Genomic DNA, 144179 nt, shown 5'->3' on the forward strand with positions numbered 1-144179 from the left:
AATCTGGCTTTCACATTAGAAAAATAGCCAAGCACAAAGATTTCTTGGATTTAGCAGAGAACCTGGGAACTACCATAGGCCAATTCCTCTCAAATTGTTGGGAAAGTTCACTCCCAGCATATAAAAAACTGGATGTACTGTTAGATACCAAAGACTAGCTTCATTCTCATTTGATAACACTTTACTTTTGTAGAAAAGGGTTACAAGAAAATGAAAGAGGGATGGTACAGAGAATTTCTACATGCCTCTCGACTCCTTCCATAGACAATGCCATCATCAGCATTGCTCACTAGAGTGGTATCAAGGATTCAGCTTCCTTCATTGACATGACATGTCTTATCACCCAAATTTTGTAGTTTATACTCGAATAACACCAATAGTTTATGGTCCACAAGTTTAGACAAATGCACAGTGATATGAATTTGTCATTCTCTCATCATGAAAAAAATAAAAACCTTTTACCACTTCACAATCTTTTGTCCTCATATTCTCCTCTCCCTCCACATTAACCCCTTGAAAATGCCATATACAGTTGGAATAATACAATATTCAGCCTCTCTGGAAAAGCCAATCCTGTTTGGCTTCTTTCAATTTGCCAGTTCAGATTCTTCCATGCCTTTTCATGACTTAGAGCTCTATCCTTTGAACAGTAGTTTTCCCTTTTCTGGATTTTCTACAATTTATTTATTAGCTTTCTAAAAGACATCTTGGTTACTTCCAAGTTTTTACACTTGGGAATAAAGCAACATTTGTATATCCAGCAGTTAATATCCTGTGCAGGTTTTTTTTTTTTTCAGATATATGTGATTAGAACTTTTAGGTAAATTGCAAAGACTGTGATCCCTAGATCATACAGTATATTTATGTTTACTTTTATAAGAAATTGTCAAAGTGTTTTATAAAGGAAGTGTATAATGTTATTTTCTCAACAGCAGTTAATGAGAGTTTGTGTTGCTCCATACTCTTATCACCATTTGGTGTTCTTGGTGATACAACAACCTTCTATTGGCTGTCTATTTTAGCTATTTGTCTCTACATCTATGGATTAGTCCTTCATTCTCTTGACAATGTTTTTCCCAGAACAGATGTTGCTAATTTTAATGAAATCCAGTTTATTAATTCTTTCTTTCAAGGATCATGCCTTTCGCTTATATCCCATCCCAATTTTTCTATGGTGAAACATTCAATAATTGCCTGTGAGATATATTAAGAGACACCATTGTGGGGGTTTTCTTGGAGAAATGATAATATGGCAAGGGGGTAGTTTATTAGTGAAAATATTATAAAGATAACCTTTAAAACATTGACTACATTCTCAACTTATTAATTTATTCTGAAAATAAACTTTACATTTTGTGATTATTTTGTTAAGGTAATAGACTAATTCTTTGTCAGCCCCAGTAGCAAGAAGAAGCCTACACTAATACGAGCAATTAATTTAATCTGGCGTGCTAAACCATACTTACCATAAAATTCATACCCTCTGAGATTCCCATCCCTGTAGAGAGCTTTTCCTTTTCCTATGCAATGATGAGCCTGAAATAATGTTCTCATGACAGTATTTTTTTTTTTTTTTTTGGTGAATAAATGTCTGTTCTCATAGAGTAATTAAGGAAAAACAGTTGTAGATTATAAATCATTACTGAGAAACTTCCAGAAAATATGTAATGAGTAAATATCTTAGGGACATTTCCTTCAGAGTTTCTTACTGATATGTCCATAAAGTCATCTTGAAAAAAATTCTCAACATCCAAAATGAATGAAAAAAAAAAACATAAGTGCATTCTGGAGCTTTAATATTTTCTGCAAATTTTAGAGCAATAGTCCAGAATTAATTAATAAAACTAACAGAGAATTAGAAACTTACTTAAAATAATAGTATTTGTTCAGGACTAAATTCAAAGTTAATAAGAAAACCCCAAGTAATTTTTTACCATGATATTAAGAGGAATTCATATGCTCTTCTAAATCTAATTTCACAGACACTCACATTTGCTGGTACTAGTGTGTGAACCCAGAGTCTTGGCTTCTTTTTGCTTATTGCTGGTGGTCTACCATTTGAACCACACTTCTAGTAACAGCTTTTGCTGGTTGATTGGAGATCAGAGTCTCTCAGCATTTACAACTTTTTATGGGAGAAAAATGTGAGTTCTAAAACTGTAACCTATTTCAAGGCATTCTGTTTTTGGCATCTTTTCTAGTTCAGGACTTTTGTCAAAAATTTAGTAGTTCTTTCTCCTCTCTTCTCATTCGTAATGAATAAAACACATTTTTCCCTCTGCTCTGCCTGTTTAATTTGAGGTGGCAAGTTAAAAGTTATTTATTCATGCTAATGTTGTTTTAGTTCCAAGGCCGTGGAAGAGAGAAAAAACTACATCTGAGAAAATATGGCATTGGCCAAGGTCTGGATTTTTGAAACATAAATGAAAGAGGCTTAGAAAAACTGTATGACACTGAATTGGCCTTTTTATTTTCTAATTGAATGCTCATAAATGATGCTTAACAGGGCAAAGTTGTGTTTTGACATGCTAGAGTTTCTACTTTGAAGTGAATGTCTCTTATTCAAATCCAATCTTTATCACTTAGAAAGTTGTCTGTGACTTGTTCAAACTTCTCAATGAATTTGAACCTCTGGTTTAACTCTTGTAAAACATCAGATCCTTCAAGATTGTGGCCAAAGCAAAATAAGGGCAACTGTAAATCCCCAACTACCGTATTTAATATGTTCTTATTAACTTGATATTATCCAATCAAGTGTTCATTAACACCTTTACATAAATTTGTACACACACTGTTATTATTAGGTTTATGCTGTTTTTGTAATTATTAAAGGCAGATATGAATTGTTCAAGCCTCATATAAGATATGCCTCAGGAAGAGGAATGAGAAATATGTAATATTTCTAGTCTATAATAAAAACCTATTTCCATCCATCTTAATTCTAATAAGAATAGCAATAGCAATAACATCCAAGATTCATTTGAATATTTTGTCTTGACTCCAGGCAACTTTTTCCTCCCTCATTTTCCCCTGGAGAGGAATGAAGTTTGAGATTGAAAGGAACACACAGCCTCCTGTTCTCAAAGATTGCATCAGACTATAGTCTGAAATTATTTCATTGCACTATCTGCAGAAATGTCTATTTTCCAATTTGACCTCTTCATCCCCTCTACTGGGAAAGACTACTCTAATTCTGCAGTCTTATAGTATTCAGTCTGTAACATTCTGATCATCTAAGAGGAAATGGAGGGTGATATCCATCCTTTCAATATATGTGAAGATTTGACACAACCCTGGGATCCCTTTTCTGCTACCTACATTTGCATGCCAATGCCATCATGGACTGAAGAATGCTAGGAAGTAAACCAACTCCAGAGGACAAGGTATGATTTCTCTCTAACTCCCTTGGGCTCTGCTTTGCTCCTAGGAATAGTGATTGGCTGTAATTTCAGCAATATCTAACTCATTTGATTCCCTTCTATGTCTTGTTTCCTCTTATTTCAGTTTAATGATGTTTAACTAGTATAACTGGTAGTGGCAGCATTTGGTCATGAATTCTAGATTACAGTTATGGTAATGGTTCTGATTAAATAAGATTCATTCAGAACAAGCCAAAATCTTATACTTCTTAGACAAAGTAGAGAGATAGGAAATGGTAAAAAATAATAATAATAATTGGAGCTGGGTGCCAGTGGCTCATGCCTGTAATCCTAGCTACTCCGGGGGCTGAGATCTGAGGATCAGGGTTCAAAGCCAGCCTGGGCAGAAATTCCATGAGACTCTTATCTCCAATAAACCACTAGAAAACTGGATATGGCGCTGTGGCTCAAGTGGTAGAGTGCTAGGCTTGAGCTGAAGAGCGCAAGGACAGTGCCCAAGCCCAGAGTTCAAGCCCCACGACCAACAAAAAATAATAATAATAATAATTGGAGACAGAGTGCATGTACACAGACTGCTGTGAAAAAATGACCACTTTTCCTTTACTCTTTTAGAAAATAAAGAAAGTGTCTCTTGAATTAGGTAAGCATTACTTCATCCATCAGTGTCGAGAAAGTGTCTAGCAAGTAATTATAAAAAAAACAGCTAGGTATCATTCTTCTATTTTTAACTAATAGAAAACCAGATTGGAGGCCAAATATGCTAAATAGAAACACAGGGGATTTACTTGGCAAACAAAACTTATGTTTTGTTTATAAATATGTTGCGATCTATGCAAGCAAATAGGGTATTAATTAATTCAGATTTAAAAACTATGTGTAAGTGGTGATTATCATATTTGCATGTGTGAAAGGCCAAATCATTGTACATGGGGAATGATAGCACACCTCAATTCATTGAAAATTTATATTTACAAGAGTTTGGTAACATTAGTAGCTTTAATAAAAGTTACCATTACTTGAAACTTTTCCTATATTGTCATAGTTCTAAGGATTTAATATGTATTAATGAGTTTAATCTTCACAACTCATTGTTATTTTTTCAACTCATTGTTATTTACATTTGGGTTGCCACATTGAGAAAATAAAAATAAACTATTTCTAGTTAAATTAGAATTTTCCATAAGTGTAACTTTCAGAGAAATTAAGTCTAAAATTTGAAGAGAGTATATTTTATAAATATGTACATATATGTATATATATCGCTATATATAGCTATGATGCATCAGTATATACCTATACTTATATAAGTATACAAATATACATATGTACACATAGTTACATACATATACTGATTCCTATGAGTATCTAAAAACAGAGCTTCCTTAGACATCTAGATACTTTAATTCATTTTGTGTTGCAATAGCAAAATATTTGGGGCTATATAATATATTCTTTGCCCACAATGAAAAGAGGTTATTTTGTCCTCCATTCTAGACATCCAATATCTTTACATCAACCTTTGGGAAACATCCCCTGATTGCATAACAGCAATAAAACAGAAGGGAGGAAGCCAGTTGCGTGCAGAAGGGCTAAGTGCATGGGGTGGAATAGCTTTACAATGCCCTCTTTCCCTTAAGAATAAGTCCTCTCTCTTCCAGGCCAGTATGAACCTGTCTGACAATGGTGGCCCTGACCTCATCATCTTCAACTAGGCTCTTCTTCAATATTCAGTGTTGTCTCAGAATCACCATATGGTTTGCGGCCACACTCTTCATAAAGAGGCAGTCCTTCAGTTTATGTGGATGTGCATAATTAGCATGTCTTAAAACATGTCAGGATGGTACCACTTGTTTATTATTTGTGGATCAATGAAGAAGATTAAATGAGGCAGAGTGCCAGTGGCTCACGCCTGTAATCCTAGCTACTCAGGATGCTGAGATCTGAGAATCACAGTTAGAAGCCAGCCTGGGCAAGAAAGTCCATGAGACTCTTATCTCCAATTAACCATGAGAAAAACTGAAAGTGGCTCTGTGGTTCAAGTGGTAGAGCTCTCTCCTTGAGCTGAAGAGCTCAGGACAGCGGCTCCCAGGCCCAGAGTTCAACCGCCATGACTGACAAAAAAAAAAAAAAAAAAAAAAGACTAAATAATGGATTGTTAACTTGTATGGAACATTTGGAGTGATAGAAATAATGCAGTAAGGTCCTTCAAAAATATAACTTAAAAAATCAACTTTATTTGAAATTTGGTAACTTCCACAGATCCATAACAACCCAATGAGAATTCATTTAAGGAAATGGATTGACTTTCAGTAAGAACACTCCATTTTGGCACATTAGAAAATTTTCCCATCCCTCTCTTTCTGACTTTGAGGAAACTGTGATAATAAAATCTTATCATCATAGTAACTATGTAAGACAGCAGTCTAGTAAAGTGCAGAAGGAGGAAAATGAACTTAGCGTATACACAAAAGCCCACTCTCAGAGAGTAGCTATCATCCCCTTTTTGAGGGGCGTATTAGGAATTGAACTCCAGTCCTCACACTTGCTAGGCAGACACTATTCCTCTTTTGCCTTGGTTATTTTCAAGAGGTATTAATTTATGCCAGGCTAACCAGAGCAATGTTCCTTCTGTTTGCACTTTCCTGTGTTATTGTGGATAATCAGCATGTATACTGTGCCAACCATATTATGCTTCCCCCATAGCTGAGTAAGAGGCATGTACCACTGAGCCTAACCCTTGGTTGAGAAGGAGTCTCAAGAACTTTAGTCCCTGTCTGGCCTTGAACCTTGATGCCTGTTCCTTCTTCCAAGTATCAAGGCTTACAGAGGAGACACTGTACTCCCTAGAGTACCTTTTGTTGAGCTTTTCTAGCAGTCCTATGGAAACACTTGATTTTAGAGTCCATGTTCATTTCATCCGAATCACTTCTCAGTACTATAAATGATTATACATTTTAAAGCTGTTATTTGGAAATTATTTGCTACTGAATCGACACAAGGAGATGATTAAAAGAAAAACTGGGATACATGTGAAGCTGACAAAAAGGGAACACAAAAGCAAAGCCTTGGCAAAATGTCTGTAAAGGCCTTTAATAACCCCCAACATATGCTCAGTCTTCTAGAAAGATTTGCAGAGGTACAAAAATTCCTCCATAGGAAAAAATTGAGAAGGCCCTAATCTCTAACTTCTGGTTCAAAGCACTGTACAAGTTGGGAATAAAAACAAAGTAAAGCTGTGAATTACTTGCCTGCGTATTGTATGTTTAAGGAATACCCTAAGTACAAGCAGAGGCTCTCAGGAAAAGTTCAGTAATTTATATATTTAAAACACCAATGGAGTTTCTATACTCCCTTGTCTGCTGCCTATTGTTTTCACAATTACAATGCTATCCTAATAAACCTTTAAAAATACTCAGGAGAGCTGGGCTCTTGTGGCCTGCAGTTCTAGCTACTCAGGAGGCTGAGATGTGAGGATCGTGGTTCAAAGCCAGCCCGGGCAGAAAAGGCCATGAGACTTATCTCCAATACACTATTCAGAAAAAACTGGAAGTAGCACTGTAGCTCAAGTGGTAGAGCACTAGCTTTGAGCACAAGGAGGCTCAGGGACAGCTCCCAGTTCAAGCCCCAGTACCAAGAGATGAAATTTGAGAAGTTAAAAGAATTGAAGTTTTGTTATGATATTACATTGTATATAATGTAATTTGATAAAATTTACTTAGCCATGTTACTCCCTCTTTATCAGCCTCTCTCTTCCCTGATCTCTTTGAATAGTTCTTAGTGGGTTTAATTTTGCTATTATCACTCATAATGTGTTACTTCATGTATATATACTATTTCTATAACATTTCCCTCATCATCCTCTCCTTTTCTCCCTAATTTCACCATCCATTGGTTCCCCTCCAAACAGTCACTTTTCTTTTATCACATCATATATATATATATATATATATATATATATATATATACATACATACACATATACACATAAGTTGAGATTCTCCCTGCAAGTGAAAATAGGTGTTATTTGTCTTTTTGAGCTCAATTTAGTTCACCTAATATGATGATGTTGATATATAGTTTTAAGAATTTTCCTTCCAGAATAACAAATAATTGCATTCTTCTTTATAGTTGAGTATAATATATTGTATGTTTGTGCCATGTTTTCTTTGTCTAGTTATCTGTTGTTGGGCACCTAGGTTGACTGCTTATCATGGTTCTTGTCAACAATATTGATATACACCCTTTTTTTCCTTTTCATTTTTTTATTATGAAAATACTGTACAGAGGGGTTACAATTACATGGGCAAGATAATGAGTACATTTCTTATCAAGCATTGTAGCCTCCTCCTTTGTTTACCCTTCCCATCTCTTCTCATCCTCCCCCTAACCCCCTACCCAGTCCTTCTCCCCCCCCCCCAACCAAACTTGTAAAGTTGGTTTTTCCACATAACGACTTGTACATCTCATTGTTGCAATGGGTCCACCTTTATACCCATTTAAACAATTTGTTTTTGCCCTTCCCCTCCACAAATTATACCAACCTCAAATACAGTGAAAGCAAGGGTTATACCATGGGGGAGGGACATACAAAGCAACAAAGAAATAATCTTATAAATGTGTTAGAAACAATCACCTGAAAGAAAAAAAATTTGAATACATATCTTAGGGTTCATTTCCATAACATCAACTAATCTGACCTTTTCTGCTTGTTTCAGACATATACTAGTTATTGCAAATAAGGGAAACCATGGGACCTATGTTTCTTGGGCCTGGCTTACTTCACTTATTATAATTTTTTCCAAGTCTTTCCATTTCTTAACAAATGGGGCAATGTCATTCTTTCTGATGGAGGCATAGAATTCCATTGTGTATATATACCACATTTTCTTGATCCATTCATCTACCGAGGGGCATCTGGGTTGGTTCCATATCTTAGCTATGGTAAAAAATGCTGCAATAAACATAGGAGTGCTGGTAGCTTTAGTGTGGCCTTGTTTGTGATCATTTGAGTAAATGCCCAAAAGTGGTATTGCTGGGTCATAGGGGAGCTCTATGTGGAGCCTTTTGAGGAACCTCCATACTGCTTTCCAAAGTGGTTGAACAAGTTGACACTCCCACCAACAATACAGTAAGGTTCCCTTCTGTCCACATCCCCTCCAGCATCTGTTGTTATTAGAGTTCTTGATTATAGCCATTCTAACTGGGGTGAGGTGGTATCTCAATGTTGCTTTGATTTGCATTTGTTTTATGAGTAGGAAGGTTGAGCATTTCTTCATGTGTCTATGGGCCATCCTTCTTTTCTCTTTAAGTCTTTAGCCCACTTATTTATTGGGCAATTGTTTCTTTGAAGATTTCTTGTTGGGGGATTTCATTTTTTGAGTTCCAGGTATACTTTAGATATGAGACCCTTGTCTGTTGTAAGGCTAGTGAAAATCTTCTCCCAATCCGTGGGCTTTCTATTAATCTTGCTAGCTATGTCCTTTGCCATGCAGAAGCTCCGCAATTTCATACATTCCTATTTGTCCAACCTTTCTTTGATTTGTTGTGTTTCTGGGTCTCTATAAAGAAAATTTTGGCCTGTACCAAGGAGTCCTAGGGTTTCTCCTGTTCCATCCTGTAATGTTTTCAGGTTGTCTGCTTTGACTCCGAGGTCTTTGATCCATTTGGAGTTGATTCTGGTGAACGGTGATATATAAGGATCTAGCTTCAGTTTTCTACAAGTGATTAACCAATTTTGCCAGCACCATTTACTGAAGAGGCTCTCTTTCTTCCATTCGTTTTTTTAGCTTCCTTATTGAAAATTAGATGGCTGTAGGTCTGTAGGTTCATTTCTGGGTTTTCAATTCTATTCCACTGCTTCTGAGGTCTGTTCTTGTGCCAAGCTGTTTTGATTACTATGGCTTTGTAGTAGAGTTTGAAATTTGTTATTGATATTCCTCCAGCACTGTTCTTTCTGTTGAGGATAGTTTCTGCTATTCGGGGTCTTTTATTGTTCCGTATGAATTTTTGGATTGCCTCTTCTATTTCCTTGAAGAATGAGGTTGGAATTTTGATGGGTGTCGCATTGAATTTGTAGGTAGCCTTGGGAAGTATTGCCATTTTCATGATGTTGATCTTTCCAATCCAGGAGCATGAGAGTTTTTGCCACTTTCTAAGTTCTGTTTTGATTTCCTTTTTCAAGTTTTTAATGTTTTCATCACAGAGGTCCTTCACTACTTTGGTTAAGTTAATTCCTAGGTATTTTATTTTTTGTGTGGCTATTACAAATGGAGTTGCTTTCCTAATTTCAGCCACACTTTTCTCATTGTTGGCATACAGAAAAGCCATTGATGTTTGAGGGTTAATTTTATACCCTGCTACTTTGCCAAAGTTTTGAATCAGCTTGAGTAATTTGGGAGTGGAATTTGTGGGATTCTTTAAATACAAGATCATATCATCTGCAAAGAGGGCGAGTTTTACTTCTTTCCCTATTTGGATCCCCTTTATGTTTGCATCTTGTCTTATTGCTGTAGCTAGGCATTCTAATACTAGATTGAAGAGCAGTGGAGGCAGTGGACAACCTTGTCTCATTCCTGAGTTAAGAGGAAATGGCTTTAGTTTTTCACCATTAAGTACAATGCTGGTTGTAGGTTTGTCATATACAGCCTTTATTGTATTGAGGAATGTTCCATAGATTCCTAATTTTTCCAGAACCTTCATCTAAAGGGTGTTGGATCTTGTCGAATGCTTTTTCTGCATCTATTAAGATAACCATGTGGTTCTTATTCTTGCTCCTGTTGATGTGATGAATTATATTAATTGATATGCATATATTGAACCAGCTTTGCATCCCTGAAATTAATCCTGTTTGATCGCGGTGTATGATTTTTTGGATGAATTGTTGAAGTTGATTGGCCAAAATTTTGTTGAGAAGTTTTGCATCAATGTTCATCAAAGAAATGGGTCTATAGTTCTCTTTCTTTGATGAGTCCCTGCCTGGTTTGGGGATGAGGGTTATGATGGCTTCATAGAATGTGTTCGGTAGTGAACTTTCTCTTTCAATTTCATTGAAGAGTTGGAGGAGTATTGGTGTGAGCTCTGCTTTGAAGGCCTTGTAGAATTCTGCTGTACAACCATCTGGTCTTCGTCTTTTCTTAGATGGGAGGTCTCTTGTTGTTCTTATTTTTTTTCGGGGGGGGGGCGGTCGTGGGGCCTGAACTCTGGGCCTGGGCACTGTCCCTCAGCTCTTCAGCTCAAAGCTAGCGTGCTACCACTTGAGCCACAGCACCACTTCCGGCTTTTTCTGTTTATGTGGTGCTGAGGAATCGAACCCAGGGCCTCATGCATGCAAGGCAAGCACTCTACCACTGAGCCACCTTCCCAGCCTTGTATGTTCATTTTTTTGAATATCATGAACATTTGAATTTCCTTTCTAATCTCTTCCATGACCCACTCGTGATTCAGCAGTGTGTTGTTCAGCCTCCATGTGTTACATGACTTTCTTTGGTGGCTTTTGGTGTTGAGTTCTAATTTTATTCCCTTGTGGTCTGAGAGAATGCAACATACAAATTCAATGTTTTTGAATTTGGACAAGTTTGTTTTGTGGCCTAAAATGTGGTCTATTTTGGAAAATGTTCCATGTGCTGCTGAGAAAAATATGTATTCTGATGCTGTTGGGTGAAATATTCGGTAGATGTCTGTTAAATCTAGTTGATCTTTGTGGTTGTTTAGATCTGTGGTTTCTCTGTTGAGTTTTTGCCGAGTTGATCTATCTAGTGGGGAAAGTGGTGTGTTAAAATCCCCAACAATTAATGTCTTTGGATCTATGTGGGATTTGAGGGAAAGTAATGTTTCTTGGATAAATTTGGGTGCTCACACCATTCCTGACTTTCTCTTTGTCTGTTCTCGGATAGATCCCGCAATTCCTGTCTATCTCTTTGACTGATCTCAGCCTGCTCATGCCATTCCTTTATTTCTCTTTGAGTGTTCTCAAGATGCTCATGCAGTTCCTGTATCAATCTTTGAGTAGCTTCCTCATGCTCATGATATTTATGTATTGACCTTTGGTTTGCCTCATCTCTCTCCATATCATGCTCATACAGAGTCCTTTGCAGGTTTTCAATCTTTTCATTTACCATGTTTACCAGTAGTGTTTGTAGAGCTTTTTGGGAACTTTCCTCTGGATTATCATTATCTGTTCTGTCCCCTGATTATCATGAGTGAGAGTTGAGATATCCGGACTTGCCATTTTTCTTGTGTTTTTCCGGCTTGCCCTGCCAATTTGGGATGAAAGTAACACCAGTTTTGTGCTAGAACACTATCTTAAGGTAAGCATCAACCAAAGTTTGTAGTTGCACAGTCAAAAGTCTGCAGATACACTCTAGTTCAACAGATATATCTATACAACCTCAAACAACTATGTATTAATGGGCTACAAACCGCAAAGAAGAATTTGGCTAACCAGAAATTATTAGGTTTAGGGAGAGATGTGGGTAAAATAGGAATAGAGGGATGTGGAAAGGCAGAGGGTGAGTTAACTTAACTAAGTCCTAATCTTAAAGCGGGAAATGGGTTGGATAGAATGATAGTAGAGAGAGAGAGAAAAAAGAAGAGAAAGAGAAAAAAGCGACAAGAAAAAAAGATAGAAAAACAAATATTAAAAATTAAAAAGTGAAATACTTAAAAACTTAAAAATTATGCAAAGTTAAAAACGTAATAATCAGAGAAGAATGTGGATAAGATAAGGTAAGGGTAGGAATAGAAAGGAGACTTGAAAACTTAAAAATAAAAATGCTTAAAATATTATATAGATATAAAGATGTAGTACTGCTATTAAGGAATTTAAATCTAAAAGGTTTTGGATTGAGTAATAAATTTCTGGATTAAGTGTGTACACAATGGGGGATAAGGTCTAATAAATGACTACGGGTATATCTGAGGATGAGCAGAACAGGAATTAAGTCATGCAAAGAAGAACAAAAGTGAAGAAAAGGTGAAAAGATTGAGAAGGAAAGAAAAAAAAGGATCAAAAGGTCAGTAGAGCTAAACAAAAAAAATTTAAAAGAAAAAGAAAAGAAAGAAAAAAAAAGAGAAAAAAGCACACACACTGATACCCCTAAAATAAAAATTATAAGAGGAAGAAAAAATAAGTTAATAGAAAACAAATTTTTTTAAAAGTTAAAAACTAAAAATTAAAAAAAAGTTTTAGAAAATTTTTTTTATAAAATGTACAAAAAAAGAGTTCTTTGAATTTTTTTGGGAGGGGCAGGAAGATCCTGTATCTCCCTTGTGTCCGTAACCAGTCTCTTGTTGGAGTCTCTGGTCTGCTTGTGGTGTTTGATTTTCCTTGGATGGTTTCTTAAGTCAGTTTGAGCAGGCAGAAAAATGCTCTGCTTTTCCCAGGATTTTGTGATCCTCCTCCCAGGCTAATTTTGTGGGATGGAGATCTGCTTTGAGTATCACAAAAGATGGAGAGGGCTGTTTCCTGTAGTTTGGAGATGCTGAGCTGAGGTTAGGTTCTAGGTAGAGCTGAGGCCTCTCAGCAAACAGTAGCTTTCAGCAAACAGTAGCTCTTCCCTGAGGAGCTAGCTATTGAGACACTCACAGAGCCCAGCCTGGAGCCATTCTCAGGGTTTCTGTTTACTGAATTTCAATAGATTGTCAAGACTGCTGTAGGGAGGGGCAGCCTCTGGCTCTGTTTACCCAGTGAAGAAAGCCACTCCTGGGGCTGGCAGCCGAGCAGGGTGACTTTTCCCTGGGTGGAGCTGAATCTGGCAGGTCAGGTTAGGTTCTTGTGACCTGCTAAATAACTCTTGTTTTCTTCCAAAGCCTGAGTTGGTGCTAGCAGCTCAGCGGGCATTTGTCAATATCAAACATGGAGATCTCTGGTATTGAGGGTTGGGGGGAGGGAGGCTTGGCCTTTCCTCCTCTGCTCCCTGAGAAGGAGTGAGGATGTCAGGCTTCCACTCAAGCTGAGTCTTGGTTCCTGGGTTGTCTCTGGTCTGCCAACTGCAGGATGAGGATGTCTGCTCCTTGTCGGTTCTTGCTGGTGTTGAGTAGAATCTGCTCACCTGCCACTCCTGGTGCCTTCGTCCGGGACTCTGTGTTGCAGGTATGGCGGCTATGGAGAGCTGTTGCAGCCACTGCTGCTGCCGTAACCGCGGCTGCTGGCAAGTGCTCAGATCTGTCTCCTTGCCTGGATTTTCCCCTCTGATGGCACACTTGTTGTGATTCTCTGGCTTAGGACTGTTCACTGGAACACTAAAATTGCATTCTATGCGAGAGCCTCCAGCTTCTCCTCCGCCATCCTGATATAAACCTTGAGTGAGCAAGTGCTCTCTTGTATGTCTCTTGTGTGTAGATTTGCATTCCTTTGGGTATATGCTCAAGAATTGTGAAGTATAAATATGCAGTAGTCCTACTTTTGTTGTTGTTGTTGTTGGCCGTAGGGCCTGAACTCTGGGGCCTGGGCTCTGTCCCTTAGCCCTTCAGCTCAAGGCTTGCACTCTATTATTTGAGCCACAGCACCACTTCCAGCTTTTTCTGCTTATGTTGTACTAAGGGATTAAACCCAGGGCCTCTTGCATGCAAGGCAAGCACTCTACCACTGAGCCACCTTTTCAGCCCCAATAGTTCTATTTTTAATTTTTTAAGGAAACCTTCATACTGATTTCTATAGTGTTTGGATTAATTTACTTTCCATCCAACAGTGTAAAAGGGTTGCCTGTTCCCTACAACTTTGCCAATATTTGTGGTTATTTGCTTTGTTGATGATGTATATCTTACTAGAGGTAAAGCAGTATCTCTGTGTCATTTTAATTTTCATTTCATTCATGTCTAAGAATGTTTAAAATTCATTAGTCAGTTACATCATTTGAAAATTATCTTTGCAATTTCCCCTTCTATTGTTTAATTTCTGTGATGTCTACATTTTGAGATATTTATTTTCCGCATATCAATCCTTCTTTGGATAAATAACTTGCAAAGATTGTCTTCTATTCTGTGGGTTGTCTCTGATTCTGGAATTGTTTTCCTTTGAAGTGAAGATTTTAAGTTGATATACTCCTATTTGTAATTTATTTTCTCCAGAGCAATTAGAGTACTACTTAGAAAGTAACATTCAGTGTCTACAGTGTCAAGTTCTTTCCTATAGCAGTTTTAAATTTTGAGGTCTTAAATCTGAATCTTTAATAAATTTTGAATGGCTTTCTGTACAGTGAAAGACAATGGTCTTTCTTAAATCTTCTAGAGATGGATATCCACATTTCCCAATACTATCTTTTTTTCTGCAAAAATAACATTGGGATTCAGGTGGGGGTTGCAGTGACTATGTAGATTATTTTGGCTTGCTTTTGTTAGAAAGAAAAATCAAAAACATTAACAAAGCAGAAAATTTTTGCCAATCATCATCTTACCACTAGTTTATACATCAGAGAATTCTGTCACTTCCACATGGCAAAAAAAAATCACAAAATTTAAAGAATTAGCTCAAAAATGTTTCTAGACAAAAACAAAGGGAACACACATTAATGAAATTTTTTTTCTGGAGGGTGACAGACATCAATAATTTCCATATTAAATTAAGAACCAGTGGCTCATGCCTGTAATCCTAGCTACTTAGGAGGCTGAGATCTGAGGATCACAGTTAGAAGCCAGCCTGGGCAGGAAAGTCTGTGAGACTCTTATCTTCAATTAATCACAGAAAAGCTGGAAGCCGTTCTGTGGCTCAAGTGGTAGAGTGCTAGTTTTGAGCATAAAGAAGCTCAGGGACAGTACCCAAGGTGAAACTTGAGAACATTATACTAACAGAAATAAGCTATTCTCCAAATGAGAATGACATCAATCACCTAGTTCTGCTTCTATGGACTAAATTCATTTTACAAAAATGGAGAAAGGCAGCACATTGGAGAAGGGAGGAACAAGAAACAGTTGTTTCATGGCATTGAAGTTTTAGGTTTCCTGATGAAAATGTTGTACATGCTTCATTCACATAAAGAGACAAAAGTAAGGAATTGAGACAAACATTGTTCATAATTTTCAGCTGTATCTCTCTCCAAGAGAAATGAACAAAAAAGCTTCTTTCCCCTTCTCAAATGGGTTTTTCACATAGTGCAATCAAATTCTCAGAAGATAAAGAAAGAGGTTTGAAAGCAGCAGGGATTCTCCAATAAAATTGACAGCTGACTTCACTTTGAAGCCACAGATGGCAGAAAACATTGCAAGGACACTCTAAAAGGCTAAGAAGAATCCGGGCTCTGGTGGCTCTCACTTGTAATCCTAGCTACTCTCATGAGGCTGAGATCTGAGGATTATGGCTCAAACCCAGCCAGGGCAAAAAAGTCCCCATGAGGCTCCAATTAACCCAAAGTGGTGCTGTGGCTCAAAGTATAGAGTGCTAGCCTTGAGCACAAACTGCTTAGGGACAACGTCCAAGCTCTGAGTTCAACCAAAAAAAATGCCAATGAAAAATTCTATTTTTAGATACAAATTATGGGGCAGGAAACAGAAGACACTTTCAGAAAAAGGAATGGTAGGAATTTGCCACTGAAAGTCTTTCCTTAGAAGGGCAATAAATTCAATGCACCACAGAGAAGAAAATGATAAAGATTATAAAAAGAAATAATAAAAGAGTAGAAAATGAGGAAAATCAATAAAAATGAGGTTCTTTATTTGACAGAGATCAACAAAATTGTAAAAACAAACCTTTTAGCTAGAATTATTGAGAGGAAAATTAGAAGACTGGAAGTCTAAAATCAGGAATGAACTGATTTTTAGCAAAGGTGACAGGAAAAAAAATCAAGGAGATTGATAAGCTTCTAATCAAATGATATTCACATGCCACAGAGTGTGTTTGAAACCCATTCTTATTCCAGAAAATGTTATTCCAGATGGTTCAACAGTTTGAATCTGAGAGAACTAATACTATAAAACTCTTAATAGGTGTAAATTAGATTGTGATCCCTAGGGATTGCACCAAAACACAAATGGGGCATACACCTATTGGGATTCATCAATTGTTTCCAAGGAAATTGTCTCTGAAGAGATACCATCATAAAGCTAAAAAGACATTATACAGAGTAGGAGAAGAAATGTGCGAATCATGTACCTGGTTAGGTGATTTACACTCAATATACAAAGAGCAGAAACAAATCAATATTAGACATTACACACTTAAATGTGTCCACAGACACAAAGTGTCCACAAACTCAATGCATACATATACAATGCTCATATCTTAAAACACACACACACACACACACACACACACACACACACACACACACACACACACACACACACACAGAAATGCATCCTTAGTCACTAGGCAATGAAAATCAAATCCACAAAGATCAAGTAGGTCTTCTCATACAGCAGAATGTCTGTCATATAAACAGATAGTGAGGAGTATTGTCGATGATGCACAGAAATTGAATCACTTATTCAATGAGGGTGAGAGCAGAAAATGTTGGAACTGCTTTGGAAAATGTGTTGTCAGTTCTTTAAAATGTCATGCATAGTATTACCATATGATTCATGATTCTGCTCTGGCATATATATGCCCAAGTTAGCTGAAAACATGTGTTCATACAAAAACTTGTACTTACATACTCAAAGTATATTCTTGATGGCTAAAGTATAGAGTAACCCAAATGCTCACCAGTTGATGAATGGATAAACAACATGTTATAGAAATTCTATTATATGTGATTCATCTATATTATGAACAAGGCATTGATGTATTATACATGGGAGAAAATTGAAAACATTATATTAAATGGGAAGCCATATTAAAAGACCTTGTATAATTCCATTTATGACTTTCAACATTCTTAAATATTGACAAAAGGCAAAGTAGTAGAACCAGAAATTATATTAGCGTTTACCAAGGGTTGAGAATGGGTACAGAATTTATTTGAGGATTAGAGAAATGTTTTAGACTTTGAGAGTGGTTATGGCGGCACCACTTTGTGAATATAACAACTGATAAATTCAGAATAAAAGCAATGCATTCTTATAGTCAATAGAAAAGCCTGTTATGACTACTCTTAATGATTGAGGACAAAAAGGAGTGAGAAGCACTATTATCACGTAAAGCTAATACTTTTCCTAATAAATTACAGTACAGCATTGTTCTGAATATATTAAGATCACTAGGAAACAATACCTTGTCCTATATACCTGGGGCTTGGTTAAATACTCTACAGTTTGAATTCTAAGATGCATTATCAGAATATTCCCATCGATGCCTTGGAGTCACTGTACATTAACATCATATTGAAAAATAGTCCCAAACTCAAATACATGCCTATACCTGCGCAACTCAGATGGAAGCAAATCATAACTGAGACTAGTAGAGTTTACACTTCATTTACCTGAGATATAAAGGTCAAAGAGGAAGCAGCAGTATTAAAGGCAAAGAAAAAAAGAGATCACAAACAAAACTGGTTTGTGATCTGGTTCAGAAGAAAATGACTGCCTACTCTTTGAATGTTTTTAGTTTGTTTATAATCCCTGAAATGGGAAAATCATGGACTTTTTCTTCCCTTAGAAATAACCACCCACAATTGTATGGGGTATAGTATGTGGTAATTTATATCCTTTTCTAGAAAGATATACATTAACTTCGATTCTTTTCTTTAAGTTGCTGTTAGGCAGTTTTCCTCTCTAGCCTTTCTACTCACTTATTGATTTTCCCTTATTGATATTTTTGTGTATTGATATTTTTGTCTGTCGAGGTGGTTTAATCAACCCATTTCTCTAGTGCTTTTAGAAATAGCATCTGATATTTCTTCAGGACACTAAGTCTCTCAGTGTTTATACTCTTGCAAAGGCTGTTAATGAGGATCAGCCACTGAGTAAAATTCAGCCATCAGATTCTCTTGCAGAATTATCAGCTAGCATAAGGTTAAGTCCATGTTATTCTTTCATTCATTCCCTCTGCAGAACTCGTCCCTATGACCCTATTCTCAGAACAGGGCCTCATTTTGCTGGTTTTATTTCTATATAGTCTTTGAGTCATTGAGCTGCTTCTTCTGTCCCACTAAAACTTCTTTTATACTAAAATTTTCTATACAGCATTCCTTTGTTCCAATGATATTAATTCCATCAATTTTGGGTTGAGGATGTGTTCTTACTAAAGAGAAATAGGAAATAATTTTAAAACTCATTTATTCCTTGAGCTATGCTTTCTTCCTTCTATTAGTTTGGAAAAGAAATACAGGAATGTTTGAATATGGCGATGCAAATGCATATGTGTGTGTCTGCATTGATATTTATCAGCTGTTTAATTAAAATATATAAATTAATCAGACACTCAGAAAACATTCAACTTAATTGAGTTGCTCACTCAAGCCGGTGAACTTGCTTTCATAAAACCAGTTTTTTCATGCAATATTTTCAGTCATAATTCCAAATAATTTCCTAGAAAATTGTAGCACTCTGATTTGATTGTCAAACCATACTGGTGTTATTTTATTTACTTAAGATATTCATTACTCATGCAATGTTTTGATGTTGTTAAAAATAATACCTTTACAAGAGGATTTCCAGCTTACCAATAGGTAGATCTAGATTATTTATTGTCTTTTTGTTCTGAACAATTAAAATTTTGTCATTAAAGTAGTTTTCCCATGAAAAATACTGACATTACAGGAGCAAAATAAAAGCAAACCAAAATATAGTAGAAAGGAAATAAGATTGCAGATCGATGAGTTACTCCCACCAAGGCAAAAGTGTTTATTGCAATGGAACCCAAGATTAAGTTATGGTTTTAATTATGGTAACAGAGAGAAAAGTGAAATATGGCATATTACCTAGTTCTAGTTACCTTAATTAAGGAAGAAGAAGCTCAGTATGAAAGTATATTCTCCTGCCTATGAATGTATTAAAGATGGGATGATATTAATTACATATATAGGGCAATGGATCACACCGTTTATTGTTTTCAGTATTTTTGTATCCACTAATAGTGGTTCAGTTACAAGAGCCTAAAGAAGCTAAGTGAATTAAGCCAGACCCAAAGAAATATAGACTCCATACTTTCCCTCATTTGTAATAATTAGTATATGTCTAGGATAGTCCTTAGTAGAGGATCACAATAGTCCAATAGCCACATGACCACATAAAATGATGTTAATCAAAATGATCTCCACTATATGGAAAGAAGAAGGTGTTTTTTTGTGTGGTGGTTTTGTTTTTCTTTTCTTTTTTTTCGTTGTACTGTTTGTAGTTATTTCTTCTGTCTTTCCTTTTATTTCCTCCTCTGGTTTATTCCCCATGCTGTTTCTGATTTTGGTGCCCTTTGTCTTGTATATATATTTATCTGATTTGGGGAAGGGAAGTTGAATCACAGAAACAGTGGGACAAAGGGTGAACCAATTCAACAGCTATACTCACTAGCCACTATGTTGGAAATGAACTTTACAACTTGGGAGAGAGGGGAGTTAGGGAGGAGGGAAAATGGGAGAAAATGAGGAAGGGGGCTAACACTGTTTGAAAAGAAATGTACTCATTTCCTTACTTATGTAACTGTAAGCCCTCTGTATGTTACCTTTACAATAAAATAAATTAACACAAAAAGCTAAGGAATTCTGAAACGGACTTCCTCACAGATTTGCTGCATACTAGGTGGCTTGCCTTGAGGAAAGGTGTAATCTAGCTAATCAAGATGCATTTATTGACCCTTCTGTATTGGTTTCCTTTCTCCATGCTTGCACAACAGCTTTTGGGGTTATTCCGGGTTGCAATTTACTAGCAGAGTCTTTCTAGAAAAAAAAATCTCTTCTAGTTTGTTGAATCCTGATCAGTATGCTTGCATGTCATTCAACCAATCCCTGCAGCCCAGAAGGTGAGATCTCTCCACTCCAGGAAAGGAGTTGTCGCCACTGAATGCACGCGCATAATACTCAAAGGGAACAGGCATGGTAACAAATGGGGAAACTGGGATTACCTATGTCTCTGGCTCTTCCCCTTTTGAATCTTTGGGACTCTTTCCTACACTCACAAGTATTTTGTGTTGCTCTGCATGCTTTTGTTGTTCGCTTTTGAACAACATGAATCACAGTTTTATTCTCAGATTTGAGATGAAAATGATGTTGACTATCTCCCATTTACATCAATGTGACATACACTAGATGATGTACATGAAAAGGTAGAGGCATAGGGAAGCAATATATGTATGTGTGAATATATATAGTATAGATAGTATACTATGTATGTGTATATATATGTGTATATTATATAATGCATATACATATGCTATATGTGTATATATACATATAGATATATATACATATGTTTGTATATACACATATACTATGTGTATATGTATTATATAGTATATATTATGCACATATATGTTGTATATACACATACATGTATATACATACACTTGTATGTATGTATATATTGTAGATTTATTGTCTATATTGTATATATACATATATGTATATATATTATTGTTTACAATAATGAACCTACTGAAAAATCTCAGGAGCCTTGCTATCAATGAATAAAGAATAGGATACAAACACACATACATATGAACATACAAATATACCATAGAACATTAACTACAAATAATTGAAAATATAATTATGTTACTTGCAGGAAACCAGGTGGATCAGGATATCATCATCTTGAGAAAAATAAAAAAAACTGAAGAAATGGTGTATTTCAATTTCTCCCTCACTTTGATTATAGGCTTGTATTATAATTAGTACAATGATGGTAGTGGCCTCAGTGTGACAGGAAAGTGGAAGAAGGTCTGTTTAGGAGACATTAGCAGATAAGATATTAATATCCCCAACTCTTGGGAATTTGTACCAATCTTTAGGGAGGCCTTGTATTTGCAGTAGATAGAAAAAAAATCTTAGTAGATTTGTTCCTGAAAAAAAGGAGATTGCCTTACTGAAGTATAAAATCTGCTTACATTTTTGGCTGTAGTAAAATCAGTGATGGCAAGAAGAATGAGATGGACTTTTTCGATTGAAAAACCTTTCTAAACAGCTGAGTGCAGTTTTACAAACCAAATACACATGTCATATCTTTCCTTCAGTCTCCATTTAAAGTTATGAAAAGCTGAATGTGGATAGAACAGAAATTATAAATATCATTACCAACACTTGAATCTTGCTGTGGAACAATAGCCATCCAATTAAAATGAGTTTAGGCAAATTGAATCTCCATCAAAAATAATTACTTATCAAGGTAATACAGAAATCATTACTAAGAGCTAGTTTCATCAATCAGATGCAGGCATACCAGAAGGTCTGACCTCAATATATATGTAAATGTGCTAGTTTTTAGTTCTTCAATGCAGTCATCAGTTCTGACAAAACTCAATGCTCTCTTAAAAAAGGATGTAAATACATTGAATGGAGTATTTTTCAATATCTTCCAGAATTAGCCAAGGTGAACTCTGCTTTATTTTCATATATGATCTTCATATTTTCCATTGAAACATTACTTTGATCTGTTTCTATTGGCAAATGTCCCCTTTTATGTTTCTAAATCAATAGGTGGTTTATGATGTCCTGAAGAGACACAAATAAATACCAGCCCTTTAGGCTATCGATATTTTTACTTTATATTGTGAGCAAACAGAACACACTTGAATGTCTAACTCTTAACCAATGACTTCCACATCACAGCAGTGCAATAAATGACTTTGAACTCAACGCAATTCAGAGGGAACAGCTAGCGAAGCATTACTGCCAGTTCAGGCTTAATAACAGAATCACCCATTTCTTATTTTTTTGATACCTGATACTTCTTATATGTGCATAAAAAAATCAATAAATGATTTGTGATGCCTTTAATGGATACTAAACTAATAAAATAGGTTTACTTTATCAGACAAATCGAGTCCTGGCACAAAATACTCCCTTAAAAAATGTTTATTGGATGTATTCATTTGAAAGTCACCTTGAGTCTGGAACAATTGTTGATTTATCAAATTCTTGTATATAAACAAACAAGAATAAAATATACATAAAAATATAATATTTTTATGTTTAATGCCAAAGCGAACTCAAACCAGGTCACCTTGCCTGGCCATAAATTGGAGATGCAGATTAAACTGATTTGCAATTTGATTTAGTGTAATATAAGGCCTTCCTCACTGAGACAGGAAAGTTTTCATTAGGTTTTAGGATCCAGAGTAAACAGGTTCTATTTTAAGAAAAGTTTTTATCCTACATATCTTAAATATTGTGGACATCTCAAGCCTATTTACCCAATGAATTACAGGAAAATGTTATCAAAGAAGTCACATTATGCTGTCATTCATTTATGTAACAAGCTCACATTATAATCTTTTTACCTCATTTTTCAAACCTGGATTTGTTTTTGATTCTTCTGAAATTTTAGTTTTGTTAAAAGTTCCACCCAGACTAGTGAATCCCCAACTGCAATGGATCGCCAAAAGCAGTTGAAGATATTCATTAACGAATGCTGGTGGGCATGAGGACAAAGGAGAACTCTATTACACTGTTGGTGGGAATACAAGCTTGTTTAGCCACTCTGAAAAGCAGTATGGAGGGGCCGCAAAACACTACACATAGAGCAACCTATGACCCAGCAATTATACTCCTGGGTATTTATCCAATAGAGCACAGACAACGATACACTAAAGCCACCAATACAGCTATGTTCATTGCAGCAGTATTTACCATTGCCAAGATATGGAATCAGCCTAGATGCACCTCAATTGAGGATGAATGTATCAACAAAATGTAACACACACATACATACACACAATAGAATTCTATTCATCTATCAGAAAGAATGATATTGTTTAATTCATAAGAAAATGGAAAGACTTGGAAACAATTATATTACATGAAGTAAGCCAGACACAGAGAAACACAGGGCACATGGGTTCCCTAATTTGTAGGAGGTACAATGTGCCCCAAATCTATAAGTAAACACATGGGGTGATATCCAAGGGGTTATAAATGAATTAACTGAAGTATAATAGACTCTATGGAGAGCACAAATAGTGTAATTCTATAAAAAGACCAGGATAGGAGTACTTGCAGGGAGGCTGGGCAAGGGGAGAGGGGTAGAAGAATGAATGGGGGAAATGAGTAGAATACATGCAAGAATGCACTGTGTATACCACGGAACTGAGAAAAAATAAGGAATCGGGTGGTTGAGGGAGAGTAAAGATATTGAGGAGATGACACAGATCAAGATGCATTGTATACATAAATTGCTTTGTTAAATGGTAAAATTTCAGTCCATAACCTAAAAATTGAGAAAAATGAGGGAAAAGGTGGGGTGGGAGGAGGTATGGATGAGAATGTTAAAAGAGGTGACGTTGATCAACAGGTACTCTATTAATAAACTGCTCAGGGGAATGGATGGCAACTCCTTTGTACAACTAATTAAAGAAAATAAAAATATAAAAGAAAAATTCACATCGGGAGCATAGTTCTCTTTCAGCAATGCCTAGTGCAGACAGTACGCTCTACTACTGCACATTTCCACCCTTTTTCTCTGATTCTGTGCCCTCTTTTGACCCCAAAGAGGATAATCTTAGGAGAGAATCACAAAAGCGCAATAGCCAAGTGCCTTTTCATATGTATTATAAAATAATATACCTACTGAAACAAACTCCAAAGATAAGGAAACAAAGGACTTTTTTTCTTAATTTCTTTTCTTTTACTGATGACTCTGTATTATACCTTATATACTTTGTTCTCACCTACACCTCTGTGGGAGGGGGAGGGTGCAGAAACAGAAGAGAAAGGGTGGGAAAGCGCAGTAGTAGAGTGCACTGGCTGCACTGGACATTGATGAAAATGAACTGTGCAACTCATGGGTGGAGATGGGAGGGAGGGAATGGGAGAGAATGAGGGAACAGATGACTCTCTGTGAAAGCGAATGCACTCATTAGCTGACGTATGTGAACGTAACCCTCCTGTATATCACCTCTAAAACAACCATCAAGTACATTAGGGGAAGAAAACCTCAGGTTCTATGATACATCCCCAGACACCCAGGAAGTTCTCAAGAATTTCTCATAGTGAGCTGTGTTGGTGATCACTGATGTGGACTGTGGTTATTGACCGATGGTTTTTGCTTAGCTTATACTCAAAAACTGGATTTGTAGCTAGATTAGGCACAAAGCAACTGAGTGCAATTATTTTCCTTCAAAATGTTTTTGCCTCTTAGCCTTTTGAGTTTGAACTGTGTTCAAACTTCTGATCAGAAAAAGGTGTGGGCATCCTCATCTCAAACACTAGTAGCACTCACTTGTCTAGCATTCTTGAAAATAAAGCCCCACTACTTAATGTATTCATGAAATGCACAATGTATTTTTGTAGGGGTTGGGATATCTTCATTTGGAAATATTTACAATAGCTTTCATCCCAGAACAAAAATTCTGCACAAAAAGTGAATGAGTTATTATCAAGCTGGGAAGTGAGTTATTCTAGAAATAGCACAGATGATCTGAATAATCTTGTTTCATATGCTAAACCCCATTATAAACAGATGTACTGGAACTATTTTCTAGTGCTTGGCTTATTTGTATAATGGTAAGGAAGCTCTCCCTTGATGACCACTGTAATCTAGTTTCATCTTGATGAATTTCTATTCAACCACCTCAGACTTCCAACCCCTGCAAAGTACTCAGTGATTACTCAGGTTAGAATAGCAATGCCCAGAGCCTTTGTGATTATAGGCATAGGAAAAGAATAATACCATCTCTATTGCAAATTAGTGACAATTAGTGATTAATGTCAAAGAAATAGTCTCAGTTGCCTAACTTGTCAAATTTATCAAAACTTGTCTTAGGTGTCATAGCTTATTCCATTCTCTCTTATTTCTTAACTGTTTTGTGTGATTAGTAAATTACAGATCTCAATTGAGGTAAAACAAACAAACAAACAAATCTCAATTTAGATGAGTCACTTGAAGCTAAAATGAAAGTAAATATAGAATTAACAGGATTCCTGGTGCTTTTCTTCCAATGAGTTACAGTGACAAGGTATTTTGATGCAACCATCTCTAATGCCCCTGGATTTCTGAGGATTTTTCATTTCATGATATTGTATACAGTGGGCTTCAGATCCATCTGATTACATTGGAATTTTTAAATTAAAATATAATTCCTAGGGGTCTGGAAGTGTACCTCAGTTGTAGAGTACTTGGTTAGTTTGTGCAAAGCCCTAAGTTCATCATCAACACCAAAATGATAATAAGGATGATGATGATGATGAAGATGATGATGATGAACAGCTAATCCTATGAATGAGTGAGAAAGCAAAATGCAAATTGCTATTTTTATCTGTGAAGTTTTTGCTTTCTACGTTTCCGTTTTCTTCTTTTATGTTTTATTTTCTTGTTCTTGTTTTTATTTCCTTTGATTTGATTCGGAAATTTTACCTTCCCTAAAGAACTATGGCCCATTTATAACATTTTCATTGGTTTTTAACTAACATTATGGATTTCAAGTATAGGTGGCTGCTGCTAGTTAAACTTAGCCCTCATATGCATTTCAGTGTTTTCTTGCTTCAAATGCAAATAAAGTTTCAACAGAAATTAGTAATGAGATTTTCTTTATTTTGCTTTCATTTGTAATCAAGAATTTACACTGCAAAGACTGAGTTAGGATGTCAAGATGATTTGTCAACACCCACATTAAATACTATTCTTTGTGAATTGTATTATTTTTCTCCCACTATTTCCCTTAAAAATGCTTTTCCATTTGTTTCTCAAATACAAGCTTAATGAGGCCAAGAAGCTGACATACTGTGAATTAGATTTGGTATGAGATCTTAGCTGTGAGAAACACTAAGTGCAATGCTCTTAATCAATAAAAAATAATATCATGAATCATGACTATTAGAATTTTAAGTTTTTAGAAAAATAAAACCTGAAAGCAAAATATAATCTTCAGAGCCCTTGATTGGAAAGGCCCTGCGGAGATGAATGTGGCTATAGTAATAGGAAAAGAATATAATCTTCAATAGGATATATAGATTTCAGAGAATTAGCATCCATTTTAGACATTTCCATAAAAAAGGGAAAAGGTCTCTTCATTTTTTTTGACTGTTGTGGGGCTTGAACCCTAGGTCTGGGCTCTGTCTCTCAGCTTTTCAGCTCAAGGTGAGTGCTCTACCACTTGAGCCACAGTGCCACTTCTGTTTTTCTGGTGGTTTATTGGAGATAAGAGTTTCATGGTCTTTTCTGCCTGGGCTGGCTTTGAACTGGGACCCTCAGGTCTCAGCCTCCTGAGTAGTTAGGATTACAGGCATGAACCACTGGCGCCAGGCTCTTCATTTATTTTTAATTATGTGATAAGTAGTTGTACCAAAGCGTTGCAATTTAACATGTTAGTTTATCAATACATTGCATCTTTGAAGTAGTTAAAATTGTAATCATATGTAGTACTAACAGTATCATCAGGTTTTATAACAAAAGAAGAGTGGCTGAACTCAGTTCAGGCATGTAACATACCTCAGGGCTAAACATTTGTTTCAATGGTAGCATATGTAGAAAGTCTGTGTACCCATAAAACTTTGAAATAGAGCAAAAAGATCTCTTCCCAATAAAACTGTCTCCTATGCATTGGCTTCCAATTCATCCATTAATTTCTACAATGGGTGCAGCTTTCTAGAAGGATGGTATCTGTGAATATGTGCATTGCTGGTGATAGAATTATTTGCTTCCTTTAATTCAGATATGGACAACCTCCCTTTGAGAAGCCTGTTCTGAGAACAGACCAAATCATCTCATGCAATTTTCTTTTTCTTTTTCTTTTTTTCTTTTCTGAAGTAAGAATAGGTCATTCTTAATATAATTTTCTCCAAGTCTTTCCATTTCCTAACAAATGGGGCAATGTCATTCTTTCTGATGGAGGCATAGAATTCCATTGTGTATGTATACCACATTTTCTTGATCCATTCATCTACCGAGGGGCATCTGGGTCGGTTCCATATCTTAGCTATGGTAAATAATGCTGCAATAAACATAGTTGTGTTGGTAACGTTAGTATGGTCTTGGATAGGTCCCATGGTTTCCCTTATTTGCAATAACCAGTGTGTGTCTGAGTCAAGCAGAAAAGGTCAGATAAGTTGATGTTAGGGAAATGAACCCCAAGATAAGTATTTAAATGCTTTTTTTCTTTCATGCAATTGTTTCTACATATTTATAAGATGATTTCTTTGTTGCTTTGTATGTCCCTCCCCCACGGTATAACCCCTGCTTTCACTGTATTTGATGTTGGTATAATTTGTGGAGGGGAAGGGAAAAAACAAATCGTTTAACTATGATGCAGGTGGACTCATTGCAACAATGAGATGTACAAGTTGTTATATCGAAAAACGAACTTTACAACTTTGGTGGGGGGGGATTGAGTGGGGGGGGATAGGAGGCATGGGAAGGGGTGGGAAGGGGAAACAAAGGAGGAGGCAACAATGCTTGATAGGAAATGTACTCGTTATCTTGCCCATGTAATTGTAACCCCTCTGTATGGTATTTTCACAATTAAAAATAAAGAATAGGTCATTCTAAGCTTAGAAGAAGCTTCTTGGTATTTTTCTCAGGGTGGCAGCAATTTGAAGTTGGAGGTGGATTTTATCTCTTAATGCTCCAGACCACTGACTACAGCAACGTGATCCAATATGGTTCGTTCCACATGATGCTTTGCAGCTTCAGTCTTATAAAAAGGTCGCTGGGTGACATCAATCTGCCAAAGCTGTAACCAAAAGGTGTTGTCCTGGAACTCTGCACAGAGCTGTCAGCCAACTTAAAATGGCACATTTACCAACTCCTGAAGCCAAGCACTGAAATTATCATTTAGATCTCACATTGAAAGCCATGTTGCTATTACATTCCATGAAATATTCCTTCCTTTATGCAGATAGAACCAATATGATTTAGAAACTAACTGGAAGTTATTTCTTGTTTTTCCCATCTAATAATTATTGTTAACGTGCAGAAAATAGTGGTTTAAAGCCATTAAGTGAATTTTATTTTATTTATTTATATATTTTCTTGCTGGTTGTGGGGTCTGAACTCTGGGCCTGGACACTGTTCCTCAGCAATTCAGCTCAAGGCTAGGCGCTCTACCACTTGAGCCACAGTACTACTTCCAGCTTTTTCTGCTTATGTTGTGCTGAGGAATTGAACCCAGGACCTCATGCATGCAAGGCAAGCACTCTACCACTGAGCCACCTTCCCAGACCCATTAAGTGAATTTTACATGATAATCTTGTATCATATTTCTTCTCTGATGAAGCCCATAGATCTTCATTTCCATATGTGGGTAGCTGAGGATGAACCTTAAGAAATTCCCTTGTGTCACCCACATTGCCAAAACCCTGGGAGAGGGTAATTTCAATATTTGAATAGATTATCTACAGCCAATCCCATCGATATGCCTGGTGACCTCACTGATGCTTTGGTGTCTATTGTATAGGGAAAAATCACTGTGTGAGCAGCTTTGGAGTTGAAGAGAAAAGAACTGTATGAGAGGCTGGGTGTCGAGGATTGAGGGTAGAGGTGCCCAATCCAATAGGCATCATTACCAGAATGGCTAATGTTTAATCCAGAAGGAAGAAATGTGCTCAAGGATAGGGAGAAAATCAAACTGGCAACTTTCCTTGATTTTTAAAATTTCTCTTTGGCAGTGCTGGGTACAGAATTGGTAACTGTGGAACTGTGGAAGGTGTGGGGGAAGAGGTGTCTGTTCTGCAGCATTTAGTGTGTTTAGAAGCATGGCAACAGGTACCTGCTAGATGCCAGTGAATGTTCCTACATTTTATGACAACCCAAGGTATCACTAGACACTAATTAGAGTTGGTTGAGATGGTGAAAGGGAATTCTACCACATGAGAAGAACCACTCTATCTAGAAGAAAACAGTGTTATTTGCTCCCGTTGCTATTTTTCTCTGCTTTCAAGACATGTTCAACAGCACTTAGATATTAAAAGAGCATAGGAAATAACTAAAACAAGACATATCAGTGTCATTCACTGTTGAATGTTCCACATAGATTCCTTTCATTATTTTTATATGTGAAGAAATTATAATAACTATATGAATATGCAACAAAATAATGCACTGTGCTTCAAAATACATCTTTGTAGGCTCCCACAAAATTCATTGACTAAAGGTATAAGGATATTTAGGATTCAGTGTCACACATAGGAAACAACACTCCCTAAATTTGTAAGGGTGGTATTATCTTTTTTTTTTAATTGTGAAAATACCATACAGAGGGGTTACATGAGCAAGGTAATGAGTGGATTTCTTATCAAGCATTGTTCCCTCCTCCTTTATTTCCCCAATATACCTTCCCATCTCCCCCCCACCCCCCCTCCCCTGCACCAAAGATGTGTAGTTCATTTTCGACATAAGATCTTGTACATCTCATTGGTGCAATAGGTCTTACCTGTAACCCTATTTAAACAACTTGTTTTTTCCCTTCCCCTCCACAATGGAACACAATTAACCACAGAAAATCAGTCTTTTTTGCTGTTGTTATTTACTTAATGACTCACCATTCATGAGTTGATGGGTTTATCTCTTTCATAAAATTGTTAAAAATGCATCATTGTTTTGTAAAAATTAATGAGTTTCAGGTCCTGCACTATGAAAGCATAGGTCTGTTTTTCTATCCTTGTCTGCATAAAAAGATACGTAAAATCATTTATGTTGATGATCACAACCAATATTAGCTCTTCTGTTTCAACAAGCCAGGAACATTTGGGGTGGATATGAAACATGAAATAAATGAAAACATAAATGTCACTTTTCATGGAGCTAAACACATTTTTAAGAGCCATTTAAATCCACAGGCTCTCGTTGTGGGGCCTGAACTAAGGCAGCTGCTCTCCTTTGTGGAATGGCATTTTCTCACTGCCTGCGTTCTATTCACTGAATATTTGGCTTTCTTCTCCCTTCTCTTTTTAAAGTTTAAAACAAGTATCAGAGCTTCCAAAAGAGCTTCAGACATAGAAACCATTGCTTTCTCCTAGACATCTTGCTTTTGATAATAAACATCACACTTGTAGTTGATCGTACAAATGGATCTATAAAATACCATACCTTCCCTTTTTTGAAATTCCTAAGTCTTTAGGATAATTTGAAGTAAATGGTGAAAATTTAGAACAAACACTGCATTCTCCTTTTTTGGCCATCTCTGAATATAGGAAAAGAGAGTTTGCCCGTCTTTAGAAATTGAACACTACGTTCTGTGTAAAGTTATCTTATTTCTCTGATGTGTTAGGCCTATCTTATAATCACAAATTTTCTTTTTAGCAGCAAGTGAAATAAGCCTAACCTTAACTAGGGTTAGGACAAAGTGAATTTATTGTCTTACATGTAAGGAAATACTAGCTATTGGACTGTATCTGGAGGGCACAGAATAAAATTTGGACATTTTTAGGTTTTAGTACAGAAAGGAAGTTTTACTTCTCTTGGAATCCATCCCTAATGCAGTTGCTCTTTCTATAGTTCATGCTGGTTTCACTAGAGATTCCTTTGGGTGGTAGCATAGCTGTGGAAGGCCCAGGTCTAAATCCTCCCATGCTTAAACCAGGTAGAAATTATGAAGTTAAAGTCACAGAGCATGTCAAGCAAGTGTTCTATATTTACACTAAAACATTGAAGGAAAACAGGCCATTTGTCATCTTATCACTCTGGAGGCTGAAGAAATGTCAAAGCCAGCCTGAGCTACATAATGATACCCCATGCCATCCAAACTAAAACCAAAGAAGTAAACCAAAGTTACCCCCAGATGATGCTTCAAGAAAAACAGGCATCTTTTTCTTTGGCTTGGTTTAGAGAAATGACCAGATACAAACATAACTACAAAGCAAACTAAGAAACATATCTGACAGCATGGCAGACATGGAAGGGGTCCTTAATAAGAAGTTTAATAAAATAAAGTCTTTTTAATGGAGTTAGCTTTTCGAATTGATTCTGATAAGGATCTGTTCATGTAGACATGAAGAAGATAGCATAAAATAGTGGAGACAGTTCATGAAAGGAAAAAAAAATAGTTTACACTACATCAGGAATCAACAAATGATGGCCTCAGATGAAATCCTGCCTGGTAAATACAGTTTTATTGAAACACAGCCATAGATTCTGTTGTTAGTACATTGTCTATGTCTACTTATATAGTTGAATAGTTATGAATGATTGTCTAGGCCAGACAAAGTAACCAAAATCTTTTTTTTCCCATCCTTTTTCTGTGACCTGTACTTTCCGATCTCTACCCTGGATTTCCATATAACACGCTGACATTTTGGTGATCTTTATTTCATGGGCTGATGTATACCAAGCACCAATCTGCTCACAGTTCAGAGTGAAAATCTCTGCACTATTTCTCTCCTCAGGTTTTGCACATGCCCTTGGCTTTTCTCCGTGTGCTCTAACTTTGGGTCCCCATTGTGGGGTTCCCTCCCACCCTGGTGCATCAACTCCCTTGAAATGGTCTGGACATACAATGAGCACTTGCAGGATGTCTGCCTTAGAAGAGCTGGCCACAAATGAGCTCTTCCACGTTTTTAATTTTTTATACCTTCTTTATTTTTGTTTAAGTCATAAATGACTGTGAGATTTACGAATTTAATGGTCGAAGAGGAAAAATTTGAATTTGCCCTCTAAGACTTGCTTGTTATGTAGCAATAGATTTAAATAAATTATCTTTTGAATACATAATACTATCAGTGGGGTTTTGTTGTTTGTTTGTTGTACCAGTTCTAGGGCTTGAAATTAAGACTTGAGTACTATCCCTGAGTGATTTTTTGTTTTTTGTTTTTTGGCTCAAAGTTAGAGCTCTACTACTTGAGCCACAGTTCCACTTAAGGCTTTTGGTGGTTAATTGGAGATAAGAGTCTTATGGACTTTCTTGTCTGGACTGGTTTCCAATAGTGATTCTCAGATCTCAACCTCTTGAGTAGTTAGGATTACAGATGTAAGTCACCAGTGCAAAACTCTGCTTTTTAAAAATTGTTAATTTTTACTTTTTGGTGGTCCTGAAGTTTAAAATCAGGTATTAGTTAGCACTTGTTAGGCAGGCACTGTACTGATGGAACCATACCTCCAGACTGACCCATCAATGTTTGTCAGCTAAAGCTGTTAGGACAGATACCAACAAACAAAATACCAACAAACAAAATCCAGAGTCAAGATTCTGGTAGGGTTGGTTGCTGGCAAGGCCTCTTTTCTGGCTTGTAGAAATTGCTTTTTCTCTGTTATCCTTCAGATTACCTTTCCTCTTTGTGCCTTTGTGCACACATAGAGTATGTGTATCTTTGTTTCAAGAAAAGGAGAGAGTGGAGAAAGATAGGAGAGAGACAGAGAGAGATAAAGAGAGGAAGAGAGCGCTCTGATACTTTCCTCTATTATAAGGACACAAGTGATAGGACATTAGAACCTTCCTCTGTGTTCTCATTTTACCTTAATATGACTGAGAAAACCTTAACTCCAAATAACAATCACATTAACTACTTACAGCTTCATAATATGAATTTTAAAAGGATAGGAATAAGTCTATAATACCAACTGTTATCCATCCATCCATCCATCCAACCATCTTTCCATCTTTCCAGTTATCTTTATTCATTCAATATTTTGGTTACATCCATAAAGCTCCCTGCCTAACAATTTACTTTTCTATTTTGTTTTACCTCTGTCAGATTAAGTAAGCATTACATCTTTATCACTTAGGATCCCCAGATTACACACATAAATGTACTCCAAAATTATTAACAAAGGAATGCTTCAGATTTTGTTGGATAAATGCTACATGTATTTCTCTATTGTTTTTCCTCAAACTACATAACTTAACAATGATGTCTTTACCTTCACTGATTTCTTACAGATACCCTAGTAGTATTTAAATGGTATAACCAAGCCAAACAAACATAAAAAGTAAAAAAATAGTGTAGAAAGCAATACTAAGCATTTTCATAAATTTTTAAGAGTGAGTGAATGTATGATTTTCATTAATATTTCCCTATTGCTTAACTTGGACATTTAAACAGTTTTCAGAAAGGTTCATACTAGATTACCATATTAAGGTTTATAAAATAATCAGTGTTACTGCTTTCATGCTGTGCATATGCAGATAGAAAAAATTGTACATACCACTGAAGTATTTATAATTTATGAGCAATTGCAATTTCTTTAAATTTACTGAACTGTCTACCTATGCCTTTAAAGTTTGCTTTATGAATGATGTATTCAGCAGGCTCGGACTTTGTTTCTGATCCTATAGGATGCCAATGAAAGCTGCTCTCAGACTGTTCCTGGCTCCTCGAGGGCTAGATGGGCAACAATAATTAGTAAATACTGATTCTGCCATGTACAGTGCCCACACGTAAGACATCTAGAACTAGAAGACAACCAGAGTCCCAACCATAGCATGATCTCTGAAACGATGAGGAGAGTAAAGAATGTGGTCTTAGGATAACCTTTGACTTCTTCAGTGGTAGGAGAACATTTAGAAGGTATCAGGTATTCTAGTGTGGACCCAATAGTGGACATAGGTTCAATCATCTCTCCTAAAATGTTAGCATTATAATAGAAATGTCCTAGAGATAGCTGATATGAGAACATTTTTCAAAGTTCCCTGAGTCCTAGTGACCTAGCTTATTATAGAAAAAGAAAAGAGTAATGACTGAACACCTCATTTCTGATATGCAGTGGATAATTTATGTGTTTGCCAGGCTGATCAGTCAGAGGGCTCTATTGAGATGTAAATAGCCTGGGATTTGGAAACAGAAATTCCGAGACATATTCAGGGTTCACTTAACAGATCTGTTATCACAAGCTAAGAGTCCTTGTGGGTATACAAGTGAATTTGCAGAAGGAAAAATTCTACAAATGCCTATTTTTGATAATATGAGTGGAATAAATTTTACTACATATTTGAAGAGCATAGCATAATACCTTCCTAATCATTTAAAGGGCTTATTTAAATTCCTTTATTTATTTATTTATTTAGTTTGTACTGGGTCCTAAGACTTGAGCTCTAGGTTTGGACACTGTCCCTGAACTTCTTTAGCTCAAGGTTAGCACTCTACTTCTTGAGCTACAGTTCTACTTGTGGCTTTTTACTGTGACTGGAAATAGAGAAGAATTCCACAGCTTTTCCCGCCCAGGCTGACTTTGAACTGCTATCCTCAGCTCTCAGTCTCTTGAGTAGGGAGGATTACAAGCATGAGCCACAGGTGCCCTGCTAGTTCTTTTTATTTTTATTGAATTCATTCTCTGTTTTATCTGTGGACTCTCCACCCCTCTGCTCTGTGTAACACAGAGTACCTTATATGCATTATGATTCTGGTCTGTGTCAATTAACTAAATATAACTGGAAAATAGGAGCAATAATTCTGCCATTTGCTGGTTGCACAAACTTGGTTTTGAGTTCTTCACGTTGACTTTAGTTATTGTGTTATTCTCTTTAGCTTGTGCTCCTACTCTGTTGGGCCTGTGATTTCACAACAGTCTTTTCTGCCAGTTGTTCATACTTCAGTAAGTCTGCCTTCAGCTCCACGTTTCTTATAATCCAGGCTAATGCACCATGCATGCATTATCTCTACTTCCCTAGAAGGTGATTAGGCATTGCAAAGCTGATTCTTGTCCAACACCTGTTCCCGCATTGATTCTAGTTCGGCTTGGCTTCCAACTCTTGGCCTTACCCATTTGGATTTGGCAGTTGTAACTAATCTTTCATTTCATGACTCTCAGTTTTGCCTTAAGAATCCTGAAAGCATGAAAGTGATCTACCAATGATTTCCAGGAGTTTACCCCCTTCCAGGAAGCATGAGCAGAGCAATAGATACTAATGTTCAGATCCCAGTGTTGCCTTCAATTGTGTATGAGCCTCGGTAAATGAACAGTTCTCTGTAGGCCAAAGTGACTTGGCTATGCCACAGTGTCCAGACATTTAGTTAAATTCTGTCCTGGATTTTCAGGAAAAGAGACTTTTGGATGAGATTAGCATTAAATAGGTAGATTTTTGAGTAAAGAAGATTACCTCCCTGTGAGTTGGCAATATGCAGACAGTTGAAGGTTATAATAAAAAAGACTGACTTCTTTGAAGAAGAGGGAATTCTGCCCAGCATACTGGCTTTAGACTGAAATTGTAACCCCTCCTTGCATCTCCAGCATGCCAGTCAAACCTACAAACTTGGATATTGCCAAATTCATAATCACATGTGCCAGTATTTTGAATGTGTCTCTCCTTCCTTCCCTCTCTCTCCTGTTTCTCTATAACCAACAGTCACACATAACACATATACAAGTAGATACCTTATTGCTTGTGTTTCTATATGGAAACATAACCAGTAACACAATTTTCATTGGTGAAATGATGTTAATAATTGCATCCAATTTCTGTTTTTGGTGATGACTGAAGAGCCTAGCTTAGTACTTGACATACATTAAGTGCCAAAAAACAAAAAATGATTTGACTTGACTTACTATTATTGGTTCATTGATGGAAGCAATTCTAATTCACAAATAAATAAATCCAAGAGTAAACACTTGCATAAGGAAGATATGAGTAAATGACATCAACCTAAGGAGGAGAAATTGACTCAGTGTGCCTGGTAAGTCAGGAACATACATCAAAGGAAAAACCATCAACAAATTATTCCTGGAAAGAAAGGCAAGACTTGGACTAATATAAATGGAGAAGAAGTCATTCTATGTAAAAGCAACACAGGTCAACATATACAGAATGTGTTGAAGAATGGTAAGCAGCTGGAATTCACTATGAGTTGAGGAATGTAGAGGAAGCCATAGGAAACAATAGAATATAATATCCATTTTATTTAAAGTTATGAGCACTAGAATCTTAGCCCAACTCCTTGGCATTTCATTCAGGTGGCAATGAAGGCATTCCAATTATCTTTCAGTACATTTTCCAAGTCAGTGTTAAGTATTTAATACTTATGAGGTATGTTTTTCATTCTTCTATTCAATTGTGTTCTGCTAGTATACTCCTTTAATACTATTGCTTTAAAATATGCTTTAAGACACATCTTTTAGAAGCAATTCTCTCTTATCCCTCTAACTAGCATTCTTTTTCATGTTTTTTATTGTAAAAATACTGTACAGAGGGGTTACAGCTACATGAGTAAAGTAATGAGTACATTTCCCGCTAGTCTACCACTGTTTCTGTTTCCGATGTTGGGTCTTATTATTAGAGAAAAATCACAGCTATGTTTATACAATTTGAAATGAACATTGTTACTTCCTCCTTTTTTTCCTCCTACCATCCCTTCCCTCCCTACCTCCTCCACTTCTCCCTCCCCCATCCCAAGTTGTAAAGTTCATTTTCAACATAGTGTCTTGTATATCTCATTGTTACAATAGGTCAACCTGTATCCTTATTGAAGCATTTCGTTATTTCCCTTCCCCTCCCCAAATTAGAGAAATGTATTTACAAGAAGCAGGGTACCAGAATCAAATATAGTGAAATCAGGGGTTATAACCATGGGAGAAAAACATACCAAAGAAACAAAAAAATCACATAGTACATTATAAATATGTTAAAAACAATAGCAAGAAAGAAAAAAAAATCACTTGTGTTCCTATCTTGGAATTGATTTCACTTCACATCATCTTATATGGTCGTATGTATGAAGCTTTTGACCTTTTCGGCTTGTCTAACTAGCATTCTTCCAAAGTTGTCTTGGAACTGGTGAAGAAGAATGATGGAAGGGTGACACTGATCCAGATGTGTGATTGGCATAATCTGACATGTTGAGTTGAAACCCACTTGTACAATTACTTAACAATAGGGGTAAAAATGTAAAAACAGCAACCCAAGTGTCTTAGAAGCTGTAGGGACAACTTAAATGCTATAGGAACATTTTTTTTTTCCACCAAGAGAAAAGTTCATGCTTGCAATTTCTTACAGTCTCCCAGCCAGCCATCTGAACAGATAGATCTGAACAGAGCTGAACAGAGCAAAGGAGTCCAAGGATTCTTTACAGCGGACTCTACTTGAGTAAAACAGAAGGGAATTCAGGTTGCTACAAATACAATGTGCATTATATGCTCATTGTATATGGACTGACACCAGATTTTAAACACTGTAAGATAGAATTGTGTATACATTCATGTTTAGAGACAAAACAACATGAAAAACACACATAAAAAAGTACATAAGAAGCCTTTTCTTGTTCCTTCTTTTTCTTTTTTCTTTTTTTGTGGAGGGGTCCAGTCATGGGGCCTGAACTCTGGGCCTGGGCGCTGTCCCTCAGCTCTTCAGCTCAAAGCTAGCACTCTACCACTTGAGCCACAGCACCACTTTCTGCTTTTTTCTTTTTGCTTATGTGGTGCTGAGGAATCGAACCCAGGGCCTCAGGCATGCAAGGCAAGTGCTCTACCACTGAGCCACCTTCCCAGCCCTTGTTCCTTATTTTTCTATTTAATCTGAAACTAGTCTATCACTGTTTCTGTTCCTGATGTTGGGTCTTATTATTAGAGAAAAATCACAGCTATATTTATACAGTTTGGATTGAGAAATAGTTAATTTTCTGACAAAGGCAATATTTCCTTCTCTTTCTTAAGTTAGCCATGTTATCTCTCATTATTCATCACTCATTCATTAAAATGTGTTTCAATAGTTCTTATTGGTGTGATGCAGCATACTTTAAGCATGCTACCCAGGGTGAGTGTAACATGCTAATGATGCCATGCTCTACTGTAGCTTTAATTTCTTCATTCATTCAGCATTTATTTGCAGCCTAACGATATAGAATTTTGCAGTGTTGTTCTTGGTAGGCAGAGTCCACTCACCCATTTTGGCTCAGTAGCTACAGTCCTATAGCTGCCAGGAGCTTTTGGGATTATGTCTCAAGAGTTCAAAGAATGAAGTCCATAACAATGGGGAATGACTGTGAAAAACTTTATTCAGAAGGGAAGTATATATCTTGAAGGTTGTCCCAGTGTTGTTCTGTCTGTCCATCATGTATTCTTTCCATTAGCCATCCATTTGCAGTTCATCATGTAGCTGACTCTTTTTGTAGGTGTTTACTTCTTGTTTGGAGGTACATATACACTATACCCTAGTCTATGCTATAATTGGTTGTCCTTATTATAACTCTTCTTGGCTTTTGTTTTTGTTGGTAGTGGGGCTTGAACTCTGGGCCTGAGCACTGTCCCTCAGCTCTTCAGCCTAAGGTTAGCACTTTACAACTTGAGCCACAGTGCCACTTCTGGTTTTCTGGTGGTTAAGCTTGGCATTGGTGGCTCATACCTGTAATCTTAGCTACTTAGGAGGCTGAGATCTGAGGATTGTGGTTCAAAGCCAGCCTGGGGAGGAAAGGCCATGAAACTCTTATCTCCAATAAACCTATTATAATTCTTTTTAAAGTTAAAACTTTTTTAATTTTAAATTTTATTGTAAAAGTGATGTACAGAGTTGTTACAGTAACCAAAGTATAGTAACGAATACATTTCTTTTTGAACATGTTACCTCTTCCCTCATTTCCTCCCTCTTCCCCCCTACCCAATTTCCAACATAGTGTTTAGTGAGTAACACTGTTGAATTGGCTCAACCTTTGTCCACAGTTTCTGCAATTCTCATTCCCTTCCCCAAACCAGATAAACTTATATACAAGACAAAAGGGTACCAAAATCAAAATCAGGGACAAAAGGGATTAAACCAGAGGAGAAAAAAGCAAGAACTACAGTGCGCACACACACACACACACACACACACACACACACACACACACACACACACACACACAGACCTCTTGTTTCCATGTCTTAGAGTTCATTTCCATAAGCATCATTTTATATGATCATATGCACATAGCTATTAAGTTATTTTGATCTTCTCCTGATAATATCTTCCTTTGTTCTCACTGTGGGAATGCTTAGAGTGCTGTTTAGTTAATCATGACTAAGTATACTGTCCATTGGATTATCTTGTTGATTTATAGACATATTCTAGTTATTACAAATGTGGGAAAATATGCAGACTGTGTTTCTTTGAGTCTGGCTTACTTCACTTACTATAATTTTCACAAGTCTTTCCATTTCCTTACAAATGGGCAATGTCATTTTTTCTCATGGAAGCATAGAATTCTATGTATATATACCATATTATCTTGACCCATTCATCTACTGAGGGGCATCTGGGTTGACTGCATATCTTAGCTATGGTAAATAATGCTGCAATGAACATGGTTGTGCTGGTGGCATTAATGTGACTGGTTTGTGATCATTTGGGTAAATGTTTAGTCATAGGGAAGCTCTATGTTTAGAGGACCCTCCAAACTGCTTTCCACAGTGGGTGAACAACTTTACATTCCCACCACAGTGCAGTAGGGTTTCCGTTTGGCCACATCCCCACCCAACATCTGTTATTATTAGTTTTCTTGATAATGGCCATTCTAGCTGGGGTGAGGTAGAATCTCAATGTTAGTTTGATTTGCACATCTAGCAAGATAAATAGAAAGCCCACAGATTGGGAGAAGATCTGATATAAAGAAGATCTGAAATATAAAGTGAAATACCACCAGGTATTAGTAGAGGTGTATGCATTATCTTTGAAACATGCATCAAGAAATTGGAGAGGAAGGGAAAAAAACAAATTGTTTAAATAAGGATACAGGTGGACCCATTGCTTTACAACTTTGGCAGGGGGAGGGACGGGGTGGGGAAGGGGATGGAAGGGAAAGGATGGGAAGGGGAAACAACGGAGGAGGCAACAATGCTTGATGAGAAATGTACTCATTCCCTTGCTCATGTAATTGTAACCCCTCTGTACAGTATTTTCACAATAAAAATGAAAAACAGAACAAAAAGCAAACAATGACCCTTTCCCATCTGTTTCCAACTTTCTAGGCCAATGTGATATCTAGGGCCTGGTCCTCACTCATTTTCTGTTTCACTGGTGTGCTTATTTAAGCCTCTCTATCATACAAACATTCAAAATGTGGTCCCTGCTTGAAGGAGTTCAGTCCCCTAGACAGAAAAAGACATGTGTGCGACATAGAAACAAAGAAAACTATGGTGATGTCTCAGAAGAAAATCAGAAACCCTTCAGGTAGGAGGTAGATATGGCTGAGGATTAAGTCAAGAGATTTTCTCCACGTGAAGAAACTCAGCAGGTCAAGGGTGTATCTCTGTGGGACAGCCTTGACACTCTTTAAGCACTTGAAATGTGCATATCCACCTTTATAAAGACTTCATTTCCTTTCACCTCACTCAGCACTGTCTTTACCCCAGGCTATCTTTCTAACACTGCCCAACAAGTTGTGGCACTTGCATTCTGCTGAATAAGGACAAAGCTAAAATCAGATGCAAATTTCTTAATGCTTCTTGTCCACTTACTTACATTTGCCATTTATATGCAAATGTCAGGCTGCTCTTTGGCCCTCCTTTTGCCCCTCAAACTTTGCCCTAACCTGCTTTCAGATCTTGGGGAGCTTGGGCATTAGTTCAGAGCACATCCACACTTAACTGTTTGTACACTCAGTAACTGAAAGACTGAATGTCTAGGGCTGTAATTCTTCAGGAAATGGCTCTCCATAAAAATGTATATCAGAGTCTGAGTGATAATGTAATCATAAACTCTGGGTGTTAGTCAAAGTGCTTAAAGGTAAATTTTCTGGCTATATTCCCACTCCCATGAATGATGATCATTTTTCACAATCTTCACTTTGGCAATCTGATGCCTTTGGCAGAAAAGTGCAGTGGTGTGTTACTAACAGCCTTGTTTAGCACATAGAAAACCGAATCAGGACATTTTGCTAATATATGCATCTGCATTGATTTTTGTGTTTTTCTTCAATGCTTATTTGTGATGAAATCTGTCCTGTTGGTTCAGCCCAGAGGAGAGAAGCTGAGCTCTGCATTCTTTGTAGCAGCTCAGGGTGAAATAAATGTGTGTCTAATGCTGTATGGCTCAATGCCCCTGTGTCATATCTTATGCATGCCATAAAAGCAGTGATAAACATGATATATTTTTATGCCTCTGAATGCTCTATGTGTCAATAAAATATTTTTTCAACTGGATGAAGGCTTCAGTGAACCTGTCACCCTATGAAGCGAGTCCCAGTGTCCTGGTCCTGATTCTGCTTGGATGGCAGAATCATCAATCGTCCATGATGAAATTAGGTGCCTAGTGCTTGTGGCATATGTAGCTTTGGTCCTAACGGTCTAAGAGGTTTTATTTATTTTTTCCTGATCCATATCGAGAAACGCTTCCCTTACTTCTTATTGGGGAAATGGATCATGGCTGTAATCGACCAGATGAGCTAAATGTCCTTTCCTTATTTGAAAAGCCCTGGGATTTTACAAGAAGCCAAGATCCATATATGCAAAAGAAACTACAGCGTAAACCTTTCAAAGGCACTTTAATAGGCTGCTTTAAAAATATAACATAAATGTGGAGGAAGGAACCCTTTTAACTGAATACTTCTATTGACTGAAGATAAGATGCCTCTCCAAGTTTGGAGGCCCAGCATTGTTTATTCAATAGCAAAGGACAAATGAGTGATACTTTGGTAGTAATATATCTACATGGGATTCTGTGTTTGCTAAAACATTTTTTTTGTTTAGTTCTTGTGATGGTATTTGAAAGAATGAATTTTTCTTAGTTCAAATTGTAATATATATATAGGTTAAGAAACTTATACAATCAATACATAACAAAGAGTGGCAAAACTAGAGCATAGAATATGTGTTAGACAAGGGTCAGTAACTCTACTAGGAATGAAAATCAGCTGTTCTATGAAGGAAAGATTTTTCATGTAGGACACTGAATATGAAAGCATTCCTTGATTGGAACTTTTAATCAGAAGTACTGTACTCTCTTGCCTGTTTACAACTAATTGTCAAAGATGAAGACCAACTCACATTATTTAAATAAATGACAAGAGTAGGCCATGTTCGTCTCTAACCATGAGAGAATCCAAAATAGGCTGGAAACAAATATTGTTTCCAACATTCAAATATAAAGTATACAAATTTTACATTTCCCCTTTCCCTTTTTTATCTGTGCATCTAAAGTTTTGTTGCTGTTATTAAGGGAAAAGTGAAATTGATATTTCTCAATCTAATTTTGATTTATCACAAGAAATAGGTGAGTGGCTTCCCATTTACCGTTGCTGGTGTGTGATTCTATGCCCTGATCTCAGACTGCACATCTGTTAGCAGTGTCCAAATTACTTCATATTTTGATCTGCTTTCTAATTCTCTGGTTCATGTTTCAGAGGGGGCAGACTTCCAGCATCTTGAGATATTTCTCATTAGCATAAGATTCTACACTGCAGATCTCCCCGGAATTGCTGATATTTACATACCGATTTGACATGCATTAAAATTTGAAGGGTCTGTGCTGCTCTAAAATGTTAGCTCCTTGAGCACATGAGCTGGAATCCAATGTATTACGTTAGCATTGCATTCCAGTTCAATTACACAGTTTTCTGGTCAAAAGTTAAGTTGACACATATCTGCCAATTTCCCTTTTTTTCATAATAGACAAATGTCAAGTACATTACAAGTGAACATGGGCATGTGACAGATCGATAGGAAATCAATGTTAATAAAACCTCTGTGGAGAAGCAAATTACACACTTAAATAAGAACAAATGAAATTTTGTAAGAGATGAAGTCAGGGTGGATGTTTAGTTTCTTGGTCTTCTTAGCTGGCTCCAAGGTGATGGATTTATTTCATTATTTTTTAAAAAATATATCTTTACTGTAAAGGTGATGAACAGAGGGGTTACAGTTCCATAAGTAAGGTAACGAGTACATTTCTTTTTAAACTGTTACTCCTCCCTCATTTTCTCCTGCCTACCCTTCCTATTCCACTGTCTGATAGGACAGCGTTTGAAACATGGCAACCAAGTAACAATGCTATCAGTTGTACAGGTCTGCCTAAGCATCTCAGCATTGCAATATATTCAATTTAATTTACAGACAGACTCTGCACAGATTGTATTTACTTCTTTATTGACAACAGATTCCAAATAGAGAGGAATGAAATAACTTGACTCAGGACTCAAAGCTAGTTATGTCAGATCAGCAATAAAATCAAGGCTTATTAATTAAAGACTAAAGGTTTCTCAATTTTTGTTCACTGATCTTTCATAGTGTTGGATCTTTCATTTTGACAGCTTGTTCATGAGTACTCCAATATAAAGAAAAATATAAAACTGGATATCGAAGTGGAAAAGTAGATTTTAGCCAGGAAAAAAAATACTGTAATGGGGAACAAGAAACATTACAATAGAACTGTCTCAATTCTGAATGTAAGAAGAAAAACAAAGAGTGGAAATTTATAGCTATAGAGTAGGGTGAAGGTCAATGGATAGAAAATAAATAAGAGGGTATCAAGAATAAAGGAGTAGAGTCTACAAGAACTGAAGAGGAGTCATGGTGAAAACAAGTCCAGCCATTAGTGTGTGTCAGAGGGGGAGGTGATAGAAGATGAGAAATCTGATTGGCTATGAAGGGTGATCAGCTATTAAAAGCAAACGATCCATGCTAAACAAACAGCAGAATTCTTGCTAGAACTGGACTCTAGGAAGGACAAGGGAGCTGAAGTTCAGCCTGAGTCCAAAACAGAGCTCAGAAGAATCAAAGGAAAATTATACCAAGAAGAAAACCTTGTCACCAGAAAAAAAATCCGATTGTCTTCAAGATATCATATGTCACTAAACTAAGGCCTTAAGACATGGTATGCCCTGAGATGCTTCTTTCTACAAAGTTAATCCAAGGATTGATTTCCCTGGGAGTATTTTTACAGCTAATAGAAATAAAATAGCGTAGTGTTTGACCCATTAGTGTTTCGGTTTATGTGTGGAATTCAAGATATGATGCTCTTTTTCCTTCATTTGCTTTTTCTTTATCATCACCAACCATATATATTCATATGACCTTCATGTGTTCTCTTTCTATATGTATATGCATAGAACATATATGTATATAAATACAATGTGTATGATTACTATAATTATTAACCTACTGTAGTGTATCATACATATCATTACTGTTATTGCTCCTATCCACATTTATGAATGTGTTATGTAATCATATATTACTGTGAACAGACTCCAGTCTTAAGCAGCAGCACAACTGGCAACTGTATGACAGAGACCGTGATTCAGTCCTGCAATGACTGTGTATGACACAGAAAAAAAATCCCTTAACTACCCACAATCTTTGTCCTTTCATCTATAAATTGAAGAAAACAGAAGTATCTAGGAGCAAAGATATAAAGCTGATGTAAACACATTAATAAATTTTAACAAAAACCAGGGCTCATGTGCTCATACTTGTATTTTTAGCTACTCAGAAGGGTGAGAATCTGAGGATCGTGGTTCAAAGTCCACCAGAGCAGAAAAGTTCATGAGCTACCTTTGCCATCTAGAGCTAGGTACAGTGCACATGACTATTCTCCTGGGTTCGTGTGAGGCTGAGACAGGAGGAATTGCATTTCCAGGCCAATCCTGCAAAGAAAAGTCCAAGAGACCATCAGTAGGATGTGGTGGCCTGCACCTGTCATCTTAGCTACCCAGCCTAAAATAGGTGAATCACAGGTCAAATATGTGTCTGGGCAGGAAGCGAGACCCTATCTCAAAACAATTACTGCAACAGTGGGCTGGGAGCAGAACTCAATGGTATAGAACCTACCAAGCAATTATGTGGCCTGAGTTCAAACTCCAATACCAACAAAGAATAAGACAATGTAATTTCAGCAGAAGTAGAAGCTATAACTTAATGTCATATAATATAGATATTTATGCATATATAATTTATAAATACAGTGAATATGAATATTACATCTACTGGAGTGTATACATTTAATAATACATATTTATACATATATATAATTTATAAATAGTGAATATGAATATTATATCTACTAGAGTGTATAAATAATGTATAATGTACCATACACATTATTTATTGTTATTGTTTTTATCCATATTTGTGAATTGGTACATTTAATCATATTTTTGTCAAGTTTAGTCTTAAAGTATGGCACCATGTGCAAGGTAATTATAGAAACAAATCTTTACCTATAGAAGTAGAGAAGAATTTGCAATCCAGAAATTTCCAATTCAAAGAAAAAGGAAAGGGTGCACTGTTTTATTATTTGATTGTTTTAAAATATAGGGACAGAGGTTGAGACCTCATGTTGTCATGGAAATAGGACAATATTGCTGACCATGTCACTTTTGTTTTGGTAGTGGTATTAATTAGTTAACTATGATTTATCAAAATTGATAGCCCTTCACTTAGCCAAACCATACCAACTTGATTACTCTTTGCTTCTTTTTGGTTCAAATCAGTGGTGACAGTGGTGCTTTGTTCATTTGAGAAACTTTCTATTTCTCAAGCATCTGTAATAATAATTATGGCTGATTTAAAACTCTTAATTGGATTGGCTGAATTTCACAGTAAAAAACTGTTTAGCTTCCTGATTTTTTTACATTATTTCAATGCTTTAGTAAAGATAATCGTAGATAACATAGGTTGAGCATTTATTTAATGTAAAAGATCTTTTTTTTAATTTAATTGAATTTTTTGTGAACATACTGTACAGAGGGGTTACAATTACATGGGCAGGATAATGCGTACATTTCTTATCAAGCATTGCAACCTCCTCCTTTGTTTACCCTTCACATCCCTTCCCTACCTCCCCCCTGCTTCCCCACCACCCAATCCTCCCCCCCCCCCCCCCCCCGCAACAACGTTGTTAATGTAAAAGATCTTATGGGTTTGGTTTATTATGGATTTTAAAAGCTAAGGATAGAAAAGACTGAGCATGTGCATCAAAAAAGCAGAAGTTAGAATGAATCAGAAGCAATCTGAGTTCAGAGTCCTTTTATAATGTATAGCATTTGCCTTGCCCATGAGTCCCTAGAACCAAGAGACAAGGTTAAATAAACCATGTAAAGATGAAGATTAAATACTTAGAAGAGCTAGGATTTAAATTCAAGGGCCTTTAATCTTGGTATAAAAGATTCTTGATCTGAGGATGGAGAGAGAGGATTTTACAGCATTCTCTTTTCCTACTGGCAATGTTAAGTACAAATTTCAGCAGTTTCTCACCACTGATAATTCTTCCCTGTTGTTTGCCTAGCAAACATATGGAATTGGCAATTAGCAGCTTACAGCCCTGATGTTTCCCTTGTGCTGTCATCTGAGCTTTTTCTCAGCTTAGTACTATAAAAACCTGCCAAGCCTCTATAACAAGCTTCTAGCGCGGAGCACAGAACTTATGTCACAGCTGATATGATGATCTGCTCTGTGTGTGTGTGTGTGTGTGTGTGTGTGTGTGTGTGTGTGTGTGTGGTATGGTATGGTGTGGTGTGTGTGCGATTGCCAGCCTGTCTTCAGTCTGTTGCAGGACTTCTCTGGGTCCACACGTCTAAGTTTGTTTGTATCACTTGGAAAAGTACCCTGGCCATGAGAATGGGGCAGATTGTCTTCACAAGATGTTGTAGAATGCAAGAGATTCAGATCCTATGTAGAGAAGAATTTGGACCACCCCCCCCCCCCCAAGAAGTCTGGTTTTTGGCCTCAGCAGAAGGAGGTACATTCCACATCAGTGCCTTTGTTTAGGGTGAAAGTTCTCCACACAAGTTCTTAAGGTAGAGCTGGGCATGCCTGGTAATGTGAGGGTGGGACTTGATCATAACGGAAAGAGAAGCCATGGATTTTAGGGCTAGGCACTGGATCAAAAGGCATCAAGTGACATCACCTCAAGGCTGAGATTATATGAACAATCAATCCTGCCTATGTCTTGAACCCCTAATATAATCTCTGGCTATGGAACCTGAGTGTATCTCCCTGGTTGGCAAATATGAATAGTGTCATCCACCACTGATGGGAGGATGAATTATCTGCACCCAGGATGGAGGAGATCCTGGGACATTCATGTTTGAAACCTAGACACTGACCTGAGTCTCTCTTTTGGCTAATTTTAACTGGAAGAAACTGTAAACTGAAGTATACTAAATTTTAGTAAATTCTCTGGGAATTTTACATCACTTGTTGAAACTGAAGTTTGTTTTGGAACTCCCCAAAATCAAGTTAGTGCCAAATTTAGATGACTGTATTATGAAAACTTTGGTTAAATGTGTGCAAGCACAATTATTTCAACTGAACACACAAACACATAGAGAGAGAAAGAGAGAGGTAGAGAGAAAGTATTTAGTTTTTGAAGTTTGTCAATTATGCCAAAATCTTTGATCTACTCCTACTAATTGCCACCTTGGACAATTGATTTAAGTTTTCTGATGTTCTTTCTAATGATCTGCTGATATGTGAGTTGATACACATCTGGGAGCATTAATTGTAAGGATCAAAAGATGCCACTTGCAGATTGTACACAGAATACTATCTACCATAAGCATTAGTTTATTGTTTGATAATCCAGGAATAGTTTATAGGAGCATGGGAAGGAAGTTTCAGTTCTGTCTCTGTGGTTATTTCAGACACTGAAGAGAGTTAAGTGAAGTGCGAGGTGTGAGCTGTAAGTGGTCAAGAGTTTGGTGTGAGGCAGCTCCCCAATTCAGATATGGCCCATGAGAAATAATTCAGAAAAAATAGATTTAGATAATGGTTAAAGTAGAGACTGGATCTGATAATTTGATGAACAAGCCAGTGAGTGCAGGGGACGTGTCAATGTTACTTGTATATAGTTTATGCATTTAGAAAGCATTCATTAAAATTTCCTCTTCTAGTCCTGGCATGGGTGGCTCACAACTGTAATCTCAGCTAATTAGGAGGCTGAGTCTGAAGGCCACAGTTTGGAGCCAGCCCAGGCAGGGAAGTCCACAAGACTCTTAACTCCAATTAAGCACTCAAAAAGCCAGAATTGGAGCTGTTGCTCAAGTGGTCGAGCACTAGCCTGGAGCAAAAATACTCAGGGTCAGTGTCCAGGCCCTGAATTCAAATCCTAGGACAGGCAAGCACATGCCCCCACCCACATATACATTCTGATCATTGTTCTAGAAACCAACAGATAATCAATAAAAAGACAATATTCTTCTTTGCAGGGAGCTAACTTCTTATGGAAGAGACAACAATAAAAACAACAAATATGACTATTATGTACATGTCAGGCAATTAACTATGATTGTGATGAAAAATCAAGTAAATATAGTGTATGTGTGTGTGGGGGGGTTGGTTGGTTGGGGAGGGGGTTTATTTGATAAAGGTGGACAGGGCAGGCTTTACAAACAAGATGCTAATTATCAGAAGCTTGAGGGTGGCGTGTAGAAAATCGAGAGAGGGTTCAGGGTGGGAGATAGCTTGGGTCCAATATTCCAGGACATAATTGGAGCAGTGGAAAGCCAGGCTGATTAGAGCCTTTCATTTGACTGATATTCTTTAGTCAACTAATACATTTTAATTTAATCTTATTTCAATGTCACATTTTAAAGTTGGGAAAGTATTTCTGACAGACCTCTGAGGAAATATATAACTAAGAATGAGAATTTATCAGGATAATGTAGTGGGATTCCTTAAATGAATGTTGAAATGCCTTATAAATCCACAAAGAATAGAATATCTAGTAAGAATCTGAAAATCAACAGCCAAATTACTGTACTAATAGCACCAGGGAGAAGTCTTTTCTGACTCTCTCTGTCCCTCCCTTCCTCCCTCCCTCTCTCTCTCTCTCTCTCCATATATGTATGTGTATATATACACACACACACACATATATATATATACATATATATATATATGTATATATATCATCTGATAGAACTGTGGAGCCACTGGAAACCAATAGTTGGAAAATTTTTCTGATTAGACAAAACAAAATTTTGAGGCCTTCCCAAAGGCCATACTTCAGAATATTTTGAAGATGAGTTAAATACAGGAATATAATCCATCAAAATAAGAAGACATTTGGCTGGGAGGATTTAGACCATCTTGGAATAGAAATGGTTGGAAATATCTTTAGCTAAAATGGACAATTTAAGCAATATACAAATTAAAAGTTAATAAAGTTTCTCCCTCCAATTGCCATAATGTATATATGCATACCTTCTTATAATGGAATGTATGATGTCCCATCATTTCACTGTGCCTTTCATTCTCCTTTGTGTTTTTCTAAGCATAACCCTGTAGCTCTTAACTGAAATTTGCTTTTTTACATAACCAAGTTACATTTTAGTAAAAACAAAAAAGGACAATTTTTAATTTAACATCACACACAATCAGGTGATACTCAAATAATGTCTTAAAATTATGCTTTTCAGACAAGAAGCCAAAGAGTTTATATAAGCAATGCAATTATCATGTGCCTCTCGGCACGTGAACAAATTCTTCATTACTGTATTCCCTGTCCCTACTAGTATTTCTCGAGACTATAATAGGCTATCCTTCCATGGAAGGAGACATTTGAGAACATTTGGATCCCCCCTTTTAAAGTAGGATGTTTTATTTTCCCCTCCATTTCATTCAAAATCAGAAACATATGGGATGTTTTATTTGTGGGCTACACAAACAAATCAAACAGGCAATTCTGGGTTGGAAAGAATTTATTCTTCCTATGGATCAGGAGTCGAGCTCTGCGTCCAAACTTCCAGACCCATTACTTTCTCTCCACAGTCATCAAGGTTAATAGCTGACTCATGTCCTTTGTGATTGCTTCCACCCTGGGTACAGTTATCAGAGCTGGCCTCATTTCTCCTCCTGATGTTCATTATTCTGTCATTTTCTCTTCCTTAGGAAATGGGTTGTTTTACCTGATTATTGCAGTTGCTCTGTCAAGGTTGCTGCTACTGGGAGTGTGTGTGTTTTTTTTTCTGCTGATAAAGCCCATTATCACTTCCCTGGAGTCCCTTGGTTTTCTATCTGCAGGTGCTTTTATGCCATAGACACCTTATTCCTGAAGGGATTTGATTATGAACTAAGCAAGCACATACACACGTGTATTGCTCTCTTGTTTTAAGCAAAGAGATGCCAAAAGATCTTAAACCAGTCTTTTCATAGCCTAATTGTTTTATCTTTCTGCATTGGAATGGTATTTTCTGAAACATGCCATTCTGATTGCATTGAATGAAAAGACAAGGGCTGCTTTTGGGATCAGATGGATACATTTGTTGTCTGAGGTTCTGCTAGGGGATTGAATCTCATTACTGATTTTTTTTAATGGGTTTTATAGCTTGAGACCTCCTTTATAGCTAATTAACTCAGCAGCTCAAAAATATTTGAAAAATCTAAGTTAACACCTTTCCAATATTTTCCCCTCTTGTGCTGGGACAACTTCTTTCTAGGTTTTGTATCTTTGTGTATTAAGGAATCCCTACTATAGATTATTTAAGTTCCTCTATATTAGCTTCCTGCTTTATCTTATCTCTATTTTGGCAACATGTTATTTGAAAGTAAAAAAAATGGTGATTATAAATGAACCATGCCACAATGAATAAAGAAAACATTTATGGGAAAATTTAGTTATGGAGTGAATTTCAGCCATTTGAGTGAACATCCAAACATTGGTTTTGATGAATAAAAATTTGTCTGATAGAACAACTAAGTCACAACAAGAAAGCTATACAAATGACCAGATGTAAGGAAATTAAATCTATGGACATTTTCAAATAGATAGTAGAAAGAAAAACTAATTACTTGTAAATGTTCATAAGTAGAAGTATTCATCTGTAGGTGTATATGAGTCTTAGTATATAATTAAGAATAAAGAAAGCTTCATGCAAAATTCAATGCATCGGACAATTTTAGTTCAGAGACCAAGCCCATTTATGATGGTATCAGTGTATAAAAATTGATTTTGTGTGTGTGTGTGTGTATGTGTGTGTGTGCATGCATGCATGCATGTGTATGTGTGTGTGTGTGTGTGTGTGTGTGTGTGTGTATGTTTGCAGGTGTTTGATCTTGGCTTTTCTCTTTGGGCTGGCTTCAAATTACAATCCTCAGATCTCAGCCTCCTGAGTAGCTAGGATTAGAGGTGTGAGCCACCAAGGCCCAGTGAGTTTAACTTCCTTTGACCATTCCTATTAACTCAGCCACTAATATTTCTCTGCACTATCTTTGCCTTGTACAACTTATGGAGAATGCTGACTGATTTTTTTCAGTACACACAGAAAAGATCATTTTCATTTTCCCAAACCAATGTTTCAAATGGCAAATGAACAGAAATTCAAAAGTTGCAAATTCACAGCTGCAGTCTGTGGGGAGAGGAAAAAAAAACTGCATTCATATCAAATCTGCAAAATATACCAGAATGTAGAAAAATCAATTGATTGGCAGATGTGGATATTTACATCTCTCTTTAATTGCTTAAAATCAGAGACTTGGGAGATTTCACCAAACTTGGCAGCAGTTCAAGTTGAGCACAATGCTCTTCCCATAGGAGGGGGCTAACAAAGCTGTAATGTGTAGGATACCTTTAAAAAAAACCAGGACAAAGAAATGAAGGAGGTAATGAGTAAATTACAGCCAGAAAAGATGCAAGTTCAGAGTCAGCCTTAGTGAAATTAAGGAAGAAGCAAGCTTAAATCAGAATTCTATTGTTGTCATCAAATGCAAAGAAGTTCACTACCATGACTGACATAGGTTTGGATATTTGAAAACATTAAAAAGATATTCACCAATTAAAAAAATGCAACTAGGCTTTTAATAAAAGGGAAATGATATTCTCGGTCCTTACCCAAACATTATACATTTGATTTGGTAAAGCTTATTGAAAATTGCTTCTACTTCTATGGAAATAAGAATTATTAGAACCACAGGAAGTTCTTTATGTAGATTCTCAGCTGCCAATAATACTGAAGCTGTCTTGCCAAACCTCAAGGGGGCTTTGATCATTTGCCTACCTACTTCTTCAGTTAGGGAAAATTTCTACTGGTCTACCTTCCACACTTCCTGGGGTACTTCTCAACAATGCATTTGAGTAGACCTCTGTTGAAAGAGGGCGTACTAATTCGTTTTGAGGCCTTTTCCCCCTTACACCTAAAAAATAACTTAAAGGATATAGATAAGACTAAGTATGAACAAGCAATGTTTGGAAGAGATGCAAAGAATAAAATGGGCCAAGTGGACACATTAACATTGGGTTAGAAAGTACAAAGCACGGAAGGCAAATCGAAGCATGCAATTTTTCTACCTTTTAAAAATGAATTTCATGTTTTCTATCCTCAAAAGCACATATAATTAGCATAATTTCATTAATGAGGAAGTTGAAGGTAAAAATGTTAATTTTCTCAAGATTATATATATTCAGGAATATATTATATCCATGATTTGATTCCAAGTTTTAAAAATCCCTGGGTTTTCACCAATGCCCGGTTACTTTTTCTAGAAAGCTCCAAACTAAGATTCCCTGGAAAGAATTTTGTTCAACATACAGAGCAAAAATCCTATTAATTGCTATGTGAATTTGCTTTAGAATAGAAAATATTTTGGTGACCAGAAAATGTGCCTTTATGCATCTGAAGACTCTATATACATTTATTTATAAGAATGCATGCATATATTGATATTTTTCTTTATTTTAGTTATTGAATTCTGAATGTAAAATTATGTGAATTCTAGATAGAAAATATAATATGCTTTATTCATAAATCTATCCTTTTACCTATAGTTTATAAATCTACCTATAGTTTATAAATCTAAAATCATCTATCTCTCATTTATTTATCTATCTATGTATCTATTTATATAGGTTGTTAAAACATTGAAAGATTTTGTTCATAATTTATCTTTCTATACAGTTTTGTTTCATTTTATCTATCTGCCAGTTTGTGGTTGCTGTTGTTTTTCTTTTGGCAATGATGAGCATAGAATCCAGGGCCTTTGCATATTCTACACACCATTAAATATCTTCACAGCCCAGCTCCATGTCAGGCTTTCCCTGATTGTCCTGGAAATGGTTTGTGTTTCACTCACTTATTAGTTTGCCTCACTGTGCTATACCTGTGCTGGTGCTCTTCCTGAACTACTTTTCAGGTTTACTGTTTTTTTTCTCTCTCCCCTCCCACCCTTCTTCCCTCCTTTCCTCCCTTCTATTCTTCTTCCCTCGTTGACTTCCTGCCTTCCTATTTCCCTTCCTTCTCTCTTTTTCTCCCCCCACCCCCAAGCTGTGGTTGAGCCACAGCTCCACTTCTGGCTTTTTGGTGGTTACTTGGAGGTAGGAGTCTTAAGGACATAGAGTTACAATTCTCAGAACTCAGCCTCCTGAATGGCCAGGATCACAGGGGCCTGGCTCATTATGAGTCTTTATTCAAAAAGCAACCTCCATTTAATGTAAATTTCATGAAAGAAAGAAACTTTCCCTAATGACTCTTCTTTATATACTCAGATTATAAGTGAAGCCTAGTAAATATCAATTAAATCAGTATTAAATCACTGAAAATCTTACTGACTTATCTTTATTTTGTATAGAAAAATTCTATGGGTTCTTTTATGTGTCAAACATTTTTCAGTCCTAAAGTTTCAGTTTTACTGAAATGTTATTTTTTATAGGAAATCTTGAAGTGTTAACATCGTTTTATTTTTAGTTGTGATGTGATGTAAGCTTTATATAATTAGTTTTCCTAATATCTAACAACTCATTCTGGTACTAAACAGTGCTTATTAACATGCAACATTTTAATATCAGGCTGAATTTGATTTGTTAGCAGATTATACAGATTTCACATCTAAACTCAAAAGTGAGAGTTTTCTATAGTTTTATTTTTGTAACCTATTTGTTATGTATTAGCAGCTGGATTATGTGAGGCTTGTAAGCAGAAATAAGAGATGTTTTCTGGTTTATATAATCTCAAGTTTTATAACTATATTTTTCCTGAAGTCTATGTTCAATTTCAGTACTCATCAATAGATATTTTATACCAACACATGCACAATAGTTGTTTGATTTATATTTTACGGAACGTTACTTAAATTGAATGCATTCCTGGTACTACTTGTCAGAAGGCTATAAGTTTATTCTATTTTGTTAAGTATAAGTCACTTATAAGAGAATTTTTTTTAGTGTGTTACTTTGGCAACTAAACTCTATTCAATTGTCTTCTACGGTTTGGAATATAAGAGAAATATGAGACCAGTATTTGAATTAGAAGCACTTATTTGAATAGATGTATTTAACATTTAACTTTACCTCAGAAATTTCTAGACATGGAACTAACTCTCCTCTCAGCTTTCTTAATAACTAGAGTTGTTGGCATGGATCGCTGGCACTTAGCTTTAATCTGCTTTGCTTATTTTGCCTATTATTATCTAAAACTCTATGTATCTTCTTTTTTGTTGTTTGTTGATGCTGGTCTCTTCATTATAACAAGGGTCATTAGGACAGAACTTTTAGTAGATATTTTTGTCAATAGTAGAGTTCTAAGAACAGGTCCTGTCCCATAATGGAGGCTCACAGATAGGATGAATTAATGATGAGATTAACAAAATCAGTCACTATTATAATAACTAATACATTTTTTCAGTATCTAAACTTCTCTAATTTCCAACAAGAGCTACCACTGAGTTGAGGCCCTCACAGCTGTTTCTTTATAGAAATGTTCCACAAGTCACAAAAAATTTTGGAAAATTATGGTACTCATTAGGGTAACTCTGCGGCTGATGAGGTACATGAAGTGATGGCAGAATAATTTCCAATCACCTATTTATGTTCTGCTTACAGCAATACTCCCAGATCTGTCTTCCAGGCATCATCTCTGCCAGCATCATTTTTGTTTGGGTGGTAAATGTTCTGAACGCCATTCCTTGCTTAGCAGATGGGAAACACCTTCATTATGGAAAGCCTTTTCAGACAAATACATTGTTACTTTAGCTGTGAAATGTTCAACGCTTCACGTCCTTAATTTTCTCTCATTTTTTTTCCTTTTTTGGTACTGATTTGTGAGAAAATGAAAGTATTCAACGTTAAAAGTAGAACATGTTGTTGGGAGTTGGTGTAAGCTCATGTCCATAATCCTAGCTATTCAGGACGTTGAGTTCAAAGGATTACAGTTTGAAGTCAGCCAGGGCAGGAAAATACATGATTCTTATCTCCAATTAACCACCAAAAATCATAAGTGTATCTGTGGCCCAAGTGGTAGAGCACTCTCCTTGAGCAAAATAAAAGCTCAGGGATAGCTCCTGGGGCCTGAGTTCAAGTCCCAGGACCAGCACATAAATGAATAAACAAACAAAAACTAACAAATAGAACATGTCATAAATTCTCACAATTCCCTGTGCGATTCTATTTCTCCTCTTTTTTACTGCCTGGAATGGCCATCCTTGTATCCTGCATGGTGCAGATTTTCTTGATGTTTACTTCTTAGGCCAAATGTGATTTTTACTGGAAGCCATGATTGTCTGCCCAATCTGACATACTCATTGCGACATTCTCTCTCACAGATTGTCTCCTATTCATTGTGGTATGTCTTTACATAAAATTATCCATTTACGTATTTATTTTGGGTATATAGATCATATGGAACTACTTGTTCATCCTTTAACAAAAATAGAAACTGTATTGTGGCAGCATCTAGTATTATAATTTTAATATGGTATCTGTAGTATATTGAATTATGCCTTATATATATGTAAATATACATACACACAAATATACATATATATTCCTGTCAAAACTAATTTATATTAATGTAATGAGTTAATGATGACCTCTTGAAGTACTACATATTAAAAGTTCCTGAGGTCGATTTTAGAGCTGAATGGAATAGGTGTTTCAGGTAATGAAAAGAGAAGAATGCCTAAAGAATGTTAGGGTAAAATCTAAAATTGAGGCCACCAAGTATTCTTGTATGTTATTTTATTACATGTGGCATCTGGAAGCTCTGGAAACATCTTGATGGTTCTATTTTCATGTTGCCAACAATTCCTGCCACATTTACTGGAAATGAAGCATTTAATGTATCAAGGCACAGAGATACGTTTCCTTTATTTTTCTTTTCTTTTCTCTCTTGTGAAATACTCAAAATACAATTTTAAAAGATAAAATGTCTGGGGGAGTTTAGGTGGGAGAATTAAATGATTCAAACCAGAAACTTACATAAGGATTACATCGGGCTCTTAGCATTAAAGTGGCAGTTGAATTTTGCAAAACTGAAATGATAATATTTGGCTGAGCTGTAGGTGTACTCTCTATGGCATTAGATGATTTGATTTGAAAAGACAATTTAACTAATTTTTTATTTGTATTACCAGCATAAAATTACCTACAAGTTGTATCTTTAGAAGAATTTAATAAATTCAGTATTATTGTCACAATAATGCACCCAGAAATGCTTAATCATCCCATCAGCCTTTTTTCAAGTATTAATAATGCATGTTAGATGCTGTAATAAATTCAGAAAATCCAACATAAACTAAGTCAGTCTCTGCCTCTGGCATCCAACGTCTACTATATAAAAATTGTTCTACTTAGCATTGAGAGACATGTGAAGGTAAAGTGTTATCAAAGGCAAATGTGAAATATTAAAAATGTCATATTCTACCTGACTAACTAGGTGACAACCCCCAGTAGACACACAATAAATGATCATTAAAACCTTATTGAGGAGCCAGGTGCGTTGGCTCATGCCTGTAATCCTAGCTACTCAGGAGGCTGAGATCTGAGTATCACAGTTCAAAGTCAGCCTGGGCAGGAAAGGCTGTGAGACTCTTATCTTCAATTAGCCACCAGAAAACCAGAAGTGGTAGAGCACTAGCCTTGAGCTGAAGAGCTGAGGGATTGTGCCCAGGCCGAGTTCAAACTCCAAGACCGACAAAAACAACAACAATAACAACAACAACAACACAACAAAAAAACCCACAAAAAACAAAAAAAACCAAAAAACAAAAAAAAACCTTATTGAGGGAGAGGAAATATTTTTGTAGTAAGTATCTGAACTAGGTTATATAATATAGTTAGGGAGAAGGCAAATGCAGATAATATAAAAAAACAAGAGTTCAATGTCACTATTTATGATAGTATATATAAGCACTGACAGCTTTTTATCTATAATTATGTGACTTGTTCTTATTTGATCCAACCTATCAAGTGCAGTCTCCTTTTTATTGATCATTTATTAGATGGCAAAGTACCACTAATCATAATGTGGGCTTCATGAAATATTACTGATAACATGCTTCATGATTAGTAAAATGCTGGATCTCTGAAAGATTTGCTCCCCATAGTCACCAGTGGGAAAAGTGAAGCAGTAAAGAGGTTCTGGTGAGCTGCGTTACCAACCAGACTTCTCAATTCTTCCTCTTCACTTGCTCTCATCATTCACTCATTCCTTTCCTTGGGGCCAAGTGGCTTAAGAAAAATGACCCATTTCAAAAGATCATGCTCTTCTCTATTGTGGTTCAGAAAACAATACCAAAAAATATGACTCTTTTTCAATGATTATTTCTAACTAGGAGACAACACAAGGGTCTCAGAAGCAAAGTCTCTTTCTAACATTCTCCAGCCCTTCTTCTCCTGTGAGACACAGCATAGAAAGGAGGATTTATTTTCCCCACTATACACCACAGAAACTAGACCTCTTTTCCTCCAAAACCAGCCATAAGACTTTAACATAACAACTCTTATCATTACTAGCTTTTCTTGATAGAAGCTGGATATAAAGAATTTCTGGAGGACTTCCGGGAAGATGGCGGAGGAGAAGCTGGAATCTGAACAAGCTCTCGCATAGAAAGCAGGTTTAGAGTTCCAGTGAACAGTCCTAAGCCAGAGAATCACACCAAGTGTGCCATCACAGGACAGAGAGTTAGACAAGAGAGGGGAAGCCAAGACAAGGAGACACATCTGAGTGCCTGCCAGCAGCCGCGGCGGCGGCGGCAGGGTCGCGGCGGCGACTGCAGCCGCGGCCATACCTGAGCGCTCACACAGAGAGTCCAGGACGAAGGAGCCAGACGCAGCGGGCGAGAGGATTCTACTCAACACCAGCAAGAACCGACAAGGAGCGGAAATCTTCATCCTGCAGTTTGCAGACCAGAGACGACCCAGGATCCAAGACTCGGCGTGAGTAGAAGCCCGACATCCTCACTCCTTCTACGGGAGCAGAGGAGGGAAGGCCACCCCTCCCCCCCCAGCACCGGTGATCTCCATCTTGGATACCGACAAAGCTCGGAGGAGCTGCTAGCTCCAGCTCAGGCCTTGGAATAAAACGAGTCATATAACAGGTCACAAGAACTTAACGGCAAAGTGACCTGCCAGACTCAGCTCCATCCAGGGAAAAGTCACCCAGCTCAGGCACCAGCCATTGGAGTGGCTTTCCTCACTGGGTAACCAGAGCCAGAGGCTGCCCCTCCCTCTAGCAGCCACCACAATCAATTGAAAAACAGAAACCCTGAGAATGGCTCCAGGGTGGCCTCTGTGAATTTTTCACAAAATAGCCCCAGGGAAAAGCTACTGTTTGTTGAAAGGCCTCAACTCTACCAGAACCTAGCCTCATCACCCCTCTTTTGTGATTCTCAAAGCAGATCACCCTCCCATTAAACTAACCTGGGAGGGGGATCTTAAAATCTTGGGTAAAGCAGAGCATTTTTCTGTCTGTTCGAACAAACTGACTTAAGAAACCAATCAAGCCACAGGACCTCAAGCTGACCAGAGACTCCAACAAGAGGCTGGTTACAGACAAAAGGGAGATACAGGATTCTTCCCACCCCTCCCAAAAAAATCAAAAAAAAAAAAATCAAAGAACTTTTTTTTCTTCTTTTCTTTTTTCTTTTTTTTTTTTTTTTTTTTTGGTACCTTATATATATAAAATTTTTTTTTCCTTTTCTAAAACTTTTATTAATCTTTAATTTTTGCCTTTTTTGAAAAAATAATTGTTTTCCAGTAACTTTTTTTTCCCTCTTATAATTTTTATTTTAGGAATAAGTGAATGTACGTTTTCCTTTCTTTTCTTGTCTTCTCTCTCTTTTTCTTTCTTTCTTAATTATCTTTTTGTTTTTTGTCTAGCTCTACTGAACTTCTGATCTTTTTTTTCTCCCTTTCTTATCCTTTTCACCTTTTCCTTTCTTTTGTTCTTCTGTATGTGACTTAACTCTTGTCCTGCACATCCTCAGATAAACCCATAGTTAACTAGTAGACCCTATCCCCCATTGTGTACACACTTAATCCACAAATTTATTACTCAATCCAAAACCTCTGAGACTTAAATTCCTTAATAGCAGTACTACCTCTTTACACCTATATAATATTTTAAGCATTTTTTAAGTTTTTCACATCTCCTCTATCTCCCTCCTGTTTTCTCATTATATTCACATTCCTCCCTAAATAGATGGTCTTTCAATCTCCATAACTATATTAATTTTTACGTTTCTAATTTTTTTTCTGGTCTCTTTTCATTTCCCTTTCCCTTTCTTCTTTTTCTCTCCCTCTCTACTTGCATCCTGCCCAACCTATTTCCTGCATTGAGATTAGGACATAGTTAACTCTCCCTGTGCCTCCCCACACCAATCTATTCCTAATTTTTACCCACATCTCTCCCTGACCCTAAAAATTTCTGGTTTTCCAAATTCTTCTCTGCAGTTCAAAGCCCATTAACCTATAGTTGTTTGATGTTGAATAGATGTATCTGTTGAACTAGATTGTATCTGTAGACTATTGACTGTATAAATGCAAACGTTGGTTGATGGTTGCCTTAAGATAGTGTTCTAGCACAAAACTGGTGCTATTTTCATCTCAAATGGGCAGAGTAAGCCGGAAAAACACAAGAAAAATGGCAAATCCGGGTATCTCAATTCCCAATCTTGATAATCAGGGGTCAGATCAGATAATGAACAATCCAGAGGAGAGTTCCCAAATAGCTCTACAAACACTGCTGGAAAACATGATAAATGAGAAGTTTGACAACTTACAAAGGACTCTGTATGAGCGTGATAGGGAGAGAGAGGAGGCATCCCAAAAGTTTATACAGGAATATCATAAGTGTGAGGAAGCTACTCAAAAACTGATACAGGATTTGCGTGAACAACTTGAGAATACTCAAAGAGAAAGGGAGGAATGGCGTGAGCAGGCTGAGAACACTCAAAGAGAACTACAGGAATCCCACGAACGGGAGGAAAGAGAACTGCAGGAATCCCACAAACGGGAGGAAGCTAATCAAAGAGTAATTCAGGAATTGAGAGACCAGGTAGAGAACACACAAAGATCACTAAAGGCATTCATGGAATCCATTAACAAAGAGCTGAAGGAAGTCAGGGAGACCACAAAGGGAATGCTGAATGGAACCCAACAGAAGGAATGGGAGTCCAAAGAAACCATAACCAATCAACTAAGTGATTTGAGAACAAACACTGAACACCAAATTAAGGAAGTAAAGAAATTCATACAAGACCTAAAACAGAGCTTCAACAAAGAACTTGAAGCCATCAAAGCTGACCAATTAGAAGGAAAAGAGATAAAAAACAAAGTAGAGAGTCTTGACAGCAGGTTAGACCATGCAGAAGATCGAATCTCAGGGATTGAAGACAGCCTAGATATTATAGAGAAAGAACATACAACCATCCAAGACAAGTCCAAGAAGTATGATAGATCTATCCAACACCTGGAAGACACCATCAAGAAGGCCTAATCTAAGGATAATGGGTGTAGAGGAGCACCTAGAAACAGAAGTTAATGGTCTAGGAAATTTGTTTAACAGGATCCTAGCAGAGAACTTCCCAAACATACAAAAAGATAGGCCTATTCAGATACAAGAAGCTTTTAGAACCCCAAATAGACCAGACCAGAATAGGACATCCCACCGTCACATTATAATCCATACAGGATCAACTCAGACCAAGGAAAAGATCCTTAAAGCTGTCAAGGAGAAAAGGGTAATCACCTATAAAGGGAAACCAATTAGAATCACCTCAGATTTCTCAGCAGAGACAATCAAAGCAAGAAGAGCCTGGAATGATGTATGCCATGCCCTAAAAACAAACAACTATCAACCAAGAATACTGTACCCAGCTAAACACTCCTTCATAACTGAAGGCCAAATAAAAACCTTCCATAGCAAAGAAAAATTGAAACAATACATCTCCACCAAACCAGCCCTACAAAAGATTCTTAAAGATGTCCTACACATAGAAAACCAACAAGACCGCAACAAAGGCCAAGAAACTGCACCCAAACTGAGAATCCAAGAACCAAGGAAGAACCCAGTTTTCGCAGCCCCCAAGAAGGTGGATAGCATGGCAGGAACTCCCAAATACCTCTCAGTCCTATCTCTTAACGTTAACGGACTGAACTCTCCAATTAAGCGACATAGACTGTCTAGTTGGATTAAAAAACAAGACCCTTCTATCTGCTGCCTTCAGGAGTCACATCTTGCCCGTAAAAACAAACACATTTTCAATGTTAAAGGCTGGAACAAAATCTAACAAGCAAACGGCCCCCATAAACAGGCGGGAGTTGCAATCTTAATATCAGATAAAATAGACTTCAAATTAAAATTCGTGAGAAGAGATAAAGAAGGTCGCTACATACTAATTAAAGGATCTCTCCTTCAGGAGGATATTACAATTCTAAATATCTATTCGCCAAACAATGGAGCACCCAAATTTATCAAAGAAACACTACTTTCCCTCAAATCCCATATAGATCCAAAGACATTAATTGTTGGGGATTTTAACACACCACTCTCCCCACTAGATAGATCAACTCGGCAAAAACTCAACAGAGAAACCGCAGATCTAAACAGCTGCATACATCAACTAGACTTAACAGACATCTACCGAACATTTCACCCAGCAGCATCAGAATACACGTTTTTCTCAGCAGCACATGGAACGTTTTCTAAAATAGACCACATTTTAGGCCACAAAGCAAACTTGTCTAAATTCAGAAACATTGAAGTTATACCTTGCATTCTCTCTGACCACAAGGGAATAAAATTAGAACTCAATACCAAAAGCCACCAAAGAAAGTGCAGTATCACATGGAGGCTGAACAACACACTGCTGAATCAAGAGTGGGTCATGGAAGAGATTAGAAAGGAAATTCAAATGTTCATGCTATTCAACAAAAATGAACACACAAATTACCAGCTCCTCAGGGACACAGCAAAGGCAGTACTCAGAGGCAAGTTTATAGCTCTGAGCTCCTACATCAACAAATTGGAGAGATCTGAAACTAACAATTTAATGACACATCTAAACCTCCTTGAAAAAGAGCAGCAAGATAAACCCCAATCCAGTAGACGGAAAGAAATAATCAAAATTAAATCAGAATTAAATGAATTAGAATCCAAAAAAACTATAGAAAGAATCAACAAAACAAAGAGTTGGTTCTTCGAAAAACTTAACAAAATTGACAGACCCTTAGCAAATCTTATCAGAAAAAGAAGAGAACACACCCAAATTAATAAACTCAGAGATGAGAATGGAAACATCACCACGGAAACAACCAAGATTCAGAACATTATAAGGGAATACTTCTCAAAACTTTATGCTAATAAGTTTGAGAACTTGACAGAAATGGACCATTTCCTAGCAAATATTGACATGCCAAAACTAAACCAAGATGAGTTAAACCAGCTTAACAGGCCCATATCAAGCATTGAAATAGAAACAGCAATAAGAGACCTCCCAGGTAAGAAAAGTCCAGGACCAGATGGTTTTACAGCGGAATTTTACAAGGCCTTCAAAGCAGAGCTCACACCAATACTCCTCCAACTCTTCAATGAAATTGAAAGAGAAAGCTCACTACCGAACACATTCTATGAAGCCATCATAACCCTCATCCCAAAACCAGGCAGGGACTCATCAAAGAAAGAGAACTATAGACCCATTTCTTTGATGAACATTGATGCAAAACTTCTCAACAAAATTTTGGCCAACCGACTTCAACAATTCATCCAAAAAATCATACACCACGATCAAACAGGATTCATTTCAGGGATGCAAAGCTGGTTCAATATACGCAAATCAATTAATATTATTCATCACATCAACAGGAGCAAGAATAAGAACCACATGGTTATCTCAATAGATGCAGCAAAAGCATTCGACAAGATCCAACACCCCTTTATGATGAAGGTTTTGGAAAAATTAGGAATCCATGGAACATTCCTCAATACAATAAAAGCTGTATATGACAAACCTACAGCCAGCATTATACTTAATGGTGAAAAACTAAAGCCATTTCCCCTTAATTCAGGAACAAGACAAGGATGTCCACTCTCTCCACTTCTCTTCAATCTAGTATTAGAATGCCTAGCTACAGCAATAAGACAAGATGCAGACATAAAGCGGATCCAAATAGGGAAAGAAGAAATAAAACTCTCCCTCTTTGCAGATGACATGATCTTGTATTTAAAGAATCCCATAGACTCTACTCCCAAATTACTCAAGCTGATTCAAAACTTTGGCAAAGTAGCAGGTTATAAAATTAACCCCCCAAAATCAATGGCTTTTCTGTATGCCAACAATGAGAAAAGTGTGGCTGAAATTAGGAAAGCAACTCCATTTGTAATAGCCCCACAAAAAATAAAATACCTCGGAATTAACTTAACTAAAGAAGTGAAGGACCTCTATGATGAAAACTTTAAAATCTTGAAAAAGGAAATCAACACAGAACTTAAAAAATGGCAAAACCTCCCATGCTCCTGGATTGGAAAGATTAACATCGTGAAAATGGCAATACTTCCCAAGGCTATTTACAAATTCAACCCAATACCTATCAAAATTCCACCCTCATTCTTCAAGGAAATAGAAGAGGCAATCCAAAAATTCATATGGAACAATAAAAGACCCCGAATAGCAAAAACGCTCCTCAACGGAAAGAACACTGCTGGAGGAATATCAATACCAAATTTTAAACTCTACTATAAAGCCATAGTAATCAAAACAGCTTGGTATTGGCATAAGAACAGACCTCAGGACCAATGGAATAGAATTGAAAATCCAGAAATGAACCTACAGACCTATAGCCATCTAATCTTCGATAAGGGAGCTAAAACAATAGAATGGAAGACAGACAGCCTCTTCAGTAAATGGTGCTGGCAAAATTGGTTAACTACATGTAGAAAACTAAAGCTAGATCCTTATATATCACCCTGCACCAGAATCAACTCCAAATGGATCAAAGACCTTGAACTCAAAGCAGACACTCTGAAAACATTACAGGATGGAATAGGAGAAACCCTGGGTCTCCTTGGCTCAGGCTGAAATTTTCTGAATAGAGACCAGGAAACACAACAAATCAAAGAAAGGTTGGACAAATGGGATTGTATAAGGTTGCAGAGCTTCTGCAGGGCAAATGACATAGCTAGCAAGATCAATAGAAAGCCCACGGACTGGGAGAAGATCTTTACTAGCCATACAACGGACAAGGGTCTCATATCTAAAATATACTTGGAACTCAAAAAATTAAACCACCCAACAACAAATCCTCAAAGAAACAACTGCCCAATAAGTAAGTGGGCTAAAGACTTAAAGAGAAGCTTCTCTGAAGAAGAAAGAAGGATGGCCAATAGACACATGAAGAAATGTTCAACATCCCTAGCCATAAAAGAAATGCAAATCAAAACAACATTGAGATATCACCTCACTCCAGTTAGAACGGCAAAAATCAAGAACTCTAACAACAACAGATGCTGGAGGGGATGTGGACAGAAAGGAACCTTATTACTTCATTGTTGGTGGGAATGTAAACTTGTTCAACCACTTTGGAAAGCAGTATGGAGGTTCCTCAAAAGACTTCACATAGAGCTCCCCTATGACCCAGCAATCCCACTTTTGGGCATTTACCCTAATGTTTACAAACAAGACCACACTAAAGCTACCAGCACAACTATGTTTATTGCAGCATTATTTACCATAGCTAAGATATGGAACCAACCCAGATGCCCCTCAGTAGATGAATGGATCAAGAAAATGTGGTATATATACACAATGGAATTCTATGCCTCCATCAGAAAGAATGACATTGCCCCATTTGTTAGGAAATGGAAAAACTTGGAAAAAATTATATTAAGTGAAGTAAGCCAGGCCCAAAGAAACGTAGGTCCCATGGTTTCCCTTATTTGTAATATCTAGTATATGTATGAGTCAAGCGGAAAAGGTCAGATAATGTGATGTCAGGAAAATGAACCCTTAGGTGTGTATTTTAATGTTTTTTTTGTTTCATGCATGTGTTTCTAACACATTTATAAGATTATCTCTTTGTTGCTTTGTATGTCCCTCCTCCACAGTATAACCCCTGCTTTCACTATATTTGATGTCAGTATAACTTGTGGAGGAGATGGGGAAAAACCAGTTGTTTAAGGATACAGGTGGACCTGTTGCAACAATGAGAAGTACAAGTTGTCATGTCCAAAACGAGCTTTACAACGTTGGTGCCGGGGGGGGGGGGGGGGGGGGGGGGAGAAGGATTGGGATTAGGGGGGGAGGGGGGAGGCTGGGAAGGGATGTGAAGGATAAACAAAGGAGGAGGCTGCAATGCTTGGTAAGAAATGTACGCATTATCCTGCCCATGTAACTGTAACTCCTCTGTACAGTATGTTCACAAATAAAATTAAATTAAATTTAAAAAAAAAAAAAAAAAAAGAATTTCTGATCTACCCTATCTGGTGGTCTCTCTTCCATCCGCAAGTAATTAAACCTTCTTGACTTCGTGATTTGTACTTCCCTCTTCTTCATCTACACTAGTCTTTTTTTTTTTTTTTTTTTTTGGAGGGGGCAGGAGTTAATATCTCACTTCCCTGGAACCCTGGCTTATTCAGAAATAATTACTTGTGAATTATGTCCTCTCTGATCTCCAGCCACTAGATCCTAGAACAAAAGAGCAAGGATTTAGGACGGTTTGTCACTGTGCCGCCTTCTTGCCCCCTCTCCCCCGCACTGTAGTGCAGATCCTGACAACATGCTCAACGCAGGTCTTGACAGGCTCAAAAAAGACTTACTTAAAATAATGGATTTTATGCACGAGTTTTGAATGAATAAGCTTTTAAATTAGGAGGCTGTGAGCATCCTCCTGACCTGTCAAATTGTTAATTGTTCTGTGTCTTGATTGCCCCTGTTGTAAAACTCAGACAATAGAGATGATAAAAGCTCTCAAATGCAGAGAAGAACACAATGAAAGTGTAGAGTGGGGTGAAGACAAATAGGATTTCTGTGGGGTAGATCACCTCAGCTTGGTTCACCTCAAAGTACTGGTCCAGCGTTGCTTCAGACAGACTGTGTGATTTCTACTCAGCTGAAACTCGAGGTTTTCCTTCACCGAAATGGACCCAAAATGTTCACGATAAATTCATTCAAGAATTAGCTGAAAGCAGCCTGAAACTTAATTCTTTTTGTTCTTGAGGACCAGTAACCATTAGCAGCTCTTTGGTCATTTTTTTCTCTTTTGCCCATATCTTTTATTTTTAAATTTAGTTTTATTATCAAGGTGATGTACAGAGGGTTATGGTTACATATGGAAGGTAGTGAGTACATTTCTTGTTGAACTTGTTACCCTCTCCATCATTTTTCTTCTACGTTTCTCCCCTCCAATCTCACTCCCACCCCGAGTCGCTCAGTTCATTCCCAAGGTATTGTCTTGTGAGTAACGCTGCTGCCTTGGTTCACCACTTGTCCTTTGTCTCACCATTTTGTTCTCCTTCCCTTCTCTAATTCAGTTTAATGTATATACAATATCCAGGGTGCCAAAATCAAATACAGTGACAACAAGGGATAAACCATAATGGAAACAAAGAAATCATGTAGTACATTAAAACCAATAACAACTAAGTAAAACCTCTGTGTCATGTCTTGGAGTTCGTTTTGCTTACCATCATCTTATATGGTTCCTTGGCCATTTTTGTCCTTTTAACAACAACAACAACTGCAAACATATTGGAGATTAGGTATCACTCAATTTTCAGATATAAGAAGAGATTTAGAACTGGACGCCTGTGGCTCATGCCTGTAATCCTAGCTACTCAGGAGGCTGAGATCTGAGGATCCTGGTTTGAAGCTAGTCTGGGCAGAAAAGTCCCTGTGAAACTCTTATCTCCAATTAACCACTCAAAAAACATAAGTGGTACCATGGCTTAAGTGATAGAATGCTACCCTTGAGTACGAAGAGGCTCAGGGACAGTGCCCAGTCCCTGAGTTCAAGCCCCCAAACAGCCCCAAATAATCAAATAGTATTAAAAAGAGATTTAGAAAGTGAATCTTTTCATACTTCTTAAAAAGTTAGAGTTGAATTTTTTCTTTGAAAAATTATCTATTTTTATGTACTGTATATAGAAGTACTTCTGTATATAGACGGATGTATTTTATATATATTTTGATATTAGAACAATTCTACATGATTTGCTAAGAAACGAGCACTACTCAAATTTCCTGAAATTTCAAATAAAAATAAATTGTAGTCTATTGGTGAATGATATAGGTATCATTCTATACTTTTAAAAGCAATTAGTGATAATAATTACATTTAAGAAAATCCAGACTAGATAAAACTTTGACAAAAATTTAGACAAGAAACAACAACAATAATAATAATTGGTCAGTATTTAGCCTTGCTTACTTGGTAAATTATTGATGACCTGTTAAAAATAGCACTAACAAAAAATTCAGTAAAAAACTTGTTTACAAAAAAGGTGACTAGAGGTAGACATGAGAAGATACTTGGAGAACAAGAGAGAATGTTTTTGTTACTGTGAATCTGTTGGAAACACATATGTACACACACACACACACACACACACACACACACACACACACACACAAAGCTGTTGAAATAAATATTCTGGTAGTAGGGCCAAGGTATAGTTCACTGCTAGAGCATATATGCAATACAGATAGAAGAAATGTCAAGAATAGATGGATCAGAAGAAATTCACATAAATGACCTTTTACTTGTCAATTTTCCAAACAACTCTGCTAATATATGCTTGCATGTGTATGTTTTATTCCCCTAACATTTTAAAAATAATATATAATACAGATGAGTAACAACAAAATAGTCATACTCTTTGGATACAGTCATGATGTTTGTCTACAATAGTGTTTGATTTTAACCCAGTTTTCATTCTGCTTATAAGCTTCTTTTCTCTACAAACTCACAAAGGAAGATTTAAAATGAGAATGACAGTAATTTCCTTCATATCTTCTCATGGATAAATAGCCAGATGCTCACGCAGTGGGGAAAACAAGCTGTTGTAGTCACCCCAGAGATCTGAAGCCACACCTAACAAAACACCTGCAGAGCACATAAGGATTAAACTATTCCTGGACAGAGTCCCTGGGGCTGGACCAGGCCCTCTCTCCAGCTATCTTAGGTCAGGGCATCTGTGCAATGTATGTTTGACACCCTGAGAAAACAGAGGTTTAGAAAAATGTCAGGATCAGTCTAGGGAATTCATTTGTTGGTGCAGTTCTGCTTTGCTGCTCCAGAGAGAAAAAAACTATATGTGGCTCCAAGTCCAACTTGGAGTTTAGAGCATATTAAAAAATGTTAAAAAATGTCTTGTTTGATCAGTTTTTACACTCTTAGACTCATGCAGAAATGAAGGAAAGGGCAAGTATTCCTGGAAGAGTGCTATTTTTTTTAAAAGAAATCATTTTTTTGATTGTGAGTGAAATGGATTGATGGAAGGAAGATGAGATTAACTCACAGATCAGAGAGAGACAGAGAGAGGGATGCTGGGGGGAGAGAGAAACTAATGATTAAGAAAATGCTTGAAAATACTAAGTGCTAAGCAGATAATAAAAACAGCGGAGACATCAATAGTGAAAATTTAACCCCATGGAGAGACTATTTGAGCCAGAATTCCAAGCAGAGAGAATGCAGTGTGAGGTCATAAAGTAGGAATGAGCCTGGCATCCCGGAGCTGAGAGAGCAGTAGTGAAGCTCAGAGAGGTGGAGAGGGAGGTCTGGAGAAGAGAGCCTGAACAGAGTCAGGAGTCCAGGCTTGCAGGCAAGCAGGGTCTTTAAGTGGAGTTTGGAGGATATTTTTTAAATGCCTCCAAAGACACTAAAGGTTGTTACTTTGGAGATTGAGGTGATCTGATTGTTGTGTGTGTGTGTGTTTTAAAGATTTCCTTGGCTTATGATGACATACTTTTCGGTATTTTCCATTTATAGCCTTGTCTTTGAACATCCAGGCTGTAATCCAAACCAGCAGACACAAGATGGTGACATGATTAGGACAAGGCTCTCTTTATAATACCCATTCTGGACCAATCTGTAGCTTTTATGTGCACATTATCATTGCCCCTGAGCCATAATAGGCCCGGAATTGGAGGCAGCCGTCCACCTGAGTCATCATCCAAACCGCATTACGAAGCCAGCGTCTGTATAAGTCCCCAGAGGCTCGTTCAATTACTCATAAGGCTCAACTTTCCTTAGCTCAAAGGGAACATCAACATCATGGATAGGGGAATTCATATTAACATCATTTTGAGTAATTCTGTTTTCATAAATTGTCACCCATCTCTCTCTACATATTAAAGATGACAAATTGAGTGAACTTATAATACTGTCTGTAGCTTGGTGAAGCACTCTCTCTCTCTCTCTCCCCTCCTCCAATATACCCTTCCATGTCTTGGAAAAAGACAAATATCACAATATTGTTTTTTCTTTTTCCAGACCAGTGGTAGTTCAAGGAAGGCTCATAAAGACACAAATAAGTCTCAGAGGAAATAAGACATTTATCTTTTTTTTTTTTTTCAACTAAGCCACTATTCATGTGTAGGGTATTTTCAGCTTTCCTTCTCCAACGCCCATAGCTGGAGCAGAGTCTCCTTAATTGTTCTTAAGCATGACTGGATGCTCGTCAATGAAATTTCTGCACTTTTATGGTGGAGAAACAGAGAATGGGTAGATGAAAGAAGGGCCACTAGAGGAGCTGTTGAAGTGTTTAACAAGATGTCAGCCTAAGTAGAAGACAACTGACAGAAGGAAGAACAAACTAATAAAAGAGATTTGGCTGAGGTTATCAGAGCTATGCATTGGGAAAAATGTAGGTGTGAACATGTGAACGCAGACGTAAAGAGCATAGATGTGTAAAAGATTGACAGAATTTGGTGGGGAATAGAGAATGTGATCTTTAAGAAGGAGGGAAGAAGAATTAAGAGATATTCTTGGACATGAGAAACTTGATTAGAAAATTTCCTTCTCTGTTCGGTCTCCCCTCTCCCCAGCTTTTCAGTTTCTTTTCTTTTCCTTCCTTCCTTCCTTCCTTCCTTCCTTCCTTCCTTCCTTCCTTCCTTCCTTCCTTCCTTCCTTCCTTCCTTCCTTCCTTCCTTCCTTCCTTCCTTCCTTCCTTTCTTTCTTTTTTGTCGGTTGTGGGTCCTTATCTCTGGGCCTAGGAGCTGACCCTCAGCTATTCAGATCAAGGCTAGGGCTCTACCATTTGAGCCACAGCACCACTTCTGGTTTTCTGGTGGTTAATTGGAGATAATAGTCTCACAGACCTTCCTGCCCACGCTGGCTTTGAACTGTGATCCTCAGATCTCAGCCTCCTGAGTAGCTAGGATTAGACTTGAACCACTGGTGCCCAGCTCATTTTTTTTTTCTTTAGGTACTGCTTTCCACAAAAACTTACTTGCTTGGATCAGGGATTCCAAAGAGTAGAGATACAATTAATCTTCTATAGTCACATTTGTAGTTAAAGATAATGCCTTATCTTACCTTTTATGTGAGGCAAAAGGCCACAGGGTCTCACTACATAGCCTGATCTTTCTGGAACTCAGTCCACTTGGCAGCCTCCCTAGTATTGGGATGACAGGCCCATCTCTGACTTCTTCAAATCATTTTATTTTGTAAACATTGTTCTTTTCCTATAACCTGAAAGGAATCCTTGTCTGTCTCAGGAGATGGGTACTTCTGTCTTTGAGTATGAATATAGGGTTTATCTGCCTAGAATGGAAATAGAATGTGCTCAGGAATCTGGACTAAAATTTCACACTGTTTTAGTGCCATCTTCCTCCACAAACCTCCCATGGTTCTTACATCAGTCATGTGGAATGAGTCACTCTTCCCCAATAGGCAGGCCATCATATTTTCACAACAGCAAAATCCTTTCTCTTTCTGATCTCATTACTTTGTTAAACATTTGTTTTGTACCTTCTATGAATCCTTGATTCTAAATGAAGTAATATTCATGTTCACAGAGAAGAAATATAAGATCCATCACTTCCGCAAATTGCTTCTGAAAGTGTAAGCTAGGAATTTTGAGGGGTTGGCGGTGTGGCTCAGTTGGTAGAGTGCTAGACAATGAGCGACCACATCAGGTACAGAATTTGAGTTCCATTCTTAGACCTTAAAAAGAATTTTGATCATATATAATATATACATCTATCTATTTATCTATCTATCTATCTATCTGTCTGTCTGTCTGTCTGTCTGTCTGTCTGTCTGTCTGTCTGTCTGTCTGTCTCTATCTAACTATATATCTGCATATGTATATAACTGGCAGCGTTGGGATTTGATCTCAGGGCCTTGCGCATGCTAGAGAGGTTCTCTGTCATCCCCCCAGCTCATTTGCCTCAGTTATTTTTCAGATAAGGACTTGTGATTATGCTTCAGCTCGCCCTCAAGCAGACATTCTTCTCCCTATTCCTCCCACAAGCGAGATCACAGTATGCATACCACATCTGGCCATCAGTAATTTCAGGTACGCAGTTTTATGGAGCTTTTTCTCAATCATTTTTTTTCTCTGTGTCACACTGAACACAAACACAAAGTATACACTCAACAAAACACATCCGGAGTATTACACATCCCTCTCCAAATCTCATAAACTCAGATAATGTATCTTTGTGGTTGAGAATCATTATCTAGATTCATACAAAAATAGTCTGCCCTGATTGAGAGAAAACTCAAAATGTTAAAGATTGCTTATTAGCAAAAATCTATCGATTTTCTTCTAGTTTGGAATTGTGGTAAGTCTATGGAGCAATCTCACACACACACATATGAAAGCATATCATTTCATGAAAGAACATATGACAGAAAAAGTTTACTTTTATATTTATATAATTTTGTACACATGATGAATATGTGTGAATATCCTTCTATTCCTCATTACTTAAAATGCATCTTAAATATTTATAAGATTCAAAGATGTCAACATACAATGCTATACTTTTAATAAACTGAGGACAGATTTTTCAGTAATGCTACAATTGCTGCAATTATGCAACCATGTTTTAAATGAATAAAAATTCAGATGTGATGGTGCATCTCTGAATCCTACTACTAAAGGCCAAGGCAAGGAGATCTCTAGATGGAGGCTAGCTTGAAATCAATATGGAAACCCTGTCTCAAATGAACAATGCATTAGTATCACAATGCATTAGTATCTCTCTCTCTCTCTCACACACACACACACACACACACACACAACGAGTAAAGGTGATATTCAGGTACATAAGTCAGGTTATGGATAAGTTTCTTTTCGAACAGTGTCACCCCTTCCCTTTTTCTCTCCCTGTTTTTTCCTTCCATCCCCACCCACAAGTTGTGTAGTTCATTTTCAACATAGTGTCTAGTGAGTACCACATTGCATTCATTTACCCTTTTAACCCCCCTTTTTCTGCCCCTTTTATCCTCTCCAAAACTGATGAACTTACAATCAAGACAAAAGGTTCAGAAAACAAAAACAAAGAAACAAAGAAAAAGATAAAAACCTATAGTTTCCATTTCTTGGAGTTCATGTGAAGAATCAAACTCTTGAACAAACAAAACTCAACAAAACAAGCACAACTTGGCAGTCTGTTCATTATCGACATTTGGCCATCAAGTTTGGGGAGATGATTGCCATTTGTTTTGTTTTGTTTCTTCCCCCACCCTTTTTTTTTTGCAGATCCTGGGCACTGTCCCTAAGCTCCTTTTTGCTTAAGGCTAGAACTTCACTTGAACTACAGCACCACTTTCAGCTTTTGCAATGATTAGTTGGAGATAAGAGTCTCATGCCTGGACTTTCCTCTTGTGCTGGCTTTGAATTATGATCCTCAGATCTCACCTTTTGAGTTGCTATGATTACAGGTGCCCATCTGCTGTTCATTTTTCATAGAAAGGAAAGATCTTCAGTTTACCACTTAAATGTAAAGTAGTTCCAACATTAGTTGGTTGCATACTTGATTTTGTGAAATTATTTTTAGTTATAGCTTACCATTTTTTTTGTGTGTGTGTTTCGGTCATGGGGCCTGAACTCTGGGCTTGGGAGCTGTCTCTCAGCTCTTCAGCTCAAGACTAGCACTCTACCACTTGAGCCACAGTGCCACTTCTGGCTTTTTTCTGCTTATGTGGTACTGAGGAATTGAACCCAGGGCCTCAAGCATGCAAGGCAAGCACTCTACCACTTACCTTTTTAAATTCAGCAGGAGCTATTCAGAGAGCAAGTATGAATAAAATACTTTTTTTGAATTACAAAAGAATTCCCCAAAGTAGTGGAAGCATCTTCTAGATCACCTCCTTGGTCAATGGTAATGTTTACATTTTAGTCTTAACAATGCAAAAGCAAAGGAAAGAGGGACTCAATTATGTCAGTAAGAAAAATTATATTGTGCTTATACTCTTAGCTGCTGTCCCACAGGAATTTATGAGCAATTTTAAAATGTGCCTAAGATCAGATAACTAGACATGATCCCTAAATAAGTAGAGGTCTCGTAAAATATTTTAATACTTTCCTACATACTAATTGAAATAAATAAATAAGAATAACAAGGCAGTAAGCATTTCACACAATTGATGAGATTCACCAACTGAGAACTGACTAAAAGAAATTAAGTGTGAAGGACAGTTGCTTTTTAACAATAGGAATACTATAATAAAAGAGACCAATCCATGCCAATTTCGTTTCATAACAATCAGAAACAAGATTGCAAACTTGCTAAAATTTGAGAAATGCGTTTGTAAATTTTTATTATGATATCAGTTTTCATATGTCTTACTCTCCAAAAGATAGCAAAATTCTTACATCTATAAACTATTGTAGATGAGAAAAAAATTGAAAGGGAGAACATCACCAAATATCTGTAAAAGGAAACTGAATTATTACTTTTTCTTCAAAGCAAGTTTTCTTTATTTTTTTATTAGTTTATATCTTGTTTATATAAGGGGATTTTGTTATGATACCAGAATGTATGTAATTTATCTTTCTATCTCCCCCTTGCTCCTCCGTCTCTTCCCTTCTTAAAACAGCTCAGCATGTTTCATTGTTCTATTTTCAAACATGCATACTTTCTTAATATATCCAGAGGAAATAAGAAAACTTGCCAAAAGCTGTTAAATAATAGAAGCATAAGAGTAGACAGAAAGAGAGAGAAATAGTGAGGTTAATCTAAATAAATTATAACATGTGCAGTATATATTATATTATAATTATACTAAATAAAGTATCATTGTGAAACCTCTATATAATTAATATACACTAATATACAGAAATGTGTAATGAGTTTTATTGAAGCATGAGTCTCAGTGGGAAGGAGAGGGAGAACAATGGGAAATAAAGGAAGATGAAAGGAAGGTAATAGTTCAGGTTGCATTTTATGCATCTATTATGTTTAGGAAATCATCATCCTATGTTAACTATTATGAGCTAAAAGTAAAGAATACAATACTCCTAATATAAGGCAGAGAAGCAGTGAAGACAGGTGCATTCTTTTTATTGAGGGAGGACAGACAAATCTCTATTAAGTGCAGCCCAAGACAGTATTAAAATATAAAATTTGCCCAAATGGGAGAGAATGCCTGAGCAATGATCTGCAGTTGAAACAAAAAGTGAGAGTTTTTGCCACCAGCTCTGCAAAAGTACAAATCATAAATTGCAGTTCAAAAAATCTGAGCCTCAGTGACAAAGTATTGTAGTGAAAGCATTTTTTGCAGGAACAGCCTTCCTTTCCTCCTGCCTTACAGAAAACACACCTTCAGAGATCCCTCTTTCCTTGGATGGTTTCTATACCAGAAAGTGGCAATACATCAAAGAGTATTTATAAAGAGGACAGGCTGCCAAAAGGCATAGAAGTTGCTTTTCACCTGTGCAGACAAGCATTTAGCAAGGCCAGGTCAGTAGATCATATTCAAGGAGAGTGATTATGAGGTTTGACCAGGCACTCTCCAATTCTTTGAATAAAAAAAAATTGAGCCAGGCGCTGGCGGCTCACATCTGTAATCCTAGCTACTCAGGAGGCTGAGATCTGAGGATCACAGTTCAAAGCCAGCCTGAGTAGGAAAATCCATGAGATTCTTATCTCCAATAAACCACCAGAAAACCGGAAGTGGTACTGCAGTAGCTCTAGTGGTAGAGTGCTCACCTTGAGCTGAAGAGCACCCAGGCCCAGAGTTCAAGCCCCAAAACAGACTTTATATATATATACATATACATATGTATATATATATATATGTGTATATATATATACACACACATATATATGTGTATATAGAGAGAGATAGAGAGAGAGGAGAGAGAGAGATTGATTGATTGATTGATTGTATTCCCTTTATTAACTCCAGGGTTCTCAATTCTGTAAAGTTTTAAAGTAAAATTGAAAGCAAAGTTCCTGAAAATGGGCGGAATTTGTTCATAAAGTAATAGATCAACTCCTCCTCCTCCTTCCTTCTACCCTCAGTGTATTTTTTCCTGCTCTCATCCCCATGCCTGTCCAGAGATTATCTACTAATATTTATGTTTTTACATATTTCTGTTTACTTATGGTGGCATTTGCAGGAAAAAATCAGAAGCTAAAAGCATCTTTTAAAATTATAATGTAGAAATTAAATTTGATACTATAACAAGCTAATAATATATGAAAATGAAATTTTAGTTATGTGACATCTAAATGTGTGTCTATCTAAATACATATTTTACCAGTTACTATTTTCCTGTACATACATATATATATGGATTATGTATTATGTTCTTTAGAATATGAAGTTCATACCTTCTAAAGTTAAACTCTTTTAAAGCTTATGAAGGCACTAAGAAATTCATTTGCTCTTTTGCAATGAAGACATAAATATTTCCAGAAAGCAACACACACATAGGAGGATATGTCAAATAAAAATAATAACCTTATAGATTTATTAACCATAGCTCATTTTTTCCCCTGAATTTTGGGCCTGGGCACTGTCCCTCAGCTCTTCAGCTCAAGTCTAGCGCTCTACCACTTGCGCCACAGTGCCACTTCTGGCTTTTTCTGCTTATGTGGTACTGAAGGATTGAACCCAGGGCCTCATGCATGCAAGGCAAGCACTGTACCACTGAGCCACCTTTCCAGCCCCCCCCATGGCTCAATTTTGAAGTAATAATTCACCTTCTTACCTTCATACTCTCTCTCTTGGCTTTTCTGAGAGATTAGCAGTGGAGGGTATCGTATCTGGCATTTGAAAGCTGCCCATGTATTCTGGCTATGAAATCACTTCATTTAGAACAGGCATTCTTTGCTGAAGTTGCTTGATTCCTCATACCGGGATGCAACACATGCCAGTTTGAGCTAGCCAAATTTGCATGGCACATGATCAATATGGAATTATCAGTGTTGTCACTGCTTTCATTCCAATCAAGATAGCGTATATTTTTGGTATTCTTTCAGAATACATTACTTGTCTTTCCTCAAAAATTATACCTCGTTTCCTACTAGTTATTTTGTTTTCTTCTGTATATATATTTATTTAAAGCCTGGATGTCTTACTCTAACTTCAAACTTCCAAAATGTCTGATGCTCCATGAAACTCCTGAGCAATTTCTATTTCTAGAAATAGAAATCCTTCTGAAGTGTTGTTAAAGCCTGTTTTAATATAGCATGTGTTTATTTAAACTCCGTGCCAAGTAACTCCTTGGTAGTGGTTTCTGTTCAAAGCCAAAGGTTGAAGAGGCCATTGACAATAATTCCAAGAGTGGAGCTGTTTGTTCAGGGACAAGCCTCCAGCCCCCAAGTGAAGGCTAGCAAACATAGCCTTTCATGAGTACACTCTTGTCTTAATTTCTCATTATTGGGCCATTAGGTTGGTCAGCTTTTACTACCCTGGTAAGTTTCCATTGGAAACCAGATATTGCTAGGTGGAAGAAAAATACATTGTCTTGTCTCCTAACAGTTGGGATGACAGATGAGTTTCCCTTGAATTTTTTTTAAAGGAACACAAGTTTATTTTTCTATTATCCTACCACATGCAAATAATTCACTATTCCTTTTTGGAGGAATGGAAAAAACTCCTTCAGAAGGTAGGAGAAAATGCACAGCATAAACAGCATTTTCCAATGCACACCTATAATTACTCGAAGAACTAGAAAGAAAAAGAACTTTGCCTATGCAAGCAGTTGAAGACTTGAATTCATTGTGACCTAACATATTAAAAGATTGCTTCACAATGTTTAAGTGAAACAGAGGAAGGTAGATCTTCCTTTCTTCCCTCTTTTTACCTTGCCTGAATAAAACTACTGAATAGCATGTATGCCCTTACTTCCATATCTTATCAGAGCTCAGTCCTCCTGACAGTTATCTTGGCAAAGCCACCTGCCTTCCAAGGCTGTGCATGCTGCTTTTCCCTGTCCCCAGGCTGATTTGCATGCTCTCTCTGGTGTCCCCAGCAACAGGTGTCTCATTAGCACCTGAGCAGTGCCAGCTTCTGAGGAAGGCTGTGAACTGATTAAACACATGCTCCATTTTTATCTCTTTATGACTCATTACTTAAAGGTTTTTATCACCAGATTGCCACACTTAATTACGTGGAGCCATAATTAAATAGGAGCATTCTTAGGCCTGCTTCTAAAAATTTTAGTTTTGACTTCAGTGACATGTTTTGCTGTTTGCTAATTTAAAGATGTCTTTTTAAAAAAAATGCTGCAAATAGAGGCTTCTTAAAAGGGGGCAGGGGAAAAGACAGTCATTATCCTATTTTATATTGTTGTTGTCTTTTTAAAACTAGGTCTTAAAAAATAAAAACCTTGCACTGTATCTAAAGGCTAACAGAGGATCTTCAGGAATAGCATAATTAAATTAGCTTGTGATATGTTTGTTTTTTATAGGGTGCAAAAATCCAGGGTATTGTTTGCCTTATAAATTACAATGTAATTAGGATGCAAGGAGTCCTCAGGCAAAAGCTCTCCCTGAATCGTCCATTTTCCTTATGGTCTGAAGACATGTTATTTGGATGAGCAATATTAACAAATCCTCTGCATCAACAAGTAGATAGTCTTTGGATTATTTAATTAGGTAAAAGATTGTATGTTTAAAATATTTTTTGTGGTGTCCTCTGATCGCCTTCAAACTCATAGTTGTAATACTGGAATTAGAGCTCCTTTCTAGACATCACATTTGCCAACTTATAGGAGAGGCAGACAGGTTTTATCATCATGCTTACAGTGATCTTCCAAGGACGCTTCTCCAAATCTTTATGGATTATTCACCATAAACAATTTTTTAACCCAAACAAGACTCTTGTATGCCTTTATTATCTAATCCCATTTTTCCATCCTGGAACTAAGAAAAAAATAGCCCTCTACCTCCTCTTTCTCCTCTTGCTCTAGACATGAACAGATTGTTCAAGCTATAAAAGTTATGCAAATGCACTATGAGATATTTAAAAAAATCACATCGGGGAATTAGAGAAAAACAGAATGGCTCTTCTCTTGAGAGTCACATGAGAAGACATGATTGTTAAAGGGCGACAGTTTGTGGAAAACCTAGTGGATGGGAAGAAGGAAAAGGGGAATGGTGAGTTGGTGGGGGTTTATACCATATGTATTTATGTGCATGAGAATAACAAAATACAATGAATAATAAATAATAGAAATAATAATATAAATAGGTCAATTTGAATGAGTACATTAGAGGTTTGTTGTAAATACCACAGTAAAACCATTTTCTACAACCGATTTATGCTAACAAAAATAAATGTAGAACAGAATGAAACAAAGAAAATAAAAAAATAAAGGGACCTGGAATCTCATCGTGGAAAAATTGCCATACCCATCTCTTAAGTTCCCAGTTCTATGAGGTCCATACCTGAAACTCAGACCTGTGATGTGAAAAATTTCTTTAATTAACTCAGGAATTTTTCTTTTTTTTTAATTCACTCAAGAACATCTAAGAAATATCTTGAGCTTCTATCACCTGGAGTTAATGTTCCTGCGGGTTATCCTAACAGGAGGCTAGCGAGGGTTCTAAGAAATGACGAGAGAGGGCAGGTTGTGTAGAATAGATGAGGATCTGGGTGAAATTTTATATGATTATGACTGTTGTTTTTATTGATCACTGTGGTTCTGCTCCCTGAACTAGATGATCAGTTATATCTTAGAAACCTGGAGCTGTGGTTTTGAAAAGAAAAAAACCAAACAAAATAAAACTGAATGTAAAGCCTCAGAGCCACAATTTGAGTCAGCAAAAGACAAAATCAATTAACTTTTACTCATGGAAAGTCTGGCGCCCTTATTCTTACTTCACCCAAAGTTTAGTAGAAAGGCTTAAAAAAATATCGCCTGCAGTCTACCACTCCATTTCTCAACATCTTTTGATATAGGCCAACTTAGTCTGTGTGAACTGACAGTGGGTAGATCTTTCAAAGGAAAAAGAAAAAGTGTAGCAGACAGAGTTAAACAAGGAGAGAAGACCTCATCCAACACTACTATCGCTGGGGAGAGAGACGGAATTCAACTGTTCTGAAATAAAAGTCAGGAAGGTCTTTAAGGGCTGAGCTAGCTGGCAGAAGAGACTACTAGAAAAGAGTAGTGGGAAAGTTAGTCACTGTGATTAGATCATCTTTGTTGCTAATTGGTGTTTTTAATAAGTTATAGCCTACATTCCTAGAGAGAATGGAGAGCAGACTAGTGTCACCTTTTTGATTGAAATAATTCCGTTTTAAAAAGATGGCTCCTTCGTCCCTGTGAAAGGCTTTCATGGGTTGTAAAACTACCCAGAAGTTGAATACAGTTCCAATTTTTCAAGGCTCACAAAGGGACAGAGTGCCTTTGTGAAGGTACCTGCTCCAATGAATATATATAGTCTTTTTTTTCTTTAAGAAAATGCACTAATTAGAGAGAGTAAAAGGGTCTATAGTCTCAGAGAGAAATTTGTGTAAAGCCTAGTCAGGCTGAGGAAAATATTAAGGTTCCTGGTCACGATGAATTCTTCTATGAGAATAACAGTCATTTGAGAAATTATATTGAGGATACAAGTAATAATCAATGATGAGTTGCACCATTTAAATCCAGATTCAGAAAAGAGTAGTTACAACACTAGAGCTCCAATTTCTTTTTTAATTTTTTACTATTAGTAAGTTTTTTTATTGTGAAAATACTGTACAGAGGGATTACAACTACATCAGCAAGGTAATGAGTACATTGTTTTTTTTTTTTTTTTTTTTTTTGGGTCCGGTCATGGGCCTGATCTCTAGGCCTGGGCACTGTCCCTCAGCTCTTCAGCTCAAGGCTAGCGCTCTACCACTTGAGCCACAGCGCCACTTCCGGCTTTTTTCTTTTTGCTTATGTGGTGCTGAGGAATCGAACCCAGGGCCTCGAGCATGCAAGGCAAGCGCTCTACCACTGAGCCACCTTCCCAGCCCAGGAGTACATTTCTTATCAAGCATTGTTGCTTCCTCCTTTGTTTCCCCTTACCATCCCTGCCCTGGTGGTATTTCACTTTATATTTCAGGGAAGTCTTCTTTATATCATTTAGATCATTTCTTCCTTCGAAGTGGAGCAGAAACCTTGTGCATGACTTGAGAACTATGTTCCTGCCTAATTTTTAATAGAGATATTGATATGAGGAAACTTAGTATCCAAACATAAAATGTTGGATGCTCTTTTAGCTAAAGAGTAGGGGAACATGGCATTTTTAAAAAGTTTCATTAAGGTTCCCATACAATTATAACAGAATAGAAATTAGTATTTCTTGAAATTATCCAGCTATATAATTTTATTTCTCTCTTTTTCACTCAGGAAATGATCTAGCTTCAATTAAATTATTGCAATTTATATTTTCCCTTGGCAAGAAGTGATTAGAATGAGATGTGATGGAAACTTGGTCCAACATTCATATGAATATTATTGCACACTTTATTTTGTGTTTAAGTGAGATCATTTCTTCCTGCTTGATTTGCACTTTAGAGTCCTTTCTAAAAATGAATTTAATGTTTGTCATGTAGATAAAGTACCTACTCCAAAGAATAAAGGCAGAGGCTAATTGGATGAAGTTCTAACATTAATTTTTTTTTTCTGGAAACTCTGTTAGATCTTAGAAGTGCAAGATATGATTTAGAAAAAAAATACTTAAAATAGTGAGTATGCAAACAGATAGCTCTGAGTTGAAAAGAAAAGAGAACACTGTGAAACAAAATGATGTAATTCATGAAGAAATGTTCAACAAATTTTGATAAAAATACTGAGAAATGATTTAAAAAGGGGCTTAGTGGTAAGAAAGAGGGTAATGAATGTATAGCCCCTAAAGATAAAGAACTAGGGGATGTCTTATTATGTGTTTGGAAAAAGATATTTCATAAGAGTTAAACTAGGACAGTGATTTTTTTAAAAATTGCATTTGTAAACCCATCAGGTATATTTCTCACCATTTTTCCTAAACCTTCCAAAACCTTGGCTGATACTCAATAAATGCTTGTGGAAAGGATAGTATTCCTTCTTTATTTATCTCTGATTTTCACCTTAGTTAATAGACTTTGAGAATCCAAAAATCTCAAAAAAAAACTAAGTGTGCTATGCTTTATAGCATAAATAGCTGCTTCTGTAAGTATATAAGAATCACATTTGATAGGGTACAATTTCTTTAAGGAGAGTTTATTATTCATTTTGTCTTTTAATTAAATTATTGGGATATCCAATTGTCTGCAAATAATTCTAATTCTGCCTAAAACTGAAATTCTTTTCAAGGAAATTTTTCTGAAGAAATAATATATGGAAAATCAAATTGCCTCATTTATCTGTTAAAATTTATATGAAAAGAGACATCCTTGGAAATTTTATATGAAAAGAGACACCCTTGAAAAGTGACATGAAGTTGTTTATGCTCAAATATAGGCAACAGAAAGGCTACAGGAACATTTCAGATCTTAGAGGACACGGTATTTTTTTAAATTATTGTTATTACAAAGGTGTTGTACAGAGGGGTTACAGTTATATAAGTCAGGTAAAGAGTAAATTTCATTTTGGAGAGTATCATCCCTTCCCTCGCTCTCTACCAGTTTTTCCCTATCATCCCTACCTACAAGTAATATAGTTCATTTTCAACATAGGTGACTCTGTATTTTCAATTATGATTCTTTATGAATATACTAAATATCCCCAAGGGACTACTTTTATCATCTATAAATTCTTTCAGTTTCTTGAAAAATTAAGTAGATAAGGAAAATTATGTGTGTAGATATATAGATATTTTTATTTTCTGTTTTTCTTTAATATTTAGCAAACACAAATTGGTATGTTAAGCTTTATAGTATTTCCTCCTGTTATTTCTCAAAATATATTAGGTATTACAATATCAAATAAAGAGGAAGTGTAAAGAGGATTTCTTATGGAACTATAATGTAGTGCAAATGCTTTGGAGAATATTTAGTCAATGCTATAAAGCCTTTATTCCTAAGCATTTTTAAATATGTTCTGTCTCTTCAGTAGATTTCTATATATATAGAAAGACTTGGTCATAAGAACACATTGTACTATTAAAAATTATTTAGTGCACCAATCATACTATATTGGATATATTGAAAAAGTAGGAATATTTAAGAATATATTCGATTAGCCATCAAAATGCTGATGTCATTACAAGTCAGTAGCTCTTAGAAAACCACAATATATAAAATAAGAGCAGGTGAAGATGAAAAGACAAGATTCCAACATGACTATGGAAAATTCTGATCTTTCAGATACCTAAGAAGTACCTTACACATGCGTATCAGGTTACTCTAAAGGAAAACTATCAGAATATTATTTGAAGAAATGAAAATTCACAAAATAGTATTATGTCCATCCATGGAGGTGAATAGAAAAATTTTAGTATACTGAAATTTGGACCCTATGTACCATACAAATATCTTCATTACCCCTGTACTTTCAGTAACACAGAATTTAAAAGTTTCAGAGCTATATTAAAGGGACAACAAATAAGTTGCCAAAGGATATCTGTAATCCTTTACCCTTTACATAATTTCTAAATCAAGTTCAATATTACTGAATATAGTGTGCATTTATGGATACATGTATAATGTACGTATATATATTCTTATATGTCTATGAAGCTTGTTTGGCTATAATATATCACACATGCATAATCAACATACAAATACACACACTGACCTATACACACACATAAAGACACATAGCAAACTATGTTAACCAGTTTTGTTTCCGAGACTAGGACAGAAGGAACAATTAAATGGACAAAAATGAATTGAAATTTGCAGCTATGTACATTGTGTTATAAAAGTAAAAGGAAAATCCGTGGCTTTCTTAACTAGGTCACTATATTTAGTTCTAGTAAAAAATGTTAATAATTGATTCACAATATTATAGGAAGCTATAGTAAGTCAGATAAGTGGTTACTGAATTCATGTATTATGTTACAAGAACATTCTCAACACCACCACAGTAAAAAAGGGAAAAAAATAAAAATGATCCAATATTTTCAATTGTAGTTCAGATGTAATACATTTGTAAACATAACATTTTTCTTTTTTAAAAAATCCATAGACTATTTGAGATGGTTTAGTTGAGAAAAATACACTCCATCAACTCTACCATGTTATGGAGTTGATATTAAGAACATTTATCTTAAAAGTAACCTATCTTTCATTTACCTAATGAACTGCTAATCTGAGAAGAATCTGATTAGTTCTACCCAGAGTTAGATTCAATATTTATGGAGACAATGTTGCTTCTGATGCAGAAAGCGAAACTACATTGTTCAATCATCCTTTATAAGCTCAAGGGCAAATGTAATCACTTTAATGCAGTTGATATTGGAATTAATGAGAAGAATTGTCAGATTTTTCCATTGCAAAGAAGATTTTATTTTGTTATATATCATTTATTTCATTGTTCTGTGTCTCTTACTGGCCAAATATTTGGACTAAGATGGATATTATTCAAACCAGTGCACTTCTGCCTTGAAAAAAATAATTATTATGACTAGTAGAAATACTGAAAATTGGTTTAAAAAAGGGGAGAAATGAGACTAGAGAAAGACTAAGTGGATATGAAAGAGTTTCTAGAGACTAGTTATCTTGTCTCATGGAGATAAACAGCCACAGCCTCACTTCTACATGAAAACCAATCTTTCTGTTTGTCAGGAGCACCAAGAGGAGTTGTCAGCATCTTTTAGACATTCGTTTGAGGAACTCAGTCAGTCTTTGACAGACTAATTGCTTGTTCAGTGAAGAGAAATCCCAATGACAGATAATGATCCCCTTTGGTTAAACAATTCTTCTTCTACCGATGTCGTCTATGCTGGTGTTGGAAGGAGTTTCTGAAAAATGCTTTCCACTTAAAAGGCACTTTCTCTCTGATAGAAACATCGATTTGTTCCCAAGTCCCTATTAAAAAATAGTAAAATAAATACACATTAAAAGACCTTGAAGGACTTGCTCTATTTTCCCCTACAGATGCAGCCAGTCAGTTTCAGAACTCTGGCTGCTTTACTGTTATTCCCAACTTTAATTAAACATCCTTAGACAGCAGCATACAGGCATATGTCAGTACAAAGCTGAGAGGGATTTCTCTTGAGTTGTTTAGCTTCTGTCTTGAGATATTTGCTTTCTCAAGATCATAAAGTGAAGGGCAAGTTAATTTGTAAGGCATAGAAATAGTGAGTCAAGCGAGAAAGCTAGGTCATTTCTGCAATTTTCATGTGTGTGGTATAAAGTTCTAATTTGAGGTCAGACCTGTAATTTGGGGGAGTTTGACAGTGAAGGACCCAGAATCCACTTCTTAGTTAGATCTCTGAGAAATTCTTGACAAAATTACCATGGAGAATAGCATTGTAGAAAGGTTTATTGGCATCATCTAACCAAAAAATGACCATAGGTAAAAACAAGAAGATGCCAACTTGCTACTCCAAATAATAAACCTATCCTCAATGGATGAACATTGCAAAGTACTTTTATGTTAATATACACAGAACTTCCTTGAAGCTTAAATATAATATAGTCAATGAAGATGTGAACTTACCACTCCTCATTTAATTATGAACCTAGAGAAATATCTATCCAGGACTTGAGTCTTTTTAAATATAGGAGACTAGAATCTAGCTTTCTTATTCTATGACTTTGGGCATTGATTTATTTCACTATTCCTGAAGATCAAGTAAGGCAGTGTGAGTTCTTCAGTGGGATCTTTTTTTTTTTGGGGGGGGGGGGGTCCGGTCGTGGGGCCTGAACTCTGGGCCTGGGCACTATCCCTCAGCTCTTAATCTCAAGGCTAGCGCTCGACCACTTGAGTCACAGAGCCACTTCCGGTTTTTTTCTTTTTGCTTATGTGGTGCTGAAGAATTGACCCCAGGGCCTCATGCATGCAAGGCAAGCGCTCTACCACTGAGCCACCTTCCCAGCACCTTCAGTGGGATCTTTACAACAATTTCCTTAGAGGAAGAGGCTTGTGTAAACTGTGAAGTGAAGAAATGCCTAGCATTTTGTAGACATCCCGTGAACACAGGGACACCATGACAAACAAATTGAAAATTTAAGGCAAATATGATATAATGGCTATCATGAGTATGTAGAGGTTAAATTTTAGATAGTGACATCCATTTTAGTCAATTTCAGGATATTAGTTACCTTATGTAGTATATATACATGGCAGAGTAGAAGCATGACATGAATTCTAAAAAAAAATTCCTTAGAAAATGGCTGTTTAATTATGACCTGGATGTTTGCTTTAGGAATAGAATCTCTAGTTACAATGGTTTGGTTCTTCTTTCATAGTTCATTTTGCTAGTCCAATTTTCTTTCCTTTTGTTTAAATAAGTTTTTTTATTGTAAAAATACTGTACAGAGGGGTTACAGTTAGATGAGCAAGGTAATGAGTACACTTCCTATCAAGAATTGTTGTCTCCTCCTTTGTTTTTCCTGCTATCCCTTCCCTCCCATCTCCACAACTACACTACCCACCCTCCCCCCACTGCCTAAATTGTAAAGTTCGTTTTTCAACATAGTGTCTTGTACATCTCACTGTTGCAATGGGTCTACCTGTATCCCTATTTAAACATTTTGTTTTTTCCCTTCCCCTCCCCAAATTATACCAACATCAAATACAGTGAAAACAGTAAACAAATATTTGTATGCAAATGCTCCAATTTGCAGGCATAGCAAGCAACATATTTAAATTATATTTATATAATAATGAAGGCAGGCTGTCAGTCTAAAAGCTTTAGGATGAACACAAGGTTAGAAACTCAAGTAACTTGAACTTCATAGTTCAAGTTCAAAAGCCACAAGCCTGGACATCTAAGGAGGGTCTGATGTTTAGGTTCAAGTCTGAAGACAATCAGGTTAGGCACAAAAGACTAACCAATATTGTTGTTGAAGTCCTAGGGCTGTATACTGAAGAATTTCTGCTTGGTGAGAGGAAATCGATGTTTTATTCTGCTGAGGCCCAGCCAAATTAATGAGGGTAATACGTTTATTCAATGTCTATCAATTTAAGTGTTAATCTCTGTCCAAAACACCCTTCAAAATAAGTTTGATCCAATAAATTTCTGAGCTGCAATGCATTAAAGTAGGTTAAAAATGAACAGATAATAGCTTTCTCAATAGCTGACATTTAAATTAAAAACGTACATGCAAAAAAGGCAAAGAATTTCAGAAACTAAGAATAAAATATTTTTGAAATGTTCTTTGTTCAAAAAATAGAAAGAATACCAACATGACTGGAGAAGAGTAAGAAAAGTGATTGAAAAATTAAAAAAAAAAAGTAGTGGTGTTGTGGCTCAAGTGATAGAGCACTAGTGTTGAGCACAGAGATGCATAGGGACAGTGCCTAGGCCCCGAGTTCAAGTTCCAGGGCCAGCAAAATGAAAAAAAAAAAAGAAAAATAATAGAGAGCCAGTGGCTCACACCTGTTGTCCTAGCTACTTAGGAAGTTGAGTTCAAACCCTTCCCAGGCAGGAAAGTCCACAAGACTCTGATCTCCAATTAACCACCAGAAAAAGGGAAATGGATCTGTGGCTCAAAGTTGTAGAGCACTAACTTTGAGCACAAAAGCTTAGGGACAGTGCCTAGGCCCTGAGTTCAAGCCCTACAACCACTACCACCACCACCACCAACAACAACAAAACCCGAAAACTAACAAAAGTAAACAACAAATGCCCCCAAAACGGAAAACCAACTAGAGAATTTAGTCAGGGATGAGTTATGTTAGATAATGTTTTTAAATGTTGACTCCTAAAGTAATCAGGGAAGTTTTCAAACAAAATTCTAAGCTATGTATAATCAGAGAATAATATAGTTCTCTGAATAACTCAATATACAGCCAAGGCTGGGGAACAGTGATGTGGACTGTCTGTTAAGATATTATTTCAAGTGAAAGAAAGTGTCAATAAAATTTTTTTGTAGTATGTTGTGATATGTTCACGAATAATTCACATCAGTATGACTTTTCAGATCTCAGCCTCCTGAGTAGGGATGGCAGGTATAAGACATCTGTGCCTGGCTAGCAGGAAGTAAGTTTAGTGAGGATCATATAAATATGATTAATGAAGAAGAAAATAAAAGACTATAAGTGAACTGATAGGGAATTTAAAAAATGAGAACTATTTGGAAAAGAGAAAATGTACATTCTAAAAGAATCACATTTTCTACATTGAACATTCACTTAATAACCTTAACAGAAACTGAACTTGAAACCAGGTAAGTAAAAATATTCTAATCCGCAAGGCAGAAAAATGCAGCATAGTCTCAATTATCTGGTAGAAAGTATGAAACACTAAATCACTTCTAATTCCTGTAGCAGAGAACAAAGAGAATCAGTAAAGAAAATTTTCTATGACAGAAGGCAACAGTTTCCAAGTTTGATAAGAACTATCAATCTTTAGAACTGAAAATGTTACTAGCTACAAAGCATGTGATTATTCTAATATAGAATATTCTAATATAGACTATTCTAATATTATTCTAATATAAAATATTCTATATTTTCTAGTATAGAAAAATACTAATTTTCAAATAAATTTAATTTTTAATTAAAAACATAGCCATTTTTCAAAAAATCTGAAGTAGAAATATAACTTTAAAACCTTCCTTAACTTTTTTTCAGACCCAAAGTTTCTTGTTATATTCTATCAAGCATTTCAGAAGGAAACTGTCAGTCTTTATCTTATACATTTCTTAACAGTAATACTTGAGATCCTACCCAGTATATTAGTGTGGAAGAATAGACAGAGATGTTGGAAATGGAAAACATCATGGAATAATAATGATTTATATAGAAATTATTAAGCATGTACCTTATGACTGCTAGAGTTTAGCTTCACAGAATAGACAACATAAGTACACAAAAACTATATCTTTATATAGCCTAAAAAGGTAAAAAATAAACAACCCTTTCAATCACACCATAACCCATAAAACAGGAATAAATTCAACAAATGTACAAGAAAATGTCTGCAAAGAAGACAATAGAACAGTATGGGAGTGAATAAAAGAATTATCATAACCTTCATGGTATGTCTATTTTTTTCTCTCACTTCAATAAAAATTGGTGTGCAGATTCACAAAATTCTCAAATAAATTTCACATCACTTTTTTTGTAGACATTAATTGATAAACTGATTATTTTATATAAAACTGCCAAAACACTCTGATACACAAAGCCACTAGAAAATAGTGAACAAAATTGGCAGATATACTAAAGGTTTCAAGAATATCTAGAAAGCTATTTTTATCAACAAGACAATCTAATATTGGCATGTGAAAAAAATCCATAAATGTGGCAGAAAAGACAAAGCAAACTCTTCCTTAGTTTTGGTCAATTGATTTTTCAACCAAGGTTCCAATTCAATTTAACTTTGGATAGGAATCATTTCCCAAACTGGATATCTGAGGGATGAAGGGAAAAAGAGCAGATGTGCATGGGAAAATTATCTTCAACTTTTGTCTCACTTCATACACATAAAAATAATACTATCCAGATCGTGTATAGAGACAAAAACTCTGGCACTATAAACTTCAAAATAAAAGCATAAATGGTGACCTTGAGATTGGAATGGCTTCTTGAACAATATACAAGAGAGCAACAATAGTAAAAGTTTTTTTTTCCTAATGGACTTAATCTAAATTAAAAGTATTTGGTCATCCAAAGACATTAAGGAAACAAAGAGCCAAGTACATACTGAGAGAAAACATATGCAAGGACTTGAAATACTTGAATATAGAGAGTATACAGACTCTGACAGAAGAACAAATAAAAGGTAAGCAAGCCAAGGAAAGAGGTGTAGGGTTTGAATGGTCACCTCCAAAAAGAAAACAAATGGCCCATGAGCAAAAGAAAAGAAGTTCCCTCCAACAATGCAGTAGGATTCCAAACTTGTTCAATCACTTTGGAAAATAGTATGGAGGTTCCTAAAAAGACTCCACATAGAGCTCCCCTATGACCCAGCAATCCCACTTTTGGGCATTTACCTAAATGATCACAAACAAGACCATACTAAAGCTACCAGCACAACTATGTTTATTGCAGCATTATTTACCGTAGCTAAGATATGATGTCCCTCAGTAGATGAATGGATCAAGAAAATGTGGTATATATACACAATGGAATTCTATGCCTCCATCAGAAAGAATGAGATTGCCCCATTTGTTAGGAAATGGAAAGACTTGGAAAAAATTATATTAAGTGAAGTAAGCCAAGCCCAAAGAAACATAGGTCCCATGGCTTCCCTTATTTGCAATAACCAGTATATGTCTGAGTCAAGCAGAAAAGGTCAGATTAGTTGATGTTAGGTGAAATGAACCTCAAGATAAGTATTCAAATGTTTTTTTCTTTCTTGTGATTGTTTCTAACATATTTATAAGGTATCTCTTTGTTGCTTTGTATGTCCCTCTCACGGTATAACTCCTATTTTCACCGTATTTGATGTTGGTATAATTTATGGAGGGTAAGGGAAAAAACAAATTGTTTAAATAGGGACACAGGTGGACCCATTGCAACAATGAGATGTGCAAGACTTTACATTGAAAAATAAACTTTACAACTTTGCGGGAGGAGGGGGAGAAGGGGGAGGAGAAAGGGGGGAGATGGGAAGGGATGGGAAGGGGAAACAAAGGAGGAGGCAACAATGCTTGATTAGAAATGTACTCTTTACCTTGTCCATGCAATTGTCACCCTCTGTATGGTATTTTCACAATAATAAATAAATAAATACATACATAAAAAAATTTTAGAAAAAGAAGTGCTACATCTTGCCCTCTTTAGAAAATGGCAAAATACAATGAGCTACATTATTTTGCAACTTACTATCCTTTAGATCGAGCGACAAAAGATACTGAAGAGAATTCAGAACAGCAATTCAGAAATCATTGGTGAGATATGACCTTACTAGAAGGTACATGATGATTTATTTTTATATTCAATATATGTTTAACATATGATCCTGTATCTCCAATTATACATGTTCCCTAGGAAAATAAAAACATACATCCACATGTATTTTCATTACACTTATATCCAAAATAGCACAAAAGGAGGAAATAAAACCTAACCATTATCAATGGAAGAGTAAATATGTATATGGATCCTTATTTATACAATGGAAATCTACTCCACCATTAAGAGAATTAACTAACAGTAACCATGAAAACATGAATTAATATTGTAAACTTATAGCAAACCTATGTAATCTGTACATTGATATCAAATGGTACACATTCTGTCTTTCCTTTTCTTGCATGTGTGTATATGTGTACATGAGTGTATTATGCACCTGTGTATCTATGCATAAGTCACCAGAAAATGACTCATATGAGAGAAATTACTCTCCTCTGATTATCTAAAAATACCATTTATTCTCTAAGAAAGGATTAGAAAGGCATAATAAAACATTTCATATCATAATTAGGATAACAGTGTTCATGAATTGATAATCTTCAAATTATACAATTGAAATTAATGCTTTTCTATGAGGCGGAAATTTGACCTCAATTTTAATGGCTTATGGGCAAATACAGAAGGCAGAACAGTTAGGATTTTTCTTCAATCCCTATATGGCATGAGAGTAATTCAGTATAAGTTGTTAGAAATGGGGCTAGGGAGCAATTAGATTTAGTTAGGGATATAGTTTGAAAATGAATCTGAAAGGATTTGCTAATAGAGTTAGCTACCAGTGGTAAAAGATAAAGAGGATTCAAAGACTTCACAGCATTTTTTTGTTTGTTTGTCTGAAAGGACATGTACGCCAGTGGCATAACTCATTCAGTAATTCCCAATTCAAACTAGGAAAGGAACAATGTGCCTAAGTGGGTAAGATATATCAAATGTTGGTCTTGCTCGTGCTAAGTTTGAAATACATTTAGAATTCCAGTGCAAGCCAAGGTGGCATGCAATCATTGGCTCTATCAGTCTGGCTTTTCATGAAGTCAGTGTTCAAGGAAGACATTCATAGTCAGAGACTACATTAAAGCCCACGGAACTCTGAAATACAAAGTCACCGGCACCTATATTGCACAAGTATAACAACATAAATTTCAGTTCCCTTGTATGACTAGATTAACATTCTATAAATGTAGAGATGATGTTTTCTATCTTCTTCTAATCCTTGCAATATGGTATTTAACAAAGAAAGTTCTTACTAAATGCTTGTTCAATATATTGGTAATGAGTAAATAAGAAAAAAAAAGGCTTTTTGTTGTTTTGGTTTTGACTGAGGAAAATAAAAGACACCAAATGCAAAATAACTATAAAAGTACCCAATAAGAAATGAATCTGATTAAGTATGTAAGTATTTGCCAATACTTACAGATGGTCTGCAAGAATATGTATACAAATTTTATTTTAAGACTTAAAAAGCTATGTGCTTAGGATCAGATCATGCTTTAGATTTTGGCTTTAACATGTGAAAGGTGAGATTTGAGGTAGATTGCTTAAAATTGCTCATTTTATCCTCTTTAAAATGAGATTTTATATATATATATATATATATATATTGAATGTATATATGTGTATATATATATATATATATATATATATATAGTGAGTCATCTGTACAGAGTCATGAATAGTCTATTATACATGGTCATGAGAAATGTAAATGGCTATCATCACTATATCACTTAGTTATTTATTATCACAATGTACTTCCCAATGTCATGTTTCTACCAAACTAGTAACCTTGTCCCAGTCTTAGGTGAAAATGGTTTCCAAGGCACATTGAATTTTTCTTGCCTTGAAAGATAGAAAAATACAAAGGCATGCACCTTAGAATAATTTAACTACACCTATGAAAAATGGGCAAGGAAGTTTCAAAAAGGCAGTCCTGTGAAATTCCCAAAAGAAAACAAGTTATTTGTCAGACTAGCTATGGCTGGTAGGCTGAAAATGCTATTCCTGGAGACATGTTAACATTCTGGCCCCAAGCACAAAAACACAGTATTCTCCTTGGGCTCAATCATCAAAGGATTTCAAGTGCCTTTATTCCTTCCTGAAAGTACAAAGGTAGCAGAGTCTATTTCAGGAGAACTTCATCAACCTCCATGACCTGTTTTCTGTCAAGGTAGAAGATGGATAGAGCCCCAACCAGCTGTGCTTGACCACACTGAAAGAGAGGGAATCAGCCAGGGCTGCCTCAGCCAGAACTCTGGGCACTCGTCCTTAATATAGCATTGAGTCGCTTCCGCAGCCCAGGTGGCAGAGAGCCCTGGATCTGTACATCTTGGGCAGATGACACTGGCATAGCATGAGAATGTCATGAGAATAGATATTGTCTTGGGATGTATCATGAGCACAGGTGCCAAAACAGCTGCTGAAGAATGTCTAGCCAAACCACATGGTACAATCTAGGACACTATGAAACAGTGAGCCTGACAATCACGCAGAGGGCCTGTATTACCCATCACACTTCCCTGAGCCTTGCAGTTTCCCTCCTCTCTCCACCCTCACCCCCCGCCCCCCGCCCCATACACAACTGGGCCAAACAAAAACACCCAGGATCTGTGTCAGAGACCTGACTTCAAGTCCTTGTTCTCTGCTTGTTAACCTTGTGACTTAGTGTACGACCCTCCCTCCTTGTTCTGTTCAGTTTTTCATGTGCAAATTAGGGAATTTTAATTATTTCTTCACTGGGAAGAATTGGAAGATTTTTATCATTGAAGGTACAGACTGAATTCCAGTTATAGATCGTGACATAGCACATATTAGGTGTAGTTAATCCAGTTTTACTTTAGATCCTAGCTAGGATCTAAACAAATGCTGTTCAATAGAAATACAATGCACAGCAATAAAATACTGCTTAATTCTGAAATTAAACTAAAAATTTTAGTTCAATTAAAATGTTTAGTTGAACTTACATGTTTAAATGTCAGATGCTATTTGTATAGTTTTCAAAAGCATAAGGAAACCAGAAAAAAATAGTTGCAATAAAAGTTGTATTCAATACATTAAGTATAAATGCCATTTTCTTTTAATAAGTACTCGATATCAGGTTTTGATGGGATATAATTCTTTTTACATCTAAATGAATCAGAATGAAATAAAATATAAACTCAGTTTCTCATCCTAACTGTACAACATCGCACGTATGTATGCTATTGGACAGTGTGGGTTTAGAAGATGATTAACTGTGAGAGAACACTGACTGGCTAAGAATTGCCAGTTGCTATGAAAAACATAGGTGGATTTATTTATTTACTATGGTATTAAATTGGTGCTTCAAAAACGTTCACTTTGTAGTAACAGAGAACTCGGAGTCATTATAAGGGTCAGAGAGACTGAGGTTGAAAGTTCAATTGTGGGAGCTGGGTGTCAGTGGCTCACACCTGTAATCCTAGCTACTCAGGAGGCTGAGATCTGAGGATCACAGTTCAAAGCCAGCCCAGGCAGGAAAGTCTGTGAGACTCTTAGCTCCAATAAACCACCAGAAAAATGGAAGAGATGCTGTGGCTCAAGTGGTAGAGCATCGCCTTGAGCTGAAGAGCTCAGGGTCAGTGCCCAGGCCCAGAGTTCAAGCTCCTTGACCACCACCACCACCAACAACAACAAATAGTTCAATTTTAGGGCCAAGGTTCATGGCTCCTTCTTTTGAGCCCAGATACCCCTGGAAATGTCGGTAGAACTGTAGTCTAAAATTGGCCTTAGTTAAAAAATATGTGAAGGCTTCTCTGATAAATATTCTAAAATATAAAAGGATGAATATATAACTTACATGGTAGAGTACTGCCCTCCTAGGTGTAAAGCTCTGGATTCAAATCCAGTAACAACAAAAGCAAAACAGTCCAAGTGTGTATGTAATAGCTGAGTGTGTGATTTTGACTCTTCTCTGAGGACATGCATGTCCACAGGGAACCAGCTCTGGGGGAAGGAATTCTGTATGAGTAAGGTCCAGGATGGAAGGGCTTGAAGCAGTTCTCAGAAAGAAGCTTTTGACTGTAATATGCAGTGGGAATTGAACAGCTGGGCTTGCCTGAATAGAGTGGCAGGCAAAGAAGCCAACCTGAAAGAGACACACAGAGACAAAAACATAGAAAGAATCATAGAATCACGAGTCACAGGGGCCCAGGGATAAATGTGTTTGTGGGAAGCTGAAGCGATTAGAGGATCAGAATGGATGAGAGAGCCAAAGCACCACAGCCTGTGTCGGGCCGCCCTCCTGGCTCCACACCAAACCGGGCACCATCTCTGATCCTCCTCTGCTCTGCTCAGCCACGTTCCCTCCTGCTGGCTGTACATGTGATTTTTGGTGATTTATTTCTTTCCTTTGTCTTGCCTTTTATTCATCTTATACTTACTCAGCTACTACTTCTTGTTACTCAATACTAGGCACAGTCCTTCCTTCCTCTCTCAGAGTTTTTCCCTGCTTTGCTTTACAGGAGAGTTCTCTGAGTGAAAAATCTCTCTGATCTTACTAACTTCAAGCTAGTGTTCATAGAGAGAGAAATTTCCTTTTCCCTTCCTTTTTCCTAATGGAGGAGTTGCCAGGGAGGTAAGAGATACTATTGTTCCTCTACCTCTCCCTGAGCTCTCTGATCTTCCTGGTAGCAGGTGACACCCAGGCTTTGCTGGATTCTCAATAGTTACTGGCAAATGTTCTACCACTAACCAGTGTGAGGAACTTACTCAACATACCATGTCCCAAAGATGGGCTGAAAGACAAGAAATGTAGCAAAACTGAGAGTTCGGTGGTGGCCTTTCAAGAGTGAGTGTCTGATGGGCAACAAGCAATTCTGTCCCTCCTGTTTGGAGGACCATCCCCAAGTTGCTTATTGGTTTGTGACTATGGGATTTATATGTTCTCTTGGAGGTGATCTAAATTATATTGCTTTTGATTGGGTAATTCAAATACATATGCTTTCTGGAACAAACACAGTTTCTACTCATCTACCTGGCTAATCAGCTCTCTTCTACTGGTTCTGTACATCTGCAGACTTTCCAATGCAGACACTGTGAGGAGCCCTGTGCCAAGCTGGGTCTGAAGGAGCTGAGATTGGAATACCAGTCTTTCAGTGAAGCTCCTAGAACACCGAAGACTGGGGCTCTGGAAAAAACAAGCAGTGTAGGTAATACAGAAGCTCAGATTACTACCCCTAAGTATGTTTAAGATGAGAGTCTGTGTTAAGCGCGAGTGTCTATTGCTTCCTTCCACGCCTTCCTATGATAAGGAAGTCAATGATCACTTGCATGCAAATTATTCCTCATGTTAATGATTGTAACCCTAGCCTTTGCAGCAGGCATCTTTGGTCCCCTCCCTCTGCTAAACTTAATAAAAACCCTTGTTAATGGGGTCTCAGGATCCGACAGCAGCAGCTGCTTTGGATCCCCTGGTCCCTCTGAACCTCAGTTTTTTTGGCCTGTCCCCAGTCGTTATAGGGCCCCCAATCATGGTGGATTGCAACAACTTTGTCTGAAAGTTTCAATGCAAGCAAGCTACTGGCAAGATTGCCACTTAGTGTCAAATGCCTGTACTGGAAAATGGACCATACTGATTTTCCTTGAAGTATTTGGAACAGTATTTCACAAAGGATAATTCAAATGGTTTTTCTTTCTCAGTACATTTTCCTGCTTGGTGTCATTTATTTCTTTTATTGCTATCTGTGTTCGTGGATACCCACTTTTAAAGTGATTAATGGTGTTTAAGTAAATCATCTTTAAAGCAAATACATTTCAAGTGAGAAACTGAGTTTTAAAGTCAAGAAAGTTATCATTGTAACATGTGATTATGGCAAACTCATAATGTCTAAAGGCTGGAAAGCCTTGAATTAGCAAATGACAAAACAACATGAATTCTTAGTATTCCTTAAGCTGTATGGCATGGACTCCCAAAATCTACACAAAGACCTACACATATTTTCTCTCATGCCTGTTCTAGTCAGAAAGATCAGCATGGATATCCTGAATTGAGATGTATCTGACAGAGTTAGTGCTTTTAGGAAAACAAGTAGGCCTCTACAGTTTCATGGGTTTAGAAGGTTTCCTACTCAGTATCAAAAGCAGGGGGATTGTGATTCTTTGCTGATCCCGGAGGACAGTTCCCACTGGTGATGTGGAGAGGACCAGATGTTATGTGCACATACCAAAGGCTGCATTTTAGAAAAGCAGCATTTCAGAATTAGCAGCAGCTATACTGTGTGTGTGTGTGTGTGTGTGTGTGTGTGTGTGTGTGTGTGTGTGTGTGTGTGTTCTTTGCTTAAGACACGTTTTCTTTATTGTAGTAGAAAGCATGCTAGATTCTTGCTGCAGAGAAAGATCAGATCTCGGACCACTAAAACTTCATTTATCCTTTTTTAGTCACTTTATAGACATGTGAGAACCTGCCACCTCATGGATAATTATCTTATAAAACACGGTATCTTAATAGCTAAGAAGAAAAAAACCCATCATTTTCATCTTTGTGATGTACATTGTGCTATGAATTGCAATGATACTAGTTTACAAGGTGACAGACATTTAGCCACTCTTTCATTTAGGGGGTGATACTTATATTGGAAGATCATTAAAATGTGCATGGCTTTAGTAACCAGCTGTAGTTCACATTCCTATGGACATCTACTAGAAGAAGTAACTTATTTCCCGTAAGAGTGCAGATTGTCACAATACTTAGAGAATAGACAACCATAAAACCCGGTGCATCTCTAAGTACAGTGCTACGTGAGTGGATGTTGCAGTGTATGATGCTGTAATAACATTTACTTTGTGCTGGAAGAGGTGGGAATTTTGCAATTATGCTAAAATGTTATGATTTAAAGAAATCACCAGTCAAGTGCATATCAAAAGGGTCTACTAATTAACCTGGGCGTGCATGTTTTACCTTTAACGATACTTTTCATATGACAGCTGTGTCTGAGAAAGTATAATTTCTTGTTACTTCCTTGCCAAGTCTTGGAAATGTATAGGTAAATTTCACAATTCATATATCTTTAATATAAGATGAAATAGTACAGCAAGTAATCTGGTTTCACAATACATGCGGAGTTAATTAATTTGCATTTCAGGCACAAGTTGTACCTACTTTGAAAACAAAAATTTACATAGTGGTTAACTTGGGAGAAATGCAGGTAGTGTAACTCTTTGCAGGTGTCTTTACTTTCTCTTTGGGGAAATCTACTTCTCTATCAATCTACTTCTCTATCAACACTAAATCTGAATGATTTAATTAACCATGATGACAGCTGACTATAAGTGTAACTAAGTATGTAAATTATTTTTTCAATGGTACTTGTCTGGTGGCATGTTGAGTGGACAATAACTAAATATTGGAGAAATCAAATTAGCCTCTTGTGTGAAAGTCATGCATTTTAGCATACTTCATTTCATTAGAGAGGGTGCACATCATTGAGTATTGGTCACCAAATACTAGGAAAAATAACTCACAGGTCTCAAAAATCGTAGAGTTGTCTGGTTTATCTCAGATAATTGAACTAAATTTTAAGCCAATTTGAATGTTTAAAGTCAATGAAAAAATTGTTTTGCTGTTGTTAAGTTGTTCTCCTTCTACTGATTTTGAAGAATAATAGGTGAACTGAAAACTCTGCATTGTGTTCTGAAATCACAGGAAATGCTTGTTTTATTTAGTTTTTATTATCTTTAATTACTAAAGGTAATAAGACCACAGAAAAAAAATTTTATTGTTGGTTGTGGGTCTTGAACTCTGGGCCTGGGTGTTGTCCCTGAGCTCTTTAGCTCAAGGCTAGCACTCTACCACTTGACCCACTGCACCACTTCTGGTTTTCTGAGTAGTTTATTGGAAATAAGAGTTTCAGGGCTTTTCTTGCCCAGGCTGGCTTTGAGCCATAATCCTCAGATCACAGCCTCCTAGTAGTAGGATTACAGGCATGATCCAACAGCACCCAGCCAAAAAAAGAAATTTTTGACATGCTATTAAATGAGTATGTGAACCAACAAATCAGATAAATTTTAGAATTAAAATGTGTATGTTGTATGTGTGTGTGTGTGTGTGTGTGTGTATGTGTGTGTGTGTATCTGGTCATCCTAGGCCTTGAACTTAGGGTACTCTAGACTGGTTTCTTAATTGGAAATGGGGTCTTGCATGTTTTGTGTTCCCACAGATTTCAAACAATCAGCCTCTAGATCTCAGCCTCTTCAGTAGCTAGGATTGCAGGCATGTACAACTGGCTCTTGGCAAAATTTATATTTTAAAATTAAAAAATAATTTTTAATTTTACATGAATATTAAATTGAGACATGTACTCTATTCGTTTTGGTTGGAGATTTTTAAAATGTTTTCTTGATTTTCCCCTTGTATCAATCTTTCCTATGGCTCTTATGCTCCTTCCATTTAGACTTTCCCTAACGTATCATTATAGAATTCTGTGCCTCTGTGCTTTCATATTAGCACTGAACATATGAAGGGGACTTATTCTATACAAATGTTATAACATCACAAGGTTAGTGTCATATTTTATATTTATTACAGAGCATTAGTTTGGAAATCTCTTCCATTTACTTGTATCTATTTTTGGAATGGATGTATAGTAACATTCCATGTCATGGGTAGGCTATAATTTATCAATGAATTGTCCTAGTAATACCATGCATTTTGTTCCCAGATGTTCTTGTCACTATCAACAATGCTGCGATAAACTTCTTTGTATCTACACACAAATGTACTTTATATCAATAGTGAATTTCCAGGAGTTGGATTAATTCAACTACAGTTTCAACTCCATTTCTAGTCTCTGACTTGTTGTTTGGCTTGCTTGCTTGGCCGGTGCTTCTATGTGTTTTTGGAATTTTTGCAAGACTGCAGTATAGAAAAAGACAAAATGTCTGAGAAATAATTACTCACTTTTTATTACCAAAAGAGGTTCTTCCTTTTTCTGATAACTGTCCTTAATTCAGATATCAATGATTGTGATGCTAACCACCTACACATTAATTGTGGCAAATGATATTAAGTGGAGCCACGTGGAATACAATATATTTAATCATTTTCATCTAAAATATGAGTAGTATGTATTGCATCATTTGACCTATAATTTCCCTGATATTTTCTAGGCTTACATTGCCTTCATTGAATTTTAATCCTTTCTAAGTAGTTTCATTGGTCATGTAGTCTCTGCCAGAGAATGTCTAATGAATTTACTCTTACGTTCTTAACAATAATGCATTCTACTTCTCAGGCGGAGAAGCAGATACAACCCAGTTGTACCTATCAGCTGGATATCAGATTTCCTCCATGGTTTATTCTTGGCACCCTTTCTCTCTGCTCTCATTTCATTTTAGATTGTCTTTCTCCCGTTCTTACCTCATTCTCCTTTCTCTCTTCTCTTCTTCCAACCAATTTACCCTTCTGCTAAAATATTCATCCTACATTCATTTTTGTCAGTCAAAAAATTGCATTATGTAAGGATTCTCTAGAGAAACAAAAAAAATCAGGTACTAGAGTAAACTATATAAAAATATGTTTTTAGAGTTTTTTACTCTGTACTGGCTCATGAATCCATAGAGATGGACAAGCACCCTGATCTGCTTCCAGCAAACTGGAGACTGGAGACGCAGGAATGAAAGAGGTATAGTTGGAAAAGCAAGAGAGACAGAGATAGATACCAGTCTAGATCTGAACATCTGAGGACCAGCATCTCAGCTCAACAGTCAACCAGAAAGTGAAAATCTGTAATAGAGTCCTCAATAGACTGGATCAAAAGACAATATGCTTTGCTTAATGCACTGGTTCAAGTAAAAATCCGATCCAGTGATACCCATATAGACAGTTGCGGCAGTGACACTTAAGTATGTGGGAATTTTGTAGTTAAGTTGTTGTCTAGTAGCCATATGCTGTTAATCATACTGTATAAGGAATGCCTTTATTAAAATAAGGTAGGGTTGTTCACACCATAGTCCAGGATCCCAGGGGTCCTGGTATGCTGATAATCCAATGGTATAGTGATCACTGACTGGTACCGTTGAACTTCAATGTCGAAACCTGTGCCTGGTACAGACCCTAATGTTCAAATACCTATAAATGCTATTTAAGGGGACAGGAATGACACTAGCCACTTTCTACTATGAACCATCTCAGAATTCATGAGTGATACTAGCTAAAAGCTGCACCACATAATCAAGGCAGATTTCAGGAATTCATATTTAAACACAAATTAAGGGAAGCAAATAAATGTCAAATGAGTGGCATGTGAATAGAGAAACCTGTCAGGGGTTAGTGGAAATAACTGAAAAGCAGTGATAACATTATAATCAGGATGTCAACAGATATAAATGCCATTTATGCAGGTGAAAAGAAGCAAGATGACAGGTGGCAAAAATATTCAAGTGTCTAAATGTCATTTGTTAATGATCCTTTTTGACATTTATTCATAGGATCAAGGATAAAATTCTGTTGACTGCATTTTATTAAACTTAAAAATAGCATTAGTGAATATTCTCATGGGCTCCAAATTTTTCTGCATTGTTTTCCCAAGTAGTTTGTAACTTCTAATGGATAAAGGAATCTGTGCCATCTATTAGTTATATGATTCTCACAGAGAAAGGTACATAGCAGAGATGGGAAGACATTAATTGTTTGGGACATTGGCATAGTGGGCCTGGGAGGGAGAGAAAGGGGGCACTTCCGTGGAAAATGTGAATAGTAATAATCTGATATCACTGCATATTATCAAGGTGCTATGAAAAAATATATGGTGTTAATTAGAAATTCCTATCCTGGCCCCCTACTTCCTGGGCTTATATCCCCTTCATCAGCTGCAAGGATGAGCGTTAATTTATCATAATCCTGCATTATTTTCCTCATTTAGAAAAGAAAACCAATAGTACCTTCCTTATAGACCTATAGTGAGCTATAATGAGATTAATAATTATGCATGTGTTCTTCCAATATTTAGTCCAGTGTAGAAAGTCACTGATTATTACTGCTCTCTCTCTCTCTCTATATATATATATGTATATATAATATATATGTGTATATGTGTATATATATACATATATATATATATATATATATATATGTATGTATGTATGTATGTATTGACGGTCATGGGGCTTAAACTCTGGGCCTGGACCTGAACACTGTCCCTCAGCTCTTCAGCTCAAGGCTACTGCTTTTCCACTTGAGCCACAGTGCCACTTCCAGTTTTCTGAGTGGTTTATTGAAGATAAGAGTCTCACGGCTTTCCTGCTCAGGCTGGCTTTGAGCTGTGATCCTCAGATCTCAGCCTTCTGAGTAGCTGGGATTATAGGCATGAGCTACCGGCACCTGGCTTTGCCAATATTTTTTAAACATGGAGATGTTTAAATAAGAACAGATGACCCGATATACCAATCTATAAATACTCCTAAGTAATGCAGCCTGGATAAAATTCTGAATAATAACCAAGAGCAGACCTTGGACAAGATTGACCTGGACTCAAATTTTATCTCTTATCTTTTACATATGGGACCCCAGGCAAGTTTTTGGTTTTAGTCATATTTTTGGAAGGAAAGAGGTGGTCCACACAACTCAGGATTGAAAAAAAACCCTTCATAAATGGAATTTTTAAGGTTCAGATAGTGTTAGGGCAAATCAAGGAGAGGTAGTGTAACACCAGGACTAGAAAAGCTGGGACAAGTCACTAGGAGTTTAGCTAGGTGGTCGAACACTTGTGCAGTATGAAACCCAATACTATTTCAGGGGAAAATTTTGTGAAGAAACAGGCAAGATTCAAGTCAAGAGAAAAGAGGTAGCTTATTCTACTAGGACTTTATTTTTTTTAATTCTTTATTGTGAAAATACCATACAGAGGGGTTACAATTACACAGGCAAGGTAATGAGTACATGTATTATCAAGCATTGTTGCCTCCTCCTTTGTTTCCCCTTCCCATCCCTTCCCATAGCCCCCACCACCTCCACCCAGCCAAAGTTGTAAAGTTCGTTTTTCGACATAATGTCTTGTACATCTCATTGTTGCAATGGGTCCACCTGTATCTCTAGTTAAAGGGTTTGTTTTTCACCTTCTCCTCCACAAATTATACCAACATCAAATACAGTGAAAGCAGGGGTTATACCGTAGGGGAGGGACATACAAAGCAACAAAGAAATCATCTTATAAATATGTTAGAAACAATCACAAGAAAGAAAAAAAATTTGAATCCTTATCTTGGGGTTCATTTAACCTAACATCTACTAGGACTTTATAAGAATGACTCCAAGGCTATCTCTGATATTAAACTTTGGTGCAATTTATCTTAGCAATTCCATAACTCATGTTTCCAAGCTCCTAAAGAGAAATTCATGACAAAGGCTTGAGCCTCTTTTTGCTTGATTAACTCTTTTCTTTCTTTGGCCAGTCATGGAGCTTGAACTCAGTACCTGGGTGCTATCCCTATCTTTTGCTCATGGATAACATTCTACCACTTTGAGCCAGTGTCACTTCTGACTTGATCTTTTTTGAGACAAATTATGCTAAGCAAGCAAATGGTATACACTATTAAAAGAGCCCCCTAGAATATCTCCTACTGAATATGTAAATATTCAGTATGTATAAAATGTAAACATATCAAAAAGGAAAAGTTCAAGCCAGCAAGCAAGAAAATTAAAAAATCAAGAGAGTTGTATTGCAGTTAATTTGACAACTTTGGCTTTTGCAAAGTTGTTCCTGCACAGAACTTCTAAGATCTTTTATTATGCTAATATTGTATATTCTCCTACACAGTTAAGTGTATGGAGTTCTTCAAGTGAAGTTTATCTTAAAACTTGAAAACAATTTTTCCATAAAAGATGCATTTTAATGAAGGATACACTTTAGAATGAAAGAAACTTACCTTGCATTCTGTGTTCATAAATGTCTATAAAATACAACATGTTGTATAAAACATGACCACTATTCTTATTATGGGTGAGCATTAACAACTTATTTCTTAAGTGGTTCTTTGTATCAAATGTCTTTCACTTATAATTTGGTATAGGTAAAATTTTATAGAGCTATTCTACCAACTCAATTGTATTTCAGAGAGCCATATGGAGTTAGGTAGTAAAATTTTGATCCTAAATTCTGGCACCAAGAAATAACTCTTAAGATATATGTGAATAGGAAGGAAGAAGCAACGATTAAAATTAGAGTAGGGCACCATTGGCTCATGCCTATAATCCTAGTTACTCAGGAAGCTGAGATCTGAGGATCATGGTTTGAAGCCAGCCCAGGCAGAAAAGTCTCCTCTAGACTCTTACCTAATGAATCACTCAAAAGCTGGAAGTGGTGCTATGGCTCAAGGGATAGAGCACTAGTCTTGAGCATAAAGTGTCTCAGGGTCAGCGCCCAGACTCTGAGTTCAAGCCCTACAACTGAAAAAAAAATTAGAAGAGCCTTGGTAGCTGAGAAAAAATAAAGATAAAATGTACACATGTGTAAGACATAGTACAATTATTGCCTGAATAATACCATGGATGTATAAGAGGCAGTTAATTTTCATTCATCCATCCCTTCAGCTCATCTGTCAGTTCTCTTAAAGAATGAGGAGTATATCAAGAATATTCATAGGTTATCACAAATATTAATGCCTAACAAGGAGTTTTGTGCATTGTCTCTGCTTTTGGGACAGTAGGAAGAGATTAAACTCGGTATCACATCCATTGGTGAGAGCTCTGAGGAAAGCTGAGCCCAGTGTGAGGTGAAATCTCAGAGTAGGGGTCTTTTCTGTGGGCTGAGGTATACAGCGAAAACTTTTGTGGGGATTCTTATTCAAACAAAAGTTCATGTTCTTTAAGAGAAAGTGAGAAGGGAAAGAATGAAGTGTATTGAAAATTGAGTTAATTGCAAATACTCAGGCCCTAAGGTGGCTGTGGTTAGAATACTGGGCAAACAGCCAGAAGGTGTGTTTTGTTTGTTTGTTTGTTTGTTTTCAGGGCCTGAGTGCTGTCCCTGCCATGCATTTTGCTTAAGGTTAGTACTCTACCACTTGAACCACAGCTCCAGTTTCAGCTATTTGGTAGTTTATTGAAGATAGTCTCATGGGCTTTTCTGCCCACGCTAGTTTTGAACTGAGATATTTAGATCTCATCTTCCTAAGTAGCTAGGAATACAGGCATGAGCTTCATCTGGCACCTAACTTATAAAATATTTTGCCAGGCCGCCAGTGGCTCATGCCTGTAATCCTAGCTACTCAGGAGGCTGAGATCTGAGGATCACGGGTCAAAGCCAGCCTGGGCAGGAAAGTCTGTGAGACTCTTATCTTCAATAAACCACTAGAAAACCGGAAGTGGTGCTGTGGCTCAAGTGGTAGAGTGCTTGCCTTGACTGGACAGGACCTAGGCCCAGAGTTAAAGCCCCATGACAAACAACAACAACAACAAATATATATACACATAAGTTTCAGTCGAAACTCTTTCAGTGTTGAGACAATTTAAATAAGAATATTCTTAACCAAAGATCAATTTTCTATATGATTTTTATTCATGGATTTTTTTTAATCCTTAAATCCTCTGCCTGTTTTGCCTCCAACAACTCCAATATGCTGCCATTGACATTTATGATCTAGACTGGTAGTCTTTCCTGTAGATTTTCTAGTCTCATTAGTGATTTTTTCTTATTCCTTCCATGATAGATGCAGTAGATTCTAGAGATTGACTCAATATTGATCCTTTCAAGTATATGTTGTTGGGGTCATGTGATTTTAGTCTAGTTTCCCACTGTGGTACGGCAATATGCCCTTTCTTTTGGCTACAGCTCAACCATGTGATTATCTTTGACCAATGGGATGCCAGTCAATATGACCCATATAGAAGCCCATACAACTCTTGTGTTAGCTACCATATGTGTTCTCTCTTGTGGTAATGGCATGAGAAAACACCTCAGCTAACCATTTTCAGGATTAGCACATGAGAGTAGAGGAAGTCAACTATGTCATACAGCTACGAATAGCCTTGATCAATCAACTGCCAGCTGCCACATTTTGTTGAACTGAACAAAATCTAGGCCAGCAGAGCTGCCCAGCTGACTATTTAGGCAGATATAGCAACATGGATATGTTGTTGTAGCTTCCTGAGGTCTTGTGGTTGTTCATTGTGCAATGGTAATTTGACTGATACTTTGGTATTTTGGTAGTTGTTCGATATTAAGATCTATGCAAAGCATATGCTTATTAGTTTAGGCTATCATGAATAGTTTGAAAACTACTCAAACATTTTAGAATATTACAGTCATCTCAGTCATCTCCCAAGTCATCTCAGTATTTTATAGCTCTTAAAAATGAAGAGAATTTGGCTGTTTGTGTGGTTGACATTTTGTCTTGTTTGTTGAAAGTCTCATCTAATTAAATAATAATTGTTTCTTTAACTATAGTTGTTTCTTTAACTACTTTCTGTGTTATAGACCAGAGCTCAGATAGGAGCCTAAAAGAACCCAAAAGGCCTGAAGAAATGGATTGAGGCAATACTACTGATCTCATAAATGTCTACGCCATGTGATCATATGTTTAGAAATAATTATTGAGAAAGGTAAGCATTTTAGTAACTGGTACAAAAGGTAGAAGATACTTCCCACATATTGTTCTTACATAAATAAGTCTAAGTATGAAACAGGAAGACAAAAAATTTACCATCATATTCAAAAGTAGCATGCCCACTCTGCTACAATTTCAATTCTATATAGAAAACTTTACATCAAGCTATTCCCAGCCTAGGGGATAAAACAAGATAATTGTTTAGTAATGAGAAAAATTTTAAGGAACCAGAAGTGAAACAATTTCTTTTATTTGAATCAATATTAACTCTTTCAATTACTTGGCAATAATTAATCTATGGAAATAGCTGTGTTTCTGCTTGCAAGGAAGTTGGTTATAAAGAGTTGTTTACTGTGTCTACAAGAAAGATCATACCATTTTTTCCATTGGAAAATTTTTATACCTTTGCCTGGAAAGAGAGTCTCTCTTCTGCTTTGTCCCACAAATTGAAAATAAAATTTCAATTCAACAAAACCAACCAAATAAACAAGAAAACAAAACCCTAAGAGAGTCTCCTTTTTCTTCCTACAAGCATGCTTATAAGAATCAGTTTGCTGACATCAGACAAGGAAAAAAGTGACTCAGAATCTGAGAAGGGCTGTTTGACATGTGTGATGAACAGGAATTTGAGATGGGGAAAAGTTTTTTTAATGAAAGATCCTGCAAACCCAGCTTTTCAGCAGGAGAGGCTACTCTAAACCTTCCTTAGTTCACTGTGGAGTCTCTCAGTGATCATTGCCTCTCACTATCGAAGGCACAGAGAGATTCAGCATGCACTTGCCAGTATATATGCACTAGCCTCTTTAAGTTTCCTGAAAAAAAAGTGATAGAACACTCCTGCAACTTTCTTATGCCTCTTCCTAGAAATATGATATGCTACGGTTAATTTTTTTTAGTAACATTGTGAGGGTCCTGGTGAAGAATTAAGTTTTGCTACTCATAACAGATCAACCAAGAATGTGTTGGTCTCCTTTTTACCTTCAGTTTCCTCATCTCTTAAATGAATGTAGCAAAGGCATCCACCTCATAGGATTTTGTAAGCATTAGAATTGTTGAAATAATGAAATCCACTGGGGACAGGCCCAGCACCTGGTCTGTGCTATATACATCATAGTGTTTAGTATTATTAATTTGCACAGATGGTTTTACTGTTGCTACCTCTGCACACATTTGCTCCCAGTAAATGAGAAGGTCTGGCTAATCTCAAAATGTATTTTTAAACCTGTAAAATGAGAATATTGTATCATAGAAAACTAAGTATGAATATGTACATTTATATTTTATAGTATGAAGCTTGGAAGTGTTTATATAATATAACTATATGTGATGATCATTTTCATTACTTAGCACAAGATATAAGTACTTCAATCATTCTGAAGTACATATGCAGTAACCACTATGAGTCAGATGTTCTAGTAGATACTTAGGACTCAGAAATAAAAAGGAAAACAAACATTTCTATACTTGTGGAGTTTTCATTCTGGTGTTTTTTTCCCATTGGTCTTTATATTTGCTACTTGACAGAATTTTCACAAAAGTAAATATGAAATTAGGAAGAGGGATTTCAATTCCATCTGTGTATTTAGATTATTTGTGAGTTGTTTACAATGAGCCTTAATAAAATTTTGTAGAGGTGCAAAATGCATAGATGTCCCATTAAATTGCTAAAATAAAACTCGTGTTTATTTTTCTCCTGTACTAGTACCACACCCATAACTTATCAACTAAAAGAGACATAAATTTTTATGCCTGCCAGGAACTCTTTAGAAATGCTAAGTACATACATTAAATTAGGAAAAAAATCTCCCAAACAGGTGCAAATATGCAAAATCCAATGTTTGTACAATGCTATATTTCAGCTTCAGGACACAACGATTGTTCTGAGGGAAAAAAATTCTATGAGTTTTCAAGTTATAGTTTGTAAAGCTGATTTGAAAATCACTCGCCATATTTCTGTATATAAAGTGGGGTAAAGATTTTCTGTTTATATTAATTATTAGATTTCTTTTAGGAAATGAGAAACAATGAGGAAGTCACCTTGAATATGATGAATTGGAGTCACTGCTTCTATTGAGAGGCATTTGCTGAATTCATGCAGCTTTACAAGTGTCTCATAGTTCGGGACTTAAAGGAGTAATTTTCTTCAGGTCAACGTTACATTATACACTAAGATCTTAAAGGAAAACTTAATTAAAATTTCATCATGACAGAAATGTTCTTTTCTGCTCAGTAGGATAGCCAGGAACCAGACTGTGGCTATGGAGATAAAGAGTCTGAAATTTTAGTTGTGTTTATTTTCAAATAGTAAGAACAAAACAATCTCAAGTGCTCATTGGTACCTTATGCAACAGAAAAGTATAGACATGTAAATTATAGAACAATACACATCAGGGGCTGGGAATGTGGCTTAGTGGTAGAGTGCTTGCCTGGCATGCATGAAGCCCTGGGTTCAATTCCTCAGTACCACATAAACAGAAAAATCCATAAGTGGCACTGTGGCTCAAGTGGTAGAGTACTAGCCTTGAGCAAAAGAAGCTCCGGGACAGTGCCCAAGCCCTGAGGTCAAGCCCCAAGAATAGTACACATATATCCATGTGGACTAAAAATTTATGATAATGAAAAGAATTAAATATTCCCAATGGCAACCTAATAAAAACTATTGATATCTATTATTAGTAGATTAGTAGATTAAAGCATAGTGGCAACAACTCTAGTTAATCCACATTTGGATCATTTACTCTAGTTAATCCACATTTGGTAAAGCATAGTGGGTTGTCAGATAATGGGAGACAAAACAAAGAATGCATATATCCACATCCTGATTCAGAACATGTCGTGGTTATTTAATTTTCTTATATAGCAAAAGGGGCTTTGAAACGTGTGAAAAATGCCAGATATTGAGCAATGGAGATTACCAAGATTCCTCCAATAGTATCACAACCATCTTTTTTTTTTTTTTTGGGTCCGGTCGTGGGGCCTGAACTCTGGGCCTGGGTGCTGTCTTTCAGCTCTTCAGCTCAAGGCTAGCGCTCTACCACTTGAGCAACAGCTTTTTTCTTTTTGCTTATGTGGTGCTGAGGAATCGAACCCAGGGCCTCAGGCATGCAAAGCAAGCGCTCTACCACTGAGCCACCTTCCCAGCCCTCACAACCATCTTTGTGAGTAGAAGAATGTGAAAGAGAAAGAACCAAGGAGATTACAATGAGAAAGGGTGTCATATGCCACTGACCTTGAAAATGGGAAGCTTCTCAAGAATCTGGGAAAGAACAGGAAACTGATGACCTCCCAGAATCCCTAGAGGAGTCTGTGGCAACACCCCAACATTTCCCCCCCAGAGTAACCTGTTCTTGACTTTTGACCTGCAGAACTGTAAGATGATAAATTCTGTTGCTTTCAACGTTTGGATTTGTGGTAATTTGTTACAGAACAGGAAACTGAGAAAATAGCTAGACTAGAAGTGGGAAATGTGTTACAGGTTTCTTTAATAAAAGAAAAGAAAATAAGAAATGCAATTGGCCTGAAGTTGACAGTGGCATTGGAAATTGAAAGAAAAAAAGAAAAGAAAAGAAAACCAGATATGATATATGAGCTAGTCAGAATCAGCAGAATGGAAATCAAAAGGCAGAATTTGGAGAAAAGCAATGACTCAAAAAGTCTTTGAGGTCAGAAGTTTTACCAGAAGAATTCCTTATATGCAACAACCAGAGATGACACAGTGCATGAAGAAGAGAGCAAGGATTCAGAACTCTCTCTGATCATTAATTCATAGAGGTCTTTAAAATCTCAAAGAGCTGCCCACGCTTGGCCCAGCTTCCCTACCGTTGGCTTCATTCTGCACACCCCATGGAAGGCAGCAGCTGCTGACTGCATCAACATTGCTGTATTATGAAAATTATGGGGGAACGTGATATTTTTTACGTTACTTGGCAACACATTTCTGTCCAGGTGTTTGAGAAACTCAGACCATAATTATGCCAAAACAAGAGGAGATGAGAAGTTCAGTCAAGAAATCCAGATTGCATTTTTTTGTCAAGAAAAATCTGTCAAGAGAGAGCCTGGTGCGGAAAGAACGTGAGCTTGGTAGAAAATGCTGAATTTGCATACTGATTCCACCACTTAGTGCTGAGAAGAGGAACTTTTTAGGCAGTGGAATCTCAGTTTTGTTACTTGTTCAGCCTAAGTAGGTTCACATCTAGCTGGTAGCATTGTTACTGGGAATAAGTAAATTGGTAAATACAATGTGTTGGACTCAGAAGTGTGTTTAGTAACTGCATAATATGCAAGAAGAACCTTATAGAACATGGATAAAATCACTAAGCATATCCTGAGTATGTATTTTTATCATAAAAATGAAAATAGTATTTATTGATTAAAAACATAAGCCAACAACTATGCGATGGAATGAAATATGACACAAGCTAATACCTTAGATAGGATATCTAGGACCTAGCAGAAATCAATAATATGGTACTGATATATTATGTGGATAGCAAAAGTAACATTAACATCTAGTTTTTCTCACTATTTCATTGGGGTTCTGTTGACCAATTAACTTATAAGCCAAAATACACCTTTTTCTTCATAACTTACTCAATTTAGTGATACTGTGTTACAACAACAGAAAATGAGCAATTATACCGGTAAAATTGAATCATGGTCAGCATCTCATAGAATAGTAAAAATTAAAATGATATATAGAAAGAAGTTAGCAATGGATGGCACAATATCACTGTCCAATGAGGGGTGGGAATGTGGCTCAGTGGTAGAGTGCTTGCCTTGCATGCATGAAGCCCTGGGTTCCATTCCTCAGTACCACATAAACAGAAAAAGCTGGAAATGGCACTGTGGCTCAAGTGGTAGAGCACTTACCTTAAGCACAGAGACTCTCAAGGATAGTGCCCAGGCCCTGAGTTCAAGCTCCAGGCCTGGCAAGAAAAAGAGAAAATTACAACATAATAAATAATGAAATTGAATAGATAATTTAAAGGCAGTAAGGACATTACTAATAGCGCTCTCTCTCTCTCTCTCTCTCTCTCTCTCTATATATATATATATATATATATATATACCTTTAAAATTATAATCTTTAAAAATCAAATTCCTTAAATAGGCACTTGACATTTGCCTGACAAGGATTCTCCAAGTTGCTTTCTAAGCAATTAAATTTTGCCTTTTCTATATCAATGGAATTTCCATACTGACATTGTAGGGTATTGAATTAGCATTAACCTATTTATATGTATGCCATAGATATTTATGCATGTATAGAAATATGAATACAGTATAATTATGTTAATCCTATACCTCTGTATTCCTTAGTTCCCTTTATTGAACCACTCCTCTTTCTAGGATTGCAGAATTTTAAAATACTTCTAACAATCAGTTGACACTAACATTCATTAGTGAATCAATTGCCATGTGATAGGTTTTCTTATCTCTTTCATTTGACATGCATTCAATATATGGAGAATTCTGATAGCATAAATCAGTATCCCACTAATTGTGAATGTGAAATAAATTTAAGTTGCCAATGATGTTAGATAAGCTATTTTCATTCTTCAAGAAAAGTATGGCAGTCACTGGCTGATCATTCTAGATAACAACTAGGAAATACAGCAATTATCTTAACTCAGACTTTTCTAGTAGGGAAAGAAAACACAGGTCTACTAATGCTAATGCAGTATGACTAAAGCAGGCCTACTATACATATTTTTCTTGCTTCTGAGGTACATAATTGTATATTTTTGATGATGGAAGTTCAAATGCGCAACAAAATTAATGTTGACTCTGGCTATTAGACTAGTATTGATATAATGGCCAACATATTTAGCAATATTCCATCTTCTTAAAGTAAGATTCTGGCAATTTATCTTTATCCAATGTCAATTAATTCATTTAGTATACTTGTGCCTAGAATATAGTTTATATTGACAATAGCCCATATGTAAATAACATGAGCATATGCTTATATTTTAATTCTTGAACAGTGATTTGCCTTTTATAGAAGCAGGTGCAGTTTATACTGTAATTTGGAGAAATGCAATAAAGCCAGGAAGATGCTAAATAAAACAATTAGACTTTTTTGTGGTTAAAATATATTCCATGGCACATGTCCCTACTACCAATAAACCAAACTGAAATTTCACTTAGAATGAAAGGCAGTATACTGTTAGACTTTAAATATGTCATAGTCTAGTTTTTCCTTATGTATCAGTGGTACATATTTAATAAGAGTGTTTATTTTATAGTTAATAAGAGTTTAAAATCCAGTATAAATTTAAAATCTGGTGTACTTTTATGTATAGACCTTTTGAAATGATTATTCTTACATTTAACTGTGATAGTAATTATGAGATATAAGGAATTTCCAATGCTTAATGTAATTATATGGATATATTTTTGTACTGAAGATGAGTGGTTATGTATATTACGTTATCACTATAAAAACACTTGAAGACATGGGTGTTCTTGAATTTTGTAACTGAAGTTCAGAGACTCAGAAATGTTATATTATTTGTGTTTATTGCTTTGTCTTTGTTTGTGTCTTCATTTTTATACTAAACAATTGGTAAAGAATAGTAAAGTCAAAGCAGATGCCAGAGGTCTCTTTCCCTACTTCTTAATGTCATCTCTACTCAATCTTAAATGAAGTAAGGAAGGAGAGAGGGAAAACAAATGGAGAAGAAAAGGCAGCAAATGCATCCCATACCTGCATATGTGACATGAACTGGAAGAATTTCCATTTTTCATTGTCCTGACTGGCCAGTACAGTGGAGTTATAGCAACAGAAATACTGAAAATGAGTAAACTAACTGGAAGGAAAAGAGAAAAGGGGAAGGACGTAAGTGAAGGATGATGAAACAGAATGAAGATTTAAGTGTCCTATGAAATAATAACTCAAGATCTTAAGTCTTTTACATTTTTGGTTGGCCTTTTGAAATGTCTTCTAAGACCTTTAATAGATAGCACACTATGCGCACAAATTGAACATCTCCTAGGAATGGAGTTTTCACAAAAAGAGAGAGGGCAATATTTAAGTGAGGTTGGAATTATTGAAAATAAAAGCATAAATCTTGGAGAATTGTAAATATACTTTTTTTCCAGTGACATAATCCTTAGGTCTTTTAAAATAACTTACTTTATTTTTTAATTTTATTTTTTTGGGGGTGTTTTATGTTTCTTGTTTTTTTTTTTTTTTTTATTGTGAAAATACCGTGCAGAAGGGTTACAATTACATGAGCAAGATAATGAGTACATTTCTTTTTTTTGGCGGGGGGGGGGGGGTCCGGTTGTGGGGCCTGAACTCTGGGCTTGGGCACTGTCCCTCAGCTCTTCAGCTCAAGGCTGGTGCTCTACCACTTGAGCCACAGCGCCACTTCCGGCTTTTTTCTTTTTGCTTATGTGGTGCTGGGGAATTGAACTCAGGGCCTCATGCATGCAAGGCAAGCACTCTACCACTGAGCCACCTTCCCAGCCCCATGAGTACATTTTTTATCAAGAATTGTTGCCTCCTCTTTGTTTCCCCTTCCCATCCCTTCCCATCTCCCCCTATCAACCTCTCCTGCCCCCCTCAAGTTGTAAAGTTTGTTTTTTCCACATAATGACTTATACATCTCATTGTTACCATGTTGCATTGTTTTTATATTATATACTTCTTCAAAGCACAAAATATTACCCAGCGTCCTTTAAAATTACATAGTTTGCTCACTGACCGGTACTCACGTAGCATGCAGCTGATCCTCTCTGGAAGTCACCTATCTAGGAAATCTAGAAGTCTGTTACTCTAGAAATCTGTTTTTCTATCCAAAAGACTGAAATTTCAATTCTTACTCTGTAGTTTATAGCCCCAAATTGGGTTTTCCTCAATTTAAGAATTTTTTTTTCTGTACTCACAGAAAAAATAAATGCAGCCTGGCCCTAGTGGCACACGCCTTTAATCCTATCTATTCAGGAGGCTGAGATCTGAGGATCCTGGTTCTAAGCCAGCTGGGGCAGGAAGGTCCATGAATTTCTTACCTCCAGTTATCCACCAGAAAACCAGAAGTGGAGATGTAGCTCAAAGTGGTAGAGCACTAGCCTTTAGCAAAAGAGTTCAGGGGCAGCACCCAGGCCCAAACTTCAGGCCCTATGACTGGAAAAAAAATAAAAATAAAAACATCTTCCTGCATTTTTTTTGTAGTGAGATTATCTGAAAGCATTTCTAAGTGATGAGTCTTTCATACTTTAAGTGTAGAATTTCTAAAAAAAAAAATCTCAGATACAGCATTCATATAGTACTGAGTGTCTGATGCTATAATTTCACTTAAAATCAGATGAGGGTTTCTGAATTCAAACTGGAACAAATTTGCAAGAAGAAAACAATGTGATCCTGTCTCAGGTATTTAAAACTGTGAAGTTTGTGGATTGGGCACGGCATGATAATTTTATTTAGGAAAGGTTGCAGAATGTCAAGGCAAATCTGGTCCTGTAAAGTTGTCCCTGTGGCATTTGCCAACTGATAATTTTCCTCATTAAAGTCATCGCAGTGATTATGTATCTACTTTTCTTTGAGGCTCAAATTTTGGCCACTTGACCTCTGTGGAATAGAAAATTTAGAAACTGCAGCTTTTTTTTTTTTTTTAAAGCAACTCATGGTTTTATTCGTTTGTTGATTTTCATGTTTAATCTCATTCTAATTCTGAATGCTTGCAAACATGTTTACTGATATCATACCAACATTACGACTCATTTTAAAAGTGTTCTTACTGGAAATGAGGTGATGATTTGTAAAACAGCCAAGCAGGATAAAGCCAATCAGAAACTTAGGAAATGTGCCGTGAGTTTTCCTGCCTGCACTACTGCCTTCCACAAGTGTGACACTCATTGGAGGCCTTGGTAGGGAATGAGCAACCAGTGACAGGAAATATGTTTGGTGATAGCCCAGTGCATGGTTGCTACTTCCTGAAGACTTTCAAATCTATCCACCATCTTTCCAAATTTCACTCAGGTTATATGTTGTCAGCTACATATTTCAATTACTCCTATACTGAAAAATATCAAGGTTTTCTGGAGGAAAATATATGTTGATAAAAGAATCCAAAGAGAAGAGGGAAATATAGATCTTTTATATTTTAATGGTTTTCTCACTCAAGTTTATTATACTGTATTGAAAGGTATACAATCAATGTTCTCTAGAGAAGCATAACATTTAATACACACTGGATTATAAAGAACTGGTTTTGTGCTCATAGGATTATGGAGGATGAGAAATCTCTCTTGTCTGCAAACTCAATCTCCGAGAACGATATGCTCTAAATTTCCAATTGAATCTAAAGCCCAGAGAACCAGAAAAGCTCAAGGTGCATGTCCCTGTCCAAGGCCAGTGGGTGATATGTGAGTTCCACAATCAGGATTACTTCACTTAACATGACCTAATGGTATGGTTTCATTCATCTTGTAAACAAATAAAATTTCATTGAATATACATACACAATATTTTCTTTCCTTTCTTTTCTTTTTTTGGCCATGCATAGGGCTTGAACTCAGGGCCTGGACACTGTCCCTGATCTCCTTTTGCTCAAGGCTAGCACTCTACCACTTGAGCCATAGTGCCACTTCTAGCTTTTCCTGTTTATGTAGTATTGAGGAATTAAACCTAGGGCTTCATGCATGCTAGGCAAGTACTCTTCCTCTAAGCTACATTTCTAGCCCTACAACATTTTCTTTATCCATTCACCTATGGATGTACACATAAGATAATCTTGCTATTGCTAATATGCAGCAATGTACATGGATATACACATAACTCTACTATGAATTGCATTTCTTTATCATATATATGTCAGTTTATCAAAAGACAAAGCATATATATCCAAGAGTATCACTGGGTCAGGGTCATATATTAGATATATTCTTAGGGTTTTTTTCTCAATACTCATTTCCATAGTGGTTGTACTATTTATATTCTCACCAACACTGTATTTTTTTTTGGTTTTCCTATACTTTATAGCCAATACTTGTTTTTCTTTATTGTTTTTTCTCCCTTCCTCCCTCCCTCCCTCCTTGCTTCCTTCCTTTTTTCCTACTTTCCCCTACTCCTCCTTTTCCTTCCATCTTTCTCCCCTTCCCTTTTCCCCTCTCCCTCAGAGATTGTCATTTTCATGTGTTGAGAAGAAATCACAACGAAGATTTGGGTTACTTTTCTTTAATGCTAAAAGTGGTGAATATTTCTTCACAAATTTTTGACAGCCCCAACTTCTGAGAACAATCTGCTCATTTGTTCAATTTTAATCCAATAATGTATTATTTTTGAGCTATTTGTATTTTATAGATATTATTTTCTTGTCCAATAAATAACTGACAAAGATATTCTGTCTTTGTACTACAGATTGCCTTCTCATTCTGGTAATTGTTTCCAATTATCTGAAGAAGGTTTTATTTAATATAATACATTTTTATTAGTCATCTTAATTTCTAAATATCATTGACTATGGATATCTATTCTTGTGTTTTTCCTGTTTTCCTGCAAGAGTTTCAAAGTTTCAGGCCTCATACTAAGACATTTGATCTATTTTGACTTGATATTTGCAAAAGGTGTGAAATACGGACTATTTGTTGAATAAGCTGTCTTTTCTCATCTGTATTTTCTTGGTACATTTGGAACAAAAAAGCAGATGACTGTAGCTTTGTGGGCTTATTCTGAGTGTTTGTTTCCATTTCATTGGTCTATGTGTCTGTTTTAGTGTCAGTAGGATTGCTTTGAAACTTAATTTCAACTTAATCTTAGATTTCTCCTCAAGTTTTAACAGCTCATCAAATAACCAGGTACATAGACAACCAGAGAAAATCCTTGTCTCAAGTTTTACTGCATGTAAGGTCACAAACATTTATTTTCTCAGTAACAAGATGAAGAAACAAGTTGTCTGTAGAAGAAATTAGGTTTTAAACCTTGTCCATGTGGTTAAGAAAATAGACGTCCTGTCATATATCCTACTCTTAATCTGCCAAAGAATTTGTATAGGGATACAGATGCTGGTATGCTCTATCTTTAGGGATAGAGATGCTGGTAAAAAGTATTATTGTTTAGGTTAAGTAGAAATTATTATTATTATTATGAACAATAGATTTATTTTGTCACAACTCTCCGTTTATCAAAACACAAATCTGTTTTGCTTCTAGAGCTAGGTATTTTTAAACACTCTAAGGATACTTTGGATCAATATACAAATTAATAGCTATCATTATCTGAAATATTTACATCCCCTCAAAATTTATATGCTGAGCTCCTGAGTTGATGGTGTCAAAAAGTAAGAACTTTGGGAGGTAATTTGATTATGAAAGTAGAGACTATGAATGGGTTAAACATCCTTCTGAGAGGAGAGTTGAAAAATTATTTTTCTGGGGGCCATGTGAAGATACAAGACCACTTTTTTCAAGTCAGGAAGAAAGCCTTTACCAATAACATATATGAACATCCCTGATCATGGACTTTTAGCCTCTAGATAACTATGGAATAGTTTTGTTATTTACACTCTCAGTCTATGGTGCAATTACAGCAGCCCAGATTACCAAATTACCCAAAGAAAAGGACTATTTTTATGTATATTTTACTCTGGAGTCACAATTTCAAAAAGTAACAACAACAATAACAAAATACTTCTATGAGAGAAGTCAACCAAAGAGGACTGGAGTTGTAGTCTTGTGAAATATGGATTTGTTTTAAATATGCCTACTCTTTGAAAAGAAAGTGCTAAGGAAACAAGCTCTCGATGCACACAGAAATGGCAATAAATCTACAAATCAGAGTGTTGATCAACTGGAAAGCTAGGGAGTCCCCAGTGTTGACTTAAACAGTTCCCATAAATCAATAGGCCATGTTAACTGAGGATCTCTGAATATATCACACAGGAGAAAGGCAATTTATAAGCTCCCTTCCTTCTCTGGATCTATAAAGGATCTTGAGTAAGTGTGAGTAAAGGAGGAGTCTGACTGTTAATGAAACATAAACAGAGTGACTATTTTTAGTCTGCATAAGCTAGGTGTGAGGGAATGACAACTCAAATCCTCACCCCAGTCCTGGCTATTTCCTGATGGAGAGCTCAAGAAGTAAAAAGATGGCTTTGTTGACAAGTCAACCTTCAACCCTCCTCCTCTGTTTCCCATTGCTGATGCAAGAAGGAAATGAGGAATGGTGTGTACAACTAGTGTAAACACTCTGGGTCCCATGAGTTCCTGGTGCTAGGAGTTAATGCATTTCCAACATTAAAATAGACATAGTTGCCATATTTCAAATGATCCTCAGTGCAGTGCCTATAAAAAAAAAAAAAAGCAAAACTCCATCTTGTTAGCTCTTCATCTCCTCTCTCATTACTTTCCCATGGTATATTATAACTCTCTACAAGATTTAAGGAACATTTCGAATCAGCACCACTTTCTGCCTATGGAGTTTTGTCAGGTAAGATGGGAATCACATTTATTCCACAAGAGTAATTGAGAAGGAGTGGAGAGGACCATAGATTTTTTTTCTATTCCTCGCCCCATGCCTTGTACATTACAGAATAATGAGACACTGCTTAGTTAGTTATCAAATCACATAAAAGCTTCCTGTGCTACGTTTCAGAATTACAAAACTTTTAATTTTTAATATTTGCCAAAAAAGTTTCTCTAATTTAGCTAGTTGGCTATTTTGGATTTCACCATTTCTAATTTTTCAGCTGTGTGAGTATTAATTAAAAGTATTAATTCTTATTACAAATAAAAATTAGAAAAGAGCTAAACAGAATGCTAACTCTGCTGGCTTAAAGATTAGAAGGCAATATCTATTTCTTTGTATTTTATGGAAAAAATGCTAATTTCCATAAGCAATTTTAATTATTTTCTCTCTAGTCATCCATAGACATTAATACTTGGTGGAAGAAAGTTCATTCATGGAACCTTCTTATTGTGCTAATAATTCAATTAAAAGTAATATGAAACAAGGACTTAGCTTTTAATGTATGGGTGATGAGATTTGATTCTTTTCTCTGTGAAGACTATCTCATTCACTATTGAGGTCTAACATACCTATGTGACAGGAAAATTAAAGACCTTGGTAACTGCCCCAATTTCCTCCTTAGTTCTTAAAATATCACTGTAACTCAGAAATCATTCACTTTATATTGAAGTACAATGCTTAATGGCTTTGAGTTTCAGAAATCACCATTGGTTAGGGGAAAAAAATATTACTCCCTGTTCTCCATTTGTGTTTCAAGGAAGACAGGAAAATAAATTAATTATAAAAGAAGTAAATTTACTTTCACCTTTTCTCCATATACTTTTCTTTGTAACATTTGCTTTAGACTAAAGAATGCCATGTCACCAAATTGCTTGTATACTGTAACATTAAAATAAACTCTTTGGGCTCACCAAAGAATGTAATGTGTAAAACATGTATCAATCCCTATTCTGTTGTAGCAGGAGAAATAGCCAAGCTTATTTTGGTGGGTTAGGGAAATGGGCTCACTTTGAATGTCTTTTCTTTATATCTACAGTCATTACCCAGTGATGTCATGTAGCTTTATGACTTCAATTATCATGTATATGATAACTCTCAAATCAAACTTTCCAATGGCTGTTCATATAATTTAGAAAAAGACAAGAATGTTTATTTCGACTTTTTACCAGATCTTGGCAGTTGAAGCTCTTTGAGCTCTGTCTCCTCTCTTGAACGGTGCTGATTTCTTTCCTGCCCTTGTAACAGCAAATTCTCCCTAGAAAACTGCTTTTCAACGTATTACTTGACACATGGTGGATACCTAATGAATATTGTTGAATGAATAAATTGAACAGTAAATGAAGAGATATTAAAAGAAAACTTCCAATGTATCTTATTCTTAGGCTCTTTTAGGTGCTCTAAGCGGAACAAGCAATTTTTTATTTATTTTTAATTTTATTGTAAAGATGATGTACAGAAAAGTTACAGTTCTGTAAGTCAAGTAATGCGTGCATTCGTTTTTGAATAGTGTCACCTATTCCATTGTTCTATATCTTAATCATGATTGTGTGTGTTCAGGTTGAATTTCATGATACTTTGGACAATATTAGTGATGATTCTTTATCAGGGATTCTATATACCAGCCCCTACGAATACAAAGTACATCCATTTGCTTTCTTGCTCAGTGAATCATAATCATTTAATACCTGCCATCAACCTGCTCCTGCTTCATACACATTATATAAAAAACACATAAAATAAGTGCTTGCTGTATACCTAATTATAGCTTTATAACAACTTGTGTAAAACAGAAATCATAGTAGTAATTTATGGTTTATTGAGAATACCAAAGCTTTTTCAGTGTTTTAAAAGTTTTCTCTTGGTTTGAGTGGTAACGCTTACATCTGAGAGGGGAGGTCAGAGATGGTTTTGTGAAAGTATGGGTTTCTACTTCCATTTTCTTTTGGAAAAACTGTGACTCTGGAAATCTTCAGTCTGTTTTGTAGTATTGTGTTACAAATGAATAGCAGCCTCCCACTTTGGAGAAACATTTTCCACTTTGGATTGTCAAAGGAGTTTTGAGGCAAGAAGGAAGAACAATACATAAAATAGAATGTTTTATCATGTTTTATTTCCAGTGATATTGGGGCTTGAACTTTGCATTTTGCTAGTTAGTGATGGAACCACGCTTCCAGCCTTACTTGCTCTGATTAGTTTTGAGATATTGTCTCACTATTTGTCTGGGTAAGCCTAGACTGCTGTCCCCATATTTAGTTTCCCATCATAGCTAAGATGACAACTGCATCCACTACACTCATAGACTGGCCTGAAACCACCATTCTTCTAATCTTGGGCTCCTGTGTTAAACAACTGCACCCAGATATTTGTTGAAATGGGGCTTTTAAAACCATTTTCCTCCACTGGACTTTGAAACACCATCCTCTGATTTCCACTACCTTAGTAGATGAAATCACAGGGATAAGCTTCTTCTGCTTTTTGCATGCTATTTTTGCTATTTGCAAAAAAAAAAAAATGGCATTCTTGCAAATTGAATAGCCTTTTATAAGGTCTCAAATATTGTGTTCCATGATATAAAAATAAAAACATGCTTTGGAGTTAGCAGTGTTGTCTCCAATTTTATAGCTAACGGGGCTGAATATGAAAGGCTTCAGTGAGTTGTATTAATGACTCAGCTTGTGAGGAGTCATCATCATCATCAAGCTCATTATCATCATCATAAACATTTGTTTTATGACCATGGTAGCTTATATTTTTTGAAAGCTTACTATGGGCCATTTTCTTAATTTACTTTTATATGTAGTGATATCAAGTCTTCCCAATAATTTAAAAAAAGAAGCACAATTATTATGCTTATTTTCCAATGAGGAAATGAATGACTAATAAAACTAGTCACTTGGCCCAAGCTTTCAACCCCCCTGAATTGATGTACACCACTCAAATTCAGAATCTATTTTTGCTTCTGTTTATACTAACAGGGCCAACCAGTACTAAACTCTAGACTATCCTCTTTCCCAAAGTACTATGATTTACAGTTATCCTAAGTTATGGAGGACACTGAGTCATCTGATGAACCAAACATTGGTATGGAGGGAAGAGTCCATTTGGGCCCCTTACTTGGGCCTTCATCAAATGTCACCCATATATTCACTTTGGATGCAACATACCAGTGTTCATACATGAATCCACTCTTTATGAGAACTAATTCAATTGAAGTATTATTTTTTGAGGATCTCTGTTTGAAGGCAGCCTGGGCAGGGAAGTCTGTGAGACTTAATCTTCAGTTAAATCACAGAAAAAGCCAGAAGTGGCAATGTGGCTGGAGTAGTAGAATGTTTGCCTTAAGCAAAAGGGAACTCAGGGCTAGGCCCAGAGTTTGAGCCCCAGGACTGGCAAACAAACAAACAAAGAAGTATTACTTTTCTTCCACTTTTCAATCTCTGCTGTCTCCAAATATGCCAAGAACTCTGTAGATATGTGCTTGAAATATGATTCCTGCACTAGCTTAAAGTTGCATTAACTTTTCCAAACCCAGTTTCCAAATTCCTTGTTTAATTTGACCAAATTGATTGCTGTTACATGAAACACAAAGGAAATAATACCCGGTTGTAGTCAAAGCAAAGAGGCAATCAGTGTTAGTTGACCATAGTTTCTCATAGTTCCTAGTGAAGTCCTCTGAGAGGTAGAAGGCTAGATAGAGGGCATAGTAAATCTCAGACTACAGAAGAGTTTCAGTGAGCCCTCATTACCAAATTTTTGTTTTGCTCTGATGGAGAAAGTTATCTAGATCTAACTGCTCTCAAGGAATCACTTCACAAGGAACATGGGCAGCACTATAGCCAAACCACTTGATAAAGACACAGATTTCATATCTCTCACCTCCAGCGCTCATTTATCAGGGAAACTTTCCTAAGAGAGAGTAAGTTTTGGCATAATTCATCCTACAACTCAAATGAGCAGTCTATTTTTGTTAGGACTTATTTATGTTACTGAAGGCATAACCTTTTTTGTTGACATACAATGATTAAAGCATTGTTCAACTGGGTCACCCTGGCTAATACTAAGTTTTACTTTGGTTTATAGCATGCTTTTAGCCAAATCATGGTCAAGAGGTGAGCTTCTGTTCCCTGAACTCTATTTCTGAAAATGTTTGCTTCTACTTTCTCTCTCCACCTCTGAGCACTTCAAATGGCAGATAATCCTATGAATATTCTATGTAAAACCCTCCAAAGCTTGCAATTTACTCTAATTCCATCTCATTCTCCAAATTCAGGATATCGTAAATACAATTTTCAGAAATCTTCTCTGCAGCACTTAGTATGTATTTATTGGAATAAGAAAATAAGTGTATGTGAATGAGGATATTCAAATTCTTTTAGGCATTTCTTGTGGGCCTTTTCTATTGCTGAGCAATTTGAGTTGGAGTAATTCTAGGAAGCACATCGAGTGTCATAAAGCAATAAAATTTTATTCTGAGGTGAGAGGTGCAAAATTAAGCCAGAAGAATCATCTAGCTTCTGATGCAGCACACCAATCTTTGACACTTGTTGACCTTTAGATGCAATGTTTCTATCTCTGCTTTCATCTTCTCATTCTTCATTTCTGTGTGTCTGAGCTCCTGTATCTGAATGGTCCTATTGTCTTCTTATAAAGATACCAGTCATTGGATTTAGTGCCCACCTTACTCCAGTACAACCTTGTCTTAACTAATTGTGTCATGAAAGACTGTATTGGTAAATTAAGTCCATTTAGAGGTTTGTGAAAGATATAATTTTATGGGGATATTAATAAACCAACTTCAGATAAGTAGCTAAGAAAGGCACACTCTAAACCTGAAATGAAAAAATGGAAAATGGAGACCAGTGATTTACTTCTTGATATTAGACTTAAACTTAAGGCTCCATTCACTAGTATTGGTAGTTGTATAGTTGTATCAGAGACGAAAATTTCCTGTAGTGTCCTATTTTTTTTCCATTTTCTCATCTCAGATTGTGCGTGTCTGTGATGCCTGTGAGGTCTCCCTAAATAGGATCTGAAGCTTATGATTTCTTTAGCTGTGGTTCTGCATTTATGCAAATTATATAGGATTCCTATGCTATCCATTGGGTGTTAAAGGAGGAATAACATTCTACAATTATGTGATTTGATTTCAGTTTCTCAGGGAACTGGAATTGAATAATATCTTTGCCTACATAGAATGTTAGAAAGAGACAGAGTTGCAGTTTTCTTTTCCAATATGTAAAAGATTAAAGAGACTAGAATTTGGATATTGTTTCCTATTGGTTGATTAAGTTCTGTTAAAAATTGATATCCTGGGCTGGGAATGTGGTTTAGTGGTAGAGTGCTTGCCTGGCATGCATGAAGCCCTGGGTTCTATTCCTCAGTACCACATAAACAGAAAAAGTTGGAAGTGGTGCTTGACTCAACTGGTATAGTGCTAGCCTTAAGCAAAGGAAGCTCAGGGACAGTGCCCAGGCCCTGAGTTCAAGCCCCAGGCCTGGCAAAAAAAAAAAAAAAAAGATTTCCTTTGTAATGGACCCTTTAACAAAAAGAGAGGGAGTCTCTATATCTTTTCTCTATATCTTTTCTTTAATTGCTTTTCTTCTCTCCCTATTGGAAGTACAGTACAAATTTCTCCACTGTAAGAGTTTGCTCAGGTCTATGGAGGTAAACTCACAGGATAGGAGAATCCCACTGATTGACTTCCTTTAGAGTTTTTCCTCATAGAACTTTATCTAAAATGAGCATTCATCCATTTTTCAACTGTAATTCAAATAGTTTATGTAGCCATTAATTAGTGCCATGAGCTTCTGTATCCTGAAAGTTTTGTGTATCTTCTTATTTTTCACTTCCATTTTCAAGGTATATATTTGCCCACTGCTCTCAGCCTTCTATTCTAATGGATATGAAAAGAGTGCTTAGTTTTCAGTGTGTTCAATTTTTTTCTTTGTAATTTGTATTACAGCTAAGTAGTTGTACAAAGATGTTTCAGTTCAATACATCAGTTTATGGGCTCAAAGCACTTGATTTTTTTCTTGTCCTGAGGATAGGATGCTGAATTCCAGCCACTGTATTTTTGACAAGCAACTCTAGGGTCTAAATTGGAGATTGTGATAATAATAGCAATCCACTCCTACTGTGTGTCAGCCCTTGGAAAATATGAGTGACATCTCATTATCTGTTTGTATGACTTCATAAAGAGACAGCCCTGGGGTTTGAAACCAAGTCACCACCTGCAAACTTTTAACAACTATATTGCATCATAAATCCTCATCCTTTCTAGGACATTACATGGGTGAGAATTCAATATGTAATAGCTTGCTCATCGGGCTGTTATAGATATGAGTAGACTAAATATACCATCATGTGTTTTGCTTACTCTGTCCATATGAGTTGTTTTCCAGTAGCCATTTAGCTAAGTATTTAACCACTTTTCAAGCCATCACCCAAGTAGAGAAAGAGTTGGAAGGGTGCCAAAGATTGGGCTACCTATATCTAGGTAGGGTTATGTTTTCATAGTGAACTTGATCAATATGCCTAAAGAGCAGTGGTACATTTGTGGGAAAGCTTTGTATGCTGAACCTAAAGACCAAGAGAATTACCTTGCTAAATCATTTCCATCTAAGCACAAAACACAGGCCACACAATTCATGAGAGTCTTAGATTCTACACTGGTGAAATAGCAAGTAATTTCCAAGCTGCTTTCTAGTCTATGGCTTGAAGTAGTCATCCAAACCACGAGTTTAAAAAATAACTCCAGAAAGGAGGATGGACACAGGATAGTTGAAAGTAGTTGTACAGTGTGATATATAGTCACACATTTCCTTAAAGTCAGAACTAAGTAGAGTCATGACATTAATTATTAATAAATTAATATCTATTGTGTCTGAACTCAGTTTAGCAGATTACTGCTTACTGCTTTATCTAACTGCATTGTCAAAACTTTTCACTCCATTAACAATAGGTGGTACTAAAAAGAAACAAGAATTCAAGAGAAAAACGCTGTTCTGGAAAAATTATTAGTATTTAATGAAATAATTTGTTGTCTTAGGGGAAAAATGTTACTACTAAATATGTGTGTGTGTGTGTGTGTGTGTGTGTGTGTATGTTTAAATGCAATCTTGTCCTTCTAATACTCACTGGTATAATTTCCTCCAGAATGTCCCTAAAAGCCCATGTATCAAAGGCATGGGAAGGTCATAGAAACTATGGGGAATATTCTAGTTGTTAGGAGTATGTCCATGAATAGGTAGTGTGGCTCCAGGCCTTCCTCTTTCTCCCACTGTTTTACATCCTAGCCAACAAGTGAATAAATGAGCTTTGCTTTACCATTTACTTCTGTTGCCATGGGCTACCTTCCCACATGCCCAAAACAACAGGGCCAACTCAATCATAAATTGAAGCTTCTAAAAACTGTGAGCCAAAATAAACCTTTTCCTCTTTAAAACTTGTCTGTGTTGAGTATTTTGTTACAGTAACAGAGAGCTGACTAACATCCCTGGTATGTAGAAACTCAAGAATTCTGGGAAATCCTAGCCAAGTTCAGAGGTCTCAGGAAGCCTCTTGAGAGAAATTGGCTCTCCAGGCTGTCATTCCTTTCCTTTTCTGAGCCTCATGATTAATAGAACCTAGCTCAAGATTGAAATAGTCCTAAGTAAATTCAGTGAGCAATAAAAGACACTAATCTCCATGGTTCTTCCTCATAAGAAAACTTAATAGCAAATGATTGAGTAGCTTGAATTGTTGACCCAGACTCTACATCCGGGCCTGATCATCACGGGGAATTGCTGATGCTCTTAACCCAGCCATTTGGTCTTATAGACATACTTTGTCATTACTGTCAGTGCATATAAATTTTATATAAAGTACCATCGTAAAGGCAGCATAGGAAAAACGTCAGTGTGGCGTAGCCAAGGAACAGAGCCTTTTCTTTATTATTGTCTGGTTCCCGTGCAGACACAGTGACATAGAGACACAGCAGACATAAAGCAGCACTACCTCAGATACCAGCCTGCTTCATCAGTGATGCTCATGGAAATGAGAAGGGACTGAACTCTTGGCCCCTTTCATTGGCTGTAGTCAGTTCTCACTTGTTACCACCATGGCGAACTCCTTGTCACTGGCCCTAGCTATTTGGTTATAATGCAAGGGTTTTGTTTTGTCTTTTACAGTTGTAATAGGGAAGGCAGAAAGTCTTGTCTAAAACAAACCAGTACCTTCAGAAATTTCAGTAGCTTTGAGACTTCATCATTAACCCTTTTATCTGCTCAGAAGGGGAATTCTGATCTCTGTTAAATTATATCCATACTCCTCTTGGGGAATATAGCTGACTGAGATTGAAGAAAAATGATAGCCTGGCTGTGGTGTTATAGGGGTGTGGAATTATGTTAGCTGGTCAATAAAATCCATGTGATTTAATACCCACTGTAGACCAAGAAAAGGGAAACTGGCTGTCATTGTTACCAGTTCTCTAAACCATGTTATGAAATAAAAGAAATTCAGGCCTACATTAATTTAGTGAGTACTTATATTAAATGTAGAGAATAAAAACATGGATTCGGGAGCCATATGTGTAGATTCAAATGCAGGCTGCGCCGCTTACTAGCTCTATCACCTTATCTGTGTATTCTGTCTTCTGCTCCTTTAATCCCTCACCCCCCCAAAAATGTGAGTAAATAATATTCTCCATATCTTACAGTCATTTGCAAAACCTACACAAGGTAATGAAAACTCCCTGGAATTATGTGAAGAACAAACTGATAACCATTATATTAATATGTATATGCATCATTTATAAACAAAATCTCTGTTTAAAAAGTATAATTATACCCCAGAATTGCCATTACACATGAACATATTCTTAAAAATCTCTCATCGTTATGTCGAAAAATGAACTTTACAACTTTGGTGGGAGGGGGGGAGGATCGGGTGGGGGGAGGAGGAGAGTATGGGGAAGGATGGGAAGGGGAAACAAAGAGGAGGCAACAATGCTTGATAAGAAATGTACTCGTTATCTTGCCCATGTAATTGTAACCCCTCTGTACGGTATTCTCACAATAAAAAAAAAAATCTCTCATCAGCTAGAGAAATAGGGACCAGTTGAGAATACATTCTTATTTAATAAGAAAATCCTTAATATCACTGGCTAAATATACAAGGTTTTATAACCAGGAAAGGACTTGGTAGTCATGGATGGGCCCAGTCAGGATCTGAAGATGTCTACTCTTCATAGATCTTAAGAGGCAGAGGAGGCTGTTTTGTCTTTTTTCCTCTGCTGTCCTGTGGTCAGCATCTATTTATTGGAAGGGATACAGCTGTGTGAAATACATATAGCTCAGTGCAGAGTGCAAATGAGATTCTCCAGAGAAGCTTTAAGCAACTATTTTTTTTGGAGTCAGGCCTTCTAAACCGCTTTGGTTTTTCCAGCTGCATCTAAATGGGCATGTTTATCTTTAGGCTGTTCCCCCTTACCTTGGAGTAGCACTCAGCCCAGAGCTCACATTTTTTTTTTTTCACTGCCTCTCCTGGAGGTGTTGGGTTGAGGATTGTTTTCCTTTGGCTCTTTGTTAGATTCTTTCCTTTTCATTCTTTTATTTCCATTTTTAAAAACGATGATTTTTTTCCCCCCAGGACCTTTTCTGAGATGGCAAACTGAATTAAAATTTAGGAGCTATAGTGTTGAGTTTGTAAAGGAGTGAGGAAATATTTCGGATGAATTTATATCTCTGAGCTAATGAAAGCATCACACCAGGACCTTTGACATGGATATGTTTTCTGACATCAAACTGAGAAATGTATCAGGCCATTTTATATATATATATATATATATTTATATATATTCACTATATTTATGCATACAAGTACATATATACATGTATGCATATATATACATATACATATATATGTGTGTGTATACATAGTGATTTGAATAGTCAATTGAAAATATTTTATACATTTAAGATTCTGAGTTCTTTCTTCAGCAGTTAAAGAAATAAAAAACATGAAAAGAAAATATTATGATAAGATAAATGGGAACAATGTAATGAAAAGCACTTTATAATCACCATGAAACCTTTCTTTTAAAAAGCATAACAGAGAAAATAATATTTTTAAACATTTTTAAAATCTCTGTTAAGAGGCCAATTTTGTATAAATTGCTATTCATATAAGCTTTTATCATGCAAAATCCCAGGGTTCCTCTGGCCCATTATCTACAAGTAAAATACAAAATTCACCTGTCATTGAAACTAAACATCTGTTTTTAGGGAGCTGCTCTATAACTCCAGAATTTCAATAGCTTGTATTTTCAACAATCTTAAAATTTTCCTTTATGACATAGTACTATTTATTTTTCAAGCATTCCCTGACTAATGCATTCTTCTAGTCAGCAACTTAGTTGTAATTGGACAAACACATTTTTCTGAACTTCAAAGAATGGGAATCAGAAGGAAAAAAGAAAAAAATCTTATACTTTTTTACTAATACGTTTAATCCCTTTCATGTGTAATTAAAACTGGTTAAAGTTAGAGTTTCATATACAAGTCTTTTCTTTTGCTGGCACCATGCAGTGCTGACAAATGGATGCTCAACAGATTGATTTGTGCAGTATTACAGAAATTAGTCTTCCTGGCAATTGCCTCTTCAGAGACATGTGTATGTAATAGTATATAACACAATGATAGTGAACCAAAGTAATTTTTTTTTTTTAGTCGGTCATGGAGATTGGACTCCGGGCCTAGGTGCTATCCCTCAGCTCCGATTACTTGAGCCACAGTGCCACTTCTGGTTTTATAGTGGGTTAATGGAGATAAGAGTCTTACAGACTTTCTTGCCCAGTCTGGCTTTGAAGTGCAAGGATTACAGGAGTGAGCCACCTTACATCCGGCTTCCGAAGTCAATTTTGTTGTGTCTCCAAATTTCTTTGGAACTTTGCTCAAAGGGTTCCGTGTAAGCTACATTCCCCTACTTCAATATACAAATTCCAAAAGATCTAATGGCTTTGTCTTGTAGGTACAGCGAATCAGTCTCATCGCAGTAGTTAGATTATCCAGTCAAGGGTAAGAATTAAAAGCTTTAATTTGTCATAGAGTTTAATATTTCCTTCTCCAGCTGAGATCAAATTCAGTCAGAATCAGAGGCTATCTTCTTTTCTCTGGTCACCTTTTTTCTTCGTCAGTTTTAGATTTTCTCTGATCTAGAGAAAAGAGAGTGAGAAAATGAGAGCGAGAGAGAGTGAGAGAGACAGAGAGGGACAGAGACAGAAAGAATTCTATATTAACTAGCCATGCTTTTTTCTCTCTGAAACACAAAGATTAGAAATGTTGTAGACCTTCTATAATTTTTGAAAGGCCATTTCCCCCCACATGGTTCTACTATATTTTAGCTCTATCAGATAAATATCTCCTTACTTCAAACTTTCTATGGACAAGAGCCAAAGAAGAACCTAGGCCCCGTCTTTCCAGACTGGAGTCTCCTCTGACTTCAAGTGAACAAGAAACACTTTGACATGTTCTTGTAGGAAGCAGGAGATGGCCCCGGGCCACAAGCCTACCATAGATCTTTCCCCAAACCTGAGAATTTCTGTAACTTTGGGTTTTCAACTAGGAGTCAGAGCTGGGCCCACAGTGTAATTTAATTTTCTCATCTTCAAAGAAACTCCTGAAATATTTTGGGATTACATGTTGCAGTTTTCAGCATGTTCCATTTGAAGCCTACACTCTCTGTCCATTAGGCAGAGCTGCAAAGTAGCAAGACTCCTTTTTTTCCACAATACATGTAGTGCTTTTTCTCCAAAGAATTCTTTCTCCAAAATTCTAGATCCCTTTAAAAACTTATAACACTCCAAAGAGCCCTGGTGCTTCAGGACAGCATGAGGTTTGTATTCCTTTTCTTCACAAGATAGTTTGATAACTATGTTTCAGGACATACAGAGTCTAAAGTCATAGTTGTGAAATTAGCTGTGTTTGCCAATTTCCTGATTTGACCACTCCTGAGTTACTGTCCTATAAGTGAATAGTCTGTCCTGTATAACTGTATGGAACTGTTATACAACTGACATTTACTGCACAGAAAATTATAATGTTTGTATGCCACTCTTGGATCAAATATTAGAGGATGTTTTTATTTATTTATTTATTGAGTCTGGTCGTGAGGCCTGAACTCTGGGCCTGGGCGCTTTTCCTCAGCTCTTCAGCTCAAGGCTAGCACTCTACCTCTTGAGCCACAGCGCCGCTTCCGGCTTTTTTGTCTGCTTATGTGGTGCTGAGGAATCGAACCCAGGGCCTTATGCATGTAAGACAAGCACTCTACCACTGAGCCACCTTCCCAGCCCTAGAGGATGTTTTTATAATGAAGCTATCAGCCTGGGTATTATGTCCAGGCTAGGAGTAGAGAGTATCGTAAGTACATCAGCACAATTTCACCCACCTGTCATACCAGGAGAAGTCTTATCATACATGTTGAATGATTTTCATTGAATTGAGAAAAGTACAGACTTGCCAAAGGTTCTGTCTCTGAACTCTCATGATTTATTTAGACAGGGAATATAAAAAGTTGTATGAATATTTGTACGTTTTATTACGGAAGGACACTTCAGCTAAAAAGAAAAACACTTTAAAAGGTATTTTTTTTGGCATATTAAGAAAGTCGCTGTGTGCTTTGTCAATCTTTTTTAATCCTTCCTACATGGCCTCCCTGGGAAATAGAAGTAAATTCACTGTAAACTATGTACAGGCCCCTTTGAAGTACATTATCTTCTTAGACTTTTATTCTTGCCTGTCAGGAAGATAACTATCATCCCAAATCTTAGAGATGGGAAAGGAAACATGTGGAATTTAGTTAGATAGTTCTTGTAAAGTTACAAAATCAGAAAGTGGCAAAACCAGGATCCACTATCTTGATTATAGATAGAGATGAACAAAATCTTGATTACAGGTTCATTTACCAGGTAGAGGGCTGGGAACTTCCCAGGAAAAGGGAAGCAGCACTGCTCAGTTAGCTTGGTTAAAACAAACTACTTCACATTCAGAGAAGAGCAGTGATGGTTTGCAAACTTCACACTGGCATTTTGCGATATCTCTCTATATAACTATATTTCTTGTTCTAATAAATTTGGAACATAGAGGGGCCAGACAAATTTATGAGTTATTTTGTGAAATCCCTATTGTCACTGAGAATCCATAATATACTGAGTCAAAAAACGGGAGATCTACAGGGTTGAAAACCCTGTCTGGCCACTAAGCATAGTGTTAGGCACAGCTGTGCTCTTCTGAGCCCATGTGGACGAGAGCTGCTCACAGCAGAATCTAATGTGGATCCGGAGGGAGGACCAGGGTGACAGCGTCACTCAGGGGCAGGCTGTCGCTTCTTCTTGTGGTATCAATCTAAGCTTCTTTTTGAAAATATGACTGTATCCCAGACTCATCCTGGAGTTCAATCCCCAAGGAAATATGTTAAAATTATACAAAGAATGGAAACTACTTGGTCAGATTGGTGTTTAGAGATCAGACGTTTGGGAAGAAACTGGTTAAGGACATTAGGGTAGATTTACCATGACTAAAATTTGGATCGCTTTCTAAAATGAAGCAAAGAAGGAGGGAAAGAGAGTGAGCAAGTGTGTGTGTAAGAGAGAGAGAGAGAGGGAGAGAGAGAGAGAGAGAGAGAGAGAGAGAGAGAGAGAGAGACAGACAGACAGAGACAGAGAGAGAGACAGTGACAGAGAGAGAGACAGAGATAGAGAGAGAGAGAAAGAGACAGAGAGAGAGAGCACAAACACATCATCACATCATCTACATACTCACTGTCTTATATAAGAGCTTCCTGCCACTTTGAGAACATCAACACTAATGGCCAAATGAGGAGAGCTCACTTCACCTTGGACTTTAAATTTCCAAAATCTTAAGCCAAACTAGATCCCTTATAAATTTAAGTTTTCCTCAGTCATTTTATTACAGTAAGGAAAAACAGACTTTCCATTAAGTCCAGTTAATAGAGCTTTCCATTTTATACGGGTCTACATGTTGTAAAGTTTTTATATACCAGGTCTTTAAGTGTCCCAGATAGCTTCCACTACAAATATTATCTCAGAACTAAGCCATGAAGCTATTAGTAATTGCAAGGAAACTCCTACCTAGGTGACCAGGAAGATAAGGTATATGTAGAGATCAGAGAATTGTAACAATGAAAAAGTAGTTGAAGAAAAGAGAAAAAAAATGAATCTTTTAATGGTAACCAAGGAGAGGTGAGTTTCAAGTTGTATTTGTTTTATTATGGTATGCTTCAATGGCATACATTTTTCAGTGAGGCTGACTTTTACAACTGTTATTGGCAACATTAACCAAAGGAGTCTCATGATGGCTGAGAGAACTGGGCAAAGAATTAAGGCAGAGGAGAAGAGGGAAGAACAAATATATGTCACTTTTATTAAAAAATTGGTGTTGGGCCAGGGATGTGGCTCTACTGAGAGAGTATCTGCCTAGCAAGAATAAGACCTTGGGCTGAAAACCCAGTACCACCAAAGATAAATAACTATGAACAAATAGTGAAATAAAGTAAGGGTAACAAAAGGGGATATAATTTAATGAGTTATAAAAATATCATACCCTTGGAAATAAAGAAAAAAATTAAGATTGTGATAATCATATTTATAAGAAGAAGGGCTAAGAACAACCCCAAATGGCAAAGCAGAAGAAGATGTCTAGGGTGATATTATTTAACTTGTAGATCAAGGAGTCAGCTTTTAAGGAAGCGAGCAAATTTCTCATTAGAAACTTGCCAAAGCTGTTCTACAAATTTAAGAGAAGAGTCATTGTCCTCACACAAGGGTCTGTTTGGTACTGGAGGGAAAGGAATGAGAAAGTGAGAATAGTCAATGCTGATGAACTTCTATATTCTGTAAATAGTGAGGGTCAGTTATAAGGCAAGAGCCAATACAGATAGTGAGGAAATACAGGAAACGGGAAGAGAGAAAACTCTTTTAGAAAGATACAATATGTGTTGGAATTTTGTCAACATTAGAAGAGTCATATTTTGGTAATAATGACAAGTAGATTCACGTTTTCTTCCAGAAGCTGGGTTCAGAATGGAAAGTAGGGTAAAGGTTGGAGACTAAACAATGAGAATAAAGACTGTAGAAACTGAAGGCATAGGGTGAAAGAGGAAATAGTAAGACCTGAAGAGACTAAACCCTATGGAGATGATTAAAAGACTAATGAGATGTTGGAATTAAAAAAACATGGTTTATCTATTGGTACAGTGAGAACAGAGTTGTTTCAGGTGTGAATGGATGATGCTTTATAAGACAGTCTTGGGTCCATATTTGAAATGTAAATGTCAACCTGATAGAAGTCCTTGCAGTCTGAGTTGATTGAATATTCAACTTGGAATAGATTCTTAGGTTATCATATAAAGAATAATTTTCTGCTGGTCAAGGTCTAGAAAGTACAAAGGGGGTACTATCGGTGCCCGAGGTCCTTTCTGACTATATAATCCTATTGTTTCTCTCCTATGAGCATCTTTAGTCTCAGGAAGAGTTTCATGCTCAGAACCTTCTTTTCACTATGCTCATTTTTTTTTTGTTCTTTTTAGTTTTCCCTGTAGTTTTGCTCAAAGCACACAAGTCTGCTGAAAAATGGGTCCTTACTAGAAACAGAAAAGTGACCTTCCTGTCTGGGAATGTGGCTCAGTAGTAGAGTGCTTATCTAGTGTGCATGAGCCCCTAGGTTCAATTCCTCAGTGCCATGTAAGTAAGCAAACAAAAATCAAATTAAAAAAAAAGGGACCTTTCTCATGTTGAATATTTTCCTAGAGCAAAACCTGATTTTCATGAGCAAGAATATCCCATAAAAGATGTGGAATTCCATTCCCCAGGGATTCATGTTCTACGGATAGTGTAGGTCTGATGGCGGTTAGAGAGACTATGAATATTCAAGCTAGAACTTGATGTGAACCACCTATTTATGACATGTACACACAAATTATCTCCGCCATTCATGGAAGGGCCATTTTTAAGAATGTTTAAAATCTTGTTTTTACCGTTTTTGCTTTATCAGAACTGACTGATGTAGCCAAGATGAAGCAAAACACACACCTTTGCTTTTCCTTTGCTTACTAGTCAGTGGAAATTAAACTTGAGTGTTCACATTAGGCCTCTAGCCACATGAATGAGATAATTAGGAACCTTAGTAATGAATTTATGAATTTATCACCTTGACAGCAGGCTACGGAAGTGAGAGCAAGCTGAACAAATTAGGATCCCAGCAAAGAATATAAAGCAATAATGAAAGCATGCATTGATTGTTAGAAGAACTTTGAGGGAGTAGTTATCTATCACTTACAGAGCAGAAAGTCATACACAGGACTAAAGGGAAAACAGGAACTAGTGGAAAAAATAGTAAAAAGGAAAAAGAAAATTGACCAGAGTTAAGGAAACAGTAAATACCCAGAAAATGAATCTCATATGCTTAGCATGCGAAATAAGAGATGTGGTATCAGAGTTCTTGCTCTTTCCCCAAAAAGGTGTTCATAATGGCTAGCCAGGTCAGACTGGATGTTCTGAATTAACTTCACATATATGAGGTCACCTTTGACCTTGGCTCTGCGAGTCTGATGTCCCAAGGAGGGAGGTCACCTGACGTGATTGCTCTCAAATTCACAGGAACTGCACAGGGAGAAATTTTTCTTGGCATCCTCTAATATTTTCTCACTTTCTAGCAGATCCCCCCAAATGAGCAGAAAGCAAAAGGGAAAATAGAAATCCTCACAGGCATTTTGATTTTACAGATGCCTACTTACATGACCCAGTGCAACAGCTATCGGTATGGGATCTGTTTCAGTTATTTTTCCTGGAAAAGGGGAAGCTTTGTATTTGGCTCCAAACTTATTTTCTTTCCCTCTCTCTTCTCTGTCTTTTTTTCTCTCTTCTCCCTTTCTCCATCTCTCATATGCTATCTCTGTCCCCTATTTTTGTTCACTATTTCTAATTCCCTCTATATGTGTTTGTGAGCATTTGTAAATGTTCTCCAAATTAATTATTCAATGTTTTCTGACTGGAAGAACAACTATTTGGCCCTAATATACAATCTCCCCAAAAGAACAGACCTAGCTACTAAAAAATCTATATCCTCAATAAAATATGACAGTTTTCCTTTTTAGTTACTATGTTAGGCATCCAAACCCAGAGAAATTCCATCTTTTATGGAATTCCATCTTTCCCAGTAGAACTTTGAGGGCTAAATAAAGCATCTGGCTCCAAGAATGAAGGTACCAAGGGCCACATAGTCCCAGATAGGATGGCTAATAGTTATGAAAGTTGATCTCTGTAGGCATTAGGAGAGCCATTTCCCGAAACACAGGGGATAAATCTGGGGCTGGACAGAGGTGTTCTAGTGTGGACGGCAGCAGATTGCCTCTGGGCCAATCATGTTGATGCCCTGTGGGGGAGGCTGCCAGTTACCTTAAAGGCTCCTGGCATCTCTGATTAGAATCTAGTGGTGTTTTGTTTAATTCCCTGTGTGTTTCTAACTGCTTCCTCTGCAAAGGCCATAAGTGGGACAATTAGGGAAATAGATACTGTGTTTTAGGGCTGGAAGGGACACTAGAAATAACATGAGATTGGATGTCCACGTCGTGGATCGGTAACTACAATCCGGAAGGAAATGCTACCCTGAACTTCTTTGCAGCTCAACTAGGGAAATACCGTGTTTTGGATGCGTGGCTCCTCTACACTGAAGGAAAAACGCCACGATTTTGCAACAGGATCTTGCAAACCCTACCGAAATCTGTTTCTCCATCTTTTTTCCCCTCATTCTACTTCCCCACTAGCTCCAGCCATTTCCACTCCCCGACTCCCAACTTCCATAATAACTTACCTGTGAGATGCCTATAACTGTGCAGCATAGATTCGTGTGTGTGTGTGTGTGTGTGTGCAGCTGCTTTGGGGACACACATTGGATTCTTCAGTATTCAGTGTCAGTAATCAGATGACATTTTGACTTTTCTGTTGACTTTCCTAGTTCTTGAGTCTTGGTGAGTCTCTGCCTCCTCCCGCTTCCAGTTGTCAACTCAAGGCATTTCTTCAGCCGTATTTGTTTCAGAGTGGTTTTATTTTCTATGGTACTAGGCTCTCTTCCTTAAAGATCAAGATTTAGTCTTCAGGTCTTCATTGTTTTTGTATTTGAACGGAGTCCTCCCCTCCCCTGTGCATTTTATGTAGACCTGACACAAGGCAAAAGGTCAAAAATGCTAGAGGAGTGATTGAGTCAATTTGACCCTTCTTGCTAGAATGTCACTATAAACTAAATGACCCCTTTGAACTTTCAAAGCTCTCTAGTCCATAAAAAATAAAGGTTCTATAGGTAATACTTTAGAACAAGACTTCCTCGGTTCAAACCCAATTCTGGTGCTACAATGCTGACTCAGGTGATTGTAATCCCTCTGTATACATCACCTCTCTAATAACAATAAAGTAAAGTAAAAATACAAAATAAAGTTTAGCTTCTGATTTTATAGAGCTCCAGGGCATAGTGCTGGCATTTACCCCACTCTGGTAATGGTCTGCAGGTAGACTTCCTCACAATGATGACAGTATAGGTAAAGGCAGACAGCACATGGGGAGACAGGAAGCCAGAGAGAGACATGGAGGAACTGGGCTTGCTCTTTTGTAATAGCCCTCTTGAGACAACTAGCCACCGTCCTATTAGAAGCCAACCCATTGTTTCCCATGACCCAATTACTTTGAGCTAGGTAAGCTCTACCTCTGAACAATGTTATCCCTTCCCACAACATCATCCCAAGGATCAAGCTTCCAACACATAAACCCTGGGGGGACACGTATCCAAATCACAGTATATAGGCTGAGACATACACCCTTGTCAGAGGAAAGCAAATCTGGTTTAGATAACAGTGCTTCAATTTGGTGAATGATGGAAGGCATCTGGAATGAGCATGTAAAGATTATTTGGTACTATCTCCATGCCTGTTAACTTGCTAGACAAAACAGACAGTTCCAGGAAGAATGTCAAATTCGGCATCCAGAAAAGGAAGGATATTTTTAGTGTACTAAATGACAAATATTCAAGAATGATCATGGCCTAAGGCATTCATTAATATAGATATAGAACAGCAACTAGTGAACCTGACTTTTGCTGAGGGTCAGCTCATCTGGATCTATAAGTTAACAAGATTAGGAAAAATAAACAGAATGATATGATGATAATGTGAAGGCAGAATATTCTAGAGCAAATATTCCAGAGCAAATCGTTTCAATATTTACCTTCATGTCAATACACTTGAACCACTGCAAATGCAAAACTGTAAACCACTTTACATAGAGGACATAATTAGCTTTAATTGGTGCTTATTAAAGCTACAGCTTGCAATGACTCGAGTAATACAATAAATAACTATGGTATTGGATTATAACCCAAATAATTAAATACCCATGAATTCATATTGATGTAAATGAATAACTGAATAAATAAATGAGGAAGAAGCAATGACTTTTCCTTACATGAAGATTGTAATGAATACTGTGGAATAATTAAGGAATTAGGAAATTACCTCTAGAATGTCACAGTCATAATTTACATAGATAAGAAGCACCAATAAAGTGCTCAAATGAGAGGAAAAAAATGAAATTAACAGAGATATGCACATAAGATAAAAGTAATTTCTCTAAAGTATTTGGCAATAGCCAAAGAAAATAAATTTATGATGGTGAATCCCAATAGACATTATTTTAAACCAAGCAATTAAGGTTTGCATCACTGATAATACACACATAACCATCTTGTTAATTTCTTATTCCTATTCACAGAGAAGGGCACACACCTCTGAGATATTTTTTACAACAATGTGTAACTTCAATCAAATTACTTAGAAGCATCAGGTAACTCAAATTAATGGGAGATTCCACAAAATAACTTACCTCATTTCTGCCAAGTGTCAGGGTTGCGGAAGACTGAGACCCTGCCATTGTTCACAGAGTGACTTATTCCATTTTCCATAGCAGAATAATCAAAGAATGGAAATTAACTCGGCTTACAGTTCTAGAGGCTGCTTAGCACCTTCATGCTGCATCACTCCATATTGAAAAAGCCAAGGGCAAATCCACAAGTAAGACAGAGAGAATGGGAGCCAAACGCAGCCTTTGGTCAAGAGCCTACTTTTACATTGATTCCCACAATGACATTGTTAATAGATCCATGAAGACAGATCCCTTATGACTTAATATTTTCTTAAAAGTGCCATCTCTTAATACTTACACTATGGAATTGCGATTTCAACATGAGTATTAGAAGTCACATCCAAATGATAGCACAGGGGTTGTGGCAGCAAGTTAAACAGTTGGATCCAGAATCCCAAACAAGACATAAATAGAATCACCGGAAATGAATGATGTCACCCCTTTGAAAAGAAAGGAACTTTTAAAAGCCAGGCGCTGGTGCCTCATGCCTGTCATCCTAGCTACTCAGGAGTCTGAGATCTGAGGATCATGGTTCAAAGCCAACCCAGGCAGGAAAGTCTGTGAGACTCTGTCCAGTTAACCACCAGAAAACCAGAAGTGCTGCTGTGGCTCAAGTGGTAGAGTGCTTGAGCTGAAGAACTGAGGGAGAGTGGCCAGGCCCTCCCCCCCAAAAAATGTGCTCTTTATCTGACTTACTTAAATGTAACCCTCTGTAAATCACCTTTACAATAACAATAAATTAAAAGAAACTCAAATGAATCTTTAAATTAGTTAATGGCCTTGTCCCAAGTTAATTCTTTAGTTTTGATAAAAGGTTATGCCTATGTTGGATATTTACATAAGTGGAGCAAATAAGGGAAACAGAAAAAAATATTTTTGAAACTGTGTTTGAAATAAAATATTCCCTGAAAAATATGGTCTAATCATTAATATGCTAGTAACTCTGTGTGTATGTGTGTGTGTGTGTGCATGTGTGTGCATGTGTGTAATTAGGAAGAGTTATAATTCCCCTAGCTTTCTAGACTCGATATTGCAACATGAATAATATAATTTAGTATGTAGAAATCATGTAGCATTTTATTGACTTATGTGAAAACAATGTCATTTTTATCCAGTGTCCTAGTAAAATTGTACCTACTTGCATGTGTTTTGAGCAGTTATAATTGTCATTTTACTTTATCTTGCTTTTCCTTAATCAAAACATCATATAAAATGTGTGTAGTTATATTGAATGACATATAGAAATGCATTTGAGCTGACAACAGACAAATATATATTTTCTTTATTTCTGATGTTTGTAAAGTAACAGAAATATGACTATGATGCTATGAAAGTCTCTTACTCTGTGGTATTTTAGAGATTATTTTATACATTTATTAAACTTCACCTATTTGGCAAAGAAATGAATGCATAAAAGTTATTAATAATGTGAATTACATTGTCATGGAAACAGGTACTCTGAACTTACACAACCATTAACCTCTAGTCACTATTTATTATTCAAGGGAAATTGTATTTTGGAAGGAAAAAATTGCTTGTCATCAGAAAGAACAGGGACCACTATGCAAATTCACATTATTGCAATAGATGAAAATAGCATTTCAGTCATAAAATTATTAGAACTTAGATTCAGCTGCTTTCTATTTTTTGATTCTCAGAGGATATGAATCACTGAGATAAAAGTTCATTATTTTTGCTGAAAGTATTAACGAGATTTGTGACACATAGCTAGCTGTACATTACAATGTATTCTTTTGTTTCACAGTTTTTCCTGGGAATGATCACATGAATGATCAGAAATATTTCCCAGCATGCTTTGCATCAGGGTCAGAGTAAGTACTTTGTTCTTTTTTACAAAAAATATTTATCTTTCATCCTCCAAATGTTGTGGAAAGGATTTAGAATTTAACATATTTCTGTGGACAATGCATTTTGGTCACCTCTTCTATCATTCGATGCTTCTCCCAGGAGTTACTTCAAATTTCTCACTTTTTTCACATATGTACATTGGGTATTATGACGGTATTTGCCCACAGTACCCTACTTCTTCATGGACTATGAAGAACACCTGAGTTTCACGTCTGGGTCAATGTACTTATGAACTGACTGATTGTGCCACTTGTATAATCCTTGGCTTTTTCCTAGGTAGACCGTGAGAGCTCTGGTGGCTCAAAGGGAGCACAAAATAGAAACTGAGATTCTTAAAACTTCATATGGTAGACATCTTACTTTTAGCAACTATGCCTTCACACGTTTAGGACATGAGAATACAATAAATGTATATTTGATGCAGCCCCTAAAACATTTGTGAAATATTTTTGTTAGTGACTTTTTTAATCTTACCTAATATAGAATACTTCTCTAGTAAGTTGGTCCCAGGATTTGTTAAACACATTAAGCAATGTTAGTAAGAATTATTTGCAGTCGTTTACTAAAATGAGACAATAAAGTTTTATTTTGTATGGTGGCTCACCTAAATCTAAGAATGATCATTGTTCTTTTCTATCATATTGAAATGGTGGACTTGTAATGCTCAAGGAATTATCCATCCAGTGATTTTTATTTTGGGCATCAAGTTGATTAAAACTATTGAAGTTTGGTTCCAATCCAAGTCTTACCTACTAGAGTCCACATACAGTTCATTTAATTTTCCATTCACCATACTTTCTTTTTTCTTTTTTTTGGCAGTCATGAGGCCTGAACGCTGAGCCTGGGTGCTGTCTCTCAGCTCTTCAGCTCAAGGCTACCACCTTAGCCACAGTACCACTTCTGGCTTTTTCTGCTTAAGTGGTGCTGAGGAATCGAACCCAGAGCCTTATACATGCAAGGCAAACACTCTACCACTGTGCCATTTTCCTAGCCCCCCTCACCACACTTTCTTTTATGGAGACAAAAGCAAATAGAAAGTAAACAAAATTTCCAAGGCAATTTCTTGGTTCTAAGAGTAAGAATTCATAATCATTTCATAAAACTTGGACCCTTTGAAATATTTTGTTCTTATTGCTTTGCCACTAGCATCGGTCCTGTTGATCTATTTTTATTATCTGGATCTTTCCAGAGTCAGGAAAGAAACCATACAGAGGCCAGGAAGGGGCTACGGTAAGAATTACGTGGCATAAGAAAATTTCTATGAACTTGACTCCAGTAGATTCTTCAATTGCATTTACCTCGTGCCATACTATTGGGCGGCCTCATCCAGGGAGCGACCTAGTATTTTATCAGTGATCCCTGACTCTCAAGACTAACAACTTCTTCTTATAAGAGTTTTGCCCAATTTGCCAATTTTTGTTTATGTATTTTAAGCCTTGGGGTCTCTCATGAACTTCTCTACAAATTAGTGTTTCTCATAGATAGTTTTTTAAATTTAATTTATTATTAATATAAAAGGTGATGTACAGAGGAATTATAATTGCATGAGTCAAGTAACCAGTACATTTCCCTTCATACAGTGTCTTCCATTCCCTCCTTCTCCTCTAGAGAGAGAGAGGTAGATTTTACATCATTTAAAAAATCAGAATCATGTTGAAAGGGAAAATTCCTGACTCTCTTTTAGATATTTTAAATAGAAACTGCTTAGACTATGGCTTGGGGAACTCATTTTGCATAAATATCATTAATATTCCCTGAGTACATTATTTAATGGTGGGAAACAACCAGTGATCTTTTTTTTTCTTATGGTCACATAGACTTGGAGAGATACAGAGAATCTTTTCTGGTTTGGCTTTCAAACTACACTCATATCAAAATGTGGCTGAGGTTGCCATACAGCGTCACTCAGGGTTAGCTCCTGCCTAACTGATAACACAGAAAGTTGGGGAGTATGTTATTGCCTTTGGGCTGTTGCTGTGGTAACCCAAGATGGCCCACAAACTAGACTCAAAAGACAGTGAAGCTCCTGGATTATGTTTGATCAAAAGGTATTGCCCCATTTCCTGATTAGCTTGACTAAACTTAGCAGAATGCCATCGTAAAGGTGGTGAATATATTCTCTGGAAAACCAAGTATCACCATAAGAGAAAAAAGGGTGATCTGCAGAATGCTTTACATTTACCCTATCCATACCCCTACTGACCACTTAGGAACATTTTGTGGTCCTGAACCCAGACACCATGAATTTAAGGTTGAGTTATAGGAAAACTTTATCCAATTGTTTGGGAGTCTGAGTGGTCTAGGTAACAAAGAATATTAAAGACTACTTATTATTTAATTGCCATGAACACTAAAATAACTGCTATGTAGTATATCTTTGAATCATTAAAATAAAAACAGCTGACCTTAAATCTGACTTACCAATTCATATCTTGATGATCCAGGAAGAATTGATCATGGTTCTTGAAGAATACAGTATCTTAGTTTTCACTGGTGGAAGGTAGCAATGACTATAAAGAGTGAATGACAGCTTGCATAGATATAATTCTAATTATATACAATCTCTGTTTTTGGCATATGAAAAACACTCGTCACTACTATTATTGTGGATATAGGTTTTATTATAAGTCATATGGGGGAAATTGCCAATTAATGAGATTTTGGTGAGTATGATTCAGTTAGTTCACAAAGCAACAATCTGAATAGATTTTTTTAAATTTAAGTTTATTGTCAAGGTGATGTACAAAGGTTTTATAGTCACCTACATAAAGTAGTGAGTATATTTCTTGCCATTGCTTTGGTTCACCCTATTCTGAATCATTCTTCTATAATGCTCCTGTAAATTGTATGGTAGGTATGGAAATAAAAAAATGCCATGAGAGTAAACTTTAAAAATGCATGAATTTCTAAGTTTTACCTTCCCTTTTTCTTTTTTCCTTTTACTTGATTACTTTTCCACTTCCTATAAGTGCTTAAAGCAAACTACCATCTCCCCAACATAGGATTAAGTTACTGGTCTTCACTTTACTCTCTCAGTGGGCTGAGCACATAAAGTCTAGTGTCACTTAACAGTGTTATTGTCTGATTTATTGGAAAATTGTGAACACTTAAGTCTATGCCAGCATGACTTAGCCAAAGTCCAGACTGAAAAGAGTGGCTAACCTGTTTATATATTTTAAAACCTGGTCAGATCCTCCCTGATGACCATATATTCTCTCTATAATATGATCTAGATTCAGAACTGGGACTTTGCAGGAAGGAACTGAAACAAGGAGGATCCATTTACTTCACAAAGTACTAAGACATTCTGAAGTTGTCAAGATGATTTCGGAGTCAGAATTTCCCCACAAATGGTGCCTGAAGCAAAAGCTTATATTTTGATTGTTTGGTAATACATATCAGGGTTAGAAATGCAGCACAGGAGAGTGAAACAAACAGAAACAACTGAAAATAAAGGAAGACATTGTCCTTCTATGAGGCTATACTCATTGCCTACTAGGACCTAGACTTTCTGAGAAGTTCTAAGAAATTAATTTCAGAGACAGTCCCCCCCAGGTTAAAAATGAACTCATGTCCAT

This window comes from Dipodomys spectabilis, unplaced genomic scaffold (genome assembly GCF_019054845.1).
Source record: "Dipodomys spectabilis isolate Male_0828 unplaced genomic scaffold, ASM1905484v1 ptg000157l, whole genome shotgun sequence".
In the NCBI taxonomy this organism is placed as follows: Eukaryota; Metazoa; Chordata; class Mammalia; order Rodentia; family Heteromyidae; genus Dipodomys; species Dipodomys spectabilis.